Source organism: Bos indicus x Bos taurus, chromosome 9 (assembly GCF_003369695.1).
Source record: "Bos indicus x Bos taurus breed Angus x Brahman F1 hybrid chromosome 9, Bos_hybrid_MaternalHap_v2.0, whole genome shotgun sequence".
NCBI lineage: Eukaryota > Metazoa > Chordata > Mammalia > Artiodactyla > Bovidae > Bos > Bos indicus x Bos taurus.
In genome coordinates, this window is record NC_040084.1 from 47,045,543 (window position 1) to 47,189,721 (window position 144,179).

Below are 144,179 nucleotides of genomic sequence, written 5' to 3' on the forward strand. Positions count from 1 at the left end.
ACATCCTGGAATGTGAAGTCAAGTGGGCCTTAGAAAGCATCACTACGAAGAAAGCTAGTGGAGGTGATGGAATTCCAGTTTATCTATTCCAAATCCTAAACGATTACGCTATGAAAGTGCTACACTCAATATGCCAGCAAATTTGGAAACCCAGCAGTAGCCACAGGACTGGAAAAAGTCCGTTTTCATTCTAATCTCAAAGAATGTTCAAACTGCCACACAATTGCTTTCATCCCACACGCTAGTAAAGTCATGCTCAAAATTCTCCAAGCCAGGCTTCAACAATATGTGAATCATGAACTTCCTGATATTCAAACTGGATTTAGAAAAGGCAGAAGAACCAGAGATCAAATTGCCAACATCCATTAGGTCATAGAAAAAAGCAAGAGAGTTCCAGAAAAACATCTACTTCTGCTTTATTGACTATGCCAAAGTGTTTGTGTGTATCACAACAAACCTCCTAAGAAATCTGTCTGCAGGTCAAGAAGCAAGAGTTTGAACCAGACATGGAACAACAGCCTGGTTCCAAAATTGGGAAAGGAGTACATCAAGGCCGTATATTGTCCGCATGCTTATTTAACTTATATGCAGCACACATCATACAAAATGCAGGGCTGGATGAAGCATAAACTAGAATCAAGATTTCTGGGAGAAATAGTCTTTTATTAATTGAAATTTAGAATATTTAGACTTTTCTTCCTACTAAAAGGTCAATGAATTGCATAACTATAAATATGTGCATCTCCTGATTCACAAAATAGGTATAAGAGTTAGAACACTCAGTATATGTTGGAAAGAGGATATGATACCTGGAATGAAGCTATGGTTGAAAACCTCAGGAAATTTCTGAAAGGAGGGAAGGTATCTGGTAGCTCTATAGAGAGATGATGTTTTACTCAAGATACAACTCAAAGTGATAGTGTTAGATTCTCGTCAATACTTCAGACACTTTTATACTTTTGAAAAGCTTTCTCTGTTTTTGTTGTTGTTGTGAAGGTTTTCTCCCAGAAGAATGAGGCTATCTTAATGTAATTTGATTTTGGTAATTATTTAACAATGTATATAAATATCAAACATCACAGTTTACACAATAATATATTTTAAATATATCTAATTTCTATTTTTATACTATAATAAAATTGTAAAAATTTATTACAATTTTTAAAGGGAAATTCTACAGACTCAGAAGAAAGAACTCAAATCTGACTCCTGAAAAAAAAAAAGAAAAAAAATATATTTCACCTATAGAATCTCTTTTAAAATTCAAAGGAATAAACTCCCTTTGCAATGTCTTTGAATCAAATATTATGTTGAAAGAAGAATGTACAAAACAAATTGGCCTGTTTTATAGGATAAATTTAGTATTCTAATAATACATTTTACTTGGACATATGTGGTTACTATTTTCCTATAAATGTAAGTATTTAAACCATTATGGGAGAATTAACAGCAAAATATGTTATCAAACTCAGATCATTTTTACACATTTGTGTCACTGTCTAACAATTTATATGCATTTGTCTATACAGTAGCATGCTATGTTTTTTCCTCTAAGCATTTATGATATTTAGTATTTTTACTTATTAGTTACCCATGATTTTTAATAAGATGTTATAGTGTTGAAACATGTGTACCAATGAGAAAATTATTTTATCAGTGAAAAAAGTGAAAGTGAAAGTCACTCGGTCGTGTCCAACTATTTGCAACCCCAAGGACCATACGGTCCCTGGAATTCACCAGGCCAGAATACTGCAGAGGGTAGCCATTCCCTTCTCCAGGGGATCGTCCCAATCCAGGCCTCTCACATTGCAGGAAGATTCTTTACCAGCTGAGCCATCAGGGAAGCCCACAAATACTGTAGTGGGTAGCCTATCCCTTCACCAGAGGATCTTCCCAACCCAGGAATCAAACTGGGGTCTCCTGCATTACAGGCAGATTCTTTACCAGCTGAGCTAAAGGGAAGCCCTATTTTATCAGTAGAAAGATTTTGTATATTGTTTAGAAATACTGAAATAAAATATTCTAAATAAAAATATTCCTAAAATTTTCCTTGGAAGTGTATATCTTTGAGTAGACTTTGAAAGAATAACCTTAAATCATAGGGTTTGTTATATGATATTAAAAAAAAAATGCAAATTGTCTTTCTGCAGTAAAATCTAGAAAGCAAATAGATGAGATACATACATAGCTGTATTTACTGGTTTGTATATCAAAACCATCCTATAAATTAGAGGCATCGTCTATAAAATTTAGAAAGAGATTTAGGAGAAATATCCGAAGTTTAGGTATGAGTATAGCCTATAGCCTATTGGAGAAGGCAATGGCACCCCACTCCAGTACTCCTGCCTGGAAAATCCCATGAATGGAGGAGCCTGGTGGGCTGCAGTCCATGGGGTCGCTGAGGGTCGGACATGTCTGAGCAACTTCACTTTCACTGTTCACTTTCACGCTTTGGAGAAGGAAATGGCAATCCACTCCAGTGTTCTTGCCTGGAGAATCCCAGGGACAGGGGAGCCTGGTGGGCTGCTGTCTATGGGGTCACATAGAGTCGGACACGACTGAAGTGACTTAGCAGCATAGCCTACAGCCTGTAAGACATCTCCTAAAACGATGTCCAGTATGGAGCTGCAAGGGTTGTGAATGCCAGAAAATAAAAATTCAGAATGGAATATTATCTTGAAATGAATCAGAACATAGCATGTTAGAGATAAAGCTATGAATGAGATTTCTCATGAAACCTGTTTAGTTTAAGAGAAGGCTAAATTCTAGGGCAGATTCTTAGAAAATACACAATTATAAAAAAAAAATAGGTTAGAAAGGGAATTCTCAAAAAAAAAAAAAATACTGGGAAGCAATATCAAAAAACTGCGACAAACCAGATTAAAAACAAAACAAAAATATTCAACAGTATAAGATAGACCTAAGAATTTTAGTAGTATAATAGTAAAGAAACACCCACTGTATTTAGTCAAAATAAAGAGGGCAATAATCTTCATGAGAGGTATTTCCCTGGAAATTATCCACATTAGAGAAGGACTGATGCTGAGGCTGAAGTTGATATACTTTGGCCACCTGATGCAAAAAACCAACTCATTAGAAAAGACCCTGATGGTGGGAAAGATTGAAAGCAGGAGGAGAAGGGGACAACAGAGGACAAGATGGTTGGATGGCATTACCAACTCAATGGAATGAGTTTGAGCAAACTCAGGGAGATGGTGAAGGATAGGGAAGCCTAATATGCTGCAGTTCCTGGGGTCGCAAAGAGTCGGACAAACCTAGTGAGTGACTGAGCAACAACAACAGAAGGTTGAGGCAGCCAAGATTTATGGACACAGATTGAAGTGTAAATCATTTAGAAAATTGTCTATGAGTTTTGGAAAGAGATAAGGCAGTAATGGGGGCCATGTGGTCAAGTGAAATTTTCCTTTTAGCAGGAAAGATTTGTTTGTATAAATGATAAATAATAGTGAATACAATTTAAAAATAACTAAAAAGGGGAAAACAATTAATCATGGTCAGAGAAGGAAGAGGTGTATCAAGTTTAAAGGGAAGGTCAGGTGTATGGACTACAAAAGTTATCTATTCTATTTTAATATGAAGCAATAAGGAAAGGATACATTCAGACTCAAAATATTTAGGTTTAATATCAAGGTTTTGAGCAATTTCCCATGTGATTGTGTCTATGAGCTGTGTAGAGGAGATGAAATCTTTTCAAAATGACAGGAACTTGGTATGAATAGAATTGAGATGACTGGAAAAGTCTGAAATAGACATTATGTAAAAAAGGGTGTTGATGTAGGAAAACAGAGAAATGATTGCTTTGAGACAGATGTCAAGGTATGAGACACTGTTATTTTCTGATAATGCTTTGCAACCTGACTGCAAATACAGAGATGGCAGAAGATATGAGCTAATTCTTGATGGGGTTGTAGCAGTATGTTGTAACTAAAATGCATTATTAAACACACTTTTTCGATACACATATTAGAAGGCACTTAAAGTGTTTACTGTTCTCAGACCAGTTTCATGAGATATGGCCAAATTTATGCTTTTTGAAATAAAAGCCCTAACCGAACTATAAGAGTAGAGTACATTTTTCTATTGTGTGGAGAAAACTTTTTCTAAACAGGCTAATGTGACTATCTGTGCCAATCATATTTTCTTAACCTCTGAAAATCTAAACCCATGATGTGCCATGAAGATGATTCTTTTGTTTACAGTACTATCAGAACAAAGTTCACTGAAGAATCTGTTCATATCAGTTCAATCACTAAGTTGTGTCTGACTCTCTGCAATCCCATGGACTACAGCACTCCAGGCCTCCCTATCCATCAACAACTCCTGGAGATTACTCAAACTCATGTCCATTGAGTCAGTGATGCCATCCAACCATCTAATCCTCTGTTGTCCCCTTCTCCTCCCACCTTCAATCTTTCCCAGCATCAGGCTCTTCTCAAATGAGTCAGTTTGTCACATTACATGGCCAAAGTATTGGAGTTTCAACTTCAACATCCAAAGAATATTCCTCCAAAGAACATTCCTCCAAAGAATATTCAGGACTGATCTCCTTTAGGATGGACTGGTTGGAGCTCCTTGCAGTCCAAGGGACTCTCAAGAGTCTGCTCCAACACCACAGTTCAAAAGCATCAACTCTTTGGTGCTGAACTTAAATTTATACCCCAACTTTCACATCCATACATGACTACTGGAAAAAACATAACCTTGACTAGATGGACCTTTGTTGACAAAGTAATATCTCTGTTTTTAATATGCTGTCTAGGTTGGTCATAACTTTCCTTCCAAGGAGTAAGCATCTTTTAATTTCATCGCCACAGTCAACATCTGCAGTGATTTTGGAGCCCCCCAAAATAAAGTCTGACATTGTTTCCACTGTTTTTCCATCTATTCTCCATGAAGTGAAGGAACAAGATGCCATGATATTTGTTTTCTGACTGTTGAGTTTTAAGCCAACTTTTCCACTCTCCTGTTTCACTTTCATCAAGAGGCTTTTTAGTTCTTCTTCACTTTTTGCCATAAGGGTGGTGTCATCTGCATATCTGAGGTTATTGATATTTATCCTGGCAATCTTGATTCCAGCTTGTGCTTTTTCCAGCCCAGAGTTTCTCATGATGTACACTGAATACAAGTTAAATAAGCAGGGTGACAATATACAGCCTTGACATACTCCTTTTCCTATTTGGAACCAGTCTGTTGTTCCATGTCCAATTCTAACTGTTGCTTCCTGACTTGCATTCAGATTTCTCAAAAGGCAGATCAGGTGTTCTGGTATTCCCATCTCTTTTAGAGTTTTCCAGTTTATTGTGATCCAAAGTCAAAGGCTCTGGCATAGTCAATAAAGCAGAAATAGGTGTTTTCCTGGAATTCGCTTGCTTTTTCAATAATACTGCAGATGATGGCTATTTGATCTCTGGTTCGTTTGCATTTTCTAAATCCAGCTTGAACATCTAGAAACTCAGGGCTCACATATTGTTGAAGCCTGGCTTGGAGAATTTTGATCATTACTTTACTAGTGTGGGAGATGAGTACAATTGCGTGGTACTTTGAGCATTCTTTGGCATTGCCTTTCTTTGGGATTGGAATGAAAACTGATGTCTTCCAATCCTTTGCTGAGTTTACCAAATTTGCTTGCATATTGAGTACAGCACTTTCACGGCATCATCTTTTAGGATTTGAAATAGCTCAACTGGAATTCCATCACCTCCACTAGCTTTGTTTGTAGTGATGCTTCACAAGGCCCCACTTGACTTCACATTCCAGGATGTCTGGCTCTAGGTGAGTGATCACACCATCGTGATTATCTGAGTTGTGAAGATCTTTTTTCTACAGTTCTTCTGTGTATTCTTGCCACCTGTTCTTAATATCTTCTGCTTCTGTTAGGTCCATATTTTCTGTCCTTTATTGAGCCCATCTTTTCATGAAATGTTCCCTTGGTATCTCTAATATTCTTGAAGAGATCTCTAGTCTTTCCCATTCTATTGTTTTCCTCTATTTCTTTGTATTGATCACTGAAAAAGGCTTTCTTATCTCTCATTGCTATTCTTTGGAACTCTGCATTCAAACGGGTATATCTTACTTTTTCTCCTTTGCTTTCGGCTTCTCTTTTCACAGCTATTTGTAAGGCCTCCTCAGACAGTCATTTTCCTTTTTTTGCATTTCTTTTTCTTGGGGATGGTCTTGATCCCTGTCTCCTGTACAATGTCATGCACCTCTGTCCATAGTTCATCAGGCACTCTGTCTATCAGTTCTTATCCCTTAAATCTATTTCTCACTTCCACTGTTTAATCTTTGGGGATTTGATTTAGGTCATACCTGAATGGTCTAATGATTTTCCCTACTTTAATCAATTTAAGTCTGAATTTGGCAATAAGGAGTTCGTGATCTCAGGCACAGTCAGCTCCTGGTCTTGTTTTTGCTGACTGTATAGAGTTTCTCCACCTTTGGCTGCAAAGAATATAATCAATCTGATTTTAGTTTTGGCCATCTGGTGATGTCCATGTGTAGAATCTTCTCTTGTGTTGTTGGAAGAGGGTGTTTGCTATGACCAGTGTGTTCTCTTGGCAAAACTCTATTAGCCTTTGCCTTGCTTCATTCTGTACTCCATGGCCAAATTTGCCTATTACTCCAGGTTTTTCCTGACTTCCTACTTTTGCATTCCAGAGACTGAGACAGAACTGTGTTTGAGCATCTCCTGTGGAGGTATGGGTCAGCGGTGGTCTGCCTCAGGGACAGGGGCTCTGGGCACAGCAGGCTTGGATATGGCATAAATCCTCTTGGAGGATGTCACCATTAACCCCACCACAGAGCTGCCAGAACTTACACAGGACTGGGAAACAGTCTCTTGGAGGGCACAACAGAACCTTGTGGACCAGGACCCAGGAGAAAGTAGCAGTGATCCCACAGGAGACTATCTCAGACTTGCCTGTGGGTGTCCAGGAGTCTCCAGTGAAGGCATGAGTTGGTGGCAGCCTGCTTCAGGGTTGGGGGCACTGAGTGTGATCCCATGCATGGGATCTTTAGAGGGAAGTCACCATTATCTTCATTACTTCCACCATAGTTTGGCCCCTGGTAAATAGCAGGGAGATAACACACCTCCACCCATCAACAGAAAATTGTATTAAAGATTTACTGAGAATGGCCCTGCCCATTAGAACAAGACCCAGTTTCCCCCTCAGTCTGTCCCTTCCATCGGGAAACTTCCATAAGCCTCTTATCCTTTTCCAGCAGAGGGCAGACAGACTAAAAACCACAATCACAGAAAACTAGCCAATCTAATCACTTGGACCACAATCTTGTCTAACTCAATGAAACTATGAGCCATACTGTGTAGGGCCATCCAATATGGATGGGTCATGGTGGAGAGTTCTGACAAAATGTGGTCCACTGGAGAAGGGAATGGCAAACCACTTCAATATTCCTGCCTTGAGAACCCCATGAACAGTATGAAAAGGCAAAAAGATAGGCCACTGAAAGATGAACTCCCCAGGTCAGTAGGTCCCCAATATGCTACTGGAGATTAGTGGAGAAATAACTCCAGAAAGAATGAAGAGACAGAGCCAAAGGAAAAGCAACACCCAGTTGTGGATGTGACTGATGATGGAAGTAATGTCTGATGCTGTAAAGAGCAATATTGCATAGGAACCTGGAATGTTAGGTTCATCAAGGCAAATTGGAACTGGTCAAATAGGAGATGGCAAGAGTGAACGTTGACATTTTAGGGATCAGTGAACTAAAATGGACTGGCATTGGTGAAATTAACTGAGATGACCATTATATCTACTACTGTGGGCAAGAATCCCTTAGAAGAAATGGAGTAGCCATCATAGTCAGCAAAAGAGTCCAAAATGCAGTACTTAGATACAGTCTGAAAATGACAGAATGATCTCTGTTCGTTTCCAAGGCAAATCATTCAATATCACAGTAATCCAAATCTATGCCCCCACCAGTAATGCTGAAGAAGCTGAAGTTGAAAGGTTCTATGAAGACCTACAAGACCTTCTAGAACTAACACCCACTGAAGAATAAGAGTAGGCTGGTTTATATATATTTTTTCTTTTGAAATAAATAAATATACTAAGGAAAACCAACCAAATAACTACCCAGTAGACTATGTGGTTTTACAGGAGAAGTTAAAAACAGAGACAGTTGGAAATGAAATCAAGTGAAAATAGGTGGTCAATAAATCCCTGATGCTGGGCTTCCATAAAGAAATCCCTCTCCCTTAAATCACTTCAAATCATTAACAATCTCCTGGGACCAATGTCTATAAGAGGCCTTCCTTCTGTGGGGCTTGGTTGTATTGCCTGAACTTTGGCCAGGTGCTGAGATTTCCATTTGCTTTATACCTAGGTTTTTATTATAAAATCCCATTACTAGACTGCATAAGCCTCTGTTTTTTAAAAACTAAAACAACAAAGCAAAACTTCCCTTCCTTTCTTTCTCCACAAATTGAATCTAAAAGCCATCAGAGTATTTTCCATGTCCATGAGGGGTGGGCCTGGGGCACAGATTATAAAGAACAATGCTCCTAATATTACAAGAAAAGTCAGACAAACTGTAAGTTCATTATGTTTCCTGTTCATATTCTAATATTGAGGTCCCAGGGCAACTGCCCAAAGGCCAATGAAAGATAATTGCCTGCAGGGAATACTAGACATGAGCCTTGAATTTGTTGGGGAAAATAATTAAAAACAAAATCATCCTCAAACTCAGAAACCTTTCCACAAAGGTAGAAAGGAAGAAGACAATTTTATTATTGAAAGAGGATTATGCCAGAATGTGATGTGCCTAACAGGCAATCCACTAAGAGGCTGCAAAATAGAAAGGAAACTCACTATTTTATAAAGTCAAGTAGATACAACCCATTATACAGATGTATTCAAAATAATTAGTAGCTCTAGAATTGGAAGAGGGCTTGGAAGTCAGGCTGGAACTATTTTAAAACCAAAATCAAGATGTCTCAGGATGATTCTCTTCAAACTATGAGAATATGTTTGTGTTTTATTTCATTAAACATAAAGACACTTTAATTTTTCCAATGGTCATGTATGGATGTGAGAGTTGGACTATGAAGAAAGCTGAGTGCTGAAGAATTGATGCTTTTTAACTATGGTGTTGGAGAAGACTCTTGAGAGTCCCTTGGACTGCAAGGAGATCCAAACAGTCCATTCTAAAGGAGATCAGCCCTGGGTGTTCTTTGGAAGGAATGATGCTAAAGCTGAAACTCCAGTACTTTGGCCACCTCATGTGAAGAGTTGATTCATTGGAAAAGATTCTGATGTTGGGAGGAATTGGGGGCAGGAGGAAAAGAGGATGACAGAGGATGAGATGGCTGGATGACATCACCGACTTGATGGACATGAGTTTGAGTGAACTCTGGGTGTTGGTGATGGACAGGGAGGCCTGGCATGCTGCAATTCATGGGGTCACAAAGAGTCGGATACGACTGAGAGACTGAACTGAATAAACTAAAGGTAACTTTATCTTTCTAATGGATATCTTCAATAAAAAAGATAGCGCCTACCCTCTTAATTTACATCTAAGGCAGTCTAAAATAGGTAGGTGAATGACTGTTCTCTAACTAAAGTTGGACATCTAGCCATACTCACCAAAGTTGGAAAAAAGATTATATTGCATTGAAATCTAGGGAAGAACATAAAATGAATAAACCTTGAAATAAAAAGAAACACTTAAAAAAAGGTAAATAATAACCAATCAGTCCACAAGTATAGAACACGAAGCACTATTTATCATACATAGTTCATCCTAAATTCACTTGGTACTTGATAATATATACTAGCTAATTGGCTTCATTCAAAGGAAAAAATAAACATCTCATGTCTTTATGACTGGGAGTAGTTTTGAAACTTAAATGAGGCACTCTGTGAATTTAGGATCCAACTCTCCCACAGCAACTGGGAGATATATTGGAAAAGATCTTGAAGATGGGAAAGATTGAGGGCAGGAGGGGAAGGGCATGACAGAGGATGAGATGGTTGTATGGCATCATCAACTCAATGGACATGGGTTTGAGCAAACTCTGGGAGACAGTGAAAGACAGGGAAGCCTGGTGTGCTGTAGTCCATGGGGTGGCAAAGAGTTGGACATGACTGAGCAACTGAACAACAATGACCAGTATTCTTGCCTGAAAAATTCCCTGGACAGAGGAGCCTGGCAGGTTACAGTCCAATGGGTCACGAAGGGTTGGGCATGACTGAGCTACTAAGCTTGCACAGTAGCACAGTAGTGCTGAGGACAGCTGCTGCTGCTAAGTCGCTTCAGTTGTGTCCGACTCTGTGGGACCCCATAGACGGACAGGCTCCCCTGTCCCTGGGATTCTCCAGGCAAGAACACTGGAGTGGGTTGCCATTTCCTGCTCCAATGCATGAAAGTGAAAAGTGAAAGTGAAGTCGCTCAGTTGTGTCCGACTCTTAGCGACCCCATGGAGTGCAGCCTACCAGTCTCCTCCATCCATGGGATTTTCCAGGCAAGAGTACTGGAGTGGGTTGCCATTGCCTTCTCTGGCTGAAGACAGCTATCACATCTCAAATCCAATATCACATCTCAAATTCAATTCAGCTATTAATTGGATTAACTTAACCCCTGAAATTAAGTACTAGCTGAAGAAATGACATGTCTATTTCAAGGCAAGAAATATATTTATTGCAGTCTCTACTGTCCTACATAAGATGCTTGACTTAAAACAAAAAATCATACATATATGAAAAACAAGTAAAACATATTTGTAGAGACAAATAAATCACTAAAATCAATTCAGATATGAAACAGACATTGAAATAATCATACACGAAATTTAAAATAGCTTTTATTTATATGTTTAAACTGCTGTCAAATGCTCTATCCCTGAATAAATGGTGCTGGGAGAACTGCACAGCTATGTGTAAAAGAATGAGATAATGAACTTAGAACACCATATGTTGTGCTGTGCTTAGTTGCTCAGTCCTGGCCGACTCTTTGCAACCCCATGGACTATAGCCCGCCAGGCTCCTCTGTCCATGGGGATTCTCCAGGCAAGAATACTGGAATGGGTTGCCATGCACTCCTCCACGGAATCTTCCCAGTCCAGGGATCCAACCCAGGTCTCCCACATTTCAGGCAGATTCTTTACCAGCTGAGCCATCAGGGAAGCCCAAAAATACCGGAGTGGGTAGCTTATCACTTCTCCAGGGGATCTTCCTAACCCAGGAATCAAACCAGGGTCTCTTGCAGTGCAGACGGATTCTTTACCAGCTAAACTACCAGGGAAGCCCTCCTAAAACCATACACAAAAATAAACTCAAAATAGATTAAAGACCTAAACATAAGACCAGAAGCTATAAAACCCTTAAAGGAAAACATAGGTAGAACATTCTTTGACATGCTGCTGCTGCTAAGTCACTTCAGTCGTGTCCAACTCTGTGTGATCCCATAGATGGCAGCCGCCTGGCCCCCCCCGTCCCTGGTATTCTCCAGGCAAGAACACTGGAGTGGGTTGCTATTTCCTCCTCCAATGCATGAAAGTGAAAAGTGAAACTGAAGTCGCTCAGTTGTGTCCGACTCTTAGCGACCCCATGGACTGCAGCCTACCAGGCTCCTCTGTCCATGAGATTTTCCAGGCAAAGTACTGGAGTGGGGTGCCATTGCCTTCTCCATTCTTTGACATAAATGACAGTAAGATCCTCTATGACCCACCTCCTAGAGTAACGGAAATAAAAATAAACAAATGGGACTTAATTAAACTTTAAAGCTTTTGTATAGGAAAGGAAACTATAAAGGTGAAAAGACAACCTTCAGAATGTGAGAAAACAATAGGAAATGAAACAATGACAAAGGACTAATCTCAAAAATATACAAGCAGCTCAAATAGCTCAGTACAAGAAAAACAAACAACCTAATCAAAAAGTGGGCAAAAGACCTAAACAGACATTTCTCCAAAGAAGAGATACAGATGGCTAATAAACACATGAAAAGAAGCTCAACATCCCTTAGTATTCAGTTCAGTTCAGTTCAGTCTCTCAGTCGTGTCCGACTCTTTGTGACCCCATGAATCGCAGCATGTCAGGCCTCCATGTCCATCACCAACTCCCAGAGTTTACTCAGACTCACGTCCATCGAGTCAGTGATGCCATCCAGCCATCTCATCCTCTGTTGTCCCCTTCTCCTCCTGCCCCTGATCCCTCCCAGCATCAGAGTCTTTTCCAACGAGTCAACTCTTCACATGAGGTGGCCAAAGTATTAGAGAAATGCAAATCAAAACTCCAATGAGGTATCACCCTACTCCCAGTCAGAATGGCCATCATCCAAAAACCTACAAACAATAAATGCTGGAGAAGGTGTGGAGGAAAGGGAGCCCTCTTGAACTATTGGGGAAATGTAAATCAATACAACCATTATGGAGAACAGTATGGAGATTCCTTAAAACCTAGGAATAAAATTACCATAAACCAGTTCATTCTGAAAGAGATCAGCCTTGGGATTTTTTTGGAAGGAATGATGCTAAAGCTGAAACTCCAGTACTTTGGCCACCTCATGCAAAGAGTTGACTCATTGGAAAAGACACTGATGCTGGGAGGGATTGGGGGCAGGAGGAGAAGGGGACGACAGAGGATGAGATGGCTGGATGGCATCACTGACTCAATGGGCGTGAGTCTGAGTGAACTCTGGGAGCTGGTGATAGACAGGGGGCCTGGCGTGCTGCGATTCATGGGATTGCAAAGAGTCGGACATGACTGATCGACTGAACTGAACTGAACTGATGACCCAGTGATCCCACTATTGGGCATATACCCTGAGGAAACCATAATTGAAAAGGACAATGGTGCCCCAATGTTCATTGTAGCACTATTTACAATAAATAGGACATGGAAGCAATCTGGATTCCATCGACAGATAAATGAATACAGTTGCAGTACATATATGCAATGGAATATCAGTCATAAAAAGGAACATATTTGAGTCAGTTCTAATGAAGGTGATCCTAGAGCCTATTATACAGAGTGAAGTAAATCAGAAAGAAAAAAAAAATATGTATATTAACACAGACACACACACACATATATATACACACACACATATATATATACACACACACACATATATATATACATATGATTCATCAGTAGCATCTTTCTAGATTGCATACATATATATATATATATACACACACACATACATTTATACACATATGTGTATGAATCTATTTGTAGGGCAGAAAAGAAGACACAGATATAGAGAACAGACTAGTGAACCCGGTGGCAGAAGAAGAGGTTGGGACGAATTAAAAAGAGAGTAGCATTGAGGCATATATGTAAAAATATGAAAAAGAGATAGCCAGTGGGAATTGGCTGCATGATGCTGGGAGCTCAAATCTGATGCTCTGTGATAACCTAGAGGGGTGGGATTGAGTGGAAGGTAGGAGGGAGGTTCAAGAGAGAGGAGACATATGTATAACTATGGGTGATTCATGTTGATGCATGGCAGAAACCAATACAATATTGTCAAGTAGTTATCCTCCAATTAAAAATATATAATTTTTGAAAAAAAGACTACTGCTTGGGAGGCAGGGGGCCACAGACAATCTGTTCAGTGGAAAAAGGAAATAAATAGTGAACTATTTACTTGAATAATTGTTATTTCTTATGTTAATTACTAAAGGAAATCAGTCCTGAATATTCATTGGAAGGACTGATGCTGAGGCTGAAACTCCAATACTTTGGCCACCTGATGCGAAAAGCCATCTCATTGTAAAAGACCCTGATGCTGGGAAAGATTGAGGGCAGGAGGAGAAGGGGATGACAGAGGATGAGATGGTTGGATGGCATCACCGACTCAATGGACATGGGTTTGGGTGAACTCTGGGAGTTGATGATGGACAGGGAGGCCTGGCATGCTGCGATTCATGGGGTTGCCAAGAGTCAGACATGACTGAACGACTGAACTGAATGTGCTCAATTGCTAAGTTGGGTCCGACTCTTTGCAACTCCATGAACTATAACCCACGAGGCTCAGACTTTGTCCATGGGATTTCCTAGGCAAGAATACTGGAATAGGTTGCCATTTCCTACCATTACCATAGTAATCTATGGAATTATCTGTGTCAATCAAGATTGACACTAACACAACTCCTGTGCCATTATTGACAGACTCCTTCTCATGGTCATTTTTAAACAGAATCTGCATTTGTCTAACAGAAAACTCAATTTAATGTCCTTTTTGTTTCAAGACATCAGAATGCTTCTTAAAGACTGGAACATTGCACTAGAATACCAATGTTTAAGTTCTGGTACTTTAATATGTTGTGAGGCCATTTATTCCAAGTTATTTGACTTTTCTAAGTCATAGAGTCTTTGACATGAAAAGTTTCTTAAAAGTGATTATATCTAGATATTGAACAGACTTGTTGGGAAGCCCAGGTTTAATGACATGAAGGTATTTTATAAGTAACAGATTTCTACACAAAAATAAAATGTTATTAATACATATGACCCTGACTCAGAATAGCTGCATAACATTGAATGGATTTTATTTCATCAGTGTCTGATTTTTCTATTGGAAAAAGGTAGACTTTTGACTAAAACTCTCTAAGACTGTCCAAGGGCATATCTGAAGTATTGGGCTGGACAAAAGAATGGGGGCTTATTAGGTTTAACACTCATCTCAGTCATCTGTGAGCCATCTTGACTTATATTAATGGATTATTTATTTGAATAAATCTCAACAACATTGGCTTAAATTATTTTTAGACTCTCTTATTATGTATGGATGTTGAGTATTCTGTATTCTAAAAGAATATATTAACATAGGCAATCTATATAAAGCTATGATATGCTAGTTCTCATTTTATGCAATTGAGGATATTTTTATATATGATAAAATAGAATTTTGATCAGTGGACACTGAAACATAAAATTTGTATAAATATCGATACCAGATAGTTATTCAATAATTTGTATATGCTACATTAGATTTCTTCTACAAGTATGTGATTGTTTGGGTGAAGCTCTTGAAAAACATTTTATTTCTAGTATTCAAGGGACCTTTGGACCTTTTAATTTATATATGTTTGGGGAACATATATAAATTAATGAAGAGTAGAAATGTCTTTGAAGAAATTTTAATAAAGTTTAACAGCTGTTAACAGCAAAAATTATCTTTCATATTCATTAAATATTCTTGGGAAGGAATTCATTTCTTTTTATTTCCATCCATTGATCTTTGCATATCTATAAAATGAAAATCTTGCTGAGGTACTTTGTGATCCTCAGTGTTTAGATAGAGATGAATCAATATTCACACCTATTTTGAAGTTATACTTTTTAGATGTTGCATTTTAATTCAAGTTCAATCATATGCTATTCTGTACAGAAATGTCAAGTATACTCTGATTCTTTGTTTTCGTTGCCCAAATGTATATTTAAACACCCTAATTCAACTGATTATATTAAGGGAACTGTGGGAATAACCCTGAGCGTTTAAAGATAACAGAATGAAGAAAGAAAAGAGTTCATGTGTTTCACTTATTTTATCAAGTAGTTACTAGGTCACTCAGCTAAAAAAACACAAAGTCACTATGAAATATTGCCTTTAAACCTGAATTATTTTCAATAGAGTATTTATTACCTGTTAAATGTTCCATAAGTTTTTATATTATATGATTTTACTATTTTAATATTTTAGGTAGAAGTTAACTTTATTCTACCATTTATATCAAAGGTGATCCCCTGGAGGATGAAATGGCAACCCACCCCAGTATCTTCTCTGTGAAATCCCATGGACAGAGGAGCCTGGAAGGCTACAGTCCTTGAGATCACAGAGTCAGATATGACTGAGCATGTGTATATACAGCACAATATATCAATACTTCTGTTTTTATTCTTCTTTATTTCTCTCATTTTAAAATATGAAATCTTGTACTATCTGGTTTGTATATTTTATTTTTATTATTTTATTTTAATTAATTCTTTACTTTTAATTACTTTTTTTTTACTTTACAATATTGTATTGGTTTTGCCATACATTGACATGAATCTGCCATGGGTGTACATGTGTTCCCCATCCTGAACCCCCTTCCCACCTCCCTCCCCATACCATCCCTCTGGGTCATCCCAGTGCAGCAGCCCTGAGCACCCTGTATCATGCATCAATATGAGTGACGATTTGCTTCACATGTGATAATTTACATGTTTCAGTGCCATTCTCCCATATCATCCCACCCTCACCCTCTTCCACAGAGTCCAAAAGACTGTTCTATACATCTGTGTCTCTTCTGCTGTCTTGCATACAGGGTTATCATTACCATCTTTCTAAATTCCATATGTATGCATTAGTATACTGTATTGGTGTTTTTCTTTCTGGGTTACTTCACTCTGAATAATAGGCTCCAGTTTCATCCACCTCATTAGAACTGATTCAAATGTATTCTTTTTTAATGGCTGAGTAATATTTCATTGTGTATATGTACCACAACTTTCTTATCCATTTGTCTGCTGATAGACATCTAGGTTGCTTCCATATCCTGGCTATTAGAAACAGTGCTGCAATGAACATTGGGGTACACGTGTCTCTTTCCCTTCTGGTTTCCTCAGTGTGTATGCCCACCAGTGGGATTTCTGGATCATGTGGCAGTTCTATTTCCAGTTTTTTAAGGAATCTCCACACTGTTCTCCATAGTGGCTATACAAGTTTGCATTCGCACCAACAGTGTAAGAGGATTCCCTTCCCTCTACACCCTCTCCAGCACTTATTGCTTGTAGACTTTTGGATAGCAGCCATTCTGACTGGCGTGAAATGGTACCTCATTGTGGTTTTGATTTGCATTTCTCTTATAATGAGTGATGTTGAGCATCTTTTCATGTGTTTTTTTAGCCATCTGGATGTCTTCTTTGGAGAAATATCTGTTTAGTACTTTGGCCCACTTTTTAATTGGGTCTTATATTTTTCTGGAATTGAGCTGCAAGAGTTGCTTATATATTTTTGAGATTTCTTCTTTGTCCATTGCTTTGTTTGCTATTATTTTCTCCCATTCTGAAGGCTGTCTTTTCACCTTGCTTATAGTTTCCTTTGTTGTGCAGAAGCTTTTGATTTTAATTAGGTCCCATTTGTTTATTTTTGCTTTTATTTCCAATATTCTGGGAGGTGGGTCATAAAGGATCCTGCTATGGTTTATGTCGGAAAGTGTTTTGCCTATGTTTTCCTCTAGGAGTTTTATAATTTCCGGTCTTACATTGAGATCTTTAATCCATTTTGAGTTTATTTTTCTGTATGGTGTTAGAAAGTGTTCTAGTTTCATTCTTTTACAAGTGGTTGACCAGTTTTCCTAGCACCACTTGTTAAAGAGATTGTCTTTTCTCTATTGTATATTCTTGCCTCCTTTGTCAAAGATAAGGTGTCCATAAGTGCATGGATTTATCTCTGGGCTATCTATTTTGTTCCATTAATCTATATTTCTGTCTTTGTGTCAGTACCATACTGTCTTGATGATGACTGTGGCTTTGTAGTAGAGACTGAAGGTTGATTCAGATAAGGCAGGTTGATTCCTCCATTTCCATTCTCCCTTCTCAGGATTGTTTTGGCTATTCGAGGTCTTTTGTATTTCCATACAAATTGTGAAATTATTTGTTCTAGTTCTCTGAAAAATACCATTGGTAGCTTGATAGGGATTGCATTGAATCTATAGATTGCTTTGGGTAGTATACTCATTTTCACTATATTGATTCCTCTGATCCATGAACACAGTATATTTCTCCATCTATTTGTGTCCTCTTTGATTTCTTTCACCAGTGTTTTATAGTTTTCTATATATAGGTCTTTTGTTTCTTTAGGTAGATATATTCCTAAGTATTTTATTCTTTTCATTGCAATGGTGAATGGAATGTTTCCTTCATTTCTCTTTCTGTTTTCTCATTGTTAGTGTATAGGACTGCAAGGGATTTCTGTGTGTTGATTTTATATCCTTCAACTTTACTATATTCATTGATTAGCTCTAGTAATTTTCTGATGGAGTCTTTAGGGTTTTCTATGTAGAGGATGATGTCATCTGCAAACAGTGAGAGTTTTACTTCTTCTTTTCCAATCTGGATTACTTTTATTTCTTTTTCTGCCCTGATTGCTGCGGCCCAAACTTCCAAAATTATGTTGAAGAGTAGTGGTGAGAGTGGGCATCCTTGGCTTGTTCCTGACTTTAGGGGAAATACTTTCAATTTTTCACCATTGAGGATAATGTTTGCTGAGGGTTTGTCATATATAGCTTTTATTATGTTGAGGTATGTTCCTTCTATTCCTGCTTTCTGGAGGGTTTTTTTTTTTTTATCATAAATGGATTTTTAATTTTGTCAAAGGCTTTCTCTGCATCTATTGAGATAATCATATGGTTTTTATTTTTCAGTTAGGGCAGAAATAAATGCAAAAGAAACAAAAGAGACCATAGCAAAAATCAACAAAGCCAAAAACTGGTTCTTTGAGAAGATAAGTAAAATTGACAAACCATTAGCCAGACTCATCAAGAAACAAAGGGAGAAAAATCAAGTCAACAAAATTAGAAATGAAAGTGGAGAGATCACAACAGACAACACAGAAACACAAAGAATCGTAAGAGACTACTATCAGCAACTATATGCAAATAAAATGGACAACTTGGAAGAAATGGACAAATTCTTAGAAAGTACAACTTTCCAAAACTGAACCAGGAAGAAATAGAAAATCTTAACAGACCCATGACAAGCACGGAAATTGAAACTATAATCAGAAATCTTCCAGCAAACAAAAGACTAGGACCAGGCGGCTTCACAGCTGAATTCTACCAAAAATTTAGAGAACACTTATCCTACTCAAACTCTTCCAGAAAATTGCAGAGGAAAGTAAACTTCCAAACTCATTCTTTGAGGGCACCATCACCCTAATACCAAAACCTGACAAAGATGCCACAAAAAAAGAAAACTACAGGCCAATATCACTGATGAACACAGATGCAAAAATTCTTAACAAAATTGTAGCAAACAGAATCCAACAACATATTAAAAGGTCATACATCATGACCACGTGGGCTTTATAACAGGGATGCCAGGATTCTTCAAGTATCTGCAAATATCTGCAAATCAATCTATGTAATACACCACATTAACAAATTGAAAAATAAAAGCCATATGGTGGAATTCCTATTATTATTTATACCACCTCTTACCAGCGATTTCACTCCACTTTCAGTTTCTCTACCCATGTATTTAACTGCAGATTTCTAATTTGTCAGAAAACATTTACACAATATTCCTCTACCTATAGCCCCATATTGTTTTAGTCTTCATTTTGCAATTAAATACAATTCTCACCATCTACTTTTTCACCAAAACTTGTGCAGTTATCTAATTATTGATTTAGTTTGAAGCTTTTCCTATAGTAAAGGGCTTGACAAACTACACAACTTTTCCATGGGATTCTTCAGGCCAGAATACTGGAGTGGGTTGCCATTTCCTTCTCCATGGAATCTTTCCTACCCAGGAATTGAACCCAGGACTTGGACTTTAAGCCTTATTCTAGAGAACTGGTTTCATACTGATAGTTTTCCTGTTATTCCTCAGCTCCATTCTTACATTTCTCTAATATATATGTCAAAGTATGTCAAGTCTGCAAACTGAAAAGATTTTGTCAGTTTGCAAACTTTTCCCAGATTCCTCACCTATGGTTTTGATATTAATTTTTGCTTTTCAGAGGTACTTCACAATCAGAAGAGGTTCAGGCAGATCAGAGATGCTGGTAGCCGCTGTGCTTTCTGATGTGTCAGCAGGGAATGACTCCAGACTCCAGTGACCCAGCAGGAACCATCTCTTTTTTTCAGTGGTTTCAGTGACAGAAAAGGCAGCCTCTGTTCAGTAGTTCCCAAATCAACGTTAACAGCACAGTGCCAAGTATAGGCTAATCCCAGGGACATGAGGAGCTTCTGATCTCTGGGTATTTCACTGTCTTAGTTTTTGTTCCTTCTACCCTTCCATTAAATTGGTGACCTATGTACTATATATTTCTTCCATTATTGTTTTATGGATTCTGGGACTCAGTTCTCATATATGTTCTTGATTTTAGGATTTGCCACTTTATCTTTTATTGTTTGCCTTGTTTTCATTTCATCTATAAGATCAAGTAGAGAATGCACTTGTCATGTCCATCTATGTATTGTTAGAACTTACCACAGACTCCAGTCTGTGTTCAGTAAATGAGTGCTCAAAATAAATGGATAAAACATTTCAATTTAAAAATATTTATTACCACTTGGTCATGGTGTTTTGTTGGTGATGGTGTTGAATTCAGTTTGCTAGTATTTTGTTAAGTATTTTTACATTTCTGTTCACCAAGAACACTGGTCTGTAGGTCTCTTTTCTTGTAGTGTCTTTTTCTGGCTTAGTAACAGGGTAATAACACAGATCTCATAAAATGCATCTGGAAATATTCTCTCTTCTTCAATTTATTTATTTACTTTTGGGCAAATAATTGAGAAGGATTGGCATTAATTCTTTAAATGTTGAGTAGACTCCAGTGAAGTCACTTATCCCTGGGATTTTGCTTATTAGGAGGTTTTTGATTCTGATTCAATCTCCATACTAATTATAGCTCTATTCATGCTTTCTATTTCTTCCCTGTCCAGTCTTGGTAAATTGCATGTTTCTAGTAATTTATCCACTTGTTTAAGGTTATTTAATTTGTTGATATGTAATTAACCATAACATTTCTTTATAATCTTTGCTTATTCTATGCTAACATTCATAGTGCTGCCACTTTCGTTTCTAGTTTTAGTTATTTGAGTCCTCTCTATTTTTCTTAGTCCTTTTGGTTAAAAGTTTTTCAGCTTTGTTTAGTTTTACTGATTTTTTTATATTTAAAAATTTTATGTTTTGCTTATTTCTGCTGTAATACATACTCCTCTTTTCCTTCTAAGAAGGATTTATATTGTTTTAAATTTTTTAAATTTCTTTGAGGTACAAAGTTATATATTATTATATGAAATCTTTATTCTGCATTAACATAGGTGTTTTGACAGAAACATCCATCTTTGTACTACTTTTCCTGCATTTCATAAATTTTGGTATGTTGTATTTTGTGTTTGAACCAACATATTTTCTAATTTTTCTTTGAATCTTTCTTTTACTTATTGGTTGTTCAGAAGTGTGGCTTGTAAGTTTTATAATTTTTTTTAAATAATTTTTAATTTTCATAATTGTCATAATACAGGACATTCCATCCAACAGCTGCAGAATATACATTCTTCTCAAGCACACACAGACCATTATCTAGGTCACAAAACAAGTCTTAACAAATTTAAGACTGAATTTACAAGACTGAAATCAAGTGTCTTTCTGACCACTATGGACTGAAACTAGATATCAATAACAGAAGGAAAACTGGAAAATGATAACTAATTTTAAATGAATAACAATACACTAAGACACACTTTATAAGATGTATTATTTTGACATTACATTTTTATGGAGGCAAATTTTTTTAAGATTATTTAAAATTTATCTTATGTCTCTTATTTTTCTTCATTCTGTGTAAAGTTAGCTATATGAAAACAAAACCAATCTCAGCAAGATAATTTATTACCTTGGATTTCCTACAAGTCCTCTTTAGAAACAGTTATCTTTTTTATTTCCTCTGAACTCCCAGTTACATGGCAGTCCATGGTTAATGGCACTTTTTTCATAACTCCTTTCATTAGGACTTTATCATATTCAACACATTTAAATACTAGAATATTTTAAAGTCCAAAACTTAAAACCTTTTAAAGTGCAGTTTGAGTACAAGAAAACCATTGCAAATTGCAAAATTTGCAAAATTAATAAAGAAAATAGTGTCTAAAAACAGACTGCATCTTATACAAAATAACTCACATGCCCACCATCCATCAATCATCATCCACTCTTCTTGCAAATACAGCAAGCTTTTATTACATTGTTTTAAAAATAAACTGTTTATAATTAAGATGATTGTTTTTCTTAACCAATACACATCCTTTTCTATTTGTGAAATTGCTTGTTTATCTTGGTTTGTTATGAAATTGAGAGTATTTTTCCATTAAAATTAGTGAAAATATATAAATCATTTTTTTATTTAACATTTTTAAATTTAGCATCAACATAATGAAAAATGAATTAAAATAATTACATAAGGACTAAGTGTACTGAATGCCAAGTATGTATACACATTAAGTGCATAGGTATTCAAGGAAAGTTGGAAGCTTGAGCCAAAATGTAAAGGTGGTAAAATATAAGCTCTATTTGGTCTTATTGACTGCACTAAATAGTTCTAGCACAGGGGTTCTGTAATATAATGAAAAACGTAAGATAAAATTACTGCTACAAACTCTACCTGTCAGAATCCTACTGGCCAAGACAAAAAAAAAAATATGAATTTTATTTTTTAACCAATTGAGTGGTATCATAAGTTTAGAAAATTAAAAAAAAATGTTTTAAAAGTTAAAATGCTATTAAAATCTAGCTGATTTTAGATATGAGTTAGAATTGACAATATTTTATCATTTTAGTTTAAAACATTTTTCCATCGTGGGTTTTTCTCTTTCCTATTTTTATACTATATATTGATTATTTTTACAAAAACTATTTAATTAAACATAATTTTTTCACCTGATCTGTTTTGTTTTAGAAATGTTTTGCTTTTCTTTATCTTACCATTGCCCTCAATTTTAGTCTTCTCAACAACTTAGGAAATCTAAAACTTCAAAGGAAGAACTTTTCTTCTTTTTCTCAAATGTAATTAAATAGTTTTATTTTCAGCAGGGGCTCAAGTTAAATGTTCCTCCACACAATTGACAAAGCAAGTATGGTGCCTACTTCTCATTCCTTCAAAGAAATCTGCTAAATTACCCTTAGCATCTCTTTGTTTAACTACATTCCCACATATCCTATAAAGTTTATTTTCAAGGAACATTTGACAAGAAGTATTCTTTAATGTTTTGCTTGCTGCTCTTTTAGTAGCGTCAATCTTGAACTCCAACTGCCCTAAAAATTGTATTTCTTCAGGCAAAGTGACTTTTTCAACTGTTTCTCTTTCACAATGGAATAATTCAGGTAAGCCAAGACAGCATAGAGAACAATACACTAAGTAGTGATTATTCAACTATATACTTCAAAGAAATATATAAAAAAGATAAGAGCAAAAGCATATTTGAAAATATTTGGCAACTAAGATATGACATTGAGGCTACATTTTCAGAAAAACACAAAATTCGTAACTACATTTTTATTTTGAAAAATAGCATATCTTAGAAACTTCACAATTTGTACCAGTTATATCTTTAAAAAATAACTTTATATCTATAGTAAGGTTAAAAAGCAGTATTTCAGGAGAATGCTAACATACCGCCAAAGGGAATACTTAAGAAGGTTTGCAGTATATAAAGAGAGTAAGATCAGTAAGTCAGTCAGAAAGCTTAATTCACATATTAAATTGCATGTTTTGCATATTAAACTGCATATTAAATCAGAGGACCAGACAAATAATTAGTCTCAAAATCAGGATTCAGAAAGACTTTGCAGTGATTTTTCTGAGTGAAGGCCATGGAATAGACATCAGTGGTTGGACTTTTACTTCTTCATAATTCTTTGATTCAGCAAACAAAAGGTGAATTAGACACCCTTAATATATTAAATATTTAAATCTAATATATAATCTATTCTGAAAAATTCCCAATGAGTAATTGAGAAAAATGTAAATACTGCTATTTGGGATTAAAATGTTTTATATATGTTTGTTGGATGATTCATTGTGTTGTTTAAGTTCTCTATTTTTAAATTTATCTTGTTTGTTCCATTCATTACTGAAAGTGGAATACTGACATCTTCAACTATTATTTAGAACTATGTCTCCTTTTGGTTTTCTCAGTCATCACCTCATATATTTTGATCATCTGTATACTAGCTTATAATTATCATATCCTTTTGCTTTCTGGAAAGATTTTAATGCCCACCTTTAGTGGTAGCAGATCTAGTCTTTCGGGGCAGAAACCCGGGCTCAAGAACATTTTGTGTCTTTCCAAAAGTTGCAGACAGCTATTGCTTCTACTCCTTTCCCTACAAGTAGTGTATCTGGGTAATGAGGACAGGAGAGTTTCATCCCCTATTCTTTTTATTATTTTTTTTAATAATTTTAGAATTAATTTAAAAGTTATTCAGGTAACATTGGTACATCATCTTATATTAATTTCATGTGTACAGCATCATAATTCCACTTCTGTATACCCTACAGTGTGTTCACCACTTAAAATAGTTTTCATCTGTCACCATACCGTTCATCTCTTTATCCATTTCTCCCTTTTCCACCCCTTCTCCTGCTCTCCCCAAGCCTGTTCTCTGTAGCTACATGCCTGTTTTTATTTGGCTCAGTTTGTTCATTTATTTTGATTGTTAATTAATTTGTTTGTTTTTATATTTCACACAATACTGACATCATAAACCATTTGTCTTTTTTTTTTCTAGTTTATCTCACTTAGCATAATACCTTCAAGCTCCACTCGTGCTGTTGTAAATGGACATGATTTTATCTCTTTCTGGCTTCCCAGGTGGCTCAGTGGTAAATAATCCACCTGCAATGCAGGAGACCTGCAGGAGATGTGGGTTCCATCTCTGGGTTGGGAAGATCCCCTGGAGGGGGAAATGGCAACCCAATCCAGTATGTCTTGCCTGGAAATCCCATGGACAGAAGAGCCTGCTGGGCCACAGTCCACGGGGACAGAAAAGAGTCAGACACAGCTTAGTGACTGAGCAATAACATGGCTGAGTTTTAGTCTATTGTGGACTACTATATGTATATTCTTTGTTCTTTTTAGTTTCTAAGTCATGTCCCTCTCTTCTGTAGCCCCATGAACTGTATTCCACTAAGCTTCTCAATTCACAGGATTTCCCAGGCAAGACTACTGGAGTGAGTTGCCATTTACTTCTACAGGGCATCTTATCAACTGAGAGGTTGAACACATGTCCCATGCATTGGCAAGTGGATTCTTTACCACTGAGCCTCCTAGGAAGCCCATATATATACTGCTGCTGCTGCTAAGTCGCTTCAGTCATGTCCGACTCTGTGAGACCCCCATAGAGGGCAGCCTACCAGGCTCCCCCATCCCTGGGATTCTCCAGGCAAGAACACTGGAGTGGGTTGCCATTTCCTTCTCCAATGCATGAAAGTGAAAAGTGAAAGTGAAGTTGCTCAGTCCTGTCCAACTCCTAGCGACCCCATAGACTGCAGCCCACCAGGCTACTCTGTCCATGGGATTTACCAGGCAAGAGTAATAGAGTGGGTTGCCATCGATAAGTTGAGTAGTCATGAATAAGAATGACCTGCACATTATAATTTGTTATCCCACTCAGGATCAAGGAATACTCAGCACAGGGTAGACATGATTTTCTTTAAACTTCTGTTTCTCATTTAGAGATACTAAAGGCATACTCAGGAAGCAAAGACAAAAAGGACTTTCTCTTCCCTTGGCTTCAGGAGATTCAATTTCAATAAGGAATGGGAAAATGTAGCTTTGGATCTGATTTAAAGCAGAGCCTGAGAGGGCTAACTTCAAGACTAGTTTGAAGTCCTAAGAGATAAGGATTTATAGGGGATCTAAGCAGGTTATGAAATCCATGAGAAATGACTGAGAAAGTGAGTAGATTATTTTAAAGTTTTCAGTCAGTGTCATACTGATGTTGGTCCCATGCTCTACAGAAGTACAGCAGGAAGTGAGACAGTACATATGCATGAGATATATCCTAAATATAAAAGGATCAAAGTTGTTTTTTTTTTTTTTTAATCAAATTGCTTTGGAAGATGATCCAAATGTTGCCTTAACTTAATGGGATTAGTAAAATGAGTTAGTACCTAGAGGGAGGTGCAGGAAGCTGTAAAATACTTCTGCCTAGCATTTCCATTACTATCAGTTCAGTTCAGTTGCTCAGTCGTGTCAGACTCTTTGCGACCCCATGAATTGCAGCACGCCAGGCTTTCTTGTCCATCACTAACTCCCGGAGTTGACCCAGACTCACATCCATCGAGTCAGTGATGCCATCCAGCCATCTCATCCTCTGGCGTCCTCTTCTCCTCCTGCCCCCAATCCCTCCCAGCATCAGAGTCTTTTCCAATGAGTCAACTCTTTGCATGAGGTGGCCAAAGGACTGGAGTTTCAGCTTTAGCATCATTCCTTCCAAAGAAATCCCAGGGCTGATCTTCAGAATGGACTGGTTGGATTTCCTTGCAGTCCAAGGGACTCTCAAGAGTCTTCTCCAACACCACAGCTCAAAAGCATAAATTCTTCGGCACTCAGCTTTCTTCACAGTCCAAATCTCACATCCAAACATGACCACAGGAAAAACCATAGCCTTGACTAGAGGAACCTTTGTTGGCAAAGTAATGTCTCTGCTTTTCAATATGCTATCTAGGTTGGTCATAACTTTCCTTCCAAGGAGTAAGCATCTTTTAATTTCATGGCTGCAGTCACCATCTGCAGTGATTTTACAGCCCCCCAAAATAAAGTGTGACACTGTTTCCACTGTTTCCCCATCTATTTCCCATGAAGTCATGGGACCAGATGCCATGATCTTCATTTTCTGAATGTTGAGCTTTAAGCCATTACTATAAACCTTATTAAATTTACACATACACATACACACACACACACTATAACAGTATTGAATTAGAAATACACTTGCTAAGTTAGCAACCTTAGATCTCTATAGAAGCAATTGTCTGGCTTCCTCATATGCTCAGTATGCACTCTGGTAAAAGAAACTATGACCACATGGCTTCAATACACTAAATCTCTTATTCTGGCTAGCGTTCTAAAATGTCAAAGTATAGGGATTAGGCCTTCCCATTATGCTCTCTGTGAGTAAGGATAAGTAGAATAGCTACTATACTGAGCTAATTGTGCTATTTCAGTGAAGAATCTTTAAGAAGCACATAAAGGCAAAACTGTTTTGTCTTTAAAATATGACCAAGAAAATGTGATTCTAGAGATAAAAATGAGAAGTCAGTAAGTGTTGAAGAAGCAATAAAAATCGGTTTTAAAGAATTCTAGAGAATGTGAAGACTGTCTGTTCTAATAGAGTGACTTCTGTACACATTTAAAGACTATGTATTCTATGAAGCATTGAAAATTTTCATCTGTCTTGCTTTTGTTGTGGTCATATCTGAAGCAGACTCGAAGAAAAACATAAAGGGCCCAAATCAGCAGCAGAGTAAATTTGGCATCTCTATTGAAATCATCTTTTATCTATAAGAATATAGATATTAGTACTCAACAAGTTGTTAGTAGTGAATTAAGTATATTTCAGTTTCTGGGTAAATGCAATGTGAGAGAATAAATGATAACACACAACAAATGTTGAGATGGTGATCAACACTAACACCCAGATTCCAAAAACTAAGAATATATAGGAGGAATACAGATTTTAGAGATTTCTTTAGATTTTTTGGAAGTAATATATTATAATGCCTTAGATGAATCAAGAAGGTAACAAGTAAATTATAGAATGGAGAAACAAGAAGGAGAAATTTGCTTTGTTTAATTTTCCCTATGATGGCATATAATTCGAAAGTATGTATGCGTGTGTATGTGTGTGTGTTTGCGATTGGGATCTCATGGAAAAGTTAAAATCATGTGAGACCAAAATAACGAAATGCTTTGTAGTCCTGCTGGGCTTATCAGTAACTGATACCTTGACTCTGACTACATACAAAAGATATTGAAATCTATTCCTAAACTGTACCTAGATGCCAGTGGCAATGTGATACAGCACAGTTTTTGATCTTTAAGAAGTATATAAGGCACAGTATACCAAGCATTTACTAGTCCTGGTGGCTGAGTGGTAAAGGATCTGCCTGCCAAGAAGGAGACACGGTTTCCATCCCTGGGTCAGAATGATCCTCTGGAGAAGGAAATGGCAACTCACCCCACTATTCTTGCCTGGGAAATGCCATGGACAGAAGAGCCTGGAGGGCTATAGTCCATGGGTTTACAAATGAGTCAGACTTGACTTAATGACTAAACAATAATAACAAGACAAATTATTCACCAAGACTTATTAAAACAAATCAAGTTTATCTTAACTGATGCTCCAAATAATCACCTTTAACTACATTGAGAAGTAGTTCAAGTTAATGCACTAACAGTCATATTTTTATTTCTGGTGTTTTTAAGACCTAGATTCTTCATCTGCTGCTGCTGCTGCTGCTAGGTCGCTTCAGTCATGTCTGACTCTGTGCGACCCCATAGATGGAAGCCCACCAGGCTCCCCCGTCCCTGAGATTCTCCAGGCAAGAACACTGGAGTGGGTTGTCATTTCCTTCTCCAATGCAGGAAAGTGAAAAGTGAAAGTGAAGTCGCTCAGTCGTGTCTGACTCATAGTGACCCCATGGACTGCAGCTCCCCCCCCCCGGCTCCTCCATCCATGGGATTTTCCAGGCAAGAGTACTGGAGTGAGGTGCCATTGCCTTCTCTGAGATTCTTCATCAAGCAGTAAATATAAAAACTTCAAATTTGGATTCCCATCATTTCCACAGAAAGGCCAGTGGTGCTGCAACTATCGCAATAGTGTATAAATAGGAAACAAAATACTAGGACAGTGAAGAGAAATCTTAACTATTGTATTACTTAGAAGCCACAGTTCACTAAAAAGCCCCTTGATGAAAGTGAAAGAGGAGAGTGAAAATGTTGGCTTAAAGCTCAACATTCAGAAAACGAAGATCATGGCATCTGGTCCCATCACTTCATGGGAAATAGATGCAGAAACAGTTTCAAACTTTATGTTTTGGGGCTCCAAAATCACTGCAGATGGTGATTGCAGCCATGAAATTAAAAGACACTTACTCCTTGGAAGGAAAGTTATGACCAACCTAGGTAGCATATTAAAAAACAGAGACATTACTTTGCCAACAAAGGTCCGCCTAGTCAAGGCTATGGTTTTTCCAGTGGTCATGTATGTATGTGAGAGTTGGACTGTGAAGAAAGCTGAGTGCCAAAGAATTGATGCTTTTGAACTGTGGTGTTGGAGAAGACTCTTGAGAGTCCCTTGGACTACAAGGAGATCCAGCCAGTTCATTCTAAAAGAGGTCAGACCTGGTATTTCTTTGGAAGGAATGATGCTAAAGCTGAAACTCCAGTACTTTGGCCACCTCATGTGAAGAGTTGACTCATTGGAAAAGACTCTGATGCTGGGAGGGATTGGGGGCAGGAGGAAAAGGGGATGACAGAGGATGAGATGGCTGGATGGCATCACCGACTCGATGGACTTGAGTTTGAGTGAACTCCGGGAGTTGGTGATGGACCGGGAGGCCTTGCATGCTGCAATTCATGGGGTTGCAAGGAGTCGGACATGAATGAGCGACTGAACTGAACTGAACTGAACAATTCACTGATTTCAGCATGGTTCCTAAGCCTATGGATCATTGCTTTTAACTGTACTCTTGCATAACCTGGCTGAAAAAACAATTTTATGCATTCTTACTGAAGTACATATAATGCTGTTGTTCTTCAGTATTAGGCCTTTTATAGCATACTGCTAAGTCATGTCAGTCGTGTCCGACTCTGTGCGACCCCATAGATGGCAGCCCACCAGGCTCCCCCATCCCTGGGATTCTTCAGGCAAGAACACTGGAGTGGGTTGCTATTTCCTTCTCCATTGTATAGCATGAATGCGTATTAAATATGTGTTAATGAGGATGCTTAAAAGCCCATCTTGGTGGCTTAGTGGTAAAGAATCCACCTGCAATGCAGGAGACTTGCAACTTGCAAGAGATGTGAGTTTTATCCCTTGGTGGGGAAGATTCCCTGGAAAAGGAAATGGCAACCTACTCCAGTATTCTTGCCTGGAGAATCCAATGGACAGAGGAACCTGGCATTGATGAGGTCACAAAGATTCAGACTCAACTGAGCAACTAAACAACAACAAAAGCCCATTGTCATTTGGAACTCGACACAAAAGCAGATGAAGAGAGATTTGGTCTATATCGTGGTGGTGTGGGGACTGCTATTAGAAGCAAAGTGTGAGGACTTTAATTCTAGTATTGAAGGTGTAGAGATTGTATGGGCTTCCCAGGTGGTGCTAGAACTCGCCTGCCAATGCAGGAGACATCAGAGACACGGGTTCGATCCCTAGGTTGGGAAAATCCCCTGGAGGATGACATGGCAACCCGCTCCAGTATTCTTGCCTGAAGAATCCCATAGACAGAGGAACCTGGTAGGCTACAATCCATAGGGTCACAAAGAGTCAGACAGAGGTTGTATAAAAAGTAGAAACAAAGAAATAATCAGTCATATGTAAAACTTCTCTGAAACAAGGTAATGAGGAAGTAATTTTGCTAATCAGATGTTTCAGAGATCATCTTTAGACTTCTAACATCATATATGGTTTTTCCTTATATATAATACTATATTATTTATATAATGCAATGTTAAAGATACTAGATCTCCTCTTAATCACAAAAATGGTTAGAAGCTATGGATTAAAATCATGCATATGCTAATAATAGATTAGATCATACATATTACTTTAATACCATACAGTTATGTACAAGTGATAGCATGTGGTATTAATGCATGGTGTTCAAATATACAATGTACATTATTTTGTTTTGGTTCTTTTAAGCTTTTTTATATTGTTTTATAGTTTTGTATTTTAAAGGTATATTTTAATAAAATTCTTAGAATTATATTAAATAATAGAGATATTGGAAAAGGACTATAGCTATTACTATAATACTACTTTAAAGATAGCAAAATATATTATTTTGCAGTAAAAGAAGTATTAAGATACTATGCCTTTAGTTAGAAACCATTTATGAAAGCCAAAAGTAATTATATTTTTAATAGAATAATCTATTATTTTAATCTAAAATAATCTCTTAGGATTGGGATAACTTAAAATTTCTAGAGCTGTACTAAACTAAAGAATAAAAGCTTATTAAATAGCTAGGTCATTCCCAAATGAAATAAGATTTTAAAACATTAATTACCAAACATTAACTTTCTCTTACAAAAAGTTTTTCTTACAGAAAAACTAAAGAGATTTTAAATTATTAATATATACATTATATAATGTATATAAATATATGTATATATAAATATGTATGTTTATATATATAATGAATATATATTATAATATGATATAATAAATATATTCACCAATCTATAAAATGCTAATATACAAGACACTTCATAGTTGCTAAAAAAGGTAAGATATATACTTTTAATAAAAAGATATATGATATGGCAAACTCAGATATACATTCCATATTTTTCCTAAGGGCCACTGCTCATTTAACAAACAATACAATCATTAAAATAACTTGGAAGAATGACGAGCCTATTTGGACAGAGCAGTGGCCCCTCAAGAAAGAGAAATTACAGGCGGCTAAGAAACTTATAGATACACAACTAGAATTAAAGCATATTGAAGGATCTTGTTTTCTTGGAACTCTCCTATTTTTGTTATAAAAAATAAATCTAACAAATGGCATCTCCTAACAGACCTTAGAAAAGTTAATGCATCTATGAAACCTATGGGTGCATTACAACCAGGAATCCCATCACCTACCACTATTCCTCATAATTGGCATATCTGGAATATTTTGGAGAAATTTCATTTCATTATCCTTCTGGTAAGCTGTGGAATTTCTTAAAAAATACTGAATTTATTATTTCTCACATTATCAGCACACAGCCTATACTACAGGCCAAGGTTTTTTATATAGATGGGACTAAAAATGCCAAAGTTTCATTTTAGTCTCTCAAGGGATATAAAGTCTTTTATACTAAATTTCATTCTGCTCAACAAAATGAATTATACAATCTTATTTAAGTTATGTGCCTACATTCTTACCCCATTAATATAGTCTCTGACTCTATATATTCTGTTTTCGGGTTAAAAAATATAGAAACTTCCACCTTAAACTCCAATCAACCTGTTATTCAACAACTCTTTTTTGAACTACAATCTGTTGTTAGAAACCTCAATTCTCCCATTTATATTACACATATTTGAACACATTCTTGTCTTCTGGGCCCCATGACTTATTATAATGAACAAGCTGATAAACTGGTTTCCTTTGCTACTCCAGAGGAACAGCGTGCTCTGTTGCATAACAATGCTGGCTCCCTACACCAGCTATGGAAAATCCCATACCACCAGGCTAAAAAAATTATTAGTAATTGCTCTATTTGTAGCGCTCTACCCATCACACAGGTATTAATCCTAGTGGTTTACAACCTAATGAACTATGACAAATGGATGTAACTCATTACCCTGAAGTTTCTCTATTTTCTTTCCTACACATCTGTATAGACACGAATTCCTCTTTTAAGTGGGCCACACCTCTTCGCGGTGAAGCTACACAACATGTTATACCCTGCCTATGAAGGAAAGTTATGACCAACTTAGATAGCATATTCAAAAGCAGAGACATTACTTTGCCAACAAAGGTCTGTCTAGTCAAGGCTATGGTTTTTCCTGTGGTCATGTATGCATGTGAGAGTTGGACTATGAAGAAGGCTGAGTGCCAAAGAATTCATGCTTTTGAACTGTGGTGTTGGAGAAGACTCTTGAGAGTCCCTTGGACTGCAAGGAGATCCAACCAGTCCATTCTGAAGGAGATCAGCCCTGGGATTTGTTTGGAAGGAATGATGCTAAAGCTGAAACTCCAATACTTTGGCCACCTCATGTGAAGAGTTGACTCATTGGAAAAGACCCTGATGCTGGGAGGGATTGGGGGCAGGAGGAGAAGGGGATGACAGAGGATGAGATGGCTGGATGGCATCACTGACTCAATGGACGTGAGTCTGGGTGAACTCCGGGAGTTGGTGATGGACAGGGAGGCCTGGTGTGCTGTGATTCATGGGGTCGCAAAGAGTTGGACACGACTGAGTGACTGAACTGAACTGAACTGAACTGAAACAATTTTTACAATCTTTTTCTATTAAACATATTACAGGTATTCCTTATAATCCACAGGCACAAGACATAATCAAACAAACACAGCACACACTAAAGTTACAAATAAAAAAATTTAAAAAGGGGGAGTACACAGGTACACTACTGTCTTTCTTATTTACAGCAGACTTTACTAAATTCCAACATAAGATATTTTCTAAACCGTTTAAAATTTTTTAACCTTTTTGGAAGATTCAACACAAGGGGGCCCCCAGCATTCAAAATGGAGATGAAACAAGAGCCCCAGGAAGAAGAAATTCCAATACAGGCTATGTCCACTCTAAAGATCTCCAGAAAGCACCGCCCTCGGCAACATCAACCTTATGATTTCCCCACTTGCTGCTGCTGCTGCTGCTAAGTCTCTTCAGTCGTGTCAGACTCTTGGGGACAAATAAAATCCTTACTAATCGAGCTGAAAATGTGGTCTTTCAACAGGAAATGCCTCGGAGTTCTGAATACATTTTCCTGACAATGCCCAGCCACAGCGCATGGCCTCCCCCGTCCCTCGCCCCTCCCTGCTCTGACTTTCCCAACCCCCCTCTATTAACAGATCATAGAATGGACTGAGAAAAGACCCATGGTATCAACCAAAGACTCCACCCATATACCCCCTCCCCGGAACGTGAAAGGGCCCTCACATCCTGGGGAGGAAAGAAAACCAATTAACATTTCTTTAGGCTATGGAGTCCTTCCCTTGTGAATGGGCCCAGCAAAATTGTGCATAAATGTCAACCGACAAACTTGGGCTTTCGCCCTGCCTCCCAAAAAGGATTTTCCAACGTTGCTTAGACTATATACTGCTCTTTCTTTGTCTGTGAACCATATTTATACTACTGAGACTTTAGGGAAAGAGTTAGGGAAAGAACAAAGAACATTATGCAAAGGGTTTACTTATAAAAACTTTACTTATACTCCTGTTCCTTGGGACAAATATCAAACCAAATCAAGAAAATCAATGTTTGTGGCTAATCATACAATTGTTGACTGGGGACCCCATGGTATGTGGTTATCTGATTTCTCAGATGATATTAACAACACTGAGTGTGATATGGAAGGTCACTGACACTAGGATGGAATATTACCATGACATAGGACTTCTTGGGTGGCTTGACCTTGGATTAGCCCCACCTCATCCTAGGATCATCCTCAATAAACAGTGGGCCTGAACAATGGGACATTTGGAAAGTTGCTGTGAACACCAAAAAATTTGGAACTTGGACCGGACATTTCACAGAGACCTGTCATGGTCATAGTAACTATTTCTTTCGCTATAACTGGTCATATTTTATACAGGCCTGTGTCCCACTCCCTTTTGTTATAGTTATAGGAAATTTACAATTTAATAAGACTTTACATTCTGTAAAGTACTAATTGCAAACTATATACTTGTCTTGACTCCTCTGTTTCTTTAATCTACTCAATTTTGTGTTCAGTTCAGTTCAGTTCAGTCAGTTCAGTCGCTCAGTTGTGTCTGACTCTTCACGACCTCATGAATTGCAGCATGCCAGGCCTCCCTGCCCATCACCAACTCCCAAATTTCACTCAACCTCACATCCATCGAGTCGGTGATGCCATCCAGCCATCTCATCCTCTGTCGTCCCCTTCTCCTCCTGCCCCAATCCCTCCCAGCATCAGAGTCTTTTCCAATGAGTCAACTCTTCACATGAGGTGGCCAAAGGACTGGAGTTTCAGCTTTAGCATCATTCCTTCCAAAGAAATCCCAGAGCTGATCTCCTTCAGAATGGACTGGTTGGATCTCCTTGCAGTCCAAGGGACTCTCAAGAGTCTTCTCCAACACCACAGTTCAAAAGCATCGATTCTTCAGCACTCAGCTTTCTTCACAGTCCAACTCTCATATCCAAACATGACCACTGGAAAAACCATAGCCTTGACTAGGCGGACCTTTGTTGGCAAAGTAATGTCTCTGCTTTTGAATATGCTATCTAGGTTGGTCATAACTTTCCCTCCAAGGAGTAAGCATCTTTTAATATCATGGCTGCAATCACCATCTGCAGTGATTTTGGAGCCCCCAAAAATAAAATCTGACACTGTTTCCACTGTTTCCCCATCTATTTCCCATGAAGTGATGGGACCAGATGCCATGATCTTCATTTTCTGAATGTTGAGCTTTCAGCCAACTTTTTTACTCTCCTCTTTCACTTTCATCAAGAGGCTTTTTAGTTCCTCTTCACTTTCTGCCATAAGGGTGGTGTCATCTGCATATCATCTGCATATTGATATTTCTCCCAGCAATCTTGATTCCAGCTTGTGCTTCTTCCAGCCCAGCGTTTCTCATGATGTACTCTGCATAGAAGTTAAATAAGTAAGGTGACAATACACAGCCTTGATGTACTCCTTTTCCTATTTGGAACCAGTCTGTTGTTCCATGTCCAGTTCTAACTGTTGCTTCCTGACCTGCATATAGGTTTCTCAAGAGGCAGGTCAGGTGGTCTAGTATTTCCATCTCTTTCAGAATTTTCCACAGTTTATTGTGATCCACACAGTCAAAGGCTTTGGCATAGTCAATAAAGTAGAAATCGATGTTTTTCTGGAACTCTTTTGCTTTTTTGATGATCCAGTGGATGTCAGCAATTTGATCTCTGGTTCCTCTGCCTTTTCAAAAACCACCTTGAACATCAGCAAGTTCATGGTTCACATATTGCTGAAGCCTGGCTTGGAGAATTTTGAGCATTACTTTACTAGGACTTTCCTGGTGGCTCAGATGGTAAAGCGTCTGTCTACAATGTGGGAGACCTGGGTTCCATCCCTGGGTCAGGAAGATCCACTAGAGAAGGAGATGGCAATCCACTCCAGTAATATTGCCTGGAAAATCCCATGGACAGAGGAGCCTGGTAGGCTACAGTCCATGGGGTCGCAAAGAGTCAGACACGACTGAGCAACTTCACTTTCCTTTTCTTTACTAGCGTGTGAGATGAGTGCAATTGTACGGTAGTTTGAGAATTCTTTCCTGTAAAATTCAATCATAGTGCCTACAACTGGGAACAAATCAAATTTCCTTTACAAAATATACATGATAATTACGAATGTACATAATTACATGATAATCTCCGAATGTACAATTACTACAAAAAGAAATCTTTAAAACTTTTTCTAAAAATCTGCCCTCTTACCCTAATTTGGAAACTTTAGCTGAACAAATTATCCAGGATAGACCCATGAGGATGGTTTCAAAGTATTACCCATAGTATCGAATCTGGAACTGTAACTTTGGTGATTGTCTTGATAATTATATTTGTTCTATACCATTGCCTTTCTATAAGGTTGGTTAATACTAACCAAACTCATTTGGTCAGGACCTTGTTTTTTTTAACAAATATAATAAAATAGGGGGAATTGTCTGGAATCATTTTACAGGAAGCTTCCTGTGTGCTGTTTTGGATCTGTCAGGAATTCTCTGTTCCTTATTAATTCCTGAATATTCAGGAATTAAGAGGAGAGGCAAGCCTCTCCTGGGGGCTGAGGAATCCAGGCATTTCCTTTGTTAGTTTTTCTATACAGTGCTAAGTACCCGCTTCCTTTTTATGAATCATATGGTAAAAGTGATTATTTACAACTCTCTCTTTAATATGGATCGCCTATGTTTTGTAAGTCTGGAATTTTAATCTTTATCTTTGCTGAAAATAACTACAGTATATATGCCCACACCATGTTGATTAAAACACCTTTGCTCCATCAGAACTTGGTCCCCGTGTCTTGCTTTCTCTCTTTCTCTCTCTCTCTCTCTCAAGCTATTTCTTTGGAGCGCAGAGGCTCTCTGAGTTCACTTTCCTGCCCGAGCTTCTAAGACCCTCTCGAGAAGGTGCTCTGTGCCTTCACCCCATTGAGAGGGTGCCTGAGGCCTCTGTGAACAGAGCAAGCCCCATGCAGGGGCTTTATTGGCTTTCTGTGTAAACCAAGGAATATCAGCCTCTTTCTCTCTCCTTTACATTCTTATCAGTCGACTCTGGACCACCAGGTTCCTGTCCATTAAAAGACCTCAACACTCATATTAATAAACCCACCCTGGCTTTAGAAATAAAAGACATATTTTCTCCCTTGGAAATCATAATTTTTCCCACATATTCATTATTAAAAGAACAAGAAAGTATTAAAATCATAATTTATATATTCATGTATGTATATATTTATGTTGAACATGATTTCTTCAAATGGCTCCACAATCCTAAATTTTCTTTATTTTCTTTGCTTTTAGTTTTAGAATTGGCCTGAAAAAGGCAAACAGATCCATGGGTAGAAGAACCACAAAATACGTCATTCTACTAAGTTTAATACACTAATGGGAAAAAATAAGCTATTGCTGTTACTGATTTTCTTTCATTGAGAATAAAGCTGGTATATCAACACTAAAGCATTTCAGATAATGCCATATATCCAGTCACAATGGATAAATGGTGTTTGTATTACACTGAATAAAACATGAATGTGTCATATTGTATTCTTCCCTTTCTCTTCTTTTCTTTTCTTACAGATTCACGTCAAGAACTCAAAGAGCTTGCTCAAAATCTATATGGACTTTATTACATTTTATATGTGACAACAATGTACAATATATCATATCACTAGTTTTAGAGTATCTGGAGGCATGGATAAGCACAGCTAGTATGGTTAGAGACTTTTCAGGAAGATAAGACACACTAAGTGGCACTATTACACTTATTTTAAGATGTGTGAGCTAAATAAAGCATGTTAACTTTGTCTATTGCATTATAATTGAATATGTTTTAATTACTGGATATATTTTACATGGGATATGGAGGTTAATTTATTTCAATAGGTTTATTCATAAAACAAAATGGAATTTCAAAATTTCAAAACAACTTAGCAGTTTTTATCTCATAATTTACAATTTTTCTCTAAAAGAGTTAAAGGCCATTAAGCAGGCTTTCAGGGCCAACTGTTAATATCATTGAAAAAAACATATAAAATATACATTAGTCTTACAACTCAGGGTGTTAAAAATGAGAGTTATGCTATATTTCTTGACTATATATATTTAAACAAATGTCACTCTCTATAAAATCTTACCTTTTAGAGTTTTAGTGGTAAAAGTATTAAGGACTAAAACAACTTCTGGCTGCTTACCTGATGCTGTAGTGTTAGCAATTTGATTTGATTAGTATTATAAGCTATCCAAAAGATACATGGATTTTTTTTTTTTTTATTTTTTGGAGTCTAAAGACAACTAGCCATGGCCCACCCATGAGTAAAACACTAAAATTTAAGCTTCATTAGCTTCATAATAGGCAATTGCAACACACTGCAGCACTCTTGCCTGGAAAATCCCATGGGCAGAGCAGCCTGATAGGCTGTGGTCCATGGGGTCGCTAAGAGTCCGACATGACTGAGCGACTTCCCTTTCACTTTTCACTTTCATGCATTGGAGAAGGAAATGGCAACCCACTCCAGTGTTTTTGTCTGGAGAATCCCAGGGATGGGGGAGCCTGGTGGGTTTCCGTCTATGGGGTTGCACAGTCAGACACGACTGAAGCGACTTTGCAGTAGCAGCATCAACTTCATAATAAATCTACCTTTAGCTTTAATTTCCTCACCCAAGCTCTTACTATCAGCTCAGTGAACTGAATTGCTTTGCTCCATGGAATAAAAGCTATGACAAACTTAGACAGTTTATTAAAAAGCAGAGACATTACTTTGCCAACAAAGGTCTGCATAGTCAAAGCTATGGTTTTTCCAGTAGTCATGTATGGATGGGAATGTTGGACCATAAAGAAAGCTGAGCACTCAAGAATTTATGCTTTTTAACTGTGGTTTTGGAGAAGACTCTTGAGAGTCCCTAGGATGGCAAGGAATCAAACCAGTCAATCTTAAAGGAAATCAATCCTGAATATCCACTGGGTGCTGAAGCTGAAGCTCCAATACTTTGGCCACCTGATATGGAGAGCCAACTCATTAGAAAAATCCCTGATATTGGGAAAGATTAAAGTCAGGAGGAGAAGGGGACAACAGGTGATGAGATGGTTAGATGGCATCACGGACTGAATGGACATGAGTTTGAACATGCTCTGAGAGATGGTGAAGGACAGGGAAGCCTGGCATGCTGCAGTCTATGGGGTCACAAAGAGTTGGACACAACTGAATCACTGAATAACAACACTAGAAAACAATTATTACCAAAACCACTGATAATGTCTTTGGCCTGAGCTTTACCTCTCAGAATCTTAAATATAGCTCATCTTTCTTTACTGATTAAATATCATCTTAACATTTACGTCTTCACAAAGTAACTAAAAGATGGTAAATAGTACTATGGAGTGCTTAAAAAGAATTATATTTATTTCTTAAAAAGTCAAACAGGTGTTATACTATAGTGATAATTTATCATGCTATAGAAAAAAACAGCAAAAGGAAGATAATGTAGTTAATAAAATTATATCTGTATGTATTTATACATACTTATCAAAATAAATTAAGATGTCAAAAATATTTATTATTGATTGGCAGATTTTCATTTCTCCCCTTATTTATTCTCATTATTTTATTTTATAATAAATATGCATCATTTAAAAACTGAGGACTATGATATTTGACTTTATAGTCAGTTTCACTGGGCCACAGAGTGCATGATCATTTGCTCAAATATTATTTTTGAGTAAATAGGCGAGAGTGTTTCTGGATTAGATTAACCTTTGAATCTATACACAGAGTGAAGAAGATTGCCCTCTGTAATGTGGGTGGGCCGTATCTAATCACTTGAAAACCTGAATGGAACAAAAATGCTGATTAGGAGGGAATTACTGTTGGAGAAGGCAATGGCACCCCACTCCAGTACTCTTGCCTGGAATATCCAATGGACGGAGAAGCCTGGTGGGCTGCAGTCCATGGGGTCGCTAAGAGTCGGACACGACTGAGCACCTTCACTCTGACTTTTCACTTTCATGCATTGGAGAAGGAAATGGCAACCCACTCCAGTATTCTTGCCTAGAGAATCCCAGGGATGGGGGAGCCTGGTGGGCTGCCGTCTATGGGGTCGCACAGAGTCGGACACGACTGAAGTGACTCAACTACTGTATGACTGCACTGAGCTGACTGGACTGAACTGAGCTGCCTGACTGCACTGAGGACACTGCACTCTCCCTGCCTTCACATTCCAACCGAAACAGTGGTTCTTCTTGGCTCTGCAGCCTGCCTGCTTTCAGAGGAGAGTTACACCATTGGTTCTACTGATACTCAGGCCTTTAGGCCCAGATAAATCAGAACTGATGCAAAGACTTTTTCATTGTGAAGAAGTGAAAATAAATAGGGACAATAATCTTGAGTTAACAAACTAAAAATAATCAAAAACATTTTCTTTAGTATAGCTTTGATTTCTTTATGATGTTTAATTTCAAAATTCAATTAATGTTTTATTAAAGATTTAAACTGTATGTACTATTTTAAAATCCACTTCTTTTAAACCTCCTCATTATAATTCCTTTTTCTTCTATAATGAATTTGTATCCCTTCCAGAGCCTTTTGACACCCTACTTCTCTAAGTATGAGACCATTCTTTTTCATATATTTTAACCTGAGTAATTTATATATTTTATGTGCTACAAAACTTGCTTTTACAAATATTGTAATTTTAAAATCTATAATTTAAAATATAAATCATTATTCTATATTAGTTGCTACTTTTTATTGCAATCATATTTTGATGATAATAGTTTGAATTATTTTTCAGGTAAAGAATAATTGCTTAATCAAAAGTTATGCTGATACTCAACATCCCATTTCAATTTTTATAGCAGTACTTATACTAATGTGCATTTCTACCATCTGTGCTTGAGTGTTACTGCTTCTATACAACTTCCCAACAACTAATAGTTTCATATCTTATGTTTTGCTAATATTAAAATAAAGGAATTATCATTTCTTTTCATTTTCTATTATTATTTATATTATGTTCCTTCACAGTAAGGAACTACTACTATTCCTTATATCTGCCTTTATTAACTAGGTGAGCAGCAGCATAGAATGGTTCAACACAAAAGACAACTTTTGGATCCAGGTATTTACTCTGCCATGCAGAGATTAATCATGATAATAAATATGAACAAAATATGTACAAAAAAGATCTTCATGACCCAGACAATCATGTTGGTGTGATCACTCACCTAGAGCTGACATACTGGAATGTGAAGTCAAGTGGGCCTTAGGAAGCATCACTACAAACAAAGCTAGAGGAGGTGATGGAATTCCAGTTGAGCTATTTCAAATCCTGAAAGATAATGCTATGAAATTGCTACACTTAATATGCCAGCAAATTTGAAAATCTCAGCAGTGGCCCCAGGACTGGAAAAGGTCAGTTTTCATTCCAATCCCAAAGAATGGCAATGACAAAGAATGCTCAAACTACCGCACAGTTGCATTCATCTCACACGCTAGCAAAGTAATGCTCAAAATTCTCCAAGTCAGTCTTTAACAGTACATGAACCATGAACTTCCAGATGTTCAAGCTGGATTTAGAAAAGGCAGAGGAACCAGAGATCAAATTACCAATATCTGCTGGATCATCGAAAAAGCAAGAGAGTTCCAGAAAAACATCTATCTCTGCTTTATTGACTCTGCTAAAGCCTTTGACTTTGTGGATCACAATAAACTGTGGAAAATTCTGAAAGAGATGGGAATACCAGAACACCTGACCTGCCTCTTGAGAAATCTATATGCAGGTCAGGAAGCAACAGTTAGAACTGGACATGGAACATGAGAGTGGCTCCAAATAGGTAAAGGAGTACGTCAAGGCTGTATATTGTCACCCTGCTTATTTAATTTATATGCAGAGTATATCATGAGAAACGCTGGGCTGGATGAAGCATAAGCCAGAATCAAGATTGCTGCAAAAAATATCAATAATCTCAGATATGCAAATGACACCACAGTTATGGCAGAAGGCGAAGAAGAACTAAAGAGCCACTTGATGAAAGTAAAAGAGGAGAGTGAAAAAGTTGGCTTAAACATCAGCATTCAGAAAACGAAGATCGTGGCATCCGGTCCCATCACTTCATGGCAAATAGATGGGGAAACAGTGGAAATAGTGGCTGACTTTATTTTTGGGGGCTCCAAAATCACTGCAGATGGTGACTGTAGCCATGAAATTAAAAGACACTTACTCCTTGGAAGGAAAGTTATGATCAACCTGCTGCTGCTGCTTCTAAGTCGTTTCAGTTGTGTCTGATTCTGTGCGACCCCATAGACGGAAGCCCACCAGGCTCCCCCGCCCCTGGGATTCTCCAGGCAAGAACACTGGAGTGCGTTGCCATTTCCTTCTCCAATGCGTGAAAGTGAAAAGTGAAAGGGAAGTCGCTCAGTCATGTCGGACTCTTAGCGACCCCATGGACTACAGCCTACCAGGCTCCTCTATCCATGGGATTTTCCAGGCAAAAATACTGGAGTGGGGTACCATTGCCTTCTCCAATGATCAACCTAGACAGCATATTAAAAAGCAGAGATGTTACTTTGCCAACAAAGGTCCATCTAGTCAAGGCTATGGTTTTTCCAGTGGTCATGTTTGGATGTGAGAGTTGGACTATAAAGAAAGCTGAGCATGGAAGAATTGATGCTTTTGATCTGTGGTGTTGGAGAATACTCTTGAGAGTCCCTTGGACTGCAAGGAAATCCAACCAGCCCATCCTAAAGGAGATCAGTCCTGGGTGTTCATTGGAAGGACTGATGCTAAAGCTGAACCTCCAAGGCTTTCACCACCTGATGCGAAGAGCTGACTCATTTGAAAAGACCCTGATGCTGGGAAAGATTGAGGGCAGGAGGAGAAGGGGACGCCAGAGGATGAGATGGTTGGGTGGCATCACTGACTCAATGGATATAAATTTGGGTAGACTCTGGGAGTTTGTGATGGACAGGGAGGCTTGTAGTGCTCCAGTCCTTGGGGTCACCCAGAGTTGAACACGACTGAGTGACTAAACTGAACTCAACTGATAAATATGAATAGACAAAAACTTAAAACTGGAAAGAAGTCACTTTGATTAATATGAGAAAGTCAAATAGAGCATGCTACCAGTACTCTCCTAATAAACTCATCCTTATTAAACCTTAATACCGATGTATAGAATACTATATCTGCCTCAAGATTGGTATACCACAGGTTTTGAAGACTCAGCTTAAGCTTACTACCTCATTAAAGTCTTCCTTGACTATATTAAAGAACTTCCATTATACACTCCATTCCTTTTCATAGCATTTATCACATGGTAGTCAATCATAAATTCTCTTGTTGTCACTCTTGTAGAAGACTTTGAGTTCTTAACTCAAATAAGCAAGACTTTGAGTTGCTTAACTCAAAGCAGGGGTTGCTTTTGCAATTCTATGTTAATATTTATTAAGTATATATTTTTTAAATTAATGAACAGCAATAGACTTAGGGGACATGCATTTGATCCTTGGGTCAGAGAGATCCTCTGGAGAAAGAAATGGTAATCCACTCCAGTATTCTTGCCTGGAAAACACCATGGCAGAGAAGCCTGATCGGGTACAGTCCATAGGGTCACAGAGAGTTGGACACAGCTGAGTGACTGAGTATGGACATGCATACAAAGTAGGAAAACTAAAATCTAAAACCCTGGAATATGAGAATATTGAAAAATAGGCACTGACAGAAAAACTGAAGTAGAATCTGAGACTAAGAATTATTTGACTTTACATAAAAATGCTTCTGATAATTCTGAATTAATGAGATAATACCATATATGTGATAAATAGCCAAATATCTAAATCATATTTCTACATTTAAAATGAATTATCTTAAATGTGATAAAATGCATGTAGATTTTTTTCTATTAAACGTATGTAGCAATCTTTTATACATAGAAGTCTGCCCATATACTAATACAGCTCTTCTTAATATATTGCAGTAACTGACCATGACCTTTATTCAAAATCTATGTTAATGGTTATGTATAAAATCAGTTGATGCTCACTTTAAAACAAATCCCTAAAGTACATATATATACTCTAATGTTGGATATTGTAGTCAGTCTGTCTTTAATATCTCTGACATGTAATTTGAGGACTGCTATGGATTGAATTTTGACCCCTAAAAATATATACATACATATACATATACGTATACATATACATATATATATATGTAAGCCCTAATACTCATATGACTATATTGAGTTATTGACCTTATAAGGAGGTTATTGTTGTTGTTCAGCTGCTAAGTCATGTCTGAGTCTTTGTGACCCCATAGACTGCAGCAAACCTGGTCACTCCACAAGTTTACACTAATTCATGTCCATTGAGTCAGTGATGTTATCTAAACATCTCATTCTCTACCACCTCCTTATCTTTTGGCCTTTAATCTTACCCAGCATCAGGGTCTTTTTCCAATGAGTCAGCTTTTCACATCACGTGGTCAAAATACTGAAGCTTCAGCTTCAGCAACAGTCCTTCCAATGAATATTCAGGATTGATCTCCTTTAGGATTGACTGGTTTGACCTCCTTGCAGTCCAAGGAACTTTCAAGAGTCTTCTCCAGCACCATAATTTGAAAGCATCAAATCTTTTGTGCTCAGTCTTCTTTATAGTTCAACTCTCACATCTGTACATGACTAATGGAAAAAGCATAGCCTCAACTATGTGGATCTTTGTCAGTAAACTGATGTCTCTGCTTATTAATATGCTGTCTAGGTTTGTCATAACTTTCCTTATGAGCAGCAAGCATCTTTTAATCACCATCTGCAGTGATTTTGGAGCTCAAGAAAATAAATATCATTGCTTTCACTTTTTCCTCATCTATTGCCATGAAGTGATAGGACTGGATGCCATGATGTTGGTTCCTTTAATTATGAGTTTCAAGCCAACTTTTTCACTCTCCTCTTTTACCTTCATCAAGAGACTCTTTAGTTCGTCTTCACCTTCTACCATTAGAGTGGTATCATCTGCATCTAAGGTTGTTGATGTTTCGGCAATCTTGATTCCAGCTTGTGATTCATCCAACCTGGCACTTCACATAATGTACTTTGCATATAACTTAAATAAGCAAGGTGACAATATACAGCCTTGATGTACTCCTTTTCCAATTTTGAACCAGTTAATTGTTTTATGTCTGATTCTAACTCTTGCTTCTTGACCCACATGCAGGTTCCTCAGGAGACAATTAAGGTGATCTGTTACTCCCATCTCCTTATGAATTTTCCAGTTTGTTGTGATCCACACAGTCAAAAGTTTTACCATAGTCAATAAAGCAGAAGTAAATGCTTTTCTGGAATTCCCTTGCTTTCTCTATGATCTCATGATGTTGGTAATTAAGATTAAACAAAGGAGATAATATGGGACCTAATACAATAATTTCCTTATAAAAAGAGGAAAAGACATCAGAACACACTCTCTCTGCCATAACTGGACACACTGAGAAAGTCCTTCTCCAAACCAGGAAGAGAGTTTTCACCAGAAACTGAACCCTGCAAAAACCTTGATTTTGGACTTTTCAACCCTTAGGAGTGTAAGAATAAAGAAAAAAAAATGTTGATTAAGGCAGACTGTGTCTGGTATTATTTTACAGCAGCATGAGATGACTGAGAAAGATTTTAATACCTACACAGGAGTGCTACTGTAACAAATGCTGAAAGTGTGGAAGCAACTTTGAAACTGCATAATGGGTAAATGCTGGAAGAATTTTGAAGAGCTAAAAATCTTTTATTGCAAAAAAAAAAAAATCTTTTATTGCTATGAAGGGACTGTTGGTGGCGATATGGAGTTAAAGGGGATTTTGATGAGGTCTCAGAAAGAAAAGAGGGGAGTTCAATGGAAAATGTCTATCTTCTTAGACAATACATAAGTAATGTTCATTAATGGACACTAAAGGTCATCATAGTGAAGGATGGAAAGGGGGGGCATGTTATTTGGAACTGAAAGAAAGGCAGTCTTTGTTATAAAATGGCAAAAAATGTGGCTGAACTGTGTTTTACCATTTTTTGTGGAGGGTAGACCTTTCAAATAATGAAACTGGATATTTAGCTGAGGAGATTTCTGAGCAAAATATTGAAGGAGTGGCTTGACTCTTCCTGAACTGCATATAGTAAAATGTAAGAGGAGAGGAATTAATTGGAAGGGAATTGCTAAACAAATAAAGAACCAGAACTTGAAGATTTGGAAAATTCTTAACCTCTCCAAATTTCAGAAGATAAAAAAATGTGCTCCAAAGAGAACATCAAGGATGCTGCTGGATTTTCTCTCAATAAAGAGCCTACATATTTATACAGCAGAAACACTGACAGTTTAAACTGAAGGGGATTCACATGGGATAAAGTTCAATCCCTGGGTCCGGAATATCTGTTGGAGAAGAAATGGCAACCACTGCAGTGTCCTTGCCTGGAGAATCCCACAGACAGGGAAGCCTGGTGGACTATAGCCCATAGAGTCACAAAGAGTCAGACACAACTGATCAATTAACACACACATACACACACAATGAAGAAAAGCTTCTGTAGAGCTTGGGTCCTTAGGACAGGCCTCAGAACTATTCAGATACAAGTAGCAGCTGTAATGGCAATCTGAGCTGACAAGGAAGTTTGTATTATTTAGGAACATGATATAATTTACTACTTCCAGTGACTATTTCAACATATGTTGATAGCCCTTCATTAGCTTTCCATTGCTGCTGTAACAAATTACCACAAACTTGATGGGCTTAAACAACACCATTTATTCTCTTACAGTTCTAGAGGTCAGAAGTCGAAATAGATTTCATTGGGCCAAAACAAGATATTAACAGGACTGCACTCTTTCTGGAGTCTTTATGGATAACTCTGTCTCCTTGCCTTTTCCAGCCTGTAGTGGCCTCACTGGTATTCCCTGGCTTGGGCTCCTTCCCCCATCCTCAGAGTCATCATTGCTCTCTGACAATGCTTCTGTTTCTGTATATGGATTTCTCTACTATATTTAAATTTTTCTTTGCTTCCCTTTTTTAATATTTATGATTACATTCTGGGCCCAATCAGATAAAGCCCCATTATCTTAACAAAATCTGTAAAATATCTTCTCCCAATTATGTGGATTAGGACTTGTGTGTCTTTGGGGGCCTTTATTCAGCCTGCTTTAAAAGATTATACTATTTTCAAGGAACAGAAGTGTAGGTTGGGAAGCAAAAAATGTATAATATAATAATTACTACTGCCCCCCCGAGAAAAATCATATAATCTAACTTGAAATAGATAAAATACTAGAAATAAATAACAAAGAAACAGCCTATATGATATCACATTCCCATCTGCAGTGAATTTGTACCGACCTACTTACTTTGGTCTATGTTAGGTCATTGTATCTATTACTTAGAAATATCTGTAAGGCTTAGTATAGGATCATCAAATGTGTTCAGTTCAGTTCAGTCGCTCAGTCATGTCCGACTCTTTGCGACCCCATGAATTGCAGCATGCTAGGCCTCCCTGTCCATCACCAACCTCGGAGTTCACTCAGACTTACGTCCATCGAGTCAGTGATGCCATCAAGCCATCTCATCCTCTGTCGTCCCCTTCTCCTCCTGACCCCAATCCCTCCCAGCATCAGAGTCTTTTCAATGAGTCAACACTTCACATGAGGTGGCCAAAGTACTGGAGTTTCAGCTTTAGCATCATTCCTTCCAGAGAAATCCCAGGACTGATCTCCTTCAGAATGGACTGGTTGGATCTCCTTACCGAGAGGAGCTACCCTGTGTCCGAGGCCAGGGGTGGCAGCTGGAAGGAGCAACCCCACCTCCAAGGAGCGGTGGCAGCATGGGCACAAGAGGGCCTAGAGGAGCTATTCCACTTTCAAGGTCAGGAGATGAGGAGATACCCCTTGTCCAAGGTAAGGAGCAGCAGCTGCACTTTGCTGGAGCAGCCATGATGAGATACCCAAGTAAGATGGTAGGTGTTGCAAGAGGGCATCAGAGGCCAGACACACTGAGACCATAATCACAGAAAACTAGTCAATCTAATCACACTAGGACCACAGCCTTGTCTAAATGAAACTAAGCCATGCCCATGGGGCCACCCAGGATGGGTGGGTCATGGTGGAAAGGGCTGACAGAATGTGATCCACTGGAGAAGGGAATGGCAAACCATTTCAGTATTCTTGCCTTGAGCACCCCATGAACAGTATGAAAAGGCAAAATGATAGGATACTGAAAGAGGAACTCCCCAGGTCAGTAGGTGCCCAATATACTACTGGAGATCAGTGGAGAAATAACTCCAGAAAGAATGAAAGGATGGAGCCAAAGCAAAAACAATACCCGGTTGTGGATGTGATTGGTGATAGAAGCAAGGTCTGATGCTGCAAAGAGCAATATTGCATAGGAACCTGGAATGTCAAGTCCATGAATCAAGGCAAATTGGAAGTGGTCAAACAGGAGATAGCAAGAGTGAACATCAACATTCTAGGAATCAGCAAACTGAAATGGACTGGAATGGGTAAATTTAACTCAGATGACCATTATATCTACTATTGTGGGCAGGAATCCCTTAGAAGAAATGGAGTAGCCATCATAGTCAACAAAAGAGTCTGAAATGCAGTACTTGGATGGAATCTCAAAAATGACAGAATGATCTCTGTTTGTTTCCAAGGCAAACAATTCAGTATCACAGTAATCTAAGTCTATGCCCCAACCAGTAACACTGAAGATGCTGAAATTGAACGTTTCTATGAAGACCTACAAGACCTTTTAGAACTAACACCCAAAAAAGATGTCCTTTTCATTATAGGGGACTGGAATGCAAAAGCAGGAAGTCTAGAAACACCTGGGGTAACAGGCAAATTTGGCCTTGGAATATGGAATGAAGTAGGGCAAAGACTAATAGAGTTTTGCCAAGAAAATGCACTGATCATAGCAAACACCCTCTTGCAACAACACAAGAGAAGACTCTACACATGAACATCACCAGATGTTCAACACTGAAATCAGATTGATTATATTCTTAGCAGCCAAAGATGGAGAAGCTCTATACAGTCAGCAAAAACAAGACTAGGAGCTGACTGTGGCTCAGATCATAAAATGTGTTACTACTGACTAAACAATACTACCTGTACAGCCTTAATCTATTACAATCTGTAAGCTTAAATAATTAAAATAACAAGCTAACACTGAAACATTTAAAAAGTTACTAAATGACTTTCAGTGCTCATTGTAATTATGTGTTACTCCATAATGTCAATGTATTTATTGACAACATAAAATTAGTAATTAATTGGTAAGTCAAAGACAAAAGCCTTGAACTATTCTGTCACTCTTTAAAGTGATTCATTGTAGCTAATAAAGTCTGGTAAATATTTATCTCTTTCTTTTGCACAAGTAAAATAAATAAAAATTTATTCAAATTATAAAAGCTTTTGGACCTTCACTTAAAAAAGCAAAAATCTATTACATTAGAAGTCTGACATTTCATTAAAAACAACTTTACATTAATATGACAAATTAAATTAAAAAGTGTAATAAACTGAATACTAACATCTTTGTACAAATCAGTGCTTCAGATGGATTTTATTTTAATTTTGTTACTTATCTTTATCTTTCCTCTTTCAGTGTCTTAAACTTCATTGTTATCTTTAAGACCTTTGATAGCATTGTGAAAACTGCTTCAATTACCAACAATTCATTCTATTAAAATTAACATAAATATGTTTTCACAAGGCAAAGGAACTCAGAGAATTATTGACTCAAAAATATGATTTATGACATGACCACATTTTCTCCTTTCAGTTCAAAAGAACTAGTATGTTATCCTATTAATATATTTCTATAATCAAACATTTGGTATACGTGACTCTCACTAATGCATGAACAGTCCTTTAAGCTATAATTATTAACAAGAAGAAAACACTTTCAAGGAATTGTCAAACTTCTTATAAGCAACAGAAAACAAAAGGATTGTGAAACCTGGGAACAAATGAACTGAATGTAAACTTTCTGTTCCCAGTGCACCCATCTTCAAAACACTTGCCAGTTTTAATCAAGGAGAATGAAAATGAACAGAGATTCTGTTGAGATCTCCATGGAGAGAGCTGATGAGGGGGGAGAGGTGTCCCTTCCGTGAGGGCTATAAGGTGTCATGAAGAAGAGCCAAAGAACCCAAGACTAAGAAATGGTGTTCCAGGAAGAGTTGATACTTAGGAACCACAAGTCACTTACAGGAAGATTAAGCAGCACCATGATAGTCCTTTTGGACTTTGATGTCCAAAAAATCACAAGGATGCTGCACATGTGGCCTAAGTCTTTCCTTCCCTAACATTGCAATTGTGAAGGGAAACAGGTATGAAAAATGTTCTGAATCAGAAAGAAACACCTCCAGGGTGAAGACTAAGCCAGAAGCTGGGGAAAATAACACTGTTAGAATTGGTAAAACACCTTAGATGATTGGGGATTCAATTTTCTGCAAGAAAAAGACATTTGAATTCAGTCTGCTTCTTTCCTTAAGAGTTCATTCTTAAAAATGTCTTTTTGATGCATAGGCACATTTATCTCCTATAGAGAAAAAATGATTGTAGCATAATTTGAAAACTAAACTATTAGTATCAGTAGGAACATGTCTTTCTGTCTTCCATACTCTTTTCTTTTCCCCTTGGGCATCACAAATATAAGCCATCTGGTATACCAGATGCTTTCTTTTTCTTTACTCATGCAGAAAGTGTAAGTGGAAGGCCTCCAAAATCCGACACTATTATCCATTTGCTTATCATTATCATCACTATCAATTTCCCAGCACTTTAATAAATGATGCCTTTTCTCTGGTTTGAAATCAGTAAGGTTTATATAAATTATTTACTTTTTCCCCTACAAGATGCCAGCTAAATTTTAGTTAGTCAGAAATGTGGAATATGGTTAACTATGGCTCTGTTGTATATAAGCTCCAACTTTATGCAATGTGTTCCATTTTAAACAAAATGTTGACTTAAATTTTATTACAATATTTATCAACCTGTCTCTTCACCAGCACTTACTTTCTCAAAAACAATTTGAATGTATTTTTGATTACCTGCCAGGTTCTAATCCAGTTCATTCTATTGTATATTGATCAAAAAACGTGTGTGTGTGCACATGTATGTGCATGTCCTTTCATGTGTGTGGATATGTGTGCATACATACAAGAGGAAAACATTTCCATGCATGGTGAGCATATCATAATTAAGCAGGAAAATCTAGCAGAGCAAAACAGAGGGAGGCCTAGAAACTCATAATGCTTAGTGTTATTAGCACAGTACTGGTGTTAGGAATTAAAATAGCCCCAGGGTAAACAATTCATTTGCAGTAGGACAATTTGTTGCAAGAGCTATTTGCAAACTATCTTGAAAGAAGCATTCTAGTAACAGAGTAGCTATTTTTGTGTAGTGGTTAACTTAGAATCCCATTTTCAATTATAAAGTCACTAAGTACAACAGTACATGAGTACTCACAAATTTTCAGATGAAGTTAGAATCCAGGGCAGTAGGGTCCACATCAATTATGAGACATATGGTTGATCAAGGCCTGTGTCATAGTGTTGTTATGAAGACTAAATGAAATAATATAAAACAGATCAACAAGCACGTGTTGAGTTTAAAATAAATATTTTGAAGTTGCTGTTTCAAAGATTTGTAAAATATCTAAATTGAAAAACATGTATACCTGTGGTGGATTCATTTTGATATTTGGCAAAACTAATACAATTATGTAAAGTTTAAAAATAAAATAAAATTAAAAAAAGAAAAGAAAATTCCAGTTAGAATAAAAAGAAAAAAGAAAAACTGAAATAGCTATGGTATTATAAATATAATTATGATCACTGAAGTTTGTAATACTTTACAGACTAAATTCTGAAGTGTTATAGATGTAAATACAAACAACGCAAAATATTACCACTAGGATGGCTTTTACATAGAGAAAGAATGGTGCTGATGGTGGACATTACAGATCCCCAGTTGAAACTGCATTGTGCTTTGCATTCTAAAGTCAGTACAAATAACCTGGTAACTTTATTTAAAGTGTTTGCTGTACAACTACAGTTTGAGGACAAATAAACTGCTGTGCCCTCCTTCCAACTAAACTGCTGCCCTTCCCCTCCATGGTGAGTATGGACTTGCCAAGGCTCATCAGGCAGTTTTCAGCAGTGTAATAGCTAGAAGAAAGACTTTATAATTGACCCAGTCACGCATGCTACTTATAAATACATACCTGCTGTAATTTACTAAATATGGAGGTTAATATGCAAATTCAGATGCATAACTTAAAATTAGTAAATGCTATCTTTTTCATTCTTCAATGATTGTTTATTAACTTTAAATATTTTGTGTTCTTTCATATTGCTGATTTAAAATAACCTTATAAAATTGTTTAAAAGACATATGTTAACTAAGTACTTCAAAGTAAATGTTTCTATTTTTATTATTACCCTGATACCATAAAACCCTTGAATGTACATCTTGCATGTTCCTGTGTGGTTTTGTCTGTGTATATCTACATGTAAACACACACACATGCATGCATAATGAATTGAGAACTACAGGAAAAAAAATTGTCTTTCATTTCAATCATTTTTATACTTCTGTTTTAAAGACTTATATTGTACTATTTTACTACAACTGCAGAGTTTTTACTACAGTCATATATCTATTCTGAAATGCAGATGTGTAAAATTCAAATATTCAGTACCTGGTGCACTAATAGTTTTAACAAGGCAAATTCAGATTTTAAGTATACATCCATCTGCCAAAAAGAAACATATCCTAAGCCTTTATTTATGTGTTAATTGACTTTCTTATTAAAAACGTTCATTGTTGTCTTCAAATACAATTATGAATTAATTTTTCTGTACATAAGATAATGTTCTTTATCAGGTATTAAAGAAAAACATTTTTGCTATGTCATAATAAGTATGAGTTAGGGGTTGAAATGTTTTATAATCAGGAAATGAGAATGTTATTTCTAATAGAAACTTGTTGAAGAGCTGAGAGAGACAGCTGAAGTAGAGGTATATTTAACAGTAAATATAATATTATATTTTAAGGAGGATAATCCTTTATTTCATGATAATGCCGTGTTATTAATACTGTAACTTGCAGGCAATTTTCTTCTTGAATTAATTTAGAGAGTAATTTTTAACATAAAATACTCAGATTTTTTGGGGGGAAAAGGAAGCAAACGAGATGTTAAAATAATCTAAGAGGAATAAAATACTGTTAGTGAAATAAAAAACAGAACAGGAAAATTTTAGGAAATTTTTAAAACAGGAAAAAAATTTTAAAATATGTTTATAGCATATCTGGTGTATCTGAAATCTTCAAACCTTATCAATATAGTTTCAATAAATTCAGATATTTTGAATGTGTTAGCAGGTCTAGGGACTACATCTGAAATATCTGGTTTAAAAAAATAGTTCATTTTTAACAATACTTGGTCTTATTTTTTATTCCACTAACAGTAAAATGGCAAGTTGATGGGGAAACAGTGGAAACGGTGACAGACTTTATTTTGGGGCTCCAAAATCACTGCAAAAGGTGACTGCAGCCATGAAATTAAAAAACGCTTGCTCCTTGGAGGAAAAGTTATGACCAATTTAGACAGCATATTAAAAAACAGAGACATTACTTTGCCTACAAAGATCCGTCTAGGCAAAGCTATGATTTTTCCAGTAGTCATGTATAGATGTGAGAGTTGGACCATAAAGAAAGCTGAGCACCAAATAATTGATGCTTTTGAACCGTGGTATTGGAGAAGACTCTTCAGAGTCCCTTGGACTGCAAGGATATCAAACCAGTCAATCCTAAAGGAAATCATTCTGAATATTGATTGGGAGGACTGATGCTGAAGCTGAAACTCAATCCTTTGGGGACCTGATGCGAAGAAATGACTCACTGGAAAAGACCCTTTTGCTGGGAAAGATTGAACGCTGAAGGAGAAGGGTACGACAGGGATAAGATTAGTTGGATGGCATCACCGACTCGACAGACATGAGTTTGAGAAAGCTCCGGGAATTGGTGATGAACAGGGAAGCCTGCTGTGCCGCAGCCCATGGGGTTGCAAAGAGTTGGACATGACTGAGCGACTGAACTGAACTGAACTGAACTGAATTGTGTCAATATCTTTTATCTTTATTTTCTAAAATCTTCACTCAGATTCGGGAATTCATTGTTAGAACATTCTTCTTGATTTCAATCTAAATAATACAGATCCATTGTAGTTAGAAATGTTTACCTTTTATACTCCGTACTTAGAAGAGAATATTCTCATACCTCTCCTGTGTTCTCACTGTTAGAAACACATTCACCTTTCTTTGAGACTGTCAGGCAGATCTATCATGACACAGGGTATTTATTTACAGTTTATGTGACAAACACTGTCAGAGAAAATAACAGGTAAATAAACAGTTCATGATATGCAGGCTATGTTTGCATAGAAGGTTTTCTATTTTGGGGAATTATTAATTTAGAAGTGCCCATTTATAATAAAAATATCAAATTAACTTATCCAACAAATTACCTTTCAATTTAAAACAATTAGAAAAAGAAAGGGAAGAAACTATGCAATGGTCATGTCATGTTTTTTTATTTATTTTTTTTTACAGAAATCAATGTAAAACCTTTTGGTATACTGAAGAGATTATAGTTTAGGTATTGAAGTGGACTGCTACAAGTCTCCCTGTATGAGTTAAATCACCTAAAGGCAAGTCATTTAGCTCTCTGTCTCAGCTTCTAGTCTATAAAGCATGAAAATAATACTACCTACCTTAGACATTTTTTGTCAGAATTAAAAGGATTTTCATAGATGAAAGCTATAGAAGACTCCTTCAAATAAAATAAGTGCTAAATGATTTTTATTGTTCTTTTACTAAGGAAAAATACACATTGGGGCTTCCCTGGTAGCTTAGCTGGTAAAGAATCCATCTGCAATATCAGAGACCCTGGTTCAATTCCTAGGTTGGGAAGATCCCCTGGAAAAGGGATAGGCTACCACTCCAGTATTCTTTCTTGGGCTTCCTTGGTGGCTCAGATGGTAAATAATCCACCTGCAATGTGGGAGACCTGGGTTTGATCCCAGGATTGGAAAGCTCCCCTTGAGGAGGGCATGGTAACCCACTCCAGTGGTCTTGCCTGCAGAATCCCTATGGACAGATAAACCTGGCAGGCTACAGTCTATGAGGTCGCAGAGAGTCAGACATGACTGAGCAACTAAGTGCAGAGAGCAAAACATTTATCCAAGACATTTTAACAACTTATATCAAATTACTAATAAAGATGAAATATGTCACTGGTTTTATTATTCACACAACTCAATACTTTTTAATGCACAAAAATTTATTAATGCATAAAAATTAAATAGTGTTATCTAAATACTCAAAACAAAGTGTGTGTGTTTGGTGTATGTGTTTCTGTTAGTTGCTCAGTTATGTCTGACTCTTTGTGACTCCATGGACTGTAGTTTGCTAGGCTCCTCTGTCCATGGGATTCTTCAGGCAAGCATACTGAGGTGGGTTGCCATGCCTTTCTCTAGGGGATCTTCCCGACACAGGGATTGAACCCAGGTCTCCTGCATCACAGGCAGATTCTTTACCATCTGGGCAAATCAAAATGGTAAGTTCAAATAAATTAAAAAAAACTAATCAAATAACTGTGGCCTCATCAAATGAGGAATATGCAAAGTTCAAGCAGTCTCATAAGTACATTAACGTTAATATGCTGGGCATCATTCTTAATTTTAATTTTGGGAATTATTTTTGTCATATAGATACATAATTTTGTGGTAATTTTTCTCAAGTTTATTCAGACACATGCAAAATATACTTAGTGAAAAACTCCAAACAATATTTCTTATAGTCTTTCCATCTATGTTTATGAAAGTGAAGCCAAACATAGTAGCTATATTTCATATTTGAAACAAAACATATATGGAGAGAAAATAATTAATCACTCCAGGCATGGGTATTGATGAAAAATTGTAGGACTCTTCACAATTGGAGAGATTATGTGATTTTCCCCCTGAAATGCATTACAACAGACTTCAAAGAGTTGAAGTATGGCAAAAATCAATGAATAATATTTATTCATGATTGCTTTTGAGGAAATGCTTTATTAATTTTTGTAATTGTTCACTTTGAGATAGCAAGATCGCTTGTTGGAAATTTTGAAGGATATCATAACTTAGAGGAGAATCAGTACCGCTAAATTTTTTAGTGCAATCTCTTCTATAAATTTGATTGAACAATTTATATGATTATATTGTTAACACAGCAATGGTGATTACATCTTATTTCAGGGAATATACCTTAGCATGTCTGATGCAAAATATAATGTCTTATTTCGGTTCTTATTATAAATCAGATAAGATAAATTGCAAGATATATGATGGCTGTGCTTAGTTTCTCAGTTGAGTATTGTTTTAAATACTCCAAACAATGTGTGTAGTGTTTGTGTTAGTTGCTCAGTCGTATCTGACTCTTTTTGACTCCATAGACTGTGGTTCACCAGGCTCCTCTGTCCATGGGATTATCCAGGCACGCATACTGGTGTGGTTTGCCATGCCTTTCTCCAGGGGATCTTCCCAACCCAGGGATCAAACCCAGGTCTTCCACATTGCAGGCAGATCTTTTTACCATCTGAGCCACCAGGGAAGCCCATGGAGGTTACTACTGTTAAATCAAAATTCAATAAAGTTTCATAAAGTTTTACATGTATGTATCTGTGCAAATTCACCACAAAGGGTCATCCAAGTACAGAGTATTTAATCCCTATCAAATATAAAAAGAAGTTGTTTACTAGTTCACATCAATATTCTGGTCTTTCTATAACCAAGAATACAGAAGTGTTTCTATTAATCATTCTTTCACTTTTTTTTTTTTTTGAAGGGTTTACTTATCTATTCCCCAGCTTTTCTTTGATGCTCTATCCCACATTTGATTCCCTTTTCAATTGTTATGGGACATCAAGACCCTTATAGAAAATAATGGAACATAATAAATAGAAATTTGCTTTAATCAATTAATTAGACTTTCACAGAACACAAATCAGTCTTGCCACACATTATCATCACAAATACACCTTTAATACAAGAAAAGTCAGGAGTTAAGGAAACTAATCAGCTAGAATTGATTAATTGAGAGATGATAGTTTTTTGCTTTTTTACTATAGAATAAAAAATAATTTAAAGCAATATTAATATTCAGTGAATAAAAGTTATGTTTACTAGAAATATCTTGTAAAAAGTTAGAAGGCAGGGAAAAAACTGGAAGAAATAATAAGCCATGAAAATAATTCATGAAAATGTAGTATTTAGAACCAATGTAATAAACTGATAAGTAAAGGAATACAATAGCCAATAGAAGATTAGGCAAAAGGACAGACATTTCACAGATGATAAAACAGTACTATGGATAATAGTTTTAGGGTGGATTCATGGATATTAATGTTATTTAGTTCATATTTACATTCAGGTTACATATGTATGAAGTGATGCATGATCAAAATTAAAATACATTTATTGGTTTATAGAATAATGAGTGGAATTATACATATAAACAGCATGATTTATACTGTTATGAGAGTTTCTTTATAAAAAAAATATCTGAAGTATTCCATTATTGGTATAAGATTTAAAGAAAAAAGATGACAGGTCAACTAAACATTAGTTCTACTAACATGGGAAAATTATGTTTATTCCACCACAAGACTAATGAAAGTTTCTTTCATTTTAGCCAAAATGAGATAATTAAAAATAATAATAATTAAGTAATTAAATTGATAGAACACCAGAAAAGAGAGAGTATCACACAGATCAAATATTACATGTTTGTTTGTTTTTCCTAAATCAGTGACTGGGTATTCTATCAGCAATAATTGCAGGGCAGATTTTTGCAAGACTCTGTATTAAGCTAGGAGGCAAAGGACAATGGGCCTGGGGAAGAAAGTTGCAGATTTCAGTTGTTAATATGTTGAGTGTGAGTTTCCTGTCTTATATCCAAGCAGTTGTGTCTACTGTTTTGTTCCATATTCCATTCCAAAGTCTAGGAGAAGCTAGGATGCAAAGGTAGGTTTTGGAAGAGTTAGAAGATGGATGAAAATTGAAGCCATGGAGGTCAGTGAGATAGCCAAGGAGGAAATTTGTAACATTAGGAAAGATGAAGACTTAGGAGAGACATGTAAGGAATGCAAACTGAAGTTTGGGAAACATGGCCAGTATAGTAAATTATAAAGTGCTTTTATAGCCATAAAATGAAGGAGGGAGCATTGGTAGTTTACCACAAGATGCCTGAGGTGAGGAGTGGGTGGGAGGTAGTTACCTAGGGGAGAACAGAGTTTACTTACTGCTTAACACTACAGCATATTTTCAAATACTTATGGATAAATCCAGAAGACAAGTAGGTAAAGATAAGAGCCTGTGGTTAAAGAAATCCCTAGAAAGACAGAAGAGCATAGAATCTGGCAGAGATGAGGAAATTAGATTTTGGTTGTGGGAGAAACTGTTATCCATTTACATTTTCTCTTACTCTTCTTTTTTTCCTCTTTCCTTTTCTCCATCTCTCTTCTTCCCTTTCCCTTGCTTCCTTCTCCTACTCTCTTTTGTTTTTTAGAGGAATTTGATCTAGTTCCTATCTGAGGCATTTTATTTTCTCTCTGAAATGAGAATGATCATCTGAAAGTGAGAGGATTAGATAGCATTTAATGGGATTGGAAAAGTATTTGGAATAGAAAATCAACCACAGTTGGGGGCTTAAAAGGATTTTCAGGTGGTAGTGCAGTCTGGTTTGATACTACTGTCCTCCAAATATTTATACTGAGAAAAAGCAGCCTCCAAGTCTGCACATATGTGAACAGTGAGTAGTGAAAACTAAATTAAAGCATAGATCAATTCCTTATGTAGTTGGAATATGGTTCTGCATTAAATTTTAGTTATTTTTTTATTATCTGCCAAATATTCACAATATTCAAAAGGCATTACCATCTGAAAATGGCAAAAGGAAAATAGAAGCTGTTTCTACCAGCAAGTAGATTTGCAAATGTTGTAAAGTTTCCTTTTCACTTTTTATAACTCAATTCTCCTCTTCACAGCTTGTGCCATTCCTGAATCATTATAGTATAGTTGTTACATTTATTTACTCCTCATTTAAAATTGAGTGTATATAACAACATTCTCAGAGGTATTTTCTAGGAAGGAAATCCCAGAATACATCAAACTTTATCTTCTTAAATACATTCTTATATTCTTAAACATTTTGGTATACATAAGCCTTTCAGCTTTGGAACAGTCTTTGTTGTAGACTCAGTTAGCATAGTCCATGTTTGTCCCAAATATTTTAGTATTGGTAAGTTTTGTGATCTTAGCATCTGTTCAATTAAAAAAATCATGTGTTACAACCTGCTGTATGTATTTATCAAAACTACAGTGTGTGGAAAGGGATTTGCATAATTGGAAATAAATCAGCTGTTTTGTTAAACTACTGGAATGTGAAATTCTGACAGGTAACACAAAGAGCATTTCGCTATATAAATATTTTCAGAAAGCAAAATGTTTACTTTCTCAAGCTTCCAGACTGGAATGGAGAATAACAAATAAAGCTTCTAGTTCAATTTTCCATTTATAGCCTGCAAGTTTAAATTTTAAATCCCCAGTAGATATAATTACAGGAAAAAAATGAAAAAGAAGAGAGCTAATCTTTGAAATTTGCCCCTAAGTAATATCTAACATTGTATATATAATGTTAGATGTTTCCTATATATATATATATATATATATATATATAATATGGCTTATGTTTTGCAAATAAAAAGCAACTTAACATACAAACATATTCATTGTCACAGAGTTCCACATCATTTTAATTCATATCTCTTAGAAATGTGTATTGGACTGTCAGTTAAAGTTGAAGACTTTCCATTGCTGATTTTCACAATGAAAAGCACAGTGTAGATTTCTTGTAGCGAAGTCTACCATCAGCTTAGTATTCTGCATTCCTACTTCTGACCTGCTAACCCTTAGTGAGCACACATACTGAACAGTGAAAACAAGAACTGAATTTGCTTTTAATTACCTGTCTTTTTTATTTATTCTTCTAGGAGAGATTGAGTCTGGAAGCTCCCTATAGGTCTTCTCTGTAATGATTAAGCATTTCAAGGAGCAGCTGGTTTATATTAAAAGTTCAATAGTGCATAACTCTTTCCCTGCATCTTCTGAAGTAAAATAATTCACTCTTGTTCAGGTGTTATATGAGACACCATTTCATTGAAGAGGCACAGAAAATTAATGAGTTCAAAGCCAGTTGAGCTATATTTTCAAACAATAAAAGCAGTGAACTAGATATACATTGTTCACTTTCTGCTCTAAAGGCATTATAATTGTGCTACATATTTGTCTGTAAAGAAATAAAACCACATCAACATGACCCTCAGGTCAACAAACATTCAAGCCACCAAAATACTGAAGCTGGTAGAGAGCCTACTTGGACCAGAATTCAAAACTATAAACCAGAGGAAACTAATGCCTTGGATTTCCAAAGAAGTGGAATGAAAATGGTGAACTTTAAATGCAAAGAAGTTAGTTTTAAATAAAAACATAGATGGGGAAAGAACATTTTTAGAAGTTACTTCTACCAGCATTATTTGGATGGATCATATCCAGTGTGAATCTTATCCTAGAAATAAAGGTATATTTTGTTTGCCCAGAGCAAGATAAATCTTCATTAATTCAACTTAACTAAGGCTAACAATGCCTTTAAAATTTGCTTTTTATCAAAATAGATTTTTAATTAAGGAAAAAAAAAACCCATATCTCACTTTAGTCAGATCTTTGGAGGCATGGTGAATTTTAAGTTTCTAATACTGAGTAAGCATGATTAATTATTCTAATCCTTTCAAACTATTCTACTGATGTTAAGAATATATTTAATATTTTCTATCTGAATAAAGTGTAAAAATTCCCCAAATGTGTAACTCTTCAATGTTATTATACTTAGTTTGTATGCCTTTGTGTATATGGTCTTCTCAATTTTTCTAAAATTCTTTACTGTAGTTTTCAAGAGGTTCTGGGAATAATATTTTTTTTTTGGTTTAGAATGGTTTCTATAATATTTTTCTGCTTTAATTTTAATGATAATTAAATAAATTTAATAAAAGGGTAATTTATGATTCAAACTTTTTGGTTTGCTTTTTTTTTATAATGGATAAAATGTGTCTTATGTTGCATTTTTGCTGTTTATTTTCTTTAGAAAATAAACTTTAGAGCAATTTTAAGTTTATGGAAAAATGAATGGGAAGTACAAAGAGTTCATATGTACTCCCTTACTCCACCTCTCCCTCAGTTTCCCCTATTATTAACATGGGCTCATCAATGTGGAACATATCTTACAATAGAGGAGCAAGTGTTACATTATATGATACATTATTACTAATTAGAGATCATAGTTTTCATTAGGGTTCACTCTGTTGTACACTCTAAAGGTATGGATAAACCTATGAGGACACGTCCACCATTTAAGTATCATGAAGAATAGTTTTACTGTCCAAAAAATTCCCAGTGCTTCCTCCTTCTCCCAAACCCTTGGCAATCACTGATTTTTTTTTTCCCCTGACTCTCTAGTTTTGTCTTTTCCAGAATGCCAGATAGTTCAAATCAGAGAATGCATCTTTTTTCATACGGGATTCTTTCACTTAGTCCTACACATTTAAGTTTTGCCCCATGCTCTTTTTAATGGCTTGATAACTCATTTTCTTTTAGTTCTGAATGGCTTTCCGTTGTATGGATGTACCACATTTGTTTATCAATCCACTGACTGAAGTACATCTTGATTGTTTCCAAGTTTTGCAATTATGAATAAAGGTTCTGTAAACATTCTTCTTGTGGACATACATTTTCAGTTCCTTTGGAAAACACTAAAGAATGCAATTACTGTACTATATGGTAAAAACATGTTTAGTTTTGTAAGAAACTGCCAAACTATCTTCCAAATAGGATATTTACCTTTGCTTCATATTCTCACTATCATTTGGTGTTGGATTTAAGACATTCTAGTAAGTTTACAATGTCACCACATTGTTATTTTAATATGCTATTACCTAATGAAATGTGATATTGAACATCACTTTAATATGCTTATTTCCCACATATAATCTTCTTTGATACTGTTTCTTTTAATAGCTTTTACCCACATTTTAACTGGGTTGTTTGTTTTCTTATTATTGAGTTGTAAGAACTCTTTATATATTTTAGATACAACTTCTATCACACATACACACACACACACACACACACACACATGTATACATATATTTCCAAATGTTTTCTCCAAGTCTGTGACTTATCTTTTCGTTCTCTTAATAAATCCTGTTGCAAAGTAATATTTTAGTAATAATTAAGATCAAATTATTTTTTTCCCACTTGGACAGTGCTCTTGGTACTAAATCTATTAATACAAAATCATCAGTAGGGTCATCCTGGTGGCTCAGTGGTAGCAAATTCCCCTGCCAGTGCAGGAGACACAGGTTTGATCCCTATTCTGGGAAGATCCCACAAGTCACAGGGAAACTAAGCCCATGTACCACAACTATTAAGCCTAGTTCTGAAGTCCTGGGAGCCACAACCATTGGGCCCACGTCCTGCAACTGCTGAAGCCCAGGCACCCAGGAAACTGCTCCGCAACAAGAGAAGCCACTGCAGTAGGAAGCCTGTGTGCTGCAACTAGAGAATAGTTCTCACTCACTACAACTAGAGAAAAGCCCATACATCAAGGAAAACCCAGTACAACCAAAAAAAAAAAAAAATCATCAGGAAACTCAAGGCCACCTAAACACTATCTCATTTTACATTCTAGGAGATTCACATTTTGCATTTCCCTTGATGTTTATAATACATTTTGAGATAATCCTGTGAAATGTGTAAGACATTTATTTTTGCATATGGATGTCCAGTTGTTCCAGTCATTTATTAAAAAGAATATCCTTTCTCCATTTAATTGCCTATGCCCCTATGTCAAAAAGCTTCCCTGGTGGCTCAGAGGTTAAAGCGTCTGCCTGCAATGCGGGAGACCTGGGTTCGATTCCTGGGTTGGGAAGATCCCCTGGGGAAAGACATGGCAACCCACTCCAGTATTCTTGCCCGGAGAATCCCATGGATGGAGGACTCTGGTGGGCTACAGTCCATGGGGTGACAAAGAGTCGGACATAACTGAGCGACTCCACTTTCACGTTCACTTTCTATGTCAAAGATCATCTGCTCTTATTTATATGGATCTATTTCTGGGCTCTCTATTTTGTTCCATTAATTATTTGTGTATATTTTTGGTAATACTATCATATCTTCATCACTACAGCTTCATGCAGCTTTATAGTGAGACTTGAAGTTCAGTCGTGTCAATCATATGCTTTTTTTTTGCTTTCTCTATTAATCTTCTGTTTTTTATTACTGGTCTTTCACTTTTTAATATAAACTTTAGAATAAGTCATTATTAAATTTTGAAAAGGAGAAATAGTCATGTTGAAAATTTCAGAGATTTAATATTAATATTATGCTGTTAATTATTAGTTAAAGATAAATTCTATATTTGTTTCAATCAAATAATATTAACAGTCTATTAAGGAACCATTGTCTGAAACCACTTGCCCTGGCGAGGCACAATTGTGAGTTATTTCACAACAGGAGGTCCCAATAAGGAGCACAGAACTAACAAGCTATAGCCAGCCAGATGAATTTGGGATGGGCCAAAAGGAAGGAAGACATTCCAGTCCAAAATATATCCTTCTAACTACTTTCCTTCTAACTACCAGATACCTTTGTGCTAGAATCCATCTTGGATGAGAGAGGAAGGATCCTGAGTCAGACCGCATATGGTCCAAGTAAGACGACTGGCCAGAGACAACCTGGAAACTAACCCCATTGCCATAAAACCTGAGACTGCAAGCCAGCTGGCAGAGTGATTCTCCTGGGTTCCTTTACTCAAGTGCTCTCTGCCCAGGGCTCCCCTTTCCATTGATATTCAATGACATACATTTGATTTCAGTGATTTTAAAATAATCAATGATAGAAATAATACAGAACAACAAAAAGAAAATTGTTATTTCTGTACTTTTCTTTATTCTACATGATGGACACTGTATAATCATTCATTTTTACTCATGAGAATATTTTAAGTCAAATATTTTTGTACTGTACCATCATTCCAATCAAGGAAACAGACAAGTATAATTTTGTCCTTGGTAAAGTGGCTGAAGTATGTCTTATGAATTATTGTTCACCTAGTAAATATGTGCACAATAAATGATATCTGTTCATTGAAGAAAATAGAGATGTTGGCTTCTGGTGCATTTTTAGCTTTCATGTCCTTAAAACTCAATGACTTTTGCACAGCAAAGGAAGCCACAAACAAAACAAAAAGTCAGCCCTCTTGATTGGGAGGAAATATTTACAAACAAAGCAACTAACAAGGATTACTCTCCAAAAAATACAAACAGCTCATGCAGCCCAATATTAAAAAACAAACAACCCAATCAAAAAATAGCCGGAAGATCTAAATAGGCATTTCTCCAAAGAAGACCTACAGATAGCCAAGAAGCACATGAGGCTTAACATCACTAATTTTTGGAGAAATACAAATCAAACTAAAATGAAGTATCACTATACACTTTAGAATGGACATCATCAAAAACAATCTACAAAGAACAAATGATAGAGAGGGTGTGGACAAAAGGGAATCCTCCTACAGTGTAGGAGGAATGTAAATTGCTGCAACTGTTATGCAGAAGGGTATGGAGATTCCTTAAAAAAGCTAAAAATAGAACTACCATACATAGAAATCCCACTTCTAGACATATACCTAGAGAAAACCATGATTCAAAAAGGTACCACCAAATGTAAATAGTGCTCCCTGCAGCACTGTTTACAATAGCCAGGACATGGAAGCAACCTAAATGTCCACCGATGGAGGAATGGATAAAGAAGATATGGTACATATATACAATGCAATATTGCTCAGTCATAGAAAAGAACACAATAATGCCATTTGCAGCAACATTGACAGACCTAGAGATTTTCATACAAGTTGAAGTAAGTCAGACATTGAAAACCAAATATATGGTATTGCTTACATGTGAAATCTTAAAGAAAGTACAAATGAACTTACAAAACAGGAGTAAAATATGTAGAAAACAAACTTACAGTTACCAGAGGATGGGAAACTGGGATTGACATATACACACTACTATATATAAAATGGAGAACAAACAAAGACCTACTATATAGCGCCGGAAACTCTACTTAATACTCTGTGATGACCTATACAGGAAAAGAATCTCAAAAAAGAGCTGATATATGTCTATGTAAAACTGATTCACTTTGCTGTACACCTGAAAATAATACAACATGGCAACTATACTCCAACAAAAATAAAAAATAAAATAAAATATGAAGACAAACAAAAACCCTCAAACAATGAATACGTGAATTCTATAATCATCCCCCTCATCCCAAGGGGAGAAAATAAAATCTTAGAGCTCTCAGGTTGAGCCCATGTACTCTGTACAATTGACAAAGTTATTCTGAAAAATATACATAAAAGAGGAATCGTAAAAAGTCTAGAGCTTTAGTCCCATTTCTCTCAGGCTAGCTGTGTGATCTTGACAAAGCTCTCAAGCTCTCTAGTTGATTTTATTTTATTTATGAAATGAAGAGGGCCTGTTATTTGCTCCTAACGTCCTACTAAGATTTACATTTTCTATGAATCTCTCATGACAGCATTCCAAAGATACTAGGAAAATTAAAGAGAAGAACACTGATTTTTGAGGAGAAAATGTTACTGATTAAGAGCTTATAAAGTGTCAGCTATCCTTTTAAATGCTTTATGTTAATTAAAAAAGGAATGCTAGTTTTTTCCACTTGTACAAATGAAACAACTATAGAAGAGAGAAGTTAAGTAATGCATTTAAGGAGATCCAGCTTCTAAAGGTGACAGCCAAGACCTTAACCCAGGTAACTGAATCAAGAGCTATACTAACACTCCAAAACCCTGCACCTGTCAAATGTGCAACTCAGATTTCTTATTTTTATTGTGTTTACAGCAATATTTATTGGCTTGGCGAGACTTCAGCCAGAGGTTCAGAGATCTACTTAGTGTGGACTCTGAAGTATGACTACCTTAACCTAGACTTGCTCAAGAGTTTTTATAATAACTGGGTCTATTCTAATCAAAACTATATTATATAAAAGTATGTCTCAAAACATAATCCACAGACAGCCTGCATTAGCACAAATTTGAATGTGTTAAAATGCAGATTCTTAGGTCCCAACCTATACATACTTAATCCTTATACGAGGACTTGAGAAATGGGTAATTTAACTGTCAATCTAGATGATTTATACATTCTGAAATTTGAGTATCACTGCTATAGATGAAGTGAAGAATTCCTTAGTTTTCATTGTTCATTTTACACAATCCAATAATAATTTCAAACACGAAGATCCTAAAACACAAAGAAAAAACTACAGTCATCCAGCCAAGCAGGCACATAGATAGCCATTTAAACATTCTTTCATTCAAGAGATTGACACTGACCTTTTACTATATGCTTTGATTTTTCACATGTTACAAAAGAAACTGAAGACAGAGGTTCAACCTCTGTTAAGATTAATTTGACAAAAAATAAAAAAACAAACCAAACAATTTTGAAAATATTTTGGTAAAAAATTTTAACAAGATTACAGTCCTTTGTTATTAAGCACCCGTTCATCTAATATTTCAGCACTTGTACCAGGCCTGGGGAATTTAGAGGAGGCTACCTTGAGGCTGTATTTTCCAAAGAATTGTAAACATACCTAAGACCATCATCTTGCTACAGAAGTCTACATTTGTATAATTAGTGCACTATTATAACATAATAATAAAAAGTATTAAAATACTTAATGTATTAAAATACTTTAATGTGTTTCATGATGCCTACCTTTCCTTGACGTGATATAGCTGCTTTGACAGTAATTGTTGATGTCCTTATTAAATCTAAGGTCAATGTTAATTTAAACTGAGATGAGAGTCTTTTAACAATGACAGTGGCTAATGTCAGGAGTAGTACTTAGAACATCTGTTTTGAGTGTGGCAATTTCAGTTGTAATAGATTAGCCTCTGCTTCTGTGTAAGTGGTAAAAACAAAGGAAAACAGAGAGCCAACATGGTATTCTATGAGCAAATTTAAAATGTAAAAGAACTGTAAACAAGTGTTCAAAATGAATACTTGGAAAAATAAACATGCCAAGTCTATTTTAACAATCACACTTCACTGTATCCATGGCAATACACTCCTCTAGGTTATCCAGCAGCTTGAAATTCAGCATTAAACAGAGACTAGAACAAGTGCAAAAGAATGCTCTGTAAATCTATTAGGAGTCAAACCTAGGTAGTGCTGTATGGACAATCTTCAAAGGATAGTTTCTTCAAAAATAAATTGGGGCAATGTAGCATTGCTGCTTTTATTTATAGATGAAACTCTTCTCAACTATGTTCCCTGAGCTCTTTGCCTTATCCTGAACTTGTTTCACTTTCTTTTCCCTAGTGAAGTTCTGTATGCTTTGGTTTTGTGAGAATTTTCCTTTTCTTTCCATTGAGCTGCTGAATTTAATGTAGCGCTCTTTGAGTTGCAGAGTGACCAGGTCTCACACCAGGGAGGGTAGCCTGTCTTTGGGTAGCTCTGATGGCAAACCTTAGGGTAAAGTGTCAGGTCATAATTTCCATCCTGATATGTAAAGATTGGCACCATCAATCCTAACTTAACTTTGCTTTCCATTCTTCCAGGAACCTTGGCTTTGTGTTTTTATTTTTCATCTACCACCATTGTTTTAAAACAACTTATTATGTCACGTCTTAATAAGTAGTGACTTGGTTATTTTACGTTGGTAACATTTTATGTGGCTTTTGGCAGATTTTTTTCTTATTATTTCTTAAATAACTATAAGTAGTTTGAGAAGCAGAAAGTTAAGTGTTCATCAGGCCATTATCTATTTAACAAGACAGTAAAAATTTAGGAACTCTGGGATTACTTGGCATAAACAATTAATCAATACTCAACAGTAATTTCAATCTTTTTTCATGGACTCTCAGCTTTGGGAAGTTTATCAAGTAGAGCTCTCACAGGCTCAATACTATTTCTCACCATTTTTTCCCCTAAGCTTGTCAGTCAGGCTTGATATTTCCCCTAGGGTCTCTAAAGGTCCAACAGATCACCATCATTGTGGCCATTTAACCACTGATGGCACCCAACTCCAGTACACTTGCCCGGAAAATCCATGGATGGAGGAGCCTGGTGGGCTGCAGTCCATGGGGTCGCGAAGAATCAGACACGACTGAGCGACTTCACTTTCACTTTTCTCTTTCCTGCATTGGAGAAGGAAGTGGCAACCCACTCCAGTGTTCTTGCCTGGAGAGTCCCAGGGACCGGAGAGCCTGGTGGGCTGCCGTCTATGGGGTCGCACAGAGTCGGACACGACTGAAGTGACTTAGCAACCACAGCAGATAAATACTTTGCAGAGTGTGGTGTAAAATGCTTCTCTGGGAAATCCACCTCCACATATGTAACTTTCTTTTCAGAAGTGACATTCCAGTATGCGCTGCTGCTGCTAAGTTGCTTCAGTCGTGTCCGACTCTGTGCGACCCCCTAGACGCCAGCCCACCAGGCTTCACCGTCCCTGGGATTCTCCAGGCAAGAACAGTGGAGTGGGTTGCCATTGCCTTCTCCAAGGCGTGAAAGTGAAAAGTGAAAGTGAAATTGCTCAGCAGCTCCATGGACTTCAGCCTACCAGGCTCCTCCGTTCATGGGATTTTCCAGGCAAGAATACCGGAGTGGGTTGCCACTGCCTTCTCCGCTAGTATGTTCTACTAAGCTACAACTCTGTGTCTCTGAGTCTGTCTGTCTCTTGCTCTCCCTCTGACATATTCAGTATTATTTTACTTTTTTTCATGGGTCACATAACCAAAACTTGGGACAGAGCTTTTTGAAATCTATTTCTAAGAAAACAATAATCTGAAACTCAAGAAACTAAAATAATCATCTAGTTTTTTAAGTGGACCAAAAGTACTACACTGTCTACATTTTAAGTAGTAAAATGTGGACAAAGTAACAGGGAGACCATGTAAATCTCTGTAACTGATCTGAGTTCAGTTCAGTTTAGTTCAGTCACTCAGTCATGTCCGACTCTTTGAGACCCCATGAATTACAGCATACCAGGCCTCCCTGTCCATCACCAACTCCCGGAGTTCACTCAGACTCATGTCCATCTAGTCAGTGATGCCATCCAGCCATCTCATCCTCTGTCGTCCCACTTTCCTCCTGCCCCCAATCCATCCCAGCATCAGAGTCTTTTCCAATGAGTCAACTCTTCACATGAGGTGGCCAAAGGACTGGAGTTTCAGCTTTACCATCATTCCTTCCAAAGAACACCCAGGACTGATATCCTTTAGAATGGACTGGTTGGATCTCCTTGCAGTCCAAGGGACTCTCAAGAGTCTTCTCCAACACCACACTTCAAAAGCATTAATTCTTCGGTGCTCAGCTTTCTTTAAAGTCCAACTCTCACATCCATACATGACCACTGGAAAAACCATAGCCTTGACTAGATGGACCTTTGTTGACAAAGTAATGTCTCTGCTTTTTAATATGCTGTCTATGTTGGTCATAACTTTTCTTCCAAGCAGTAAGCATCTTTTAATTTTACGGCTGCAATAACCATCTGCAGTGATTTTGGAACCCAGGAAAATAAAGTCAGCCACTGTTTCCACTGTTTCCCCATCTATTTCCCATGAAATGATGGGACCAGACATCATGATCTTAGTTTTCTGAATGTTGAACTTTAAGCCAACTTTTTCACTCTCCACTTTCACTTTCATTAAGAGGCTCTTTAGTTCCTCTTCACTTTCTGTCATAAGGGTGGTGTCATCTGCATATCTGAGGTTACTGCTATTTCTTCCCTCATCTTGATTCCAGCTTGTGCTTCCTCCAGCTCAGCATTTCTCATGATATATTCTGCATATAAGTTAAATAAGCAGGGTGACAATATGAAGCCTTGACATACTCCTTTTCATATTTGGAACCAGTCTGTTGTTCCATGTCCAGTTCTAACTGTTGCTACCTGACCTGCATATAGGTTTCTTAAGAGGCAGGTCAGGTGGTCTGGTATTCCCATCTCTTTCAGAATTTTCCACAGTTTATTTTGATCCATACAGTCAAAGGCTTTGGTATAGCCCATAAAGTACATTTGAAAGATAAAAGATCATCATGATCAAGTAGGCTTTATCCCAGGGATGCAAGGATTCTTCAACATACACAAATAAGTCAGTGTGATACACAATGTTAACAAATTTGACAGATAAAAATCATATGATGATCTCAATAGATGCGGAGAAAGTCTTTGAAAAAAATTCAACACCCATTTATGATAAAACTCTCCAGAAAGTAGAACTAGAGGAACATACCTCAACATAATAAAGGCCATATGTCATGCTATGATTTTTCCAGTGGTCATGTATGGGTGTGAGAGTTGAACTATAAAGAAAGCTGAGAGCTGAAGAATTGATGCTTTGAAACTGCGGTATTGGAGGAGTCTTGAGAGTCTCTTGGACTGCAAGGGGATGCAACCAGTCCATCCTAAAGGTGATCAGTCCTGGGTGTTCATTGGAGGGACTGATGGTGAAGCTGAAACTCCAATACTTTAGCCACCTGATGCTGAGAGCTGACTCATTGGGAAAGACCCTGATGCTGGAAAAGATTGAGGGCAGGAGGAAAAGTGGATGACAGAGGATGAGATGGTTGGATGGCATCACCAACTCGATGGACATAAGTTTGGGTGGACTTGGGAGTTGGTGATGGACAGAGAGGCCTGGCATGCTGCAGTTCATGGACTTGCAAAGAGTCATATAGGACTCAGCGACTGAACTGATCTGAACTGATGACAAACCCACAGCAAACATTATTCTCAATGGTGAAAAACTGAAAGAATTTCCTCTAAGATGAAGAAAAACAGGTTGGTTGATAATGTTATTGTTTAAACAAATGTGCCACATTTGTTAATTTGTGGAAATGAAGGTGAAGTCCATGTATCTAATTTGCAAACTACACCTCCTCTCCCTCATTTATGCCTGCAGGTTTATGCACCAAAGTCTGAAGGTGTGGATTCCAGATCCTGCAGTCTTGTATTAAGAGATTTTACATTTTGTAATTTATATGTCATTTTAATTTCCCACTCCTAAAACTAGAAAATAACTAGAAAAGTCCAACTGCACATTTCTGTTTTCTAAGGATCCTTCTCAGAAGTGATGGAAGACATTATTTGCATATATTCACCTTGGTCACATTCTTTTTTTCTTTAAATTATGGTTAACTAATCCAGTCTTGGACCATTAAGCCTTATGGTGCTTTCTCTCTTATGTACTTGAGTTCACTGTATTAGTTAAGATTAGTTAACATTAGTTAAGAGTTTAAAACACTATAAAAATGAGAACCTCAAATCACAGTGGCTTAAAGATGCTAAAAATCTATTTCTTTTATAAATGTTTCAAGGTTAAAAGCAAGAGATTCCAGAAAAACATCTATTTCTGCCTTATTGACTATGCCAAAGCCTTTGGCTGTGTGGATCACAATAAACTGTGGAAAATTCTGAAAGAGATGGGAATACCAGACCACCTGACCTGCTTCTTGAGAAATTTGTATGCGGGTCAGGAAGCAACAGTTAGAATTGGACACGGAACAACAGACTGGTTTCAAATAGGAAAAGGAGTACGTCAAGGCTGTATATTTTCACCCCACTTATTTAATTTACATGCAGAGTACATCATGAGAAACGCTGGGCTAGAAGAAGCAGAAGCTGAAATCAAGATTGCCGGGAGAAATATCAATAACCTCAGATATGCAGATGACACCACCCTTATGGCAGAAAGTGAAGAGAAACTAAAAAGTCTTTTGATGAAGGTGAAAGAGGAGAGTGAAAAAGTTGACTTAAAACTCAATATTCAGAAAACGAAGATCATGGCATCTGGTCCCATCAGTTCATGGGAAATAGATGGGGAAACAGTGGAAACAGTGTCAAACTTTATTTTTGGGGGCTCCAAAATCACTGCAGATAGTGATTGCAGCCATGAAATTAAAAGACGCTTACTCCTTGGAAACAAAGTTATGACCAACCTAAATAGCACATTGAAAAACAGAGACATTACTTTGCAAACAAAGGTCCATCTAGTCAAGGCTATGGTTTTTCTAGTGGTCATGTATGGATGTGAGAGTTGGACTGTGAAGAAAGCTGAGTGCCGAAGAATTGATGCTTTTGAACTGTGGTGTTGGAGAAGACTCTTGAGAGTCCTTCGGACTGCAAGGAGATCCAACCAGTCCATTCTGAAGGGGATCAGCCCTGGGATTTCTTTGGAAGGAATGATGCTAAAGCTGAAACTCCAGTACTTTGGCCACCTCATGTTAAGAGTTGACTCATTGGAAAAGACTCTGATGCTGGGAGGGATTGGGGGCAGGAGGAGAAGGGGACGACAGAGGATGAGATGGTTGGATGGCATCACTGACTTGATGGACGTGAGTCTGGGTGAACTCCGGGAGTTGGTGATGGACAGGGAGGCCTGGCGTGCTGTGATTCATGGGGTCGCAAAGAGTCAGAAAGGACTGAGCGACTGAACTGAACTGAACTGAAATAGTCTGGAAAGACTAATCTAGAGAGTCATTTAGTGATTCAGGTTCCTTCCACCTTGGACCTCTACAATTTTCTAGGGTTTGGTCTTTATCGTCATGATCACACCAGAGTTTATACCATCTTAATTACAGAAAGAGAAACAAATATGGAGGAGCCCATACCTATCAATGGGCTAAAACTGATAATGACACATCTCACTTCTGTTTATTGATTGACAAAAAGTTAGTAATATGACTGCATTTACGCTGAAAGAAAGGCTTAAAGAGTACATTCAATATGGGTGTCTTTATTGCTACGTATAGTTCCATCCAATTGAGAAAAAATACAATGAAGTTGAAAGAAATGTGTTCTCTACCACAGACACATTTTATTTCCCATACCAGGCATGTTCTTCCTATTCCTTTCTTTCTCTAACTCCCAACCGATTTTTCATGATTCAATTTGAACAACACCTTAAACCTTCCCCAGTGTGACTTGCTTGTATTTTGTAGCCTCAGACTGTGATTACTGCCCCCATTATCTGATGAACAACTGTGCTGAGAACTCACAGTGTGCTCATATGTGCTATATTCCTGAAAATGATTGATAAGTCAGAGATACAATGTGTAATATCAGGGAACTACAATCCAATCTACATATTATGAATTGTTATAAAATTATTTGTGGGGTCATGACTTCATTTAACAAATAGAGTGCTTTTTTTTTTTTTTTTTTTAGTAATGAGAGATATTTTTTTTTGGTTTATTCCCAAGTGTTTTTCACTTTATTTTTTTAAATTGGAGGCTAATTACTTTACAATTTTGTGCTTTTAAAGAAAGTAAAATCAGTTCAGTTAACTCGTTCAGTTGTGTCTGACTCTTTGTGACCCCATGGAATGCAGCATGCCAGGCTTCCCTGTCAATCAGCAACTCCCAGAGTTTACTCAAACTCGTGTCCATGGAGTCTGTGATGCTGTCCAACCATCTCATCCTCTGTTGTCCCCTTCTCCTGCTGCCTTCAATCTTTCCCAGCATCAGGGTCTTTTCAAATGAGTCAGTTCTTTGCATCAGGTTCCCAAAGGATTGGAGTTTCAGCTTCAGCATCAGTCCTTCCAATGAATATTCAGGACTGATTTCCTTTAGGATGGACTGGTTGGATCTCCTTGCAGCAAGGGACTCTCAAGAGTCTTCTCCAACACCACAGTTCAAAAACATACATTCTTTGGCTCTCAGCTTTCTTTATGGTCCAACTCTCACATCCATACATGACTACTGGAAAAACCATAGCCTTGACTAGACGGACCTTTGTTGGCAAAGTAATGTCTCTGCTTTTTAATATGCTGTCTAGTTTGGTGATAACTTTTTTCCAAGGAGTAAGCGTCTTTCAATTTCATGGCTGTAGTCACCATCTGCAGTGATTTTGGAGATGGAAAAAATAAAGCCTGTCACTGTTTACATTGTTTCCCCAGCTATTTGTCATGAAATGATGAGAATGGATACCATAATCTTAGTTTTCTGAATGTTGAGATTTAAGCCAACTTTTTCACTCTCCTCTTTCCCTTTCATCAAGAGGCTCTTTAGTTCTTCTTCACTTTCTGCCATAAGGGTGGTGTCATCTGCATATCTGAGGTTATTGATATTTTTCCCAGCAATCTTGATTCCAGCTTGCACCTCATCCAGTCCAGCATTTTTCACGATGTACTCCACATATAAGTTAAATAAGCAAGGTGACAATATACAGCCTGATGTACTCCTTTCTCAATTTGGAACCAGTCTGTTATCCCATGTCCAGTTCTAACTGTTGCTTTTTGACCTGCATACAAATTTCTCAGAAAGCAGGTCAGGTCGTCTAGTATTGCCATCTCTTTCAGAATTTTCCACAGTTTGTTGCGATCCACATAGTCAAAGGCTTTGGCATAGTCAATAAAGCAGAATTAGATGTTTTTCTGGAACACTCTTGCTTTTTTGATGATCTGCAGATGTGGGCAATTTGATCTCTGATTCCCCTGCCTATTCCAAATCCAGCTTGAACATCTGGAAATTCATGGTTCACATACTGTTGAAGCCTTTCCTGGAGAATTTTGAGCATTACTTTACTAGCATGTGAGATGAGTGCAACTGTGAAATAGTTTGAGCATTCTTTGGCATTGCCTTTCTCTGGGATAGTAATGAAAACTGACTTTTTCCAGTCCTGTGGCCACTGCTGAGGTTTCCAAATTTGCTAGCATATTGAGTCCAGCACTTTCACAGCATCATCTTTTAGGATTTGAAATAGCTCAACTGAACTTCCATCACCTCCACTAGCTTTGTTTGTAGTGAATCTTCCTCAGGCCCACTTGACTTTGCATTCCATGATGTTTGGCTCTAGGTGAGTGATCACACCATTGTGATCATCTGGGTTGTGAAGATCTTTTTTGTACAGCTCTTCTGTGTATTCCTGCCACCTCTTTGTAATTATCTTCTGCTTCTGTTAGGTCCATACCATTTCTGTCCTTTATTGGCTCATCTTTGCATGAGATGTTCCCTTGGTATCTCTAATTTTCCTGAAGAAATCTCTAGTCTTTCCCATTCTCTTGTTTTCTTCTATTTCTTTGCATTGATCACTTTCTTTTTTTTAAAGAAAGTAAAATAGCACTTACCATATTTACTTTTCCCTCCCTATGCACAAGGTATTACAGTATACCTAAATATTTTTTAATTTAAACATTAATTAGAATAATATTTCCCTTACTATTACAATATATCTTAAATTTCCTTTAAATCTCACAGTAAAATTTTGGGTAAAATATTTGAAAGTACATTTAGATTTTAAGAGTTTTGATATATGAGTTGTTCAATTGTATGTTAAAAGTACATATTCAGTTCAGTTCAGTTCAGTTGCTCAGTTGTGTCCGACTCTTTGCGAGTATTTCAATCTGGGAATCATATTTTGATATATATCACATTGCTATTTTCAGACTGATGATTTCATAATTTTTAATATTTGATTTTCCTATTTTTGCTTTTTAAAGGAGTATCTGCTTTCATTTCAGCAAGGTGGTAATAGTCACTTACTTTTAAACCCTTAACAAGATGGTCACCCCAAATTACCTAAATTTTAGACATCTATATCTAGTAAAATGTCTGATATTTCCTAAAGTTGCAGCAAAGTTTTCAGGATGTCATACTGTTCCTTACATTTTCAAGTATATAAATAATGGCCCTATATATTAAAAACAAATTTATTTTGTTTTTGTAATTGAGAACATTGATTATAATAAACTGTGATTTATCTAGAAAAATTAAAAAGTCAAAAAATAAATCCGAAATATTTGGGGTAGGAATTCTGTGTAGTTGTAGACAATATTAATGTTACATAAACACCTTTCAAAATTTCCTCCTCAAATGATAAAAAATAGCCTCACATCAATGGAAATTCTATATAAAATTACATCATAAATACTATTTGAAGACAGTGGAGCCAAAATAATTGTGTGTAAAAAGGGGTATAACTGGAAAGAATTAAACAAATTCATTTAAATTATGACAATATCATAAAATCAGCAAACAGAAACAACAGTCAATAGCAAGTGGTTTTAAGAAATCATGAAACAAAATTGTACACTTGTACACTGAAGAAATTGATCTACTGGTCATAGCATTTTATCTGAAATATGTAAACATACAACTCAACATAAAAAAAAATCAAACAACCTGATTGAAAAATGAATAGATAGAAGATCTGAATAGACATTGTTCTAAAAAGAGCATGTATAAAGCAAACAGGCACATGAAAAGATACTCAATGTCACTAATCAAAATCACACTGAGATATCACCTCACATCTGTTCGAATGGCTATCATACATGTACCCCAATATTCACAGCAGCATTATTTACAAATGTCCAAATGAATGGATTAAGGAAACATGCACATATACAGAGTGGGTTACTATTCAGCCATAATAAAGAGGAAATTTTCCCATTTACAACAGCATGGATGGACTTGGAGGATATTATACTAAGTGAAATAAGTCAGGCAAAGAAAGGCAAGTATTGTATGATATCACATGTGAAAATTGAAAGAACACAACAAACTAGTGAATATAACAAGAACAAAAAATAATACACAGACTCAAAGAAATAGAGAATAATCTAGTGGTTGCCAGTGTGGAGAAGAAAAGGGAGGGGGAGGGCAATCTAGGGGTAGGGGATTAAGAGGTACAAGCTATTAGGTAAGAAATAAGCTACAAGGATACATTGTACAACACAGGGAACATATCCAATATTTAATAATAACTGTGTATGAAGTACAACCTTTAAATTGTGAATCACTATATTGTACATCTGTACCTTATATAATGTGCTCATGTTCATGCTCAGTTGTTCAGTGGGCTCTAACTCTTTGAGATTCCATGGACTGCAGCCCACCAGGCTCCTCTGTGCATGGGATTTTCCAGACAAGAATAGTGGAGTGGGTTGCCATTTCCTACTCCAAGGGATCTTCCCAACCAAGGGATTGAACTCACATCTCTTAGGTCTTCTGAAATAGTAGGTGGATTCTTTAACACTGAGCCACCTGGGAAGCCTAACTTATACAATATTCTACATCAGTTATATATCAATAAAAGTAGAGATGCAAAAAAATGGATCCTATACATTTTACAAAATATAAAAGATCTACTAAACAAGAAAACTTAACATGTTCCAAAAAGTTTATATAGTCAAAAAAAAATTGAGATATGAAATGCCACCAATCAGAAATTTAAAGTAAGAGTGTATGTAAATGGACAATAAAAGAGAAAGAAATGAAAGAAAATATGAAAATTATCTCATAAATATTCTATTATAAGTAAATCAATGAAGAGTAGATTTAAATAAAAAGTAAACAAAGGATATTTTTAAAAGGCAAAAAAAAAGAGAACATAGCATCAAGAAGGAAAATGATTAGAGGGAAATTAATGGAGATGGAAGATAGTGAAAGAAAGAAGATGACTTCTATTATTGGAGCTGCTGAAAAATCTCACTGGTTGACTGAAAATATTATTCCAGAATAATTAACTATGTGACATATTTTACTAGGCCAAGGATAAATCCTCAAGGTCTCCAGCCATATTAAAGCAATTGTAAACAAGCCACAAACATTTTTATGTCAAAGCTATAGGTGGCACAGTGGTAGAGAACCCTCCTGCTAATGCAGGAGACACAGGAGATGAAGACGTGGGTTTGATGCTTGGGTGGGGAAGATACCCTGGAAGAAGAAATGGCAACCACTCCAGTATTCTTTCTGGGAAAACCTCATGGACATAGGAGCCTAGTGGGCTACAGTCCAAGGGGTCACAAAGAGTGTGACATGACTGAGTGACTGGGCACAGACACATAAACAGTAAAGGAAAACTCAGATACATTTGTCTAAAGAAAAACGTCAATATCCATGGTACACTGCTTCTGATGCCTCTCAAAAAGATCCCCTTATTCTGATGCTTTCTCTTATTCATCTCCTTTTATAGTCCCCTACATAAGGGGAGTGTATGAGTCTTTGCTCAAAGGAATAGAATATGGCAAAACTGATGAAACTATCACCTTTGAGATTAGGTTACAAAAAGATCCTGGCTTCTACTACTCCTGATCTTTTGCTTCATCACTTGCACACTCAAAGGGAAGCCAGCTGCCATATAGTGAGCTGCTCTCTGGAGAGAGATTATAGAGCCAGACCACTGGCCTCCAGTCAACAGCCAGTGAGAAACAGACCTGCGATCCAACAACCTAGGGAGAACTGAATCTTGCTAACGACTTCACAAGAGAGCTTGGAAATGGGTTCTCTATGAGTTTTTTTTTCTTGAAAACAAGACTGTAGCCCTAATTGTCAACATGATTTCAACCTTGTATAATATCCTGAGTCAGTAGACCCAATTGAGTTGTGTCCAAATTCCTGACCTATGGAAACTAGCAGCTTTTTTGCCTTATTTTAAACAACTAAATTTTGACATAATTTATTATACAGAATTGGATAAATTAATAATCTATAAGGTATGAGACATAATAAAAATGTAAGATGGAAGACACAATAAACACATTTTTTTAATAACAGTTGGTTACCAGATTAAATATTTGCAATACATGCAACAAAAAGTGTTAGTATATACAATAACAACTTTTTTGAATTTGAGAGATAATCAAAAAAGATAAACATATTAATGAAGTCTCTCTCTCTCTCTATATATATATATATGAAGATATTCACACTAAGAATAATCCATAAAAATATAAAACTTAAAGTTCCAATGAACCAGAAGCTCATGCCACCCACTGCTCAGGATACTATAAATACTACATCCTTTAGGAAGACAATTTAAGACATAGGTATTAAAATACAAAATCTGTATTATCTCTGATTTGTAATGCTGAATGTAAAACTATAAACTACAAAATACTGTGAAAGTGTATTTGTATACACTTATATATATATACATATACACACACATGTATACTCAATGCAGAAAAATTTACAAAGGAAAAATATAGGGAGTAGAGTAATTGTTCATCAATTGAGAAATGGTTTTAAATGAATAAGGGTATATTTATATTATATAGTAGAATATTGTGTCACTATGAAATTAGCTCTCTATACATTATGATGTTAAAATAATAAGTACCATGTCTTTAATTAATTCAAGGTATCATGTGATGAGTCATAAGATGTATAACACTGCTATAGAGTAAAAACTTTCATTGTTGGTTGGAGTGTATTTTTTCTTGGTCATTTAGATAACACAGCATCTATAAAAGATTTCCTCTGCCATCTAAAACTCTTCATTATCCCCTTGGAGCAACAGGATAGAAATTTTAGGAAGAAAAGTATTTCATACAATAATACTTATAGGTCTAAATATGAATTTCTAAATATAGTTTAAATACTTTATGAAAGCAACTCACATAATGTAGGAATACTTTTTAAATAAAATTATTACTAACCTTTTTACTTACAAAGTATTCCTACATTGGAAAAGACTCTGCTGCTGGGCAAGATTGAAGGCAGGAGGAGAACGGGACGACAGAGGATGAGATAGTTGGATGGCATCACCAATGCGATGCACATGAGTTTGAGTAGGCTCCAGGAGTCAGAGATGGACAAGGGAGCCTTGTGTGCTGCAGTCCATGGGGTCGCAAAGAGTCCAACACAACTGAGCGACTGAACTGAACTGAACTGATTACTAACCTTCTGATGAGATAAATTTCCTGCTATTTTATAAGTGGATAATTCTATAAGTGCAGTAACACTGAAATCCCATGTAGGAAACACACAAAGGATGTTTCATTTGACAAAAGTAATTCTCTTCATTTACAATGGAACAGAATCACCATTTTCTCAAAAGAATTAGATTTTACACAAAGCTTGTGAACACTCTACTTTCATTTACTTCTTAGCTGAATAACACTGAAGGTGGAAAATTAGTGTCTTATCTATAAATGTTAACAAAGTCAGTTACTAGTTACTGCAATCTAATACTGATTTTATCCATATGGATATAATAAAATAGAGCATTAAAGTAATTATATGTGTAATTCACTCCTATCTTCAATTCAAATGGGTGACTGGAATTAATCTGACAGCAGGTAATACAAAAATAATTTCTATGAAACGGATTTGTGATTTTTTTTCTGCAGCAACAGACTTACTACTTTAATTACACTTTCCTAATACAAATTAAATTAACTTTAATAAATTAATTTGCTAGTGAAAATTAAATTAATTTAAACATTAATTTTAATACTCCAAACACTTGTCAACTGAAAGGAGAAAATTGAAGGTCAAAAGTTCATATCATGTGGTCTTAAGCTGGAATCATCTTTAGTTTTCTCACATAACACTGAAAGTGTATGAGTCATGTGTAGGAAAATTTAGTCAACTTAGCCATATAATTATCTTGTAACATGCACATTTTAAAGCAATATAAAAAATATCCTAACATTTTACCAGTCAAGGAACTTATTGAAGAGTGTGACTGGCAGATTCAGGGAAAACTGAGAAGGCCAGTGTGTCTGTGCCAAGTAGCTGAGGATAGGAAATGGGAGAATGAATTCAGAGAGGTAACAGGCCATAAATAACTTTAGGGATCTCGAACTTTGAGTAAGATGAGAGATGCTAGAGAGTTTTACACAGAAAAGCAGCACAAACTGGTTTATAATGGGATCTTTCTGGAGATTGTTCTCTGAAAAACCTCTGGAGCAAGAGTAGAAGCAGGAAGACCAGTTAGGAGGTGTGAGATCATAGAAAGTACATATGTATATATAATTATGTATATGCTGCTGCTGCTACTGCTAAGTCGCTTCAGTCGTGTCTGACTCTGTGCGACCCCATAGACGGCAGCCCACCAGGCTCCCCCGTCCCTGGGATTCTCCAAGCAAGAACACTGAAGTGGGTTGCCATTTCCTTCTCCAATGCATGAAAGTGAAAAGTGAAAAGTGAAAGTGAAGTTGTTCGGTCGTGTCCGACTCTTTGCGACCCCATGGACTGCAGCCCACCAGGCTCCTCCATCCATGGGATTTTCCAGGCAAGAGTACTGGAGTGGGGTGCCATTGCCTATATGTGCATAAACATGCATAAAAGTGTATATCTATCTATATCTATCTATCTACCTATGTGTGTGTGTGTGTTTATACACATACTTGTCCTTGGTTTCTAGAATGGAACTTCTAAAATGCTTGCAATTTTCTAATGTATAGGAGCACTAGGGGCATCTTTTATTCTAACGAGGTGCCTTGGTGTGCTCCTGGGTGGCTCCCAGATGATAGTTGATCACCAGAAAGAGCAGACTATAATGAGAGAGGAGAGTGGCTGGCAGTGGAATTAATAACTGATCATGTTTATATGAGAAACTTCTATAAAATCCCAGAAGTATGGTGTTCTGAGAACTTCCAGGTTGGTGAATATATTCATAGCAGGAAGACAACATCCCTCAACTCCACAGGGACAGAAGCTCTTGCACTTGGGACCTTCCCAGTCCTCACCTTATATATCTTTTCATCTGGTTGTTCATCTGTATCCTTTGTCATATTCTCTAGCAAACTGGTAAACTTCAGCGTTTCACTGATTTCTGAGCTGCCCTAACAAGTTAACGATCCAACCAGTCCATTCTAAAGGAGATCAGTCCTGGGTGTTCTTTGGAAGGAATGATGCCAAAGCTGAAACTCCAATACTTTGGCCACCTCATGGGAAGAGTTGACTCATTGGAAAAGACTCTGATGCTGGGAGGGATTGGGGGCAGGAGGAGAAGGGGACGACAGAGGATGAGATGGCTGGATGGCATCACTGACTCGATGGATGTGAGTCTCAGTGAACTCTGGGAGTTGGTGATGGACAGGGAGGCCTGATGTGCTGCAATTCATGGGGTCGCAGAGTCAGACACGACTGAGTGACTGAACTGAACTGAACAAATTAACAGAAAATGAGGCGGAGTCATTGGATCTTCCCATCTGTGGCCAGTTGCTCAGAAGCACAGGTGATAGATAATCTGGGTTTGCTACTGGAGGGTCAATGGGGCTTGGGGGACAATCTGTGAGACTGAGTCTTTAGCTGTGGGACCTGATACTATCTCTGGGTAGATGATATCAGAACTGAATTAAATTGTAGACACACAGCTGATGTCAGACATTTGATTGTTATTGTTATGAAAAATCCAAACACATATGGTGACTAGAACTGAAGTGTTCTGAGAATAAAGATTCACAGGATAAAGAATTGCATTTTACCCTTATACAGAAGAAGTAAAACTGAGCTTTACCCTTTAAGAGGCTATTATAGTAATTCAGGCACAAGCATAAATGGCAGGGTAGGTCTAGTTGGTAAGAGACTAAAGTTGGAGAGAGAGTAGTGTTCTGTATAGATTTTCAAAGTATGTTATCCAGATAGCTGACAGAGTATAACATTCTCCTGTTATTGGACTCACATTTGTTCTTGGTACTTGCAAGCAGAAAATATTAGGAACCATAGTCAGTAAGGACATTAACAGGTAGACAGTGAAAGCAGCAGTAAAGCAAGTCTTAACAATGAGTAACAGGGATGCACATAAAATTCTGCAAGTATATAGTGCAAGAACCTATCAGCTTTTCAAGATGAACTTAAAGGAATGAAATTCATTGTTAATATACTGCATTCAACAAGATTGGAGCCTTTACCAATATTATAAATTTAGAAATTAGACAATGAGGTAAGGGTAAAGCTATTAAAATGGGCATCCCTGGTGGCTCAGTGGTAAAGAGTTGGCCTGCAATGCAGTAGACACAGGAGATGTGGCTTAGATCCCTGGGTGAGGAAGATCCCCTGGAGGAGGAAATGGCAACCCTCTCCAGTATATATTCTTACCTCAAAAATTCCATGGACAGAGGAGCCCAAGCCTGGTGGGCCACAGTCCATAGAGTCCTAAAGAGTCAAACATGTCTGAGCATGTGCACATGTACATGCGCGCACACACACACACACACACACACATGGGAACATGTTGGGAATATATTACAAAGATAAAGTCAAGGTCTCCACAAATTTATAAGAGAAAGAAAACAAAAACAAGATAACAGGAAAGAGACCAAAATCCTGGAAAAATGAAATAATTAATCTAGAGCTCTTTGATTTTTTTGAAACTGAACAGGTCGGATCCCTGAAATAAAGGCTGAGTACAGACCTGCCCCAGAAAGACAAGTATCTGCTTTATGACAGTGTGAGGAAAAGAGAGATTTAGGTATTACAGAAGTTTTCCAACTTACATGTAGATAAAAGTAGATATTAAACCTTTGAAAAAATAAGTAAAAGGAATACAAAAAGTCACTCTCACCTTACTTAAAAACAAACTTGAAGTTATACATGAAAGTAACAAAATCACTTGTTTATTCACTTCTAAATTTAAAAAACAGAAAATCTATACACTTAGAAAATCTGGAGTGGAACTAAAAAAATAAAAATAGGCCCATTAAATATATGCCTGCTGTTCTTTCCATTTTTTCACTTTTAATGTTTTATAAAATATCATGTATGAAACGAGTTGCCAGTCCATGTTCAATGCATGATACTGGATGCTTGGAGCTATGCACTGGGACGACCCAGAGGGATGGTATGGGGAGGGAGGAGGGAGGAGGGTTCAGGATGTAGAACACATGTATACCTGTGGCGGATTCATTTTGATATTTGGCAAAACTAATACAATATTGTAAAGTTTAAAAAGAAAAAAAACTCCAAAAAAAAAAACAAAATTGGAAACAAAATAAATATAAAATTTGAAAGAGGAAATACTCTGCAAGAAGCAGGCATACAGAAAAACGAATCACATCTCTGTCTTCCTCTTATTCCTATGGTGACTGGAGGCTACTCAATGGACTCTCATAAGTTTTGAAATATACAGTAAAAGTACCATGAGTCATTATGATGGTGATATAAAGACCTAGCATGGTTTGAATAATGTCTCATTCCTAGATAGTTAATAGTTGTACTGGAGAAAAAAGAAAAAGAGACATGAAACAATCATTTATTTATTTGCATTATGAATCATGGCCCACAGCTGAAGCAACTATTAACTAATAGGTCAGCGCATAAACAACATTATCCTGTTATGCCATGTTTCCTTGACTGAGTACCAGATGAAGTTGTCTTGCATTTAAGAACCTCTTGTTCTGAAACTAGACATATTTAGATAGCAGAGTCTTCAGTAGCATGGTGTTAGCAGAACAAAGCAATTGAGACTAATAGTAAGAGTGTCACTTCCAGGTGTCACCTCATATTCCATTTAAACATAAATTTACTAAGTTAAATACTGTCATCTTACATGCTTTAAATTAACCTTTTTCTACATCCTTCATATTTTCTTTCTTTTTCAAGTGCATGGTTCAGTTCAGTTCAGTTCAGTTGCTCAGTCGTGTCCGACTCTTTGCGACCCCATGGATCACAGCATGCCAGGCCTCCCTGTCCATCCACACCAACTCCTGGAGTTCACTCAAACTCATGTCCATCGAGTCGGTGATGCCATTCAGCCGTCTCATCCTCTGTTGTCCCCTTCTCCTCCTGCCCCCAATCCCTCCCAGCATCAGAGTCTTTTCCAATGAGTCAGCTCTTCGCATGAGGTGGCCAAAGTATTGGAGTTTTAACTTTAGCATCAGTCCTTCCAATGAACACCCAGGACTGATCTTCTTTAGAATGGACTGGTTGGATCTCCTTGCAGTCCAAGGTATTCTCAAGAGTCTTCCCCAACACCACAGTTCAAAAGCATCCATTCTTCGGCACTCAGCTTTTTTCACAGTCCAACTCTCACATCCATACATGACCCCTGGAAAAACAATAGCCTTGACTAGATGGACTTTTGTTGGCAAAGTAATGTCTCTGCTTTTGAATATGCTATCTATCTTGGTCATAACTTTCCTTCCAAGGAGTAAGCATCTTTTAATTTCATGGCTGCAATCACCATCTGGTTAAGCTTACATAAATAGGATTATCTTATAATAAATACTATTATATATGAGCTCTTTAATGGAGATAATTATCTTCTAAATTGAAAAATAAATGACAAAATGCCTATATTAATCATATAGTCTATCCCTATACCTCTAATGAACAACAGAATGTTTCCAAATCAGGAAAGGACTACGTCAAGGATGTATATTGTCACCCTGTTTTTTTAACTTATATGCAGAGGACATCATAAGAAATGCCAGGCTGGATAAAGCACAAGCTGGAATCAAGATTGCTGAGAGAAATATCAATAATCTCAGATATGCAGATGACACCACCCTTATGGCAGAAAGCAAAGAACTAAAGAGCCTTTTGATGAAAGTGAAAGAGGAGAGTGAAAAACTTGGCTTAAAACTCAACATTCAGAAAACTAAGATCATGGCATACATTCCCATCACTTCATGGCAAATAGATGGGGAAACAGTGAAAACAGTGAGAGACTTTATTTTCTTGGGCTTCAAAATCACTGCAGATGGTGACTGCGGCCACAAAATTAAAAGACGCTTGCTCCTTGGAAGAAAAACTATGACAAACTTGGACAGCATATTAAAAAGCAGAGACATTACTTTGCCAACAAAAGTCCATCTAGTCCAAGCGATGGTTTTTCCAGTAGTCATGAATGGATGTGACAGTTGAACTTAAAGAAAGCTGAGTGCCGAAGAATTGGTGCTTTTGAACTGTGGTGTTGGAGAAGACTCTTGAGAGTCCCTTGGACTGAAAGGAGATCCAATCAGATCTCCAGATAGATTCCATCAATCCTAAAGGAAATCAGTCCTGAATATTCATTGGAAAGATGAATGCTGAAGCTGAAACTCCAATACTTTGGTTACCTGATGTGAAGAACTGACTTATTGTAAAAGACCCTGATGCTGGGACAGATTGAAGGTGGGAGGAGAAGGGGATGACAGAGGATAAGGTGGTTGGATGGCATCACTGATGCGATGGACATGAGTTTGAGCAAGCTTTGGGAGTTGGTGATGGATGGGGAAGACTGGCATCCTGCAGTCCATGGGGTTGAAAAAGTTGGACACGACTGAGTGACTGAATTGAACTGAGGCAAAACTTAGATTAAATGACTACAGATTCATAAACATGCAAATTAGGACAATACTAATATCTGAATTAACAGGGAAATAATGAGCAGTCTATTTCTAATTATCACCTCTCCAACATAATCCTCTTTTACAGATTCGATTAATGACTCCCTGTATTTAAAACAACTCTTTCATCAAAAGGACTTCCCTGGTGGCTCAGATGGTAAAGCATCTGCCTGCAATGCTGAAGACCTGGGTTTGATCCCTGGGTCGGGAAGATCCCCTGGAGAAGGAAAAGGCAACCCACTCCAGTACTCTTGCCTGGAAAATTCCGTGGACAGAGGAGCCTGATAGGCTACAGTCCATGGGGTTGCAAAGAGTTGGACATGACTGAGCAACTTCACTTTCTTTCATCAAAAAAGGTATGTTTTGTTCTCTTAGTTTTTCCTCTCCTTTTATAAAATTGGCCTATTTCAAAACCTATCCCCACCATATTTCCATTCTTTCTTCTAAACTTCCCTCTTTCATGCTTAATCATTATTTCCCTTTAGTGTATTTTATTCCCAAATAATTTTATTTTAATTATTCTGCTGCTAGGTCGCTTCAGTCATGTCCGACTCTGTGCGACCCCATAGACGGCAGCCCACCAGGCTCCCCCGTCCCTGGGATTCTCCAGGCAAGAACACTGGAGTGGGTTGCCATTTCCTTTTCCAATGCATGAAAGTGAAAAGTGAAAGTGAAGTAGCTCATTTGTGTTCGACTCCTAGCGACCCCATGGACTGCAGCCCACCAGGCTCTTCCGCCCACAGGATTTTCCAGGCAAGAGTACTGGAGTGGGGTGCCATCGCCTTCTCCTTTAATTATTCTATTGTTTAATAAAAAGCTTAGAGTTAAAATATAGTTAGAGTTAGAGTTAAAATATAGTTAATCTACTTGTCTCTCTAATTCTTGTCTCTCTAGTTCTTCTAGTCTTTTTATTTTTCAATTTGTATAATGATACACTAGTTTTATTTTTGGTTTGGATTTTAACATCTTCAAGTTTGTGAGCAGTAGGGATTGCTTGTTCTAGTAAGAGTTGTTAACAGCCATTGAAAGAACACTTTATAATTTTCAATTATGATAAGCAATAAATAGTTTGAATAGTTTGAATATGTTGTTTTACCATATGAAACCTCAGCTTGGAATCTAAGTTTTTACATTTAAAATTCTCACATAATCAAAGATACATATCTATTTAGTATTATACATATATTTAGTATTTCACCTTTAGAAAATGTACAAAGATAGCAATCCTGCTTTTAAAAAATTACATTGCAAGGCTCACAACTTAAATTTAGTGCAACAACTCCAGGTTTTCTTTTTTTTTTTTTTCACTTCCAATTTTATTTTATTTTTAAACTTTACATAATTGTATTAGTTTTGCCAAATATCAAAGTGAATCCGCCACAGGTATACATGTGTTCCCCATCCCGAACCCTCCTCCCTCCTCCCTCCCCATACCATCCCTCTGGGCCGTCCCAGTGCACCAGCCCCAAGCATCCAGCGTCATGCATCGAACCTGGACTGGTAACTCGTTTCCTACATGATATTTTACATGTTTCATTGCCATTCTCCCACATCTTCCCACCCTCTCCCTCTCCCACAGAGTCTATAAGACTGTTCTATACATCAGTGTCTCTTTTGCTGTCTCGTACACCGGGTTATTGTTACCATCTTTCTAAATTCCATATATATGCGTTAGTATACTGTATTTATGTTTTTCCTTCTGGCTTACTTCACTCTGTATATTAGGCTCCAGTTTCATCCACCTCATTAGAACTGATTCAAATGAATTCTTTTTAATGGCTGAGTAATACTCCATTGTGTATATGTACCACAGGTTTTCTTTTAATTTGATATTATTCCTGGGGCACAACTTATCTAGTTTCTCACCTGCTCACTGAAAGTACAGCTTTCTCAGAACCACACACAAACCCAGCCACAACAAAACCCATAAGGCCTAGAAAGTTCAGGTAAATTCAACCCTAGAAATCTAAATTTCCTGGTATTTTGTTCTCCAGCCCAAGTTATCCTCTCCCTTACCTCACACTTATTATCAATTGCTTCTAGTCTTCTGACTCATTCTCATACTACTCCACCCTCTATAAAATCTTCCATTGTTCCCTTTACTTCATGGTTAATCTATTCTACCTCTTGGAATGTGTGACTGAGCATGTCCTTCATCTTTTTGCCTTCTGAACAAGGAATAAGGTTTTGAAGGAATTGTTACTTTTTCTCCCACACTGTATATTTCACTGATACTCATTTCCCTTCTTACATCCAAATAGTTCTTTCCCTTTGTCTGAAATATCACTTTGCTTTGAGACTAACTATATCCTCTTTCTAACACTTCTGTAACCACATGAAATAGATAAGATCCAATCCAGTCTTGTATTTGCTGATTTTGCAACTGGCTTATGTGCTTCCAAACCAGGTCTTCTATCTGCCTTGATGAAAGTATTCTTAATGCATATTCCACTGAATGCCTCAAATTCTCTTTCCCTCTTCCCTTTTCCCTCTTTTTGATAGTCTTGAATTTAAACTACTTTTACCTGAATTTCATCTTATCCACTCATGCCAACAGCCATATCCAGGATGTGTCATCACTGATAGTTGTTCCAAATCTTTGGTCTAAAATTTAAACATCTCTTCCACTTTTATACAATTTAAAATCCTTCCAGTGAATAATTCCATCTACTTTTCCCCCTTATTAACCTATCCAGAGTCTGTTCTCAGTGTTGTAGAAATATCGGTTATCTGTATTATTAGATGTAAAGCAATCTTAATCAAAATCCCATCATTCTTTTTTTGGTTCTTGTTAAAACTGACAGCATTGAATTGCTTATATAATTTACATGGAAATGCAAAGATAAATATAAGCACAATATTTAAAATTGTGCAGTACTGGCATAAAATATGAGACAACCAAACAATGAAACTACACTGAAAATCTAAAAAGAACTTTGTGAACATATAAACATAAATTTATGATAAAATAACCCAAAAGAACAATTAGCAAAATATGTATATTTGGGGAAATATAGTTGAGACAAAAAGCATTTGTATATAAACCATAGACTCAACTTTCATAAGACTGAATATTAATAAAGCAGTGAGAAATATTATATGACAATATTTTTATAGTGGACTGCAAGGAGATCCAACCAGTCCATTCTGAAGGAGATCAGCCCTGGGATTTCTTTGGAAGGAATGATGCTAAAGCTGAAACTCCAGTACTTTGGTCACCTCATGTGAAGAGTTGACTCATTGGAAAAGTCTCTGATGCTAAGAGGGATTGGGGGCAGGAGGAGAAGGGGACAACAGAGGATGAGATGGCTGGATGGCAGCACTGACTCAATGGATGTGAGTCTGAGTGAACTCTGGGAGTTGGTGATGGACAGGGAGGCCTGGTGTGCTGTGATTCATGGGGTCGCAAAGAGTTGGACACGACTGAGTGACTGAACTGATCTGAACTGAGATGTTAGAAAAATTTCCTGAACAACACAAAAAATCAATGACTTAATGGTAAATATTGGTAAATAATACTATATTAACATTAAGAATTTCTGATTATTGCAAAGTTGCTTTTAAAAATTCATTTTATTGATTTATTGATTGTATTTCAATCCAAAGTTTATGGTTGCTATGTGTGAATCAGTATAAAAGGAACTTATTCAACTATTATAAAAATATTATCTTTTAAAACATTAATATTCATGCTGCACCATTCATTCTCCCTTATATTTTTCTCTTTTTCTCCTCTCTTCTCAAATTATATATACGTTTGACCATTTGACCTTGATTTAAAGGTTGCATGTCCTGGTTTCTTTCTTCTTTTTAAAGTTTTTGTTTTCTTCACAAATCAGTGTGGATAAATTCCACTGACCTGTCTTCAAACTAATTATTTTCTCTGTACCCTCCAGTCTTCTGATACCTTTATTTCTGCTACCACAACTTCTCCATTTCTATTGGGCTTCTTTTAATAGCTTCTGTCTTTCTTTTATGTTCTCCACTTGTTCACATATTTTTCATGCTTTTTCCATTACATCAGCTAGAAATATTTTTCCACTAAAGCAAAAATCCTCCTCTGATCCTTCCAACATATGCAAGATCTCTGAATCTAGTTCTTTCAAATATTTTAATCTCTTGACAATGTATCAAGTTGTCTTTCCTCTTCCATGTCTTGCAAGTTTTTTTAAAAAATAAATATTAGCAAATGCATGTAAGTAAACTATAGTGCATAGAGACTGAAGTAATTATTACTTTAGTAAAAGGCATGCTTGGTCTTCTGTCAGGCTAGTCCGTATTTTAAACTAGGTTTTTTGTTGCTCTAATAGATTCACTAAACCACAGACTTTTAATTATTTGAGGGAAGAATTTAAAAAAAAATTCCTTTGGAAGGGCTCAGACTCAGTGTGTCTAGAAGTTTTTATTTTATTTACAATTGATAAATTGATGAATGAAAACATTACTATATTATGAGGAGATGTTGGTAAATAGGATCTCTGTGACAGATTAAAATTCTAATACTTCCAGAATTACCTAACAGACATTATCTTCAAATGCAAAGGGTTTGAGAATTAGAGAGGGAAAGAAAACTAAGAAACTATGATTCATAAAACAACTAAGAAAACTCCATGTTCTCTGGGTCTCAATATTAATGTTTTAAAGTACATTTTCAAATAAAATTGCAGGCTTAGTATCTAACACAGTGTTTGAATGCATAGGATGTATTAATTTTACCACAAATGTATGCATTATATATCAAAATAAACAGCTATTTATATAAGCATATGTATGTTTATATAAAGTGATGGTAATAATGAAACTAACTGTTCTAGATGCTATTGTGTCTTATACAAAATGATCAGAATCTTTAACAAATTTTTTACTTTTATGACCACTAAATTTTCTGAGATTTAGAACATATAATCATTTAATTTAAAAAATTAAAATGCTAATTTAATTCTTCTTTAATACATATTTAGTATTGGGAACATTAATGACAAATGGGCTTCTAAATTGAAGATTGTTATTTTCCTTTTTATATACTTTTTCTCATCTTTAACTAAATCTACCCTGCAATTTAAAAGTCAATATGGGGCGGTCCTAAGATGGCAGAGGAATAGGATGGGGAGATAACTTTCACCCCCGCAAATTCATCAAAAGAACATTTAAACGCTGACTAATTCCACAAGACAACTTCTGAATGCCGGCAGAGGACATCAGGCACCCAGAATAACAGCCCATTGTCTTCGAAAAGAGGTAGGAAAAACTATAAAAGACAAAAAAAGAGACAAAAGAGGTAGGGACAGAGCTCCATCCTGGGAAGAGAGTCTTAAAAAGAGAGAAGTTTCTAAACACCAGGAAACACTCTCACTGCCGAGTCTGTAGTGAGCCTTGGAAGCACAGAGAGCAACAAAACAGGGAGGAAAAATAAATAAATAATTAAAACCCACAGATTAGGAGCCCAACAGTAACTCCCCCAGCGGAGAAGCAGCACAGATGCCTGGACCCACCAATAGCAAGCGGGGGCTGGGCAGGGAGGTGCGGGCTGCATTGCTTAGAGTAAGGACTGAGACTGAATGCCCCAAGGGCAATCTGAGAAAACTAACTTGGGCTAGCAAACCAGACTGTGGGATAGCCAGCAGGCTAAAAGCCAGCCCTAACCTAAGACACCGCCAGGCCCATGCACAAAACAAAGAACTGAACAGAGATAGCCGGCTGCAGACCATCCCCCTCCAGTGACAGGCAGCCAGAGCCAGAAGGGGGCAATCGTAGCCCCAGAGAGACATTATCTACCAAACTTCAAGCAGGCTTCTTTGCTAACTAAGACTTCTTGGGGTTCTGGACGGTCAACATCTGCCTGAGAAGGTGTGCTGGTTGTACACCCAGAAAACCGAGTGGCAGGGACAGGGGAGGCGATAAGTGGCAGCAACCATGCTCGCCAAACACCTTATCACCTGAGCTGCTCACACCTGGGAAGGGCACAAAATGCAGCCCAACTGAGTCTGCGCCTCTGAGGACTACCTCAGTGCCAGAACCTGAGTGGCTTAGACCTGGGAGGTGCATGCAGCCCAGGGCAGGCCTCAGATGGTTCCTGGTGGAGCAACCTAGAGCCTGAGCAGTGCGGGCAGGGAGGGCACACACACCGTGAGCAGGGGCAGGCCCAGTGTGGCTGAGACACTATGAGCACACGCCAGTATTATTTGTTTGCAGCATCCCTCCCTCCCCACAGCACAACTGAACAAGTGAGCCTGAAAAAAGTGTCCACCAGACCCCCCCACCCTTGTGTCAGAGGGGAAATCAGATGCTGAAGAGACCAGCAAACAGAAGAAGCTAAAACAGGGAACCACCGTGTAAGTGACAGGTGCAACAGGTTAAAACCCTGAGTTAGTACCAACTACATAGGAATGGGCCTATATAGATCTTGAGAAATATAAGCTGGACCAAGGAACTATCTGAAAATGAACTGACTCCACACTGCCCACAACACCAGAGAAAGTCCTAGATATATTTTTACTATTTTTACAATCATTCTCTTTTTTTTAATTTTTTTTTAAATTTTAAGTCCTCTATTACTCCTTTAATTTTCATTTTTATAACATACTATTACTTTGCAAAAAAAAAAAAAAAAAAACCCTATTTTTTAAAGCAAACTTCATATGCATTTCTTTTTAATAATTTTTGTGACTTTTTTTTTTAATCTTCACTTTTTGGTATTTGTTATCAATTTTGTACCTTTAAGAACCCAATCTTCAGTACCCATTTTTACTTGGGAGAGAGATTACTGGCTTGACTGCTCTTCCCCCTTTGGACTCTCCTTTTTCTCCACCAGGTCGCCTCTGTCTCCTCCCTCCTCCTTCTCTCCTCTACCCAAATCTGTGAATCTCTGTGTGTTCCAGATGGTGGAAAACACTTAGGGAACTGATTACTGGCTAGATCGGTCTCTCTCCTTTTGATTCCCCTCTTTTATCCTCCTGGCCACCTCTGTCTCCTTCCTCCCTCTTCTCTGAATAACTCCGTGAACATCTCTGAGTGGTTCAGACTGTGGAGCGCACATAAGGAAGTGATAACTGGCTAGCTTGCTCTCTTCTCTTTTGATTCCACCTCATCTCATTCATGGAGGAGGCAATGGCACCCCACTCCAGTAGTCTTGCCTGGAAAATCCCATGAACGGAGGAGCCTGGTAGGCTGAAGTCCATGGGGTTGCTAAGAGTCAGACACGACTCAACAACTTCACTTTCTATTTCACTTTCATGCATTGGAGAAGGAAACTCACTCCAGTGTTCTTGCCTGGAGAATCCCAGGGAGGGCAGAGCCTGGTGGGCTGCCGTCTCTGGGGTTGCACAGAGTCGGACACGATTGAAGTGACTTAGCATAGCATAGCATAGCATCTCATTCGGGTCACCTCTAACTCCCACTTCCCTCTTCTCTTCTTCATGTAACTCTGTGAACCTCTCTGGGTGTCCCTCACTGTGGAGAAACTTTTCGTCTTTAACCTAGATGTTTTATCAATGGTGCTGTATAGAAGGAGAAGTCTTGAGACTACTGTAAAAATAAGACTGAAAACCAGAATCAGGAGGCTTAAGTCCAAATCCTGAGAACACCAGAGAACTCCTGACTCCAGGGAATATTAATCGACAGGAGATCATCAAACACCTCCATACCTACACTGAAACCAAGCACCAACCAAGGGCAAACAAGTTCCAGACCAAGACATACCACACAAGTTCTCCAGCAACACAGGAACACAGCCCTGAGCTTCAGTATACAGGCTGCCCAAAGTTACACCAAACCCATTGACATCTCATAACTCATCACTGGACACTTCATTGCACTCCAGAGAGAAGAAATCCAGCTCCACCCACCAGAACACCGACACAAGCTTCCCTAACCAAGAAACCTTGACAAGCTTCCTGTACAACCTCACCCACAGTGAGGAAATTCCACAATAAAGAAAACTCCCACAAACTGACAGAATACAGAAAGGCAACCCCAAACTCAGCAATATAACCAAGATAAAGAGACAGAGGAATACCTAGCAGATAAAGGAAAGGATAGATGTCCACCAAACCAAACAAAAGAGGAAGAGAAAGGAATCTACCTGATAAAGAATTCCGAATGATAGTGAAAATGATCCAAAACCTTGAAATCAAAATGGAATCACAGATAAATAGCCTGGAGACAAGGATTGAGAAGATGCAAGAAAGGTTTAACAAGGACCTAGAAGAAATTTAAAAATGAATAATGCAATAAATGAGATCAAAAACACTCTGGAGGCAACAAATAGTAGAATAATAGAGGCAGAAGATAGGATTAGTGAAGTAGAAGATAGAATGGTAGATATTAATGAATCAGAGGAAAAAAGAAAAATGAATTAAAAGAAATGAGGACAATCTCAGAGACCTCCAGGACAATATTAAACACCACAACATTTGAATCATAGGAGTCCTAGAAGAAGAAGACAAAAATAAAGACCATGAGAAAATACTTGAGGAGATAATAGTTGAAAACTTCCCTAAAATGGGGAAGGAAATAATCACTCAAGGCCAAGAAACCCAGAGAATCCCAAACAGGATAAACCCAAGGCAAAACACCCCAAGACACATATTGATCAAATTAACAAAGATCAAACACAAAGAACAAATATTAAAAGCAGCAAGGGAAAAACAACAAATAACACACAAGGGGATTCCCATAAGGATAACAGCTGATCTTTCAATAGAAACTCTTCAGGCCAGGAGCGAATGGCAAGACATACTTAAAGTGATGAAAGAAAATAACCTACAGCCCAGATTACTGTACCCAGCAGGATCTCATTCAAATATGAAAAAGAAATCAAAAGGTTTACAGACAAGCAAAAGCTGAGAGAATTCAGCACCACCAAACCAGCTCTCCAACACTGCTAAAGGATCTTCTCTAGACACAAAAGAGTGTATAAACTCAAACGCAAAACAATAAAGTAAATGGCAATGGGATCATACTTATCAATAATTATCTTAAACGTAAATGGGTTGAATGCCCCAACCAAAAGACAAAGACTGGCTGAATGGATACAAAAACAAGACCCCTATATATGTTGTCTACAAAAGACCCACCTCAAAACAGGGGACACATACAGTCTGAAAGTGAAGGGCTGGAAAAAAATATTCCATGCAAATAGAGATCAAAAGAAAGCAGGAGTAGCAATACTCATATAAGATAAAATAGACTTTAAAACAAAGGCTGTGAAAAGAGACAAAGAAGGACACTACATAATGATCAAAGGATCAATCCAAGAAGATGAGATAACAATTATAAATATATATGCATCCAACATAGGAGCACTGCAATATGTAAGAAAAATGCTAACAAATATGAAAGGAGAAATTAACAATAACACAATAATAGTGGGAGACTTTAATACCCCCACTCACACCTATAGATAGATCAACTAAACAGAAAATTAACAAGAAAACACAAACTTTAAATGATACAATAGACCAGTTAGACCTAATTGATATCTATAGGACATTTCACCCCAAAACAATGAATTTCACCTTTTTCTCAAGTGCACACGGAACCTTCTCCATGATAGATCACATCCTGGGCCATAAATCTAGCCTTGGTAAATTTAAAAAAAATTGAAATCATTCCAAACATCTTTTCTGACCACAATGCAGTAAGATTAGATCTCAATTACAGGAGAAAAACTATTAAAAATTCCAACATATGGAGGCTGAACAACACACTGCTGAATAACCAACAAATCACAGAAGAAATCAAAAAAAGAAATGAAAATATGCATAGAAGTGAATGAAGATGAAAACACAACAACCCAAAACCTATGGGACACTGTAAAAGTAGTGCAAGGGGAAGGTTCATAGCAATACAGGCATACCTCAAGAAATAAGAAAAATAAATAACCTAACTCTACACCTAAAGCAACTAGAAAAGGAAGAAATGAAGAACCCCAGGGTTAGTAGGAAAGAAATCTTAAAAATTAGGGCAGAAATAAATGTAAAAGAAAGGAAAGAGACCATAGCAAATATCAACAAAGCCAAAAGCTGGTTCTTTGAAAGGATAAAAAAAAATTGACAAACCATCAGACTCATCAAGAAACAAAGGGATAAAAATCAAATCAATAAAATTAGAAATGAAAATGGAGAGATCACAACAGACAACACAGAAATACAAAGGATCATAAGAGACTACTATCAGCAATTATATGCCAATAAAATGGACAACGTGGAAGAAATGGACAAATTCTTAGAAAAGTACAACTTTCCAAAACTGAACCAGGAAGAAATAGAAAATCTTAACAGACCCATCACAAGCACGGAAATTGAAACTGTAATCAGAAATCTTCCAGCAAACAAAAGCCCAGGTCCAGATGGCTTCACAGCTGAATTTTACCAAAAATTTAGAGAAGAGCTAACACCTATCCTGCTCAAACTCTTCCAGAAAATTGCAGAGGAGGGTAAACTTCCAAACTCATTCTATGAGGCCACCATCACCCTAATACCAAAACCTGACAAAGATGCCACAAAAAAAGAAAACTACAGGCCAATATCACTGATGAACATAGATGCAAAAATCCTTAACAAAATTCTAGAAATCAGAATCCAACAACACATTAAAAAGATCATTCACCATGACCAAGTGGGCTTTATCCCAGGGATGCAAGGATTTTTCAATATCCACAAATCAATCAATGTAATACACCACATTAACAAATTGAAAAATAAAAGCCATATGATTATCTCAATAGATGCAGAGAAAGCCTTTGACAAAATTCAACATCCATTTATGATAAAAACTCTCCAGAAAGCAGGAATAGAAGGAACATACCTCAACATAATAAAAGCTATATATGACAAACCCACAGCAAACATTATCCTCAATGGTGAAAAATTGAAAGCATTTCCCCTAAAGTCAGGAACAAGACAAGGGTGCCCACTTTCACCACTACTATTCACCATAGTTTTGAACGTTTTGGCCACAGCAATCAAAGCAAAAAAAGAAATAAAAGGAATCCAAATTGGAAAAGAAGAAGTAAAACTCTCACTGTTTGCAGATGACATGATCCTCTGTACAGAAAACCCTACAGACTCCACCAGAAAATTACTAGAGCTAATCAATGAATATAGTAAAGTTGCAGGATATAAAATCAACACACAGAAATCCCTTGCATTCCTATACACTAATAATGAGAAAATAGAAAGAGAAATTAAGGAAACAATTCCATTCACCATTGCAATGGAAAGAATAAAATACTTAGGAATATATCTACCTAAAGAAACTAAAGGCCTATATATATAGAAAACTATAAAACCCTGGTGAAAGAAATCAAAGAGGACACTAATAGATGGAGAAATATAACATGTTCATGAATCAGAAGAATCAATATAGTGAAAATGAGTATATTACCCAAAGCAATCTATAGATTCAATGCAATCTCTATCAAGCTGCTGCTGCTGCTGCTAAGTCACTTCAGTCATGTCTGACTCTGTGTGACCCATAGATGGCAGCCCACAAGGCTCCTCCATCCATGGGATTTTCCAGGCAAGAGCGCTGGAGTGGGGTGCCATTGCCTTCTCTGCCCTATCAAGCTACCAGTAGTATTTTTCACAGAACTAGAACAAATAATTTCACAATTTTTATGGAAAAACAAAAAACCTCGAATAGCCAAAGCAATCTTGAGAAAGAAGAATGGAACTGGAGGAGTCAACCTGCCTGACTTCAGGCTCTACTACAAAGCCACAGTCATCAAGACAGTATGATACTGGCACAAAGACAGAAATATAGATCAATGGAACAAAATAGAAAGCCCAGAGATAAACCCATGCACCTATGGACACCTTATCTTTGACAAAAGGCAAGAATATACAATGGAGAAAAGACAACCTCTTTAACAAGTAGTGCTGGGAAAACTGGTTAACCACTTGTAAAAGAATGAAACTAGAACACTTTCTAACACCATACACAAAAATAAACTCAAAATGGATTAAAGATCAAAATGTAAGACCAAAAACTATAAAACTCCTAGAGGAGAACATAGGCAAAATACTCTCTGACATACATCACAGCAGGATCCTCTATGACCCACCTTCCAGAATACTGGAAATAAAAGCAAAAATAAACAAATGGTACCTAATTAAATTAAAAGCTTCTGCACAACAAAGGAAACTACAAGCAAGGTGAAAAGACAGCCTTCAGAATGGGAGAAAATAATAGCAAATGAAACAACTGACAAACAACTAATCTCAAAAATATACAAGCAAGTTCTGCAGCTCAATTCCAGAAAAATAAAGTACCCAATCAAAAAATAGGCCAAAGAACTAAATAGACATTTCTCCAAAGAAGACATACAGATGGCTAACAAACACATGAAAAGATGCTCAACACCACTCATTATCAGAGAAATGCAAATCAAAACCACTATGAGGTACCATTTCACGCCAGTCAGAATGGCTGCAATCCAAAAGTCTACCAGCAATAAATGCTGGAGAGGGTGTGGAAAAAAGGGAACCCTCTTACCCTCTTGGTGGGAATGCAAACTAGTACAGCCACTATGGAGAACAGTGTGGAGATTCCTTTAAAAACTTGAAATAGAACTGCCTTATGACCTATCAATCCCCCTGCTGGGCATATACACCGAGGAAACCAGAACTGAAAGAGACATGTGTACCCCAATGTTCATCGCAGCACTGTTTCTAATAGCCAGGACATGGAAGCAACCTAGATGTCCATCAGCAGATGAATGCATAAGAAAGCTGTGGTACATATACACAGTGTAGTGTTACTCAGCCATTAAAAAGAATACATTTGAATCAGTTCTAATGAGGTGGATGAAACTGGAGCCTATTATTCAGAGGAAGTAAGCCAGAAAGAAAAACACCAATACAGTATGCTGCTGCTAAGTCGCTTCAGTCGTGTCCGACTCTGTGCGACCCCATAGATGGCAGCCCACCAGGCTCCCCTGTCCCTGGGATTCTCCAGGCAAGAACACTGGAGTGGGTTGCCATTTCCTTCTCCAATGCATGAAAGTGAAAAAATAAAGTGAAGTTGCTCAGCCGTGTATGACTCCTAGCGACCCCATGGACTGCAGCCCACAAGGCCCCTCTGTCCATGGGATTTTCCAGGCAAGAGTACTTGAGTGGGTTGCCATTGCCTTCTCCCCAATACAGTATACTAGCGCATATATACGGAATTTAGAAAGATGGTAACGATAACCCTGTATGCAAGACAGCAAAAGAGACACAGATGTATAGAACAGTCTTTTGGACTCTGTGGGAGAGGGAGAGGGTGGGATGATTTGGGAGAATGGCGTTGAAACATGTATAATATCACATAAGAAACGAATCACCAGTCCAGGTTCGATGCAGGATACCGGATGTTTTGGGCTGGTGCACTCGGATGACCCAGAGGGATGGTATGGGGAGGGAGGTGGGAGGGGGCTTCAGGATGGGGAGCACATGTACACCCATGGCGGATTCATGTTGATGCATGGCAAAATGAATACAAAATTGTAAAGAAAAAATAATAATATAAATAAATTTATATTAAAAAAAAAGAAAGCAGCCAACATTTTCTGAGTCTTCCTTGAATTCTAATATCTGGCTCTGATATGGAACTTAGTAAATTGTTACAGAAATATGATTTTTTAAATTAAACAAAACAAAATAAAAGTAAATATATTTATACTAATTTTCTTTTATACACTGATCAACACTTTTATTATTTGTTAATTATATTTCCACAGTGGTCATCACTATATCAAGTATGTACTCTGAAACTAATTGAAAAATTAAAAAACAAATACCTCCAATAGTCAAATTTCTAGTTGTAATACTTATTGTGGACCTTAAGAATGAAATAAAATTTAAGCGTGGCTTACTTCTAATAATACCACAGGGCATTGACATAGGAGGTGCTTGTTAAAAAGCCATCTGTCTTTTATTTAAATCCATCTTATAAAAACTTCTAGTCTGTGAAAATTAAAAATTTCTATTTGAAAAATTAAGTCACATAATATTTCAAAAAATGTTAGTTACAGTCTCTAATTTCAAAAAAATCATTTTCAAATATTATATGACTTAATTTTTCAAATAGAAATTTTTAATTTTCACAGACTAGAAGTTTTTATAAGATGGATTTAAATAAAAGACAGATGGCTTTTTAACAAGCACCTCCTATGTCAATGCCCTGTGGTATTATTAGAAGTAAGCCACGCTTAAATTTTATTTCATTCTTAAGGTCCACAATAAGTATTACAACTAGAAATTTGACTATTGGAGGTATTTGTTTTTTAATTTTTCAATTAGTTTCAGAGTACATACTTGATAGTGATGACCACTGTGGAAATATAATTAAAAAAATCTTTTCTCAAACCAGAAAATCTTCCACAGAGGCAGAAAATAATTTTACTACTAAATAAGCACTAAACCATTAGGTGATGTGCATCACAGACAATCTGCTAAGAGATTGCAAAAACGAAAAGTTCATTGTTGTTGTTTAGTTGCTCAATCATGCCCAACTCTTTGAGACCCCTTGGATCATAATCCACCAGGTTCATCTGTCTAAGAGATTTCCCAGGCAAGAATACTGGCTAGATTGCCACTTTCTTCTCCAGGGGATCTTCTAACCCAGGGATCCAACCTATGTCTCCTGCTTGGCAGGCAGATTCTATACCACTGAGCCACCCGGGAAGCCCACTGTTTATACATCCAAGTAGATATGACCCATCATCTACTTGATCTCAAGTAACAGGACATAAAGCACCATTTGTCACAGATAGTTCATCCTTCATTTGATAATTGCAGTGACTATCTGTGTTAGCTAACTGAATTCATCCATAGAAAAATTAACTTATCTTTTGTTATGACAAGAGGAGGGTTTGCAATTTGGAGTGAGGTCCTACCAAAGTAGGCTCCTACTCTTTCACAGAAACTAGGAGATGGGACATTAGCTTCCTTATGATTATATTACCCCCAACCCCCCACCCCCTCAAAAAAGACAGGTGCCAAGTCCTTGAGGAAGACATTCCTTAAAACGGAAAAGTGCCTTATTTAGCTCCTAAAAAGATTTATATACATTTTGAAGCTATAGGGAAAGAAAAACTTATAAAAGACAGTCTTCCAAGCCAAGTGCTCTAGAAAAGGGGGATATAAGGTCTTGCCCTTTATTTTCAACATGGAGAATTAAGATGCTTATTTTTTTAACTGATTTGTCCTTGCATGATATGAGTTCAACTCATTTAGTTCAAATTTAGACACACACAAACATGCATAAATTAGACGTATCAGGGATCATTGCAAAGAAATAGAGGGAAACAACAGAATGGGAAAGACTAAAGATCTCTTCAAGAAAATTAGAGATACCAAGGGAACATTTCATGCAAAGATGGGCTCGAAAAAGGACAGAAATTGTATGGACCTAACAGAAGCAGAAGACATTAAGAAGAGGTGGCAAGAATACATTGAAGAACTGTACAAAAAAGATCTTCACGACCAAGATAATCACTATTGTGTGATCACTCATCTAGAGCCAGATATCATGGAATGTGAAGTCAAGTGGGCCTTAGGAATCATCACTACAAACAAAGCTAGTGGAGGTGATGGAATTCCAGTTGAGCTGTTTCAAATCCTGAAATATGATGCTGTGAAACTGCTGCACTCAATATGACAGCAAATTTGGAAAACTCAGCAGTGGCCACAGGACTGGAAAAGGTCAGTTTTCATTCCAATCCCAAAGAAAGGCATGTCAAAGAATGCTCAAACTACCGCCCAATTGCAATCACCTCACACACTTGTAAAGTAATGCTCAAAATTCTTCAAGCCAGGCTTCAGCAATATGTGAACTGTGAACTTCCTGATGTTAAAACGGGTTTTAGAAAAGGCAGAGGAACCAGAGATCAAATTGCCAACATCCTCTGGATCATGAAAAAAGCAAGAGAGTTCCAGAAAAACATCTATTTCTGCTTTATTGACTATGCCAAAGCCTTTGACTGTGTGGATCACATAAACTGTGGAACATTCTGAAAGAGATGGGAATACCAGACCACCTGATCTGCCTCTTGAGAAACCTATATGCAGGTCAGGAAGCAATAGTTAGAACGGGACATGGAACAACAGACTGGTTCCAAATAGGAAAAGGAGTACGTCAAGGCTGTATATTGTCACCCTGCTTATTTAACTTATATGCAGATTACATCATGAGAAATGCTGGGCTGGAAGAAGCAAAGCTAGAATCAAGATTTCCAGGAGAAAATATCAATAACCTCAGATATGCATATGACACCACCCTTATGGACGAAAGTGAAGAGGAACTAAAAGGCCTCTTGATGAAAGTGAAAGTGGAGAGTGAAAAAGTTGGCTTAAAGCTCAATATTCAGAAAACTAAGATTATCGCGTGTCGTCCCATTACTTCATGGGAAATAGATGGAGAAATAGTGGAAACAGTGTAAGGCTTTATTTTGGGGGAGCTCCAAAATCACTGCAGAAGGTGACTGCAGCCATGAAATTAAAAGATGCTTACTCCTTGAAAGGAAAGTTATGACCAACCTAGATAGCATATTCAAAAACAGAGACATTACTTTGCCAACAAAGGTCCATCTAGTCAAGGCTATGGCTTTTCCAGTGGTCATGTATGGATGTGAGAGCTGGATTGTGAAGAAGCTGAATGCTGAAGAATTGATGCTTTTGAACTGTCGTGTTGGAGAAGACTCTTGAGAGTCCCTTGGACTGCAAGGAGATCCAACCAGTCCATCCTAAAGCAGATCAGTCCTGGGTGTTCATTGGAAGGACTGATGCTAAAGCTGAAACTCGAATACTTGGCCACCTCATGCAAAGAGTTGACTCACTGGAAAAGGCTCTGATGCTGGGAGGGATTGGGGGCAAGAGGAGAAGGGGACGACAGAGGATGAGATGGCTGGATGGCATCACTGACTCGATGGACATGAGTTTGAGTGTACTCTGGGAGTTGGTGATGGACAGGGAGGCCTGGAGTGCTGTGATTCATGGGGTCGCAAAGAGTTGGACATGACTGAGCGACTGAACTGACTGATCAGATCAGATCAGTCGCTCAGTCGTGTCCGACTCTTTTTGACCCCATGAACTGCAGCACGCCAGGCCTCCCTGTCCATCACCAACTCCAGGAATTCACTGACTCCTGTCCATCGAGTCAATGATGCCATCCAGCCATCTCATCCTCTGTCGTCCCCTTCTCCTCTTGCCCCCAATCCCTCCCAGCATCAGAGTCTTTTCCAATGAGTCAACTCTTCCAACGAGGTGACCAAAGTACTGGAGTTTCTGCTTTAGCATCATTCCTTCCAAAGAAATCCCAGGGCTGATCTCCTTCAGAATGGACTGGTTGGATCTCCTTACAGTCCAAGGGACTCTCAAGAGTCTTCTCCAAAACGACAGTTCAAAAGCATCAATTCTTCTGTGCTCAGCCTTCTTCACAGTCCAACTCTCACATCCATACCTGACCACAGGAAAAACCATAACCTTGACTAGACATACCTTTGTTGGCAAAGTAATATCTCTGCTTTTTAATATGCTATCTAGGTTGGTCATAACTTTCCTTCCAAGAAGTAAGCGTCTTTTAATTTCATGGCTGCAGTCACCATCTGTAGTGATTTTGGAGCCCAGAAAAATAAAGTCTGACACTGTTTCCACTGTTTCCCCATCTATTTCCCATGAAGTGATGGGACCAGATGCCATGATCTTCGTTTCACTCTCACTTTGATCCAGAGGCTTTTGAGTTCCTCTTCACTTTCTGCCTAAGGGTGGTGTCATCGGCATATCTGAGGTTATTGATATTTCTCCTGGCAATCTTGATTCTACTTTGTGTTTCTTCCAGCCCAGCGTTTCTCATGATGTACTCTGCATATAAGTTAAAAGAGCAGGGTGACAATATACAGCCTTGACGAATTCCTTTTCCTATTTGGAACCAGTCTGTTGTTCCATGTCCAGTTCTAAATGTTGCTTCCTCACCTGCATACAAATTTCTCAAGAGGCAGATCAGGTGGTCTGGTATTCCCATCTCTTTCAGAATTTTTCACAGTTTATTATGATCCACACAGTCAAAGGCTTTGGCATAGTCAATAAAGCAGAAATAGATGTTCTTCTGGAACTCTCTTGCTTTTTCCATGATCCAGCAGATGTTGGCAGTTTGATCTCTGGTTCCTCTGCCTTTTCTAAAACCAGCTTGAACATCAGGAAGTTCATGGTTCACATATTGCTGAAGCCTGGCTTGGAGAATTTTGAGCATTACTTTACTAGCGTGTGATATGAGTGCAATTGTGCGGTAGTTTGAGCATTTTTTGGCATTGCCTTTCTTTGGGATTGGAATGAAAACTGACCTTTTCCAGTTTTGTGGCCACTGCTGAGTTTTCCAAATTTGCTGGCATATTGAGTGCAGCAGTTTCACAGCATCATCTTTCAGGATTTGAAACGGCTCAACTGGAATTCCATCACCTCCACTAGCTTTGTTCGTAGTGATGCTTCCTAAGGCCCACTTGACTTCACATTCCAGGATGTCTGGCTCTAGGTCAGTGATCACACCATAGTGATTATCTTGGTCGTGAAGATCTTTTTTGTACAGTTCTTCTGTGTATTCTTGCCATTCCTTCTTAATATCTTCTGCTTCTGTTAGGTCCATACAATTTCTGTCCTTTATTGAGCCCATCTTTGCATGAAATGTTCCTTTGGTATCTCTGATTTTCTTGAAGAGATCCCTAGTCTTTCCCATTCTGTTGTTTTCCTCTATTTCTTTGCATTGATCACTGAAGAAGACTTTATTATCTCTTCTTGCTATTCTTTGGAACCCTGCATTCAGATGCTTATATCTTTCGTTTTCTACTTTGCTTTTCACTTCTCTTCCTTTCACAGCTATTTGTAAGGCCTCCCCAGACAGCCATTTTGCTTTTTTGCATTTCTTTTCCATGGGGATGGTCTTGATCCCTGTCTCCTGTGCAATGTCATGAACCTCATTCCATAGTTCATCAGGCACTCTATCTATTAGATCTAGGCCCTTAAACTACTTCTCATTTCCACTGTATAATCATAAGGGATTTGATTTAGGTCATACCTGAATGGTCTAGTTATTTTCCCTACTTTCTGCAATTTCAGTCTGAATTTGGCAATAAGGAGTTCATGGTCTGAGCCACAGTCAGCTCCTGGTCTTGTTTTTGCTGACTGTATAGAGTTTCTCCATCTTTGGCTGAAAAGAATATAATCAATCTGATTTTGGTGTTGACCATCTGGTGATGATAGACACACAAATTTAGACACACATAAGTCACGGTCAGTTCTTCACGATCCCATGGATTGTAGCATGCCAAGCCCCTCTGTCCATGGAATTCTCTGGGGAAGAATACTGGAGTGGGTTGCCATTTCCTTCTCCAATGCATGAATGTGAAAAATGAAAGTGAAGTCGCTCAGTCGTGTCCGACTCTTAGTGACCCCATGGTATCTAGTCCACCAGGCTCCTCCGTCCATGGGATTTTCCAGGCAAGAGTACTGGAGTGGGGTGCCATTGCCTTCTCCAAACCTTCAATTCTAGGGAAGCCTAAAGCTAAACTCAATCCTCTTGTTTAAAACAGGGGCATTGTTAAAACTGTAACTGCATATCAAGATATATTTTAATTTGAAATACCATTATTTCAAATGGTATTCAAAATAATACATTTTGAAATACCATTTCAAATGTATTCAGGAGTCGGAATATTATTTGACCTGACCCACTTTATTAGCATTTTAGATACTTTTTCTGGGTTTGGATTTTTTTTCCATTTTTAAAACTGTTTAGATTTAAAATTTTATATTTTTATTTAGATTTCTTGCAGGAGTATTTTAATGGTGTTTTCAAAGCCAAAAAGGTTGTATGCAATGATCCCTTTATTATTTCCTTGCACCAATTTCCCATTCCATTGCTTCAGAAAAACATAGTCTTTGCATAATGGCTTAATAACTGTACTATTTTATAGCTAGGGAATTTAGCTCTGCAATTTTAGTTCTGTCAAGATTGCAACTGTTTTAGCTCCTTACATTGATCCTGGCAATTCCAATTAAACATGTTTGTTTCACACAAGACTTCTCTTAAGGAAATCTTTTCAAATAGTAAACTCTCTTTTTCTGTCATTAATGAGAAGGATACTACTGTTTAATCTTTCAGGATTCATTCTCTGTGCCTTTTTTTCCTCTCCTTTTTTTTCTTTCTCTTCCAATGTCTTCTTCATCATCCTCTTTGAATTTTCATATGCTTTTCACTTTGTAATTTCTATATTTGTTTCTGATTTTTAAATCTTTTAGACATGATTTATATTTAAGCCAATCCACATTAAAATAAACATTATAATAAAACTAAAAACATCTATCTTAAAACATAGTGTACAACACTTATTAACTATATAAGATGCAAGATACAATACAACAAAAACAACTATGTCATACAACCAACATAAGACAAACTATTAGCAATATTATTAATCCCTTTCCAATTACATTACCCTCCTAATTTCCTATAAAGATATTATCATTCTCCTTGCATTTCTTTACATTTTCTTATGAATGATTACTCTTATAAATGGTTATCAAAGCATGCATATGTATCTAATTATTGTCTCTTGCTTTTAAAATATTTTACAGTTGACACTAAAAAACATCCAATTATAAACTTATAAAAACAAATGACTCTAACACATTCATTTTTACTGCTTAAAAGGAATTCATTAAGTAAATATGCTGAATATGGTTAGCATTAAAATACACTTAAGACCATTCTATCATTTGCTGTTTCATAACCGATTCTATTAATATTAATATTATTATATGTATTAGTATACATATTTGGAAGTTCTTTGTATAAAAATCATTAAAGTTGAGAAAGTAAAACCTTTATTGAATTCTAGAGTATTGGTGAGACTAACATATTTTTCTCTAATTCACTTTTTCCTAATAGAATTTGTCTTTTAGTTTCCAGTTCACAGTGAATTGAGCAGGTATTGAGATTTTTATATATACTGCCTGCCCCTACTCATGCATAGCCTCCCCTCATCACTGTCACCCACCAGAATGGTACATTATAATTGATGGACTTACACTGACACCTAATTTTCACTTAAACTCCATAGCTTATATTATGATTCACTCTTGGTTTTGTACATTCTATGAATTTAGACAAATGTGTAATGATATGTATTCACCATTACAATATCATGCAGAATAGTTTCACTGCCCTGAATACCACTGAGAACCACCTATTCACCCCTACACCCTCCAAGCCCTGGAAACTACTGATACTTTTACTGTCTACTTAGTTGTGCCTTTTCCAGAATATCATACAGTTGGACGCATACAGTATGTAGACTTTTCAGACTGGCTACTTTCATTTTGCAATTTGCACTTACGTTGTCTCCATGTACTTTAAATAGCTTAATAGTACTAAATAAGCGGAAGTATCAACCAGAGCTTCTTATCTATCTACTGAAGTTTACCTTGGATGCTTCCAAGTGTAGGCAATTATGAATAAACGTGCTATAAACATCCATGTAAGATGTTTATATATGTAACAATAATTAGAATCTTTTAATAAAACTTAATGAAACCTCATGATTCCATGATAATGTTTTAAAAGGGGCAATAATATAAAATAGGCTAAGTAAAATTCACTAAGGACAATAGGCAGAAAATGATTGGTGATCAAATATAGAAAGTAATTATTAGTACTAATTTTTATCAGTTGAATATAGTTACAAACCAAGAGCTAGGGACACCACATAGGGAAATGGACTGTGATCAGGTGGAAAGCAAAAGGAGAAGGGGTGGCAGAGGATGAGATGATTAAATAGCATCACTGACTCAATGGACATGAATTTGAGCAAACTCTGGGAGATGGTGGAGGACAGATGAGCCTAGTGTGCTACAGTCTATGAGGTTACAAAGAGTCGGATATGACTTGAAACCAAGAGGCAGGGATACAGGCCATGGACAACTTAGTGGTGCCTCTGCTTTTTTACCTCAATTAGCTAACTTCTATAGAAATTGTTTCAAAACCAGAAAATCTTAATATTTATAAACATTATTTTAAATAGAGTACAGAGTCATCAATATTAAAGTACAATGACATAGGAAGAATATGACAATCTATTAATACTGTAATCTTAAAGCAATATCCTGTCAAGGGAACCAAGGGGAAGAGAACAGTTATACTAAGAAATAGTCTGTTTTTACCTACAGAGTTACCATTCTTTCAAGTTCTGTATCTTGGGTCAAAATAAATAAATAAAAGCCACATTAAAAAACTATGGGATCTCTTTCTGATAACACTATAACCCACATAACCCTGACAACTAGTATTATTAAAAGTATTACATATATTGTTATAATATACAGAATTGCATACATGATATGAGGCAGTTGAGTGAAAATTCTCACATGAAGAATTCAAGCAATTATAAACTATGAACTAGATTCCTTTTCAAAGGTATCGAAAAGTGAATTTTCTTTAAGTAGTTATGTCAGTGGTCATATTCATTGTGCTTTTAATTATAACTTTCCCCCAAAGACTATGAATATTCTGTCCATTAATTACCAGACTAAGCTATATTTCTATATCCTAGAGCTTTGGATTGTGCTGAAGGGCACTTGAGGCATTCTTCAGTGAGCAGCATGACTTTTCAGTAGGTGTTTGATGGATAGTGCACAGGTTCCCTCTATACACTTTCTGATTCTCCCTCCAGGCACCACCGTTGTTATTTGTTTAGCTGTCTCTGTTATGGGATTGATGTCTGCTATTTAAAAAATTATTCAGAAATATGTTTTGTGACCTGTGATTGTAAAAAAAAAAAAAAAAGGAATAAACTTAATTTGATAGCATATGAGCTATAAGGACTTCCATCTTGTTCTAGCAAAGGGATAAGAAACAAAATATTACCCTGATCCACAGGTCAGCACTTACAATTCACTGCACACATAATTATAATTGAACCACCTGGTGCCTAAGGATCTTTGGAAGAGACACACCCTTGCTCTGAAAGGATGAGTAATTATCAATTTGTATCCACATTAGATTCCTTCATTCCATTCATCAAAGATACTTAAGTTGATCTGCCTAAATATTTAGTTTTAATGCTTTCACTTTATTATTTGAAATCCATCAGTGGCTTCCTATGTTTTTTAGTTTTTGTTTGATTTTTGAAAACTCCAACAACACTGCTATGGCTTCCAAGACTCCAAGTACTAGTCTCTACCTCATCTAGCATGCTCTTATTCTCTTCCCTAGAATCTGAGCCCTAGCACCCTAACTTTCCCTGAGTGACTTCAATCAATAGAACTCCTTAAGTCACACCAGCAACTTCAAATATTTTTGGTTGCTGTTTTTCTTTCATTACGTTCTGTCTGATGTGCTTTGAATTACTTATCATTGTCAAATCTTGTTCATTCTTTTATGTAACATAAAAGTGTAAAATTAATATCACTTTTAATTCAGAAAGACTTTCTGACTCCACAAAAGAGAATGCTGTTTCTTCACTGTGTCATCTGCCATGATTTTAAGTATCTGTTTAATATCTATTTTATCCAACAGTGTCTAATATTCAAAAGAGCATGGGGCCACATTGGAACTCTACATTTGTGTCTTCACAGTGCCTTGCCCAGTGCTTAGTACATGGTAGATGTTCAGTAGATACATTAAAAGAAAGTAAAAGTGAAGTCACTCAGTCATGTCCAGCTCTTTGCGACCCCATGGACTGTAGCCTACCAGGCTCCTCAGTCCATGGAATTTTCCAGGCAAGAGTACTGGAGTGGGTTGCCATTTCCTTCTTCAGGTAAATACATTAATATATGGTAAATTAATGGATAAGTAAATCCCAAGGGGGGGAAAAAACATGATATTGAGAGATAAGTAAATTCTTTGAAATCTACCTTCAAAAAAAGCCATCAAAATATTAAAATTACATAACTCCTAATGAAATAGGTGACAGGGACAGTCTCTCAGTCATGTCTGACTCTTTGCAACTCTATGAATTATAGCCCTCCAGGCTCCTCTGTCTGTAGAATTCTCCAGGCAAGAATACTGGAGTGGATTGAAATTCCCTTCTCCAGGGGATCTTCCCAACCCAGGGATTGAACCTGGGTCTCCTGCATTGCAGGCAGATTCTTCATCAATGAGCAATCAGGGAATCAGGAGATTTATATAAAGAGGAAAAATTTTTAACCTATTTTCCAATACATGCTGCTGCTGCTGCTAAGTCGCTTTAGTCGTGTCCAACTCTGTGCGACCCCACAGATGGCAGCCCACCAGGCTCGCCCGTCCCTGGGATTCTCCAGGCAAGAACACTGGGGTGGGTTGCCATTTCCTTCTCCAATGCATGAAAGTGAAAAGTGAAAGTGAAGTCGCTCAGTCGTGTCTGACTCATCGCAACCCCATGGACTGCAGCCTACCAGGCTCCTCCGTCCATGGGAGTTTCCGGGCAAGAGTACTGGAGTGGGATGCCATTGCCTTCTTCTTTTCCAATGCATAAGAACAGATAATTTATCTATGTGTGTTAGTTGCTCAGTTGTGTCAGACACTTTGTGATATCATGGACTGTAGCCCGCCAGGCTCCTCAGTCCATGGAATTCTCCAGGCAAGAATACTGGAGCAGGTTGCCAAGCTCTTCTCCAGGGGATCTGGAGATCTTCCCAATGTAGGGGTCGAACTTGGTTTTCCTGCACTGCAGTAGTTTTTAAGCTTTATAGATAAAAATTTTAATGTCCTAAATATCATTATTTAAAAGATTAAATTCATGCTATTGTTCTATAATGCATATAAGCCTTTTAACACAAAAGACCCATATCACAAATAGTTAATTTTGGCTGTGCCATTTCTCAGACTGTCCTTGGTTTTTATGACCTTGAAGGTTTTGAGAAGTACCAGTTAGGTACTTTATAAAATGGCCTCAGATCTTAGTTTCCTCATGATTAGACTACAATTATTGGATTTGGTGAGGAAATACATCAAGATTAAGTGCCATTTGCATCACATCATGTCTAGGGTGTAAGTTATCAATAGGATTCTTCACTGTTGTATTGACCTTGACCTGGCCCAGGTAGTGGTTTTCAAATTTATCCATTGCAAAGTTCCTCTTTTTTATAGCTTTTCAAAATGTACTCTTTGAAATGAAAGGGGCATTATGGTCTACTACCTTGAAGGTGGAGTATACAGATATGCTGTTTGGAATTTTTTTGCACAGGAAGATATTTGTCTATTCTCTGTGGATTAATAATTTATTTCTATCAGCATATGCATATATATATATATTTATATATACAGCTGTATCAATATTAAGCTAAATATAAGTTCATATTGATGTCTGAAATTCAATATCATTATCCTTCTAGACTCCATCCTTTGTTAATTTCTAACCTCCCAATTCAAAATTTAGAAACTTATTTTCCTTCCACTTATTTAATTGTTCAATTACCAATATACATGTTTAATGATTCTTAATTCATACTCCATGGGAAACAACTTTAGAGAGTAATTATTATGTATGGTATGTTTATATTACTGTTCCAGATTCCACTGACTTCCAAAGTAACCCTGATGAGCAATAGTTTTTTTCCTTACCCAGTGGAAAGACCATTTCATATATTTGTATTATAATCACATTATTTCTGCATTCCATCCTGTGATCCCCTGATCTTTAAATTATTTTTAATAAACCTTCATTGATTAAGAGTCCACTCTTTGTTTTATAAAATTCTACAGCTTTTAACAAATTCAATGTCTTGTACTCACCCACTCATCCACTATTCTGTAAAACAGAATCATACAGAATAACTTCACCACTGAAAAACACTTCAAGTGATTCATTCATTCATAGCCTCTCTTGAGCACCAATCCCAAGATGCTACTGACCATTTTATCATCTGCCTTTTAAAGAATGTCAACTAACTAGAATTATAAAGTATATAATGCTTTCAGAATGGCTTTCACTTAGAACTATGCCTTTAAAATTTATCCACATCTTTTCATATCTCGTTAGCTTATTTCCAGGTTTTGTCATCCATCACGTATTGAAGGACAACTTGATTACTTTCTATTTTGTCAGTTACAAATAACACATCTGTAAACATTAGCATGTAGGATTTGTGTGGACCTGCTTCTGAATCAATTGACTAAACCTAGTAGCAATTGCTGGATCACATAAGACAGTTTAGACTTGTAAGAAACTGACATATTTCTTGCTAACTGGTATTTCATCTTGCATTACAAACAAGGATGGAAGAGAGCTCCTATTGCCCTGCATCTTTACAAGGAATTGGTATTTTCAGTGTTCCAAATTTAAATAGTTCTAATAGATGTGTAGTTGTATCTCATTGCTTTAATTTGAGTCTCTCAAATATTTCAAGTATATCTAGACATAAAATAGGCTTCTCAAATAAAAATCTCACTAAATTCTATGTCTATAAGATTTTGCTCCATATACATTGTTACTTTCTTTATCTACAATTGTATACATAATTACGGTGGGTTTATTATTCTGAAATGGAAGCTGAGATGGTAGAGTGAATGAAATTAGGTGGTTTGGATTCTAGATATAAGAATTTTCTCAGAATTGCACAGAAAAAGGCAGAATGATGTATTATAGGTATAACTGAAATACAGATACCAAAATGATGTGCAGAGCACAGTGGCAGAATCTAGGACTTGTCATATGTTAAGGTTCTGGCAAATAATCATGTGTACTCATTGTTGAGAACATATAATGCTACCCACTAATAAAAATATATAATGCCAACCCTATCATAGAAGACTATTTCATCTTCTAAAACTGAGTAACTTTCTTAAAGGATGCATAATAACTAACTAGTAAAGTACCCAGACAGAAGAAATTAGGTAGACTTTTTTTCTAAGGTACCATGCTAGCTTTAATTCCAAAGAAACGTAGTTATAAAATATAGCACTATGAAAATAATTGATTTAGTGATAAAAATGGTTTAGAATCTAGTATGTCTTAAAGTTATAAAAACAAAGTTATTGTCCTGAATATATTTAAATAATAAAAATTTCATGTAGATAGTATAAAAGTAGAAAACCTAAACATCACAAACACAAATGTTTTTTGATAAAAATTGGCCATTACTTAAGAGTAACAATTTTTCCTTTACTATCAACACATTTTTTTCTACCTTTATGATCCATTGTTACGTTAAATAAAACATATGGTTCTTAATCACAATAGCAGGCTCTCACAAACAGTGCAGTAACAGAGTTTCTGTTTGTTCTCTCAAAAACCAAAAATGAAAGAAAAAGTCATAAATAATAATTTATAGCTGCAGAAAATGTTATAAATATTTGGGAAATTGTTATAAACAGTGGAAAACTGTCATAAACAATAGTTTTATGCATAATACAAATGTTCATCAATTAATGAAATATTAAATATGGTATTGTTAACCGTTGTGGAGGAGGACAAGTGCTGAGTAAATTATCAAAACAAGACTAAGAAATTGCTCTTATAGTTGGGCTAATTGGTTTCTGATTAACATAAATATCAAAAATGATTATGAATGTAGTTTACTGGCAAGGTATTACTAGACATCATCTAAATATTCATCACACATGTAAAATGTATGATACATTTAAAGCACTGAACAATTGTCATTAGAGGATCAGTTTGGTTGTTGGATAATTTGTTCAGGGAAATCAAACTTGTTGCAGTTTACTTGTTTATTCTTCTTTTTCAAATTGAGAAATGGAATAAAATCCATTGTCTTAAATAAAGGTGGAACAAGTAGAAAAACAGAAGATGGTCTAGTCTTTTCTTTATATTTCATATTTTGTATTGGGGTAGGAGCCTGGTAGGCTGTAGTCCATGAGGTCGCTAATAGTCGGACACGACTGAGTGACTTCACTTTGACTTTTCACTTTCATGCATTGGAGAAGGAAATGGCAACCCACTCCAGTATTCTTGCCTGGAGAATCCCAGGGACAGGGGAGCCTGATGGGCTGCCGTCTCTGGGGTCGCACAGAGTCCGACACGACTGAAGCGACTTAGCAGCAGCAGCATAGCCAATTAACAATGCTGTGTAGTTTCAGGTGAACAACAAAGGGACTCAGTCATATAATTACATGTATCCATTCTTCCCCAAACTCCCCTCCCATCCAGATTGGTACATAACACTGAGTAGAAGTCAGACAGAGAAGGAGAAATATTGTATGACATACATTTGGAATCTATTTTTTAGAAATAATCCTTCCGAAGGCTCTCTGCTCTCTAATTACTCTGTTGAAAAGGAAGAGCCAAGGAATAAACTTGTGTAAGTGCAATGAAGAGTGATGTCTGCTGAGGCTTCACTGGCTAAGATCAAGCTGTGATGATCCACTGAAGCCATGCTATGAAAGAGGCGATCAGTAATCATTACCCATAAAGGAAGTAAATCCAATCATTTATTTTACCTTGTATCAGTAAAAGAAAGGGGGTGAAGTCTCAGATCTATCATAAGCAATTCATTTAAATTTTATTTTTAATTATGAAAGCAACATATTCTATAATTATGGTACATACATAAAGAACAAAAATAATAGAAAACTCATTTACCAGATAGCAGACAATGTTATAATGTTGGAATGTTTCTTTCAATTTATGTTTAGGTGACTGGGTTCCTTTAGTTTATCTATCATCTATCTAGCTATGTAGCTATTAATTATATATCATCATCATATATCCATACTACCTCTATTATTTTAATTAAGCAACATAACAAATTATTTTAACACAAAATTATAAATCATTAATAATCATTGCATTGATTGCATGGTAGCCATCACACGTATTTTTCTCACACTATTAAAAAATGGGATGGGTTCATATTTTTGCTGTATATAATAAGCAAAGTGAACCCATATATAATTCTTATAATGTGCAGTACTTTGTTGTAATTATTTTGCTTAAATAACTTACTTTATTCCTAACAAATCTATGAATGAGACGTTAGTATCATCCCTATTTCACATCTTCAAAAACTGGGACATACAGGCCAAACAATTAACCTTCTAGTAAATTGTAATAGATAGGTTAATGGTCCCTCAAAGATGCTTACATCCTGATCCTTGGAATCTGTGCGTATATTCCGTTAAATAGCAAAAAGTGTTGTTTTTTAGTTTCCAAGTAGTGTCAAACTCATTTGAGACTCCATGGACTGTAGTCTGCCATGAGATTTTCCAGGCTGGAATACTGGAGTGAGTTGACATTTCTTTCTCCAGGGAATCTTCCCAACAGAGGGATTGAACCTGTGTCTCCTGTGTCTCCTACATTGCAGGCAGATTCTTTTACCTCTGAGACACCAAATAGCAAATGGGACTTTTCAAATGTGAGAAAGATCTAGGGACCTTGACATCAGAGATGATTCTGGATTATCCTGGTGGTTTCAATCTACTCACAGGAGCCTTTTCTTCTGTGTTAAGTAGGGGAAAGCAGACTAGAGAGACTCAAAGTATGAGCAGGACCATTGCTGGAAGAAGGTGGAACATAAGCCATGAAATGTAAGTGGCTTTTAGGAGTTGAGAATAACCCACCTTCTTTCTTCTACATTTTAAGTAAGTAACTCAAGTTGGATCTCTTTGCTCCTTTTCCAGCATTTCACAGTGTGATTTCAACTATATGTTACTTAATATGAAGATTATTGCATTATTTCATTTTTTCCCTTTTTCCCCCCATTTTTCTTATACTATCCATGTGCATTTCCATGTCAATATGGTCTTGTTTCATTGACATATGTTATTTAATTAGAGCAACTATTTCTCTTCCACATATTTCATTGGGGATGCCAAACATATTTTAAAGCTAGTTTTCAATTGTACCATATATTTTCAGAGAAATAAGATATTATAGTGAGTAAAATTTGCTTCATCTATTAACTTAAATATTTAGTCAAAAGTTCTTTGCAATGAAAACACAAGTGGTTACAGTAACATATAAAATTATATTTTCTAATGACAAGAATGAGAGATTGTATTCACTATTAAGCTTCACAAATAATGTTAAGAATATAAAATTTTTCAAGACAAGCAAACCTGGAAGAAGGTGAAGTTTGCCAGCACTTACCACATTGGAACGTAAACTGGCTAAAATCTGTCACCTGAGGTCCCTGAGCAAAGTATGACAGCACAGGGTTTTATATGGAAAGGGACGATTTCACTTACGAACAATCTCCACTTTCTATTCCAATAGTTACATGGTGCCTCATGGATTCTAGGCTTGTTGACCATGAGGAACTCCAGAGCTATCAAGAATTACAAATAATTCCTGCTAGCAAATATCATCTTTGTATTTGCAAGAGGTCTGTCTTTGGTATGTTTGTAAGGAGATTCAACCAGGTCACCACCTTTCTTTGTTCTCTGAGTTTATCCCCTTTGTAAAGACATGGACTGAACTGCAAAACTGCTGCTATTTTCTTCTCATAAATAATTCATATTCCTTAAAACCAATTGGATTAGGCACATAAAATGTCCAGCTAAAAATGTTGGTGGAGAAATTTTGTTAAAAAACATTAAAATTCACAAATTAATTTTCAGTTTAATCAAGTGTTCACAAATGTCAATTCCTTACGTTATATTTTGTCTTGACCAAACTTTAGTTAACTTGTATCCTCCCCATATACCCTTGAACTTGACTTGTTCCCAAACCTGGTAAGAACTAAATGAACAATCCCTGCATACACACACACACGTACATACACACACACACAGATATGACTCAGCCATAAAAATGAATGAAATTTTGCTATCTGCAAAAACATGGATGGACTTAGTGGCTATTATGCTATGTGAAATAAGTCTGACAGAGAAAGACAAATGCTGTATGATTTCACTCATACGTGGATCTAAAAAACAAAACAAATCAATTAACATAACAAAATAGAAACAGAATTATAAATACAGAGAACAAACGTGGTTATTGGAGGGGAATGAGGTGGGGAAATGCAATAAATAGGTGAGACATATTAAGAGGTACAAAAATCCCATTACAAAATATATGAATCACAACAATGGAATGTACAAGAATGTAACTGTAGTCAATATTAATGTAATATCTTTGTAAGGGACAAAAGGTAGCTGGACTCATCATGTTGATCATTTTGAAATGTATAGAAATATCTGAATCACTATGCTGTGCAGCAAGAACTAACATAGTGTTTTAGGTCAATTATACTTTAAAAACAAACTAATAGAATAAGAGATCAGATTTGTGGTTATCACAGGTGGATGATGGGGGGATGGGAAACTAGAGGAAGGTGGGCAAAAGGTATGAACTCCCAGTGATAGGATAATAAGTACTAGGAATATAATGTACAAAATGATATATACTAATATAATGAACACTGCCTTATGTTATACATGAAAGTTATTAAAAGAGTAGATTCTGAGTTCCCATCACAAAGAAAATATTTTTTCTTTTCATTTTATTTTATATCTATATGAATTAATGGATGCTCACTAAACTTATTGTGGTCAGCTTTCCTAAATTATATAACTTCAATCATTATCCATAAACTTATATATTACTGTATGTCAAATATATCTCAATAAAACTGGAAGGGAAATAAACAAGTAAAAGCAAAATGAGTAATATTTAAGGAAATGGATTTATTTTACAATCTGTCATTTTACAAGTGCTTTACTTTATCAAAAAATAGCATGAAAATATTACTAACATATATTTTATTAAGCAAAATGCTAACTCTGTCACCTAGAGTGCTAACTTGGGCTTCCCTGTGGCTCAGAGGGTAAAGAATCTTCCTGCATGCTGGAGGCCAGGGTTTGATTCCTGGGTGGGGAAGATCCCCTAGAGAAGAGAATGGCAACCCACTCCAGTATTCTTGCCCAGAGAATTTCATGGATGTAAGAGCCTGGCGGGCTACAGTCCATGTGGTCGCAAAGAGTTGGACATGACTGAGTGACTAACACTTCAGAGTGCTAACTTACTCATTTTTCTAATGTGAGTCTCACAAAATACATGGATGTATATTTGAAAGAAGCAGTTTATATTTGTACATCCTTTAACAAAAAGAAAGATCTCAATGCAACTAAAGTGAAATTGCAATCAGCTGAATTACTCAATAATGGAGGCATGCTAGTAAGTCAAGTTTTAGGAATTCTAGTCTTGAAATTCCAAGATTAGAGGTAAATTCTTGACTATATACTGGTTTAGGAATGAACTATATTACTGTGGTTCTTGAGAACAAATCCCGGTGAATATATTATAAATTGATTATATTTCAATCGTGTTTGTCACTGGATATATTTCTTTAGGCATATTTCTGTAACAAATAAAAATATACAACATTAATTGCTCAGTTTTACTTTCTATAGAAAAAGGCATTGGATTCTACATTTCTTCTTAAGAAAGCCAGTCATGAAATACTGTAAGTTAAAAGTTGTATGGCCATGCTGCTGCTGCTGCTGCTAAGTTGCTTCAGTCGTGTCCGACTCTGTGCGACCCCAAAGACGGCGGCCCACCAGGCTCCCCTATCCCTGAGATTCTCCAGGCAAGAACACTGGAGTGGGCTGCCATTTCCTTCTCCAATGCATGAAAGGGAAAAGTGAAAGTGAAGTCGCTCAGTCGTGTCCGACTCTTCACAACCCCATGGTCTGCAGCCTACCAGGCTCCTCCGTCCATGGGATTTTCCAGGCAAAAGTAGTGTTAAAAAGCAAAATAAACAAATCCAAATAAAAAAATAAATATATTTATATTAAAAAGATGTTAGGCTGTCAAAAATTATTTAAAGAAAGTGACTATTTACAAAAACTAGCTTTTGGTGCTTAATACTGCCACATTTCTTAAACTATTCTATTAGGAACAGTGGTAGTAATCTTCTATCTTTTGTTTCCTGATCAACTTAATAGCATCAAACACAGATTTCCAGTAAGCTCTGACATACTATTAACATCACTTAGTAAAGAATAACTTTCTCTTGGAGATCTTTTCCCAGTAGAGCTTCTTTCACATAGATTTTTGCCTGTTTGCATCCCACTGACCATTTGGTAGCTCAAAAAAGCAGTTCTCATTGTCCTTCTCTGGTTGTCCTGGTATTAAAACCAGATTACTTTCTAGAAAGATGAATTGCTAGGGCCTAAAGACCACTGTAATTCTCTGTCTCCTAGAGATTACTATTTTTTCCCTGATGTCTACCACCACGATATCAGATTTGTGATAAAAGTAGGAAAAACAATAGAACTAATGATAAAGATGGTTTATTCTTTCCAGACAAGAATCTTATCTTTTGAGTAAATATATTAGTTGTATTAACATTGTAAATGGCATATGTTTAATAAGTGAGTTATGTAGCTTAAAATTTATACCTAATATACAAAGTATTTTTTAGTGAACATTAATAAATACATTAATCTTTTCTTGCCCGATAGCAACCTCCTGGTGACTCTGTAAACATTAAATAGGGAAGTATAAAATATACTAAAAATACTGGGATCAAATGTGGTGATAGAGTACTATTAGAATTATGATATTGAAATATGTTTATTCTTCAGTAAAAGAAAATAGAGTATTGATCAGTCCACTCAACTTTATATTTTGAATCTTCAGATTTATTTTCAAGCATTTTCTTCTACTCAAAAATAAAGCATAAAAACTATCTGCATATACTAATAATGTGTTGTTTGGTTTATATGTGAATAATAACAAACGTGGTCAGGACATTTTTTAGAAATGTATTATTTTTTGATTAAATTGATTTTAGATTGATTTTAAATATGAATTAAATGTAAAAAACCCTTTGTATATACAGCTATCATTTTGAAGGCTATTGATTTTTTTCCCATTTATTTAACCATGGCTTCTAGAAGACTCTTTTTCTTAGTTGAAGTATAATTTACAGCATTATACTATTTCAGATGTACAATATACTGAGTCAATATTTTTATAGATTATACTCCATTTAAAGTTGTTGTAAACAATGGGTATGTTTTCCTGTATTGTACAATATATCCTTCCCATTTATCTATTTTATATATGAGTCAATGATAATTTTGTGTTACACATATAATTGATCTAAAAATTCATATCTAACATTCTCTCCAGACTTAAGGCTTTCTTTTATGTATAAATTCTTACACATGTGGTATTTCAATTGCAAAATGAATATTCATACCCAACAATATATTAAGATTGCTTAACAAATACTATATCTATGTCTTTCACAGTGAAGCATAATGATCAGTAGGAACCTCTATCCAGTACAAACTTGTATTATAAAATGAGAGGCTTGGAAACCAAAACTAAGTGAAACTTACATCTCCTTTTAATCCCCAATCTATTATGACATTTGGTTTTTGTTCAAGATTTTCTTTGTAGGGAAGTCAAAGATAATTTTGCTATATTTCTAATTGACTAATTTTGTAATTATCTTAGTCTGTCCCATAAAGCAGCTTCTATATGTATAATACTGGTGCAATTGGATTACTTGTAACAAAACCCTTAATAATAATATCAATAATCAAACATATTGAGCAAGCAAGCATAAAACTCCACAAGATAGTCTTCCAATGGAAGCTAATTTTCCAGAGAAGTAACTAGACTCAGATAACAATCATTTAATTGTCCGCTGTCCATAGAATTTTCCAAGCGAGAATACTACAGTGGGTTGCCATTTCTTTCTCCAGCGGATCTTCCCCACAAAGGGATCAAACCTGCATTTCTTGCATCTCCTGCATTGGCTGACAGATTCTTTACCAACGTACCACCTGGAAAGCCCCAGAATTAGAAAGAGTCTGTTATACGTGCACTCAAACTTCTGGATGGAAAAACATGCTAAACTGAGTGGTAAATTGTTGTAAAATTAAAATAACTATTGTGTTTGTGTCCCTGCACCAGCATTATGATAATTAAATCACAACAATGGCTCCAACACCCCTAGGAACAACTTGAGTTTGGTTCTGTTCTCTATGACCACAGAGCACAATGTTACTTAAAGTTTATTTCGCAGTGTGTATTAATGTCTCATCAGTCACATATGAATGTTGATATATAAATGCAAATACATCAATAAATCTTAAAATATCTTCTTCATTATCAATAAGTAGGAAAGTATTACCTCCTTCAGTGGGGAAAAAAATAAACATTTTGGAAGCCAGGTTGTTTTTTTTTTTTTGGCTTTCCATTTTGTTTCCATCTGGAGGTATATACCAAACAGCCCATCTTGGGTCAATGCATGCTTTTCCCTATCTTTATTCCATGATATGTAGTCTAAGTACCTGCTGAGTTTGTTTTATCCATTTTTCTAAAGCTGTGTTGTACATGCAGGCCATCTGTCATTCCTTCCCTTCTTCCTGACACACTTTTTTTTCCCACAGTGGCCAAAACAGGGCAGTAAACTTTTTCTTCAGTAAATGTCTCTTTTTTTAAAGTAAATTTAGCTTGACTTTGGCCTGTAAACAGATGTCAATGTTGGTGCTCCAAAAGTTCTGTAGTCTGAATTATAGAAACATGCAGATTGCTTCAAACTCCCCAAAGAACAGAGTACACAGAGAGGCAAAATGGAGTAGGAAAACACGGAGTGAATGACAGAAAATAAGGAAGGAAAAATTTTCAGATATAGTGGGACAAAAGGAAGAAAAGAAACTTGTGAAATAGGAAGGGAAAAGCAGGGGAAAGAGAAGAGAGAGAAAAAGGGAGGTGGATTAATGTCTTCTGAATAGGAAAGTAAATACATTAGTATTAATAGAAACTATTCCCTTTCCCTGAGCATAGATACAATTATAAGCAGTAACAAACCTGTTACAGGAGAATCCTAAAAATTAGAAGTAGATAAATAGAGAAGACCAATATATAAACATCACAGGAAGGCATAAATCTGGATAAGTTGACTGTGAGGCTCCAGGGAAAGAGGAAAGATAATCATTAAGGCTCTAGGGAATTCTTAGCTATCAGGTTACTCTTCTTTGCAGGAGAGCATCTCAGATTTGCACAGAGAAGCAGACAGCATAGCAGACTTTGGGAAAGTTTTCAGTCTCCTTTGGCATGGATATCATCAGTTTTAAAAGAGAACATGCCTGCCAACTAATTTCTGAGCAGGAAATTGACTTTGAGGAAGAAGGAAATCCAAACCGTTAGCTGACGGTGGTAGTCACTGATCAAGTTCACTTCTGGGTGACTGCTAGTAAACTTCAAGTCGTCTCTGGTAAAACTTAAAACTGAGAGATCATTACAGAGGTCAACAGGACTAAAAGAACTGCCTTCTGTGTGTGACTCTAGTAGTCTTCACATATGAGAAGCACAATGAATCATGTGTGTGGGCCATTACTTACACAAAACACATGCTAAAACAACAGGATTGTAATTAAGGAGAGTCAGAACAGTATCAATAGCAGAGCACAGACTTGAAATTTAGTAATAAACAGCAACAGATAGATGTCAAAATGCCTTAGCCTTTAGTTTTTTACCTAGAGAAGTCAGTGAGGTTACTGAACAACAAGGGTGTGGAATAGTGAGGACCAAGAGGTTCAGAATGATAGGAAGAGTGAGAAGAAAGCCCTAAAAAATAATCTCCCCCCACTCCGCCACAGTATTTAACACCTCTAAAACCAGAGTGCATTGTTCTCGACACATTTCTTAAAGTTGTTGTTGGTCAGATAGCAGTCATGGAATTTTCACTGCCTATTCATGCATGCGCTCAATTGTTTGTCCTGCTGGCATAAGAGTATAATTGCAACTCCTTGTAACAAAAGTCAAGAGATTATTAAAGAAATACTTCAGGGAAAGAATATGAATCTTACTTGTCTGAAAACCTTTTATTAAACCTTCCAGTAAGACCAAGTAAGAAATAGCATCAAAATATGCAGAGAGGATAAGAGTGTCTTGGAAAATGTCTCAAGAGAAAAGCCCTATTATAGGAAACGGTGCATCATCAGTGCTGCATAGCAAATTATTCTCAGTGCATAAACATATATATCAATGTCTCTAAATTTTAAAATTAATTCCTGAGTCAAATTTAACTGAAAAATCATTAAGAATATCTTAATAAATACATTTTGTTTATATTATCCTTTTTATATGTGTGAAATTAATATTATCAAAATCTCAGTATAATAATTTTATGAGTTCTCTCAGTGACTTTAAATTTCTAAATTATAAGTAATAAGCTGACAGTAGGTTTTTTTTTTTTCTTTTATACTGGTCTTCAAAATAATGTAGGTGTTACAATCCATAATATCTTAGATTTGTTGGGGGAATATTAAAAGTTGTTCAAAATACTAGATGAATAATGTGGAAGGCCACAGTGATTGTTGAAATAAACAAAGAGATTTGAAGAAATGAAAAGTCACTCTTTATTAGCTGAGGTGAAGCGAAGAAGATAACCTTTACAGAAGCTGCTTGAAATTGATTCAACAGAGAAAGATTTTTATAGTGTTTTGGGGAAACAGAAGTATGCTGAAAATATGTACCAAAAATTCTGAGAAAAAAATGACAAAAAAATTGTGCACACAACTTCAAGTTTTCAGGTATACAAGTTTATAAGAAGACAGAACATCTGTTGACAAGAGGGGAAAAAAAGGAAAAGTTCAGCATTAACCCCTGTAGTTCCCTTGAGAATTGTATGAGTTGTTATTTTTTAGCAACTTGAGCCCAAGTGGGATTTTCCAGCTGAGGTAAAGGAAGCCTGGGGGAAAATGTTAGGTGAACAAAAAATATCTATGATAGTTCTGGAAAATACAGTTTTTCAGAGTAGACACTAACATACGTGATAAGAGAGATGGTGCATTTTTTTTTAATTTACAACTGTATACATAATACTTTAGGAGACTATCAGAAATACAGTATGATATAAATTATACATATATTTAATTATATGTATATATATTTAATATATATCTATTTAATTATAACTATATAATACAGTATTGTTAATTACAGGCACAATGTAGTACAGAAGATCTCTAGAATTTATTCATCTTGCGTAGCAGAAACTTTATACCCATTGATTAGCAATTTTTAATCTACATTTCTCTTGAACACAAGGAAACCATCATTCCACTCCCTGATTCTATTAGTTTGATTTGTTTAGGTACTTCATATAAGTCGAATCATGCAGTACTTATCCTTCTGTGACTTCACTTAGCATAAAACCTCAAGGTTTGCCCAAACTGTCATTTATTACAGAATTTCCTTCTTTTTTTAAAGGCTTAATAATATTTTACTGTATGTGTATTTCATACATTCTTTATCTATATAGCTCATAAATGAATATGAGAATGCTAATATCTCTTCAAGATCCTGATTTCAATTATTTTGGATAAATACAAGCAAACAGTTTTTCACTATTTTTTTGTAGAACCTCTCTACTCTTTTCTATAGCTGTACCATTTCATATTCCTACTAACAAGGGGTCCAGTTTCTTGCACATCCTTGTCAACACTTATTTCTCATTTTTTTAGATAATAACAATCATAACAGGTGTATAATGGTATCACATTATGATTTTGACTGTATGTCTCAGATAGTTAATGAGGTTAAGTATGCCAGGTTCCCTTAGATTTCTAAGACAGTCAAGATAAAAGCCAGTCTTTTGGGCAGCCTCAGAAAAGTTGGGGCACTGGATGTAATTATGCAACTCTTTCCCTCCCCAGGAAGACGCTGTGAACTTGGTGTTATTCATTTACCGGTGCTGAGTGGAATGAGTAGATATGGTGAGTTCAACAACAAAACTCTATTCTTATCAGCTCTTATGTGTCTAGATTATTTGAAGTCCTATAGGCATTTTGAAATCAGCAAGGAAAAAATGAGGCCTTTGAGTAGTCCTGGGAAAGGTGGGATGTTGCAAGTGTTTAGGTTCAGGATGTTGTTCAGTTGTGTCTCTTTGCGATCCCATGGACTGAAGTACACCAGGCTCTTCTGTCCTCAACTAGCTCCTGAAGTTTGCTCAAATTCATATCCATTGAGTCAGTGATGTGATCCAACCAGCTCATCCTCTACTGCTCCCTTCCCCTTTTGCCTTCAATCTTTTCCAGCATTAGGGTCTTTTCCAGTGAGTCAGTTCTTTGCATCAGGTGGCCAAATTACTGAATCTTCAGCTTCAGCATCCAGTCTTTCCAATGAATATTCAGGGTCGATTTCCTTTAGGACTGACTGGTTTGATCTCTTCACAGCACAGGAACTCTACTCAGCCATTAAAAAGAATACATTTGAATCAGTTCTAACGAGGTGGATGAAACTGGAGCCTATTGTATAGAGTGAAGTAAGCCAGAAAGAAAAACATCAATACAGTATACTAACGCATATATATGGAATTTAGAAAGATGGTAACAATAACCCTGTATACGAGACAGCAAAAGAGACACTGATGTATAGAACAGTCTTTTGGACTCTGTGGGAGAGGGAGAGGGTTGGATGATTTGGGAGAATGGCATTTAAATATGTATAATATCATATATGAAACGAGTCGCCAGTCCAGGTTAGATGCACGATACTGGATGCTTGGGGCTGGTGCACTGGGACAACCCAGAGGGATGGTATGGGGAGGGAGGAGGGAAGAGGGTTCAGGATGGGGAACACATGTATACCTGTGGCGGATTCATTTCGATATATGGCAAAACCAATACAATATTGTAAAGTTAAAAAATAAAATTAAATTAAAAAAAAATAGTCTTCTCCAGCACTGCAGTTCAAAAGCATCAATTCTTCAGCACTCAGCCTTCTTTATGATCCAACTCACATTCATAAGTGACTACTGGAAAAAACATAGCTTTGACTCTACAGACCTTGGCTGGCAAAGTTATGTCTCAGCTTTTTAACAGGCTGTCTAGGTTTCTCATAGCTTTCTTTCCAAGGAGCAACCATCTCTTAATTTTATGGTTGCAGTCATTGTGGTTTAGGATAGCTTAGGACTGACCACTCCAAAATATGCCCAAATAGCATACTGAATGTTTTGAGTTGAGGATGTAGCCAATGCAAGAAAGAAACTGACTTTTTGCTGTTCTCCTGAAAGCAGGAAATACATCTCTCATGTGAAAGGTGCACTCCTTGCATCTGGAAGTAAATTGACCCCCTTGTCACCAAAGACAGGGAATTTAGGGCTAAGAAGCCTGTTCAAACTAGCCTTCTTCTTAAATTGACTACCCCAAGCCCAAACTTTGTTTAGATTCTTCACTAATTAAGTGTCTAAAGCCTAAGTTGCTTTTATTGGCAATTCCTCATAAATGCATTGTTTCTTTGTCTAAAAAGTATAAGAGGCTGCTTGCTTTGGTTACATTTTATGAGCAAAGGCTTTCAGGCACATGAATAAAGATCTGTTTCTTTTTCTCCTGTTAACCTATCTTGTGTCACTTTTATCATGAGTCCAGCCACATGAACTCAAAAGGGGTAGAGGTGGAATTTTCCTTTTCCCCCAACAAAAACACAGACCAACTCTCCCTCCTCAGGGAGGGAATCAGAAATTTTGTGTTACAGAGAAATGCCCAGCTTCACTGGTATCCCCAGACTTCCCTATACAATTCAATTAACTCTCACTCCAATATTCCATGAATCTCCTCTTCTTTTCAGTCTGTTTCTAACTCTGTTCTGTCCCTCAGTTGCTGTGCCAATTCTTGAACCTTGTCATGCTATTTTAATTTTATAGTACCAGATTGGTCCAATTAGTATCTGTAGAGTCAATCCCCTCTTGTATTTCATCTTGATTATTGTTTTGGCTATTCTTGACACTTTTTTTTTTTCATCTGAATTTTTTGACCAGCTTATGCAGTTCCCAAAAGAAGCAAAACAACAACAACACAAAACACCATAGATTCAGAATTACATTAAATTCCACTTCTATGAGGTATCTAAAATGCTCACTCAGAGTAGTAGGAAGTAGAATGATGGTTTCCAGGGGTAAGGAGAAGGAGGAAATGGAGAGCTTTTAATAGGTATAATGTTTCAGTTATGCTAGGTAAATAAATTCTAGAGATATGTTCTATGCAATATAAAGCCTACAGTTAACGATACAACACTGTACACTTGAAAATTTACTGATAGATAGATCTCCTGTCAAATGTTCTTGCATGCATGCTAAGTCACTTCGGTTGTGTCTGACTCTTTGTGACCCCATGGACTGTACCCTGCCAGGCTTCTCTGTCTCTGAAATTCTGCAGGCAAGAATACTGGAGTGGGTTGCCATGTCTTCTTCCTTCAGGGGATCTTCCTCACTCAGGGACTGAACCCAAGTTGCTTATGTCTCCTCTTCCAGGCAGGAATTTTACCACTCCACACCACCTGGGAAGCCCCGAGTTTCTTGCCACACACACACACACACACGCACACAAAGATATACTAAAAAAAAGAAATTAAAAAACAAAAAGTGGGTTCCCTAGTGGTATAGTGATTAGGATTCCAGGCTTTCACTGCAGTGGCATGAGTTCAATCCCTGATCTAGGAACTGAGATCCTCCAAGGTGTGCTGCGTGGACAGCACACACAAACACACACACACATTTGTGTATATGTGTGTGTGTGTGTATACACACACACACACTCTATTTTTAAAGAACAATTATATTCATTTTGTAAAACTTCCCAAGTGATCTGACATTTTTCACCTGCATTCAAAGATTTTGTTTTGAGAAAATTAAGTTGAATTTTCTCTGTAATGTCTCTTGTATACTTAATATGACTATCTTTGGTCTTTTTCTTCTCTTTTCTGGCATTTATTTTTTTTTTTATTTCTTTGTTCTCTCTTTTTTTTTAATTTTTGTAAAAAAAATGCATTGATTTTCATTTAATTTTTGACTAAGCCTTTTACCGCATCTTTGTTGGCATATTTCTGATATCTCTTTGTGATTTTCTTTTATCTGAACAGTCTATTCCACTCAGCTTTTAATCTTTCAAACCTTTCTAGCAACACTGTCTCTTTTGATCTTCTTTCAGTGTCCCTTTTTGTATGGCTCTTGATCTTCTGGGTTAGTTTCCCACTTTATCAAAAATGACTCACCATCCTGCTTTGTTTTATGATTAAGAATCTTAGATGAAAATGATTTTATAATAACTAGAGGAAAGTTGTCAATGGTATAAAACTTTTTAATGACATGCTAATTCATTACCTTAATGTCAGATTCAATTTAACTAGGAGGTGTTCCCCTGTGTTGATTGAAATATTTCACATGAATTGCAAATCTACTTCATTCATGTATTGCCTTCCACAGAAAAAATAAAGATTCCTCAAATGCACAAAATAGGTGGTGAGCAGTCCAGTTAATAGTTGTTTATAGTGTGAAAAAACGGAAGGGATTATTTTCCTTGTACTCATTAAACTTAGTTTTTATCTCTTTTATAGTAGTGTACATATGTATTTGACTCTGTCAATAGCTTTAATGGTAATTTTTTTCAAAAGCAATTCATAAATGTATGGAACAATATTGCTAAATTATAGTAATTGAAGGTAATATTGAACTGAAAATCATTTGAGATACATAAACCTCAAACATTGCTACAAGCATAGAGAGCTTTAATAAGCCACAAAATGTTAAAATAAACACTGCAAAAATGTGTAACCTTAGGTTACCTTTTTTGGCATTAAATGTTTGAAACTCAAGACCAAAAACTAGACTATCAAACAAGCAGGCATATATTTTTTTCTTAAATTGTATGTATATCTATAATGTGTGTAAATAAGTATAATTATACATGTATGTATAATTATATTAGTGGGTTTTTTTTTGTTAACCACTATACTAGATATTATTAACATACAGTAGTATATATAATACAAGAGTTTTAGTTCATTTTGTTTGTTTTTGCCTTCACATTTAAAGCTTATTCACACCTTGGCTGAAAATCTCCTGAGTAAAAATCTGTGCTGTGTTTTTATATCTAAAGATGAATAAAGCAGAGTGATTTTCTTCTTAGGACATAGGTAATCTGAAGGGGAAGACAGGCATGGAGTCATAATGCAAATTGTGAACAGTGCCGTTTGGAACAGGGAGAAATAAAATTTTCTGAGAAAATAGCCCAAGGGAAAATCAATTTATAAAATTGATATGACTACAAATTTATTGAAGACTGAACAATTACACAGATATGGTTTATGATGGACTCATGATTGCCTTGATTTCATTGGGCTGGAATCAAAATTGTTGGGAGAAATATCAACAATCTCAGATACGCAGATAATACCACGCTAATGGCAGAGAGTGAAGAGGAACTAAAGAGCCTCTTGATGAGAGTGAAAGAAGAGTGAAAAAGCTGGTCTAAGATTCAAAAAACTAAGATCATAGCATCTGGTCACATCACCTCATGGTAAATAGAAGGGGAAAAAGTGGAAGCAGTATAGATATAATTTTCTTGGGTTCCAAAATCACTGCAGATGGTGACTGCAGCCATGAAATTAAAAGACACTTGCTCCTGGGAAGAAAAGCTATGACAAATCTAGACAGTGTATTAAAAAGCAGAGACATCACTTTGCTAACAAAGGTCTGTATAGTCAAAGCTATGTCCCAGTAGTCATGTATGGATGGGAGAGTTGGATCATAAAGCAGGCTGAGCACTGAAGAATTGGTGCTTTTGAATTGTGGTGTTGGAGAAGACTCTTGAGAATCCCTTGGACTGCAAGGAGATCAAATTAGTCAATCTTCAAAGAAATCAATCTTGAATATTCATTGGAAGGACTGATGCTGAAGCTGAAGCTCCAATACTTTGGCCACTTAATGTGAAAAAAACCCTCATTGGAAAAGACCCTGATAATGGGAAAGATTAAAGGCAAAAGGAAAAGAGTGAGACAGAGGGTAAGATGGTTAGATAGCATCACTGACTCAATAAACATGAATCAGAGCAAACTCTGGAAGATAATAAAGGACAGGGAAGCCTTTACTGGCATGCTGCCATCCATGGGTCGCAAGTTGGTCACACGTTTCCTTCCCCCAAAACATAAGTTCAAATTTCTTTTGAGAGGAGAGATTTACAGTAAAATCTGATATGTATCACCAGGCATATTTTGGTGTTATAGAATGTTTAAAAGGATAATTTTAGTTACATAAAAACTGACAAATAAAATGAAAGCAGACATAAGCATATTTGTTTAGAGGCCAGTGCAATGATGATGTAAGTTGTGGTGGAGGGACTAAGATATTTTGAGTTTTATTAATTTAAGATTTTTATATTAAAAATCTCTTAAGTCCTAATTATTAAATCCTTAAAGACTTGATAGACATATTAATAAGCAAACTACAAGCACTTTACTGCTATAGATACAATTGAAAATGTGACAGAAATAATTAAAAATAAAACCGATTCATATTCATAGATTATATTTTAGAGACATAAAATATTTTTATACAATTTAGTAATTTCATAAACTAACCAAAAAATATCAATTTCCAAACTTGATTTTTCCAAGCTAACAAAATGTCGTAAAGTAGACACACTATTCTGATGTAGATGATATACTTTCCTTAGTGCCCATTTCAGCAGAGTTTATAATTGACAATCAATATCTTTATATAAGAATATTTGAAGTACAATATGAAATTGTCCATTGTCAAATGCAAGAAGTGTATCTATTAATATACCCCATAAACTTTTGATCTATTGCTCTTTTCTCAAATTTAGGTCAAATATGAATTGCTGCAGTTATTAAGGAAGCATATTAAATAATAAGATCATTCAGAAAAAAAGGCAACATTATTCTGTTGGCATTTTAACATTCACAGCTTAGTATAAAACGAAGACTAAGAGCATCTTTAACTTTTAAAAACCTGTGCACTTGTAAAATTGTATCACCTAAATGTCCTTTTTTGTTAATGTGAAATGAATTAATAATTTTTGTTAATTTGCAACATTTTTCTCCTAGGCTCTTCTCTTTCTAAGACAAAGAAAATAATGACATGTAAGAAATTTCAAAGTAAATACATGAACACAAAAACTTTTTTTTCCTTCCACAAACTACTATTCCAATGGGAAAATTTTATGACTTTTTAAATTAATATCTTAGAATTAAATGGTTTCTCCCATTTTCAGTAAGGGTTCTCTAACCTGTCATTATTCAAGAAATATGAACCAGGAATTTTTATTAAATTTTACCTTATATCAAAAAATAGCACAGCAGAAATGTAGCTGGTATTGATTTGAAGTTTGAGTGTTAGGAATGATGTGAGTGATGAGAGCATTATTGGAGTTTGCACTTTTTGACAAGAGTTGGTAAAACTTCCTATATCGTTAAAGGAAAAAAGAAATTCTAATTTTTGCTTCTTTATGTGTGTATATATATATACATATGTCTGTGTGTGTGTGTGTGCATGTGTGTGTTTATGTATATACATATTCATATACATATACATGGGCTTCCCTAGTGGCTCAGATGTTAAAGAATCAGCCTGCAATGCAGGAGATCCAGGTTCAATCCCTGAAGATCCCCTGGAGAAGGATATGGTATCCCACTCCAGTATTCCTGCCTACATAATCCCATGGACAGAGGAGCCTGGCGGGCTGCAGTCAATGGGGTCTCAAAGAGTCAGACAGGACTGAGCGGCTAACACTTTCATTTTTCATAAATATACACATACAAGTTCTTTATCACTAGTGCCACCTGGGAAGCCTTACACACACACACACACACACACACACACACACACACACATATTTGGTTTTTGGTTTTTCTTTTTTACCTGGAAAGTATGGTAGCTATGCTGGAGAAGAAAATGTAGCTCCTTTTACCTTTTGTACTCCTGTTCCCCTTGATACATTCTGCTTTATGCTTTTTTTGGTTCCTCCACCAAGCAGCAAATTCTGAACTAAGGACCCTTTTTTTCCACTAAACACCTGATATACTGCTAGGTTGTGAGTAATTTTGAAAGTTATTTAATTATTTCAGTCTTTTAGGGTTTAAATTAATGAAAACCACTAAAGCCAATAAATCCTACACTGGGAATAAACTCTAAAAATGTTTTATTGTGTAAGGGGGGAACATCTCTAAAGGACAGATTTCTTAGATTCGTTTTATCATTCATAAATATTCTGGTGTGCTGGTACCTTTGTTTTATTACATTAGGACTATTTGAAACGCAAATATTCAGTAACATGATTTTAAAGAAGTACGGTCAATATCTTTTGTTTTTTTTCGTTTGGTTTCAGTAGCTTTAGCTTCAGGTCATGGTGCAGGTATATTGTTCAAATTGAGTTCATTGAAGTATAAAGTGTGGGTGTCTACTCGAGAGATGTTAGAAAAGGTTTTATGCAGAAACAACTGTAGGAACAATCTGAGTTCAAAATAGCATCCTTGTTACTTGCCCTGTGGTTCTAGGTATGAAGCATATGGACTCCATTTCTATGTATATCTGAAGGCTATAACTCAAATCAAAATTAAAAGTTCTTACTGTTTATTAGCATAACAGTAAAAAGCAAAGTATGTAATTTTCTTTTTAAATTTTATTTTTTAAGCATAATGTTCATTTGACATCAGATTTCATTTATTATAATCAAAAGGGATTGTTAATAGTTTAATGTTTAAATAAATGCCTTCAATGGTATATAATATTTGAAATTCTTTTTAAAATGAAGTTTAAAATATTAGTTTAGTAATTTTTGTATAGTTATACTGAGTAATTTCCAATGGTATTCATTTGATGAAAACAATATGCTTTGTAATATCATTTTAAAGATTTAAAGAACTTAAACCTTCAAATATTTCCTCATATTTAACAACAATAAAAACACAATAGCTATAAGACACTATATATTCAACATTTACATCTTGTCTGCAAACTACATTCATCTCTAATTTACCAAACTGTGAACACTGACTTCTGGTAATTTAATCATATGGAACACTTGAATACTTTTTTTTTTTTTTTTTTCAAATTCTGTAGAACAGATGGAGATTTGCTTTAATTTAGGTACTCATTACATCAGACATCAAAAAAACCTCACACTTGATGCTCTCATTTAATGGAAGAGAAATTGATGCCTTGGAAAGGACCTTCAAACTTCCAATAACTTTCATTGTCTTATTGATTGTGATGCCAAGGTGTCTGACAGGAACAGTGTGGGTTGTAATGGAGAAGAAGACCCTGTAAGGCAATGTTCTGAACTTTCACTTTTAAGATTTCCTTGTACAATTTATCTAGATATATGAGTTTCTTTCCCTTTTGAATTGCCATTTTCTAATTTCCTGATGCCTTTTCACTTCTCATTTCTTTTGTATTCTGCGTTTTCTCACTCTTAACATCATCCATTTAGAATATAAGCATTATTTCCTGATTCTCCAAAAAATTTCCCTAACAATTTTTTCTACTTTCATTAGCCTTCTTATTTCCTATCACAACCCCATGTTAATACGAATTTATTAACACTTCTAAATTTGAATTTTCATATTGAAGCTTGCCAGAGAAATATTTTATCTGGGGATATATTTAGGAGGTTCTTGATGTATATTACACAGTCATGAAGTTACTTTATGACTTTGTAGGAACCACAAATATTCTAGGAGCTTCCATTATACAAAATTCATTTAATAAACACAGTGCTATGACCTGGATGATTCACTTGACTGATGTGTAAAATCATATATCCTACACATGGAATTAAAATAAATATTTGGCTGACTATAAAAAAAATCTATTCAGTGATACTGATTTGTGTAAGAAGTCTCCATTCACACCACAAATGCCACATTTTTGTAAACTGCATCACTCTTCCTCTCATTGCCTCAGTCAAAATCTCTTTGTTGTCACAAATAGCTATCTCATTTTCCCTCAACCATCATATCTAAATCATCAGTATTTCTACGCCTGCAGCATCCATTACACTGTCAACTTTTCTCCATCTCATCTGTAACTGCACTGATTCAGGCTGCCACACCATTTTCTCCATCTCATCTGTTACCAAACCAATTCAAGCAAGACATTTACAACACCCTTCTATTGATTATAACATACTCTCCAAATATCAGGTAGAATTATTTCTCTAAATCAAAGTATAAAATTTAAGAGGGTGCTTACTTCCCAGTTTTCTTCTCAAACGTCATCACATAGAGTTACTTCCTTTGACTATCCAGTGTAAAAAATAAATTGGTGTCCAACTTTTATTTTCGAATAAGTTTATTTGAGTCAAAAGCACATCCTTTCTCAGTTTTATACACCCAGTTTCCACTGTGTCAAAAGAAACAAAACTAAACAATTACCATGAGACCTAGATACTGTACCCTTGAATTTTTATCCCAGAGGAATGAAAACTTGTGTTCACACAAAAACTTATACACAAATGTCTGCAGCAGCTCTATCTGTAATGTTCTAGATGGAAGACAACCCAAATATTCTTCAACATGTAAATGGTTAAACAAAGTGTATTTCATCTATATTATGGAATCCTATGTAGCAAGAAAAAGGTACAATCATTAATGCACACAACATAGATGAATTGCAAAGACATTATGTCAAAATAAGAAAAATAATAATAATCTCAAAGGTTATCTACAACATAATTTCAGCTCTGACATCTAAAGAACTTGAAAATCATTACCGTCATACTTACAAGCTAAATAAACTGGAAATCAACTTTTTTTTTTCTTAGATCCATCAGGGAATTGAGGTAGCAGGGCCACTGGTGGGGCCAAATCTGGAGAGATAAGATAATCCAAGAGTCACAGCCAAGATCTGCTTAACTAGAGCAGAGCCACTGGAGACATACCCTCATTTGAACATTGATATGTTAAGAGTGGCTTCCCTTATAGCTCAGTCGGTAAAGAATCTGCCTGCAATGCAGGACACCCAGGATCGATTCCTGGGTTGGGAAGATCCCTTGGAGAAAGAAATGGAAACCCACTCCAGTATTCTTGCCTGGAGAATCCCATGGATAGAGAAACCTGGAGGGCTATAGTCCATGGGATCACAAGAGTTGGACATGAGTTAGTGACTAAACCACCATCATGTTAAGTGTGATAAATTTCTAGAAGCTAAGTGTGCATTAGACCATTCAGGTATGACCTAAATCAAATCCCTTATGACTATACAGTGGAAGTGAGAAATAGATTTAAGGAACTAGATCTGATAGACAGAGTGCCTGATAAACTATGGACGGAGGTTTGTGACATTGTACAGGAGACAGGAATCAAGACCATCCCCAAGAAACAGAAATGCAAAAAAGCAAAATGGCTGTCTGAGGAGGCTTTACAAATAGGTAGGTGTGAAAAGAAGGGAAGTGAAAAGCAAAGGAGAAAAGGAACGATATACCCTTTTGAATGCAGAGTTCCAAAGAATAGCAAGGAGAAATATGAAAGCCTTCCTCAGCCATCAATGCAAAAAACAGAGGAAAACAATAGAATGGGAAAGACTAGAGATCTCTTCAAGAAAATTAGAGATACCAAGTGAACATTTCATGCAAAGATGGGCACAATAAAGGACAGAAATGGCATGGATCTAACGGAAGAAGATATTAAGAAGAGGTGGCAAGAATACACAGAAAAACTGTATAAAAAAGATCTTCATGACACCAATAATCATGATGGTGTGATCACTCACCTAGAGCCAGACATCCCAGAATGTGAAGTCAAGTGGGCCTTAGAAAGCATCACTATGAACAAAGCTAGTGGAGGTGATAGAATACCAGCTGCCCTATTTCAAATCCTGAAAGATGACGCTATGAAAGTGCTGCACTCAATATGCCAGCAAGTTTGGAAAACTCAGCAGTGGCCACAGGACTGGAAGGGTCAGTTGTCATTCTAATCCTAAAGAAAGGCAATGCCAAAGAATGCTCAAACTACCGCACAGTTGGACTCATCTCACACGCTAGTAAAGTAATGCTCAAAATTCTCCAAGCCAGGCTTCAGCAATATGTGAACCGTGAACTTCCAGATGTTCAAGATGGTTCTAGAAAAGGCAGAGGAACCAGAGATCAAATTGCCAACATCCGCTGGATCATGGAAAAAGCAAGAGTTCCAGAAAAGCATCTATTTCTGCTTCATTGACTATGCCAAAGCCTTTGACTGTGTGGATCACAATCAACTGTGGAAAATTCTGAAAGAGATGGGAATATCAGACCACCTGATCTGCCTCTTGAGAAACCTATATGCAGGTCAGGAAGCAACAGTTAGAACTGGACATGGAACAACAGACTGGTTCCAAATAGGAAAAGGAGTACGTCAAGGCTGCATATTGTCACCCTGCTTATTTAACTTCTATGCAGAGTACATCATGAGAAATGCTGTGCTGGAAGAAGCACAAACTGGAATCAAGATTGCTGGGAGAAATATCAGTAACCTCAGATATGCAGATGACACCACCCTTATGGCAGAAAGTGAAGAAGAACTAAAGAACCTCTTGATGAAAGTGAAAGTGGAGAGTGAAAAAGTTGGCTTAAAGCTCAACATTCAGAAAACAAAGATCATGGCGTCCAGTCCCATCACTTCATGGCAAATAGATGGGGAAACAGTGGCTGATTTTATTTTTCTGGGCTCCAAAATCACTGCAGATGGTGATTGCAACCATGAAATTAAATTAAATTATATCTGCTTACTCCTTGGAAGGAAAGTTATGACCAACCTAGACAGCATATTAAAAAGCAGAGATATTACTTTTCCAACAAAGGTCCATCTAATCAAGGCTATGGTTTTTCCAGTGGTCATGTATGGATTTGAGAGTTGGACTACAAAGAAAGCTGAGTGCTTAAGAATTGATGCTTTGAACTTTGGTGCTGGAGAAGAGTCTTAAGAGTCCCTTGGACTACAAGGTAATCCAACCAGTCCATCCTAAAGGAGACCACTCCTGGGTGTTCATTGGAAGGACTGATGTTGAAGCTGAAGCTCCAATATTTTGCCCACCTGATATGAAGAGCTGATTCATTGGAAAAGACCCTGATGCTGGTAAAGATTGAGGGCAGGAGGAGAAGGGGACAACAGAGGATGAGATGGTTGAATGGCATCACCAACTCTATGGACATGGGTTTGGGTGATCTCCGGAAGTTGGTGATGGACAGGGAGGCCTGATGTGCTGCAGTTTGGGGGGGCACAAAGAGTCAGACACTACTGAGTGACTGAACTGAATTTAAGTGAAGTGTGGACTAACCTAAAGATAGGTAATTCCTGGAGTTACATTCTTGACTGAGGGAACTGCGTGCACACTTTCATGAGTTTTATACCCAGGAACTCCACAATATTCTTACAATAAAAGAGCCAATTTTTGAGGAAGGGATTTGAAATTGCATATCAGTCATTAAACATGTAACCAATTCTCTAATTTTCAAAGTGCAAATTGGCAGGGATCTTACATTTCAGACAATGATAATTCTTTTACCATCATAACCCCTTTGGATAAAATTACCTATAAATCTGCAGTGTCCCCTTTTGAGTATCTTAGTATAATCAATATTGCAAGTATTATAGTATGGATTTCATTTTTATAAGGAGGTATAAGACAATGACATTCAAGAGTGATGATGATAGGGCTTAAGAAATTATAGAGACAGTTACTAAAAGCAAATGATCAAAAAAAATTTGAAAAATATTTTTCAAAAATATTTGAACAAAAAGAACTTTAGTGCACACATAGAACTTAAACATGATTCTTTTGAACTCTAGTGTTATTTTTATATAAAGATATTGCTCATGTTTAACCATGTGCTGTGCTTAGTCGCTCAGCCGTGTCCAACTCTTTGTGATTCCATGGGCTATAGCCCTCCAGGCTTCTCTGTCCATGGAATTCTCCAGGCAAGAATATTAGAGTGGATTTCCATACCCTCCTTCAGGGGATGTTCCCAACTCAGGGATTGAACACAGGTCTCCTGCATTCTAGATGGATTCTTTACCATCTGAACCACCAGGGAAGCCCTGTGTTTAACTATATGGGCAATATTTTAGAATCTTCTTCAAACTCTTTGTTAAATAGAGTTGTCCTTCAGTATCTTCAGGAGATTGGATCCAGGAACCCTTAAAGATAACAAGCTCTGGATGCAGGGCCAACTGTACGGTTTATTGAATTTTCAGAGGCTATATGTATACAGTCACTATTCTTTTATGGTTCATTTATTGGCATCCCTGAATCTTACAGAAATGACTCAGTGGCATTGCATTTGTGTATTCATGCATGCATGCTCAGTTGTGCCCAACTTTTCATGACCCCGTGGATGTAGTATGCCAGGCTCTTTGTCCATGGAATTTTCCAGGCAATAATACTGGAGTGGGTTTCCATTTCCCACTCCAGGGCATCTTTCTGACCCAGGGATTAAAACCATGTTTCCTGCATCTCCTGTACTGGCAGAAGAATTCTTTACCACTGTGCCACCTAGGAAGCCAACTCAGTGGTAGCCAAATATAAATACTTCTATAATCTAGCCTCAAGTGACCAATTGCTGTCATCCTTTTTATACTGAATGTTCCAGTTACACAGAACACATTTTCTTTTATGCTCCCAGATATTTGAAAGGTTTTTAAATTGTGTGGAGGAATATTCCTTTCTCACCATGCCATGTGGATAGGAGTAATGATAGTCTAACTGTTACTCAGGTATAATATTTTGTATATTATATGAATTATTGTAAGTAAGCTTGATTCTTTTCTTTAAACTGTAACACTATCAAGCACCTGTGAAAAAGAAATCTTATTTATCTTCTTACCCCAGGCCCAACAGATTTCTTGGTATATCACACAGTCCAAATGTTGAATCAATTAACAGATGAGAAGCAAAGTCACCAAAAACCTGTAGTTGTATTTAACTGGCTTTTATCTTGGGCAGGATTAATCTATATAACATGCCAATCATTTATTTTTATGGCAGCTGTACAGTACTATGCTATTAAGTAATAAGGTAAATGCACTGCAGTTTTTCAGTTGAAAATGCTCTGTAATTGAGCTATTTTTGCCCATGTCATATATTTTATCTTTTCATTACATGTTATCTTTGGAGAAAAGAGACTATACTCATTTTACTATGTGTCTTGGTTTTATAAGATAAAGTAGGACAAGATGGTAATATTCCCTGGTCTAAAGACAGGGTAATCTTTAGTAAATGGATCCTGATTTAACAAAATGCACTCAAATTTTATATGTGACCTCGAACAACATTCTACATTCCTATGTTAAATCTTTTTTTTTTTTTTTTCAAAAAGTAAAGTTGGAAAAGAGAAAAAAAAAATGAACTATTTTTACTATGAAATTCATATTGGGGAATGAGAGGAATCTATTCATTTAACCATCTTGAATATTTTCTATCATAAATAATTGATTAGTAAGTCCAAGTGTTACTCATCTGCTTTTAAAAAAAAATTAAAATTACACAAAACTATTTAAATACCATTTTTATCAGTTAGTGACTTTAACAAGTGGAGAGGCAATTAGTAGATTTTATGAACACAAAGTTCTCAAGAATATTTTATAGACTTCAGTTTCTACCTACATCTAGAATTTTTTGCATGTGTCTATTTTAATGCTCAATTGGATTATTGAAAGGAATATTATTTTTCCATTCAATTGTCTTTGTTACTTTGCCAAAAATCAGCTGACTATATTTGTATGGGTCTACGTCTGCTATCTTTATTCTGTTTTTGTTTCATTATTCTGTCTGTTCTTCTGCCATTATCACTGTCTTTATGACTGTAGAATTTTAGTAAGTCTTGAAGACAGGTTGTGTCAGTCCTTTGACTTAGCTGTTTTCTTAGTGTTGAATCTGTTGTTCTGGGTCTTTTGCCTTTCCATATAAACTCTAAAATCAGATTGGTGATATCCAGCAAATAACTCATGGGGATTTTCCTTGAGATTTTGTCAAATTACGGGTCAAGATGGGAAGACCTGACATGTCAGCAAAACTGAGTCCTACTCAATACAAGCAGGGAATGCTCTCCATAAATGTGGAATATCTCTTCATTTATTTAGGTCTTCAATTCCTTTCATTAGTTTTATGCTTCTGTTTTATAGGTCTTCTATATATATCTTATTTATTATATTTATACCTAAATATTGTAATTTTGGTTCTAATTTAATGGTTTTAATTTCCAAATGTTCATTGCTGGCATACAGCAAAGCAATTCATTTTTGTGTATTAACTTTGTATCCTACACTTTGCTATATCACCTATTAGTTCAAGAATCAATTTTTCTTGTTGCTCTTTTGAATTTTTCTAAAGAGACAATCATGTCTTTTGTAAACAAAGTTTTACTTATTCCTTTCCAATCTGCAAACTTTTATTTCCTTTACATGTCTTATTGCATTTGCTAAGACTTCCAGTAAGATGTGGAATAAAAGTGATAAGAAAGAACATCCTTGTCTTGTTATCAATTTTAGAGAGAAGGTATCTGGTTTCTTAAAATTGAGTACGCAGTTAGCTGTATTTGGTTGTTGTTGGTTTTCTTTATCAACTTGAAGAAATTTCCCTTTACTCCTGGATTATTGAGAGTTGTCATCATGAATGGGTGATGAGTTTGCCAAGTGCTTTTATTTGTTCACTTAGTAATATAATCATTCAATTTTTCTTTAGCTTGTTAAAAAGATTACATTAATTAATTTTCAAATGTTAAAACCACCTTGCATACTTGAAATAAATCTCAGTGATCATGATATATAATTCTTTTATATATGATTGCATTCCATTTGCTAAAATTGGAGAGATTTTTACATCTTTGTTTATGAAATATTTTACCCTGTATTTTCCTATTTTGTAATCTCTTTCTCTGGTTTAATGAGTTAGAAAGCTTTCCTTCTGCTTCTATTTTGGGGGAAAAATGTATAGAACTAGTATAACTTCTTCCATAAATTTTTGAAAGTATTCATTTATGGGGAATCTGTCTGCAACTGTTCTTTCTGTTTGGGGAGATTATGATTTGTTTATTAAATCCCTTTAACAAATAACTATACTGGGGTTCCCAGGTGGTGCTGTTGGTAAACAACCCACCTGCCAATGCAGGAGATACAAGAGATTAAGGTTCAATTCCTGGGTAAGGAAGATCCCCTGGAGTAGAAATTCACAACCTTCTCCAGTATTCTTGCTTGGAAAAATTCCGTGGGCAGAGGAGCATGGCAGTCTACAGTCCATGAGGTTGCAAAGAGTTGGGCACAACTAAGCATGCAGACTCCACCCCATGCAAATCAATAAATACAGACCTATTCAGATTATCCATTTCCTTTTTTCTTTAATGAGTTTTGGGAGATTATGTCTTTCAATATATTGGTCTGTTTTCATCAAAGTTATCAAACTGTAAGTATTGAATTGTCCATAATAGTGTTTTGCTATTTTAATGTGCATAGGATCATTAGTGGTCACATTTTTTTTTCCACAACATTTTCAGTTCTGATATTAATAATTTCTTTTTTTCTTAGTTATCTAATGACTAGAAATTTATTGACTTATTATCTTTTCAAAGAATCAATTTGCTGTTTTAATAACTTTTATATTGATTTCATGTTTTTCAATAATTTTTAATCTAGTTCTTTTATTCTTCTAGTTACTTTGGATTAAGTTTTTTCTCCTATTTCTAGTTTCCAAATATTCAAAGTTAAATTATTATTTTTAGATGTCTCTTCTTTTGATTCTCTGCATTTCTCTTTTAATTTAATTCAAATATGTAATTGTAAAATGTTACCTTGGCACTTCTTTGATCCATTTGTTATTTCAAAGTATCTTGTTTAATCTTAAAATACTTGGGAATTTTCCAGATAGCTTTCATAACAGATGAAACTCCATTGTGAATTAATTCCAGTATGACCTGGGACTATACTTTATATGACTTCTGTCCTAAAATGTGAACATTTTGTCTCACAAAATTACCAATCATGAACAAGAGAAGTAGAGACACCAAACACAGTTTTATTATAAAGCCCAAAATGAGAAAGTTTAAGGATACTGAGAGTAATTAGTCATGATAAAGTTTCAGAAAACAGAACAAGGATATGTAATATTGATGGTGTATAAATAACCTCAGATATACAGATGACACCACCCTTATGGCAGAAAGTGAAGAGGAACTGAAGAGCCTCTTGATGAAAGTGAAAGAGGAGAGTGAAAAAGTTGGCTTAAAGCTCAACATTCAGAAAACGAAGATCATGGCATCCTGTCCCATCACTTCATGGGAAATAGATGGGGAAACAGTGGAAACAGTGTCAGACTTTATTTTTTGGGGCTTCAAAATCACTGCAGATGGTGATTGCAGCCATGAAATTAAAAGACACTTACTCCTTGAAAGGAAAGTTATGACCAACCTAGATAGCATTTTGAAAAGTAGAGATATTACTTTGCCAACAAAAGTCTGTCTAGTCAAGGCTATGGTTTTTCCAGTGGTCATGTATGGATGTGAGAGTTGGACTGTGAAGAAAGCTGAGTGCTGAAGAATTGATGCTTTTGAGCTGTGGTGTTGGAGAAGACTCTTGAGAGTCCCTCGGACTGCAAGGAGATCCAACCAGTCCATCCTAAAGATCAGTCCTGGGTGTTCATTGGAAGGACTGATGTTGAAGCTGAAACTCCAATATTTTGGCCACCTCATGCAAAGAGCTGACTCACTTGAAAAGACCCTGATGCTGGTAGGGATTGGGGGCAGGAAGAGAAGGAGACGACAGAGGATGAGATGGCTGAATGGCATCACCGACTTGATGGACATGAGTTTGAGTGTACTCTGGGAGTTGGTGATGGACAGGGAGGCTTGGCGTGCTGCAATTCATGGGGTCGCAAAGAGTCGGACACGACTGAGCTACTGAACTGACTGACTGATAAAGATTTTAAGGTAGCAGGTGTATAGATTGTTTTTCATTGCTACTGAAAAAAAGTGATAGGTTCTTATAGGGGAAATAGAAACTAGGTATAATATTTCTCTTAGGATTGGCTGCATGTGTACATATTTTGGGTTAATAATAAAAAGCTAATAGAAAGTTAGAAAATAAAGTCTGAGATCTCAGATCACTCACTGAAGGGCTGAAGGCTTCCAAGTCTCCCACTTGGTTTCACTTGGGCTTTGTGCCATTGGCTAGGATTATATATGTTTGAATATATATACTAAAAAATGTTATAAAAACCTGAATAAACTATAGAGGAAAAGCACAAGTATTATTAGCAGTTTAAAACATAACTTTCAAAAAGTAATATTTTTAGATCAGTCTGTTATGGTGATTAAAAAAGAAGAATCATGGTTATCTCTGGGTAAAATGTATCTCAATTCTATAAATCATTCAAATTTAACTACCCAATAAAAATCTTAGGTGATACTTTAGTTTACTTTACCCTTGATAGTCACTATAAACTTAGAATTTTCAGTCTAGTCTTTTTTTTTTTTTTAATAACAACATGCTGTTGCTAAGTCACTTCAGTCGTGTCTGACTCTGGGTGACCCCATAGATGGCAGCCCACCAGGCTCCGCCGTCCCTGGGATTCTCCAGGCAAGAACACTGGAGTGGGTTGCCATTTCCTTCTCCAATGCATGAAAGTGAAAAGTGAAAGTGAAGTTGCTCAGTCATGTCTGACTCTTAGCGACCCCATGGACTGCAGCGCACCAGGCTCCTCCGTCCACTGGACTCTCCAGGCAAGAGTACTGGAGTGGGTTGCCACTGCCTTCTCCATAACAACATGGGACTTTGCCTATTTTAGGCCTATTAAGAACTGTTAATAACTAATCTGTATTAGTTAATGACTAATATGACTAATTTGCAAATTATTCTGTCCTTTGATGGATTTTATGAAAGTCTAAGAAAGTGCAAAGCAAAAATACATAGATCAAGCTATATCCAAAGAAAAAGAAAGTGTTTGTTATTATATGCTTTGCTTTTATTCTCTTTGTGAATGTCACAGAGGTCAAGAAAACTAATTAGTGAAAGGTTAGTTCAGTTTTCACATGCTGGCTTTTCATTAATCTCTTCTAAGTACTCAATGAGCACTCCAATTACTCAATCAACAAGTAAAAAAGGTTGTTTTTAAATTCCAGCAGTTGAAAACTGAGATTAATGGGCATGGTTATATTTAGTTAATTTTATGCTTTGATTAATAACCACAGTAGAAGTATACTAAAATGCTAAAGTTCTCATTTCTTTCATGTTAATTTTAACATGATAAAGACAAAAACTGCAGTCAGAAAACAAGCTTTTAAATTTCATAAGAAAGTTATCATCAGAATTGTTACATTACATTGC